Source organism: Oncorhynchus mykiss, chromosome 3, assembly GCF_057628025.1.
Source record: "Oncorhynchus mykiss isolate SJ-2025 chromosome 3, ASM5762802v1, whole genome shotgun sequence".
NCBI lineage: Eukaryota > Metazoa > Chordata > Actinopteri > Salmoniformes > Salmonidae > Oncorhynchus > Oncorhynchus mykiss.
This window is the reverse complement of record NC_143024.1, coordinates 44,538,277-44,682,455: the sequence shown is the minus strand read 5'-3', so window position 1 is coordinate 44,682,455 and position 144,179 is coordinate 44,538,277. Positions and strand designations below refer to the sequence as shown.

The window sequence follows — 144,179 nt, the reverse complement described above, 5'->3', positions numbered from 1 at the left end:
CTCCTGTCTCAGCCTCCAGTATTTATGCTGCAATAGTTTGTGTCGGTGGGCTAGGGTCCGTCTGTTATATCTGGAGTATTTCTCCTGTCTTATCCGGTGTGTGAATTTAAGTAGGCTCCCTCTAATTCTCTTTCTCTCTTCTCTCGGAGGACCTAAGCCCTAGGACCATGCCTCAGGAAGACCTGGTCTGATGACTCCTTGCGTTCACGTCCACTTGGTCATGCTGCTGCTCCAGTTTCAACTGTTCTGCCTGCGGCTATGGCACCAATTCACCTGTTCACCAGACGTGCTACCTTGTCCCGGACCTGCTGTTTTCAACTCTCGCTCTCTCTACCGCACCTGCTGTCTCTAACTCTGAATGATCGTCTATGAAAAGCCAACTCACATTTACTCCTGAGGTGCTGACCTGTTGCACTCTCTACAACCACTGTGATTATTATTATTTGACCCTGCTTGTCATCTATGTAAACGTTTGAACATCTTGGCCGTTATAATCTCCACCTGGCACAGCCAGAAGAGGACTGGCCAACCCTCAGAGCCAGGTTCCTCTCGGTTTCTCCCTAGGTTCCTGTCTTTCTAGGGAGTTTTTCCTAGCCACCCTGCTTCTACACCTGCATTGCTTGCTGTTGGGGGTTTTAGGCTGGGTTTCTGTACAGCATTTTGTGACATCGGCTGATGGAAAAAGGGCTTCATAAATACATTTGATTGAACAGAGCCATGACTAAATGGAACTTTTAAACTTTTAAACTCAAGCTAGCAATAAAAACAGATAAAAAAAACAGATAAAAGAACACATTACGGCACGATGGGGACTATGAAGACGCACACACAGACATTTTTATGCATTTTGTATTGAAGTTGGCATTGTTTTAAGTATTGTATTATGTATGTGATACGTGGTTGGGATAAGGCTGTGATATGTGGTTGTCTCGCCTGGCTATCTTAAGATGAGTTGCACTAACTGTGGGTCGCTCTAGATGAGAGCGTCTGCTGAATGGCTGAATTGTAATGTAAATGTAGTGCTACACATATTGATGTATTCTATTTGTTGTGTTGTTTCCTTTTTGGACCACATGAAGAGAAACTATTATGACCACTCTGGAAAGGGGAGACTCTCAAAAATACGTGCATCTGTTGCTCTATGCTCGTCACACCTACTCCTGCTACCTCCCTCTGGCGCTCGACGTCGCCAGTCTACTAACCACCGGTCCTGGCAACCCACGTTGCGCACATCTGCTCCCCATCGTTAAGCACACCTGGACTTCATCACCACCCAGTCTTCAGGCAGCATTGGTTCTGTTTTCATGTCCAGACTCTTGTTTTGTAACGCGCCATGTTCATTATTATTGACCTCACCATCTGCACCTGCTTCCTGACTCCCTGCGTCTTCGTAACAGAATACTGTCTCCGAAATGATGGAAGCAGCAGATGATTACACCATCTTCCAGACAGTCGAGGAACAGGGTCATCTACTCCACCAACACCACGACCAGCTGGCTCTACTGGGTACGACCATGAAGGAGGTCCTCCGCATTCTCCACCTCCTCGAGACCACCAGCGAGGTTCTCCATACCTCTGATGGACGGCCTCTTACCACGGGTCGTCACAGTGATCCAGCCAACCAAGCCATCATCTCAGGTCAGTGATGCCTGACTGTCGCTTCTAGAGAAGTATGATGGCACTCTATCAAAATGCGTCTGTGGCTTCCTACTCCAGTGCTCCCTATATTTTGCCTATCAGACGGGAGCCCCCACCACCAAGAGGTCCAAGGTTGCCATGGTGATTTCCCTACTGACCGGACGGGCGTTGGAGTGGGCTACGGCCGTCTGGGAGAGAGGAGAAGAGGAGCTGGATGCCTATGAGTGGTTCAGGGGGGTCTTCGACCATCCTCCAGAGGGCAGATAGGGAGGTGAGCAACTTTTCCAACTCCAGCAGGGTGCCCAGACCGTTGAGGAGTATGCCCTCACCTTTCGGACTATGGCAGCCTCCAGAGCGGTGCTCTTCACTTTATTCCGGAGTGGACTGCGCAAAGAGGGCCAGACGGAGTTGGCATGTAGGGATGACAACATATCCTTGGCCACTCATCGCAATGGCCATCCGTCTGAATAACTTTCTTCGGGAGTGTCGGTGTCCAACTCGCCACTCATCCCCCTCCTTTGGCTGTCCTCGCCAGCTTCAGTGGCGTTCGGCGCATCCTAACCTGTGGTCCATTAGAGCAGAGGGGCGGCCCTATGACCTTCTGTCTCCCAGGGAAGGCGTAAGTATTCCATTATCATCGTTATCCGCCAGACCCTTTCTGGTTCCCATTTCACTGGCTGACTGTCCCTCAAGTGTTGTCTCTACAGCTCTAGTGTACTCCGGTCACCAAAGTGAAGTATATCAACCAGGCCCTCGCCTCCTCCCTGAACTTAACCTCATACTCATTCCAAATCTCCCCCAGCACGCTCCAGCAGGTTAACTACTTCCCCTTCCTGTGCCTCAACGGCCTTGGTCACATCTGTCCATAGACTTTGTAACGGATCTCCTCTACCGTTCTCCTCTACCACTCTCCAGGTTGCTGAGGCACAATTCCAGCAGGTTTTCTGGAGGACATTGTTTAACGACCGTGGTCTCCAATTCACATCGCAGGTCTGGAAAGCCTTTGAGAAGCTGGGGGCCACGGTCAGCCTCACATTCGGCCTAACGGGCATGTGGAGAGGACCAACCAGGAGATGGGGAGGTTCCTAAGGAGTCACTGACAGGACCGGCAGGGGGAGTGAGTCCGGTTCCTTCCCTGGCTGGAATACACCCAGAATTCACTTCGTTACTCCTCCACCAGGCTGACTCCCTTCCAGTGCATCCTGGGATATCAGCCAGCCCTGGCTCCATGAACTCTGAGCCAGACCGAAGCCCCTGCAGTTGATGAGTGCTTCCAGCGTGCAGAGGTGGTGTGGAACACTGCCCACGCGAGGCTCCAGCATTGCAGTCCGCCTTCAGAAGAATCGGGCGTGCTGCCACCTTCTTCCTCTACATTTTCAGCTGGGATTTTCCCCTTTTCATATTACGTTTGATTCTTACACTGTTGTCACAGGGACCAGGTCAGCTGCTGAGTGCAGTGAAACAGCTAAAGTCCCCGTCTACTTGATGGTACTGAGATGGCAGCTAGCCTAACGAGGCGCAAACAGTTCTTTAAAGTGTTTGTACCAAATGAAACAGAATGTAAACAAACCCCAGTCGTCCTACTATTCCAGTGTCCCCAAACAAAACACGAGGAGAGATCAAGCTGAGGTTGCATACCCTCCAGATGTGGGATATGACGTGTGAAGAGCAGAGGAACACAAATAGGCCTACTTGCAAGTTAAAGGGTTAGAATTCCTAGATTACAGAATGATTGTCAGGTTAATCAAAAGGATTCAAATTACACAGAACATCTGACTGAGTCTACAGGATAGCTGACATTTCTCAGTAACATTCTCTCTATTAATGTATGGATGCATTTCTTGTGCTGTATCTCATAGTGCAGGGGCATTGAAATCTGTCCCTCGAGACCTGCAACACTTCTGGCTTTCATTCTTCCCCTCAAATGTTATAGGTCACATGTTTAACAGATGTTATTGTGGGTGTGGTGACTGACTTAGACATACGCATTATCTGTGCCTTCGGAAAGTATTCAGACCCCTTCGCTTTTATCCCATTTTGTTACGTTACAGCCTTATTCAAAATGTATTCAATTGTTATTTATCTCATCAATCTACACACAATACCCCATAATGACAAGGCAAAAATATTTTTTTTTAGAAATTGCTAATTTATAAAAAAGGGAAATATTACATAAGTATTAAGACTCAGTACTTTGAAGCACCCTTGGCAGCGATTACAGCCTTGAGACTTCTTGGGTATGATCCTACAAGCTCAGCACACCTGTATTTGGGTAGTTTCTTCCATGTTTCTCTGCAGATCCTCCCAGGATCTGTCAGGTTGAGTGTTGCTGCACAGCTATTTTCTGTTTGCTCCAGAGATGTTAGATCGGGTTCAAGTCCGAGCTCTGGCTAGGTCACTCAAGGACATTCAGAGACTTGTCCCGAAGCCACTCTTGTGTTGTCCTGGCTGTGTGCTTAGAGTCGTTGTCCTGTTGGAAGGTGAACCTTTGCTCCGTTCATCTTTGCCTCGATCCTGATTAGTCTCCCAGTCCCTGCTACTCAGAAACAACCCCACAGCATGATGCTGCCGCCACCATGCTTCACCGTAGGGATGGTGCCAGGTTTCCTCCAGATGTGACGCTTGGCATTCAGGCCTAAGAATTCAATCTTGGTTTCATCAGACCAGAGAATCTTCTCATGGTCTGAGAGTCCTTTAGGTACCTTTTGGCAAACTCCAAGAGGGCTGTCATGTGCCTTTTACTGAGGAGTGGCTTCCATCTGGCCACTCTACCATAGAGGCCTGATTGGTGGAGTGTTGCAGAGATTGTTGTCCTTCTGGAATGTTCTCACATCTCCACAGAGAAGCTGTCGGAGTGACCATCGGGTTCTTGGTCACCTCCCTGACCAAGGCCCCCAATTGTTCAATTTGGTCTGGCGGTCAGCTCTAGGAAAAGTCTTGGTGGCTCCAAAATTCTTCCATTTTTACGAATGATGGAGGCCACTGTGTTCTTGGGGACCTTTAATGCTGCAGAATGTTTTTGCTACCCTTCCCCAGATCTGTGCCTCGACACAATCCTGTCTCGGAACTCTACGGACAATTCCTTCAACCTCATGGCTCGGTTTTTGCTCTGACATGCAACTTCAGCTGTGGGACCTTATAGACAAGCTGTGTGTGCCTTTCCAAATCATGTACAACAAATTGAATTTACCACAGGTGGACTCCAAGTTGTAGAAACAGGATGCACCTGGGCTCAATTTCGAGTCACAAAGCAAAGGGTTTGAATATGTAGATAATACATTTCTAAAAACCTGTGATAACTTTGTCATTATGGGGTATTGTGTTGATTTTAGAGTAAGGCTGTAACATAACAATGTGGAAAAGGCAAGGGGTCTAAATATTTTTCGAAGGCACTGTATTACAGATAGACACAGGTGGTCTATAGAAAGTGTCAAATATAGGCAATATATTTCAATTCAGTATAGATTACAGGTGCCGGCAATGAGTGCTGATTGTCGATCACATTGTCTTCTCAGATGTGTTTGTATTCTGATTGACCCTAGAAGTGTTCATTAACCAGGGTTTGTCTTACCAGGCAGGCATTGTCCACGTAAGTACGACTGACCCCGAGTGGTCCTTCACCAGGGGTGGTTTTGACATGGCCTCTCCTTTCCAATTGGATCCTGAGTGTGGTCAGTGAAAGTGTCACACTGACTCCTGTCTGGATCCTCTGTGTAATACACTCTGTCTGATTAAGGAATGATTACAGGATGTACCTAGCATCATGTCACCTTGTCCCAGCCTCGAACAGCCACAGGTGGGGAAAAAAAAGAAAAAAAGAAAAAAAAAGGTAAAACTGAAAATTGTTTGAGAAACAGGACGTTCAGTCTGTCACAAACTCACGGTCATTTTGTGGTGCTTAATGCAGCCTCGTGTTCAGGGTTGACAAATCTCCCAAACCTTGAGAGGGTTACTGTAACATCCCCTCAGCTGTTGTTGTGCATGGCAAACCATGAACAAATATATATATTTAAATGCAGAAGGTAAAACCGTTCCATTAACATGACTCAATTTCTGATTCGTCTGACAGAGGCATCCTGGGTACCCGTGGAGAGGAGTGATAGAAAGAGTCGTTTTTTTCAGCTTTGTCCAAATGTATGCCCTAACATATGCAAGATGAATCCTGACTATCAATTATCATCATTTGCCAATACCAAGTAGATGTCGTCTGACTGTCTTTGGTTCTGCCATGTGATGCATTATTATGGATGTCTCAGCCTCAGTGTGTAGGGGACTCTCCCCATTTACATCAACAGACATGTTCTGCAGGCCAAAATGTGACTGTGGCTAACTCAAAGCACACGTAGTTTGTGCTCAGCATGTGATAGTTGCCTTTGAAGAGCAGCTGTGGACAAAGTGTTAGTGAGGAGAGTGGGGCCCTGGCTATGAGGTCTGTTTTTGAAAGACCATACCTACTGTACAGTACATAAAACATCTAATTGCCGTGTTGAATATTTGTTTTGACAACATAAAGTACCCGTTGTGTTGAAATACCCACCTCACTTTCACATACAAATCATATACCCACCCCACTCTCTCAGACCTAATCTGTCTTTGCATAGAAACTACAGCAAGAGCGCAGTCAGTCTCTGTACAAAGCAGTATATATACAGTAAGTAGGCTACAGTACAGTAAGTAGGCTCCGTGGGGTCCTGCACATCAAACAGCCCCTGTTTTGGCGTGACATACTCACTGTGTGGTGGAGAAAGGATAGCAGGACGCAGGCAGAGAGGTTCTGGCTGTACCACAGGGAGAGGTTGACAGTAAACTAAGGTATGGGAGGGTAATACATGCTTTTACTGACAGTGAAATCTTTTGTGGTTCCCCATCTGAAGCGGGCCGAGAGACGCTCCACCATAATTACACAGCCAGTGAAAACTGAAGAGGATGTTCCCTACAAGAGGGGAGGTGGAAGGTCAGAGCAGAGTGAAAACCATACTGGGAGAATGTGAATTTGTGGGCATGTGTGTGTCCCAGTGTGCACACCACGTCCTTTCAATGTGGATACTTGGTTGAGATGTGGATCAATGACATTTCAACCGTTTTATTCACCCACTCAAAAAGACAAAGTTCAAATGGGAATACAATGTCAGGTATTTTGTGTACAACAACTTAATGTGTAATCACTGTGCTTCATCTAATAGCACAACCAAATGACCTGGATTGCGAACGAGATTACATCAACAGTACATAATGCACGTGGTCAATGGTGTTCGAGATTCTGCACAGATTGTTATAGACATTGTTGGCAATAAGGACCTTTATCTACTTCCCCCAGAGTCAGACTAACTCAGGGATACCATTTTTAACTGCATTCTACCAGATACCCACAGACTTCCAGTCACTGCGCTAACGCTAATTAGCATTGGCTCGCGGAACTACCTCTAACTTCCTTCATACTGGACACCGAAACATAAAAATAGTATCCATGAGTTCATCTGAAAATCCTTAAGTATCCCTTTAAGTTTGAATAAATACTATTACATTAGCTAATAAGTGTATTACAAAGGCAACATTGAATTATGTTTGGTTGACAACGCAATCAAATAATAACATTCAACTTTTTTTAAACATTTCAACTATGCAAGTCAGTTAAGAACAAATTCTTACTTACAATGACAGCCTACCAGGGAACAGTAGGTAAACTGCTTTGTTCAGGGACAGAACGACAGATTTTTACTTTGTCGGCTCTGGGATTCAATCCAGCAACCTTTCGGATATTGGCCCAAAGCTCTAACCACTAGGGTACCTGCTGCCCCGTGAACGGAGTGCCCCATGGTGGCAGTGGGGTTATGGTATGGGCAGGCATATGCTTTGGTAGTTTGATCTGAGCCACTGGCTTAATCCTATTCTTTAACTTTAACTTTTGGTTTAGTTGGAGACGTGAATCCAACATGTAAACTGAACTAAAATATAAACGCAACATGCAAAGTGTTGCTCCCGTGTTTCATGAGCTGAAATAAAAGATACCAGAAATGTTCCATTCACACAAGCAAAAAGCTTTACTTCTCTCTAATTTTGTGCAAAAATATCAAGAAGCTGATTAAACAGCATGATCATTACACAGGTGCACCTTGTGCTGGGGACACTAAAATGGCACTTTAAAATGTGCAGTTTTGTCACACAAAACAGGGAGCATGCAATTGGCATACTGACTGGTCAAATGCTCACCTTCAATGGCCACTGGCACGCTGGAGAAGTGTGTTCTTCACAGATGAATCCCAATTTCAACTGTACCGGGCAGATGGCAGTTTGCTGATTGTGAACGGAGTGCCCCATGGTGGCGGTGGGGTTATGGTATGGGCAGGCATAAGCTACGGACAACAAACACAATTTGCATTTTATCGATGGCAATTTGAATGCACAGAGATACCGTGACTAGATCCTGAGGCCCATTGTCGTGCCATTCATCCACTGCCATCACCTCATGTTTCAGCGTGATAATGCACAGCAACATGTTGCAAGGATCTGTACACAATTCCTGGAAGCTGAACATTTCCCAGTTCTTCCATGGCCTGCATACCCACCAGACACGTCACCCATTCAGCGTGTTTGGGATGCTCTGAATCGATGTGTACGATAGCATGTTCCAGTTCCCGCCTATATCCAGCAACTTCACACAGCCATTGAAGAGGAGAGGGACAACATTCCACAGGTCACAATCAACAGCCTGATCAACTCTTTACAAAGGAGATGCGCTGCATGAGGCAAATGGTGGTCACACCAGACACAGACTGGTTTTCTGATCCACGCGCCTACCTTTTTATTAAATTTTTTAAAGGTATTTGTTAGATCCATAGATTAGGGCATAATGAATTTATTTAGAGTGACTGATTTCCTAACGTGAACTGTAACTCAGTAAAACGGTTGAAATTGTTGCATGTTGCGTTTATACTTTGGGATCAAAGCCACACACTTAATTTCAGTCAGCTGTCCCATATGTGTGTCTTCGTGCTTCACACTGTTTTACTTTGCTTTGTCAATTGCTGCCTTCTCTTCTTAATATGAATAAAAATAATGTTGTTTATCAGAAAGATCCCATCAAAGCTGTGTTTCTGTTTGGGCGATCTTCACCCAGACGTTTATATTAGCCACATTCCATGATGAGCTCCTCCATGCTAGCACTTTGGTGACAATAAAATAATATGCAATGACAATTAAATAATATAATATATAATCTGATATAATTACTGTACATACTCTATTATCCTGAAACAGTATTTCAAAGAGGGAGTTTGAGTAAATGACTGCAGCAATGTGTTTTAAAGCTTCAATTGCATGGCAAAAGAAAACACGAGTCTCACTGTTTCACCACAGGACAGGAGGACACCTCGCTTTAAATGGTCCAGAAGCGTAAAACTCCATATTCTGTCCTTCATTACACACAGAAATACATCAATAATGTCTTCAAACAACAACCTAAACAGCACATATTTTCACAGGAAAAGCACAAAGTCATACATAAAATGTACACCCGTTGTACGTACTGATGGCCAGCACTCTCAGATAGTTGAACTTAAAGTTGAACTTAAATGTATTTATCACCCAGCAGTCATATTTCAATATGGGAGATGCTGTTCTGATTTTAAGTGGTTATACTGTACGTGAATCCTTGAGGGAACCAGAGAAGCATGGTCTTTCCCCTTGATCAAATCTATACCACATTGTTGTGCCACTTGAAAATGTCTTGTTTCACGGTTGGTTATGAGGATTGCGCGGTGAATCAGGACATGGGAAACAACATCCCTTTTTTAACCACAGAGCACTGATCCACTACCAGCTGGGGAAGGCGTGTGTGAATGTGGTGCAGGATGGGCATTATCATGGTCCTCCATATATTCCCATAGCTGACTGACTCATTGACTTTTGTGTCTTATATCACAGACAGCACAGGGAGCTAATTACGGTTGGAAGTTATTGGCTGATCCCAAAGGGCACCCTATTCCCGATATAGTGCACTATTTTTGACCGGAGCCCTAGGGGCCCTTGTCAAAAGTAGTACACTATATAGGGACTAGGGTGCTATTTGGGATGTGCCCGTGTTCTGGAGTTCAGAGTTTCAACTCAAGAAGTCTTCACAAAGCAATAAGCAGTTCTGGTTCCCTAGGTTGAGTAACAGCAGGCAGGTAGAAAGGGGAGGAGAGGAAGAGTAGTGAGGAGGGGGAGAAGAGATGCGGAAGCTAATGTTGAGTTTTTATTAGATGAGCAGAGGAAATGGTAATCAATGGAGGAGTGCTTGACATGCAGACAGCCAGGAAAAGTAATTGTGCTTATCCACAGCACAGATTCTCCCTCTCGCTCGCATGCAACCATCCGCAACACGCACACACATACGCGCACACACACAGCTCAGGCTGTAGAGGACTCCTGTGGCTCACTCATCACAGACCACATCACACAGGCAGGCCCTGCAGCCACAGCCTAACATACACTCACCACCTTCACAGAGTGTACAGAGAACCTCAGCAACTCCCTACACAGGGCAAACACACACCCACCCACACACACACACACACACACACACACACACACACACACACACACACACACACACACACACACACACACACACACACACACACACACACACACACACACACACTCATCCACACACGCATGCACACACACACACAAACTCCACTTGCTGTTTTTTTTTGTTTACAGTGGATTTTTATTTAAAGCCATGTTAACGCTCATGTAGACATACACTACATGGATGTTATGATTGTGGAAGATAGGTGCACTTTACACAGAATAAAATTGCTACTGAAACAGACTGTTTACACTCGTGTATCTCCCACTCTATTGAACCCCTCCTTTATTTTACGCTTACTTGCCCTCCTGGTGAGTCAATAGAGAAATGGGAACCCTCATGTGCATTTGATAAGCCAGATATTATGGCAAGAACAGCTCAAATAAGCAAAGAAAAATGACAGTCCATCATTACTTTCAGACATGAAGGTCAGTCATAATTTCAAGAACTTTGAAAATGTATTAAAATGCCATCAAGCGCTATGATGAAACTGGCTCTCATGAGGGCCGCCACAGGAAAGGAAGACCCAGAGTTACCACTTCTGCAGAGGATACCATCAAGCGCTATGATGAAACTGGCTCTCATGAGGACCGCCACAGGAAAGGAAGACCCAGAGTTACCTCTGCTGCAGAGGATACGTTCATTATAGTTACCAGCCTCAGAAATTGCAGCCCAGGGGAGACTGCGTGAATCAGGCTTTCATGGTCAAATTTCTGCAAAGAAACCACTACTAAAGGACACCAATAAGAAGAAGAGACTTGCTTGGGCCAAGAAACACGAGCAATGGACATTAAACTGGTGAAAATCTGTCCTTTGGTCTGATGAGCCCAAATTATTTGAGATTTTTGGTTCCAACCGCCGTGTCTTTGTGAGATACAGAGCAGGTGAACGGATGAACTCTGCAAACGTGGTTCAAACCATGAAGCATGGAGGAGGAGGTGTGATGGTGTGGGGATGTTTTGCTTGTGACACGGTCTGTGATTTATTAAGAATTGAAGGCACACTTAAACAACACGGCTACCACAGCATTTTGCAGCTATAGGCCATCCCATCTGGTTTGCGCTTAGTGTGGACTATCATTTGTTTTTCAACAGGACAATGACCCAACACACCTCAAGGCTGTGTAAGGGATTTTTGACCAAGAAGGAGAGTGATGGAGTGCTGCATCAGATGACCTGGCCTCCGCAATCTCCGGACCTCAACCCAATTGAGATGGTTTGGGATGAGTTGGTCCGCAGAGTGAAGGAAAAGCAGACAAGTGCTCAGCATACTCCTTCAAGACTGTTGGAAAAGTATTCCAAGTGAAGCTGGTTGAGAGAATGCTAAGAGAGTGCAAAGCTGTCATCAAGGCAAAGGGTGGCTACTTTGAAGAATCTAAAATCTAAAACATATTTTGATTTGTTTAACACCTTTTTGGTTACTAGATGATTCCATGTGTGTTATTTCATCGTTTTGATGTTTCCTATTATTCTACAATATTGAAAAAATTACAAAAACTCTTGAATGAGTAGGTGTGTCCAAACTTTTGACTGGTACTGTACGTGACCTTCTCCTCGCTTGGTGAAATGTGTGTGCGTGTGCTTGCATGTGTGAATCTGATTACTTCCACATACAGTGCCTTCAGAAAGTATTCGTATCCCTTGACTTATTCCACATTTTATTGTGTTACAGCCTGAATTTAAAATGTATACAATACTCCACAATATCAACATTTAAAGCTGAAATGTCTTGAGTCAATATGTATTAGTCATATATTCTCGGGCCGACTCTCTTCTCTGTATACATCAATGATGTCGCTCTTGCTGCTGGTGATTCTCTAATCCACCTCTACGCAGACGACACCATTCTGTATACTTCTGGCCCTTCTTTGGACACTGTGTTAACTAACCTCCAGACGAGCTTCAATGCCATACAACTCTCCTTCCGTGGCCTCCAACTGCTCTTAAATGCAAATAAAACTAAATACATGCTATTCAACCGATCATTGCCCGCACCTGCCCGCCCATCCAGCATCACTACTCTGGACGGCTCTGTCTTAAAATACGTGGATAACTACAAATACCTAGGTGTCTGGCTAGACTGTAAACTCTCATTCCAGACTCACATTAAGTATCTCCAATCAAAAATTAAATCTAGAATTGGCTTACTATTTCGCAACAAAGCTTCCTTCACTCATGCTGCCAAACATACCCTCGTAAAACTGACCATCCTACCGATCCTTGACTTCGGCGATGTCATCTATAAAATAGCCTCCAACACTCTACTCGGCAAACTGGATGCAGTCTATCACAGTGCCATCCGTTTTGTCACAAAAGCCCCACATACTACCCACCACTGCAACCTGTACGCTCTCGTTGGCTGGCCCTCGCTTCATACTCCTCGCCAACCCCACTGGCTAAAGGTTATCTACAAGTCTCTGCTAGGTAAAGCCCCGCCCTATCTCAGCTTGCTGGTCATCATAGCAGCACCCACTCTTAGCACGCACTCCAGCAGGTATATCTCACTGGTCACCCCCAAAGCCAATTCCTCTTTTGGTCGCCTTTCCTTCCAGTTCTCTGCTGCCACTGACTGCAATGAACTGCAAAAATCACTGAAGCTGGAGATTCCCATCTCCCTCACTAGCTTTAAGAACCAGCTGTCAGAGCAGCTCACAGATCACTGCACCTGTTCATAGCCCATCTGTATACAGCCCATCTATCTACCTCATTCCTATACTGTATTTATTTATTTGGCTCCTTTTGCACCACAGTATCTCTACTTGCACATCCATCTTTTGCACATCTACCATTCCAGTGTGTAATTGCTATATTGTAATTACTTTGCCACCATGGCCTATTTATTGCCTTTACTCCCTTATTTGACCTTATTTGCACTCACTGTATATATATTTTTTTCTACTGTATTATTGACTGTATGTTTTGTTAATTCCATGTGTAACTCTGTGTTGTTGTATGTGTCAAACTGTTTGCTTTATATTGGCCAGGTCGCAGTTGCAAATGAGAACTTGTTCTCAACTAGCTTACCTGGTTAAATAAAGGTGAAATAAAAAATAAAAATAAAATAGTCATATAATTAGTTGCATGGACTCACTTTGTGTGCAATAATAAGTGTTTAACGTGATTTTTGAATGACGACCTCATCTCTGTACCCCACACATACAATTATCTGTAAGGTCCCTCAGTCGAGCAGTGAATTTCAAACACAGATTCAACCACAAAGAACAGGGAGGTTTTCCAATGCCTCACAAAGACGGACCCATTGGTAGATGGGTAAAAACTTTAAAAGCAGACATTGAATATCCCTTTGACCACGGTGAAGTTATTAATTACACTTTGGATGATGAATCAATACACCAAGTCACTACAAAGATACAGGCGTCCTTCCTAACTCAGTTCGCTGAGAGGAAAGAAACCACTCAGGGATTTAACCATGAGGCCAGTGTTGACTTCAAAACTGTTACCGAGTTTAATGGCTGTGATAGGAGAAAACTGAGGATGGATCAACAACATTGTAGTTACTAACCTAATTGACAGAGCGAAAAGAAGAAAGCCTGTACATAATAAAATAGCAGTGATCACTTGCACAATGTGATTTTAATGTAATCTCTACTGCAATCCAGGTCATTTGACTGTGCTATTAGCACAGCGATAACAAATTAAGTTATTTAATAAATACAAAATATCTGACATTGTATTCCCATATGCTTTTAAACGGGTGAAATGACAACTAAACTAAAAATCGGACATTGTTCTTCTATTGGAATTTGGTTGTGCTTTTAGATAGTTGAAAGCATAGTGATAACACACTTGAAATTCAACAACGTTCTGTCCTTTTGAGTGGGTGAATAAAGGTTGACAACTCATTGATCAACGTCTCAACCTCAATATTCCCAGAATTTCCACGTTGAAATGAAGTGGTGTGCCCAGTGGGATGAAGTGTTTTTTGCAGCCTGGTGACGTCGATTATCACCTCAGAGATCAGCGAGAGTGGTGAGACAGGCTGATGTCTTTTAAATCTGCTATGTTGTGACCCTGCTATGCTTGGAACCTGACACACTACGACTTCTCCACGACTCTGCTTCCTAACTATTATAAGCTTATTTTGCCCTGTTTATCAAATGTGTTGGAAAAACGTGTCTTAGGTCTCTCTTTATGTGGTGTTGTGTTGTCTCTCTTGTTGTGATGTGTGTTTTGTCCTATATTTATATTGTATTGTACTGTATTTATTTATTTATCCCACAGGAGGCCTTTTGGTAGGACGTCATTGTAAATAAGAATTTGTTCTTAACTGACTTGCCTAGTTAAGTAAAGGTTAAATAAATATACAGACCCGAGGACACACACCTGTAAGTCAAACAGCTGTGTTCCACTACCTCTGCACGCTCCAGGGCAATGCACTCCCTTGGGTCACATGCTTTCTACACCATGTGTGTCAGATCTGGTATGCACTTTCTCCTTTTAGCCCACAGAGGGTTGCTGTTATTGACTGTGCACACATTACTAGCAACAGATCAGAGCCATTCTGAAATGGGACTGTCAATATCCATCAGCACATCTCTTGATGAGAGAGAGAGAGAGAGAGAGAGAGAGAGAGAGAGAGAGAGAGAGAGAGAGAGAGAGAGAGAGAGAGAGAGAGAGAGAGAGAGAGAGAGAGAGAGAGAGAGAGAGAGAGAGACTGGCCCAGATCAAGGTCGTGGATGGAAGACGTCACCCAGCATTAGCGAGTATGTTAAAACATACTGAATTCAATAAGATTACACAGAGGGAGAGTTATTGCTAGCATAAGATCAACATCAAAGACTTGAAGAGCACAGTAAAAAATACAGCATCACGGAGGATGAAAAAGGACAGGGGGTGGGTGGTATGGATGCCTCGAGGATACTGCAACAGAGAGGAGTAAATAGTCAGTTGTATGTACCTCGCCGTATGAAATCTAAGACCATGTGAAAGTATATGGAACTAGAGCGGGAGACGATAAACCATTACACTGAAATCTTTCATGTTTCTTTAGTCATGGATGTCCCCATGTTAGCTATACCCTTGTTGTTGGAATCAGTGTTTGTTAATGTGTATGTTTTTAATAAATAACACAGTTATTTTGAGGCATAAAACCTAAAGATAAAAAGGACATTTGGACATTGACCCAATTGATGCCGAATCTATTACTGTAAGCATCTCTGTCTTTAATGTGAATTCTGAACACCAGCCCTTGCCTGAATGCATTTCCAGAAATGTGTTTTTGGATGACTCACACATTCTGAAGAGAAGAATGAAGAGAGATGCACAGAGACAATTACCAAACACCAGCCAAAAAACGGAGTTACCGTGATAGTATTGAAATCAAAGCAGAATAATGTACAATTTATTTACAAGTAGAGGACAATGTCCCTGTTCTGAATCATTTAGTCCTGCCAGTCAGATATATGACGGTAGCTGTCAGTGAAAAACTCCATCACTGTCACTAGACATCATCCAGGGTCAAAGGTTGCTCTTGAGCAGGCTCGCATGTGACCTCAGAGGCCGATGATGCTGGTAAGCAGCACCGTATGACGTCTGTCTATCTGTATGAGTCACAGTATGAGTCACAGTGCCTCACCATGTAAAGTACAGGGTAGTGTTCAGTAGGAATGAAACAAGGAGGTACTATCTATGCTTATCCAATAACATTGCTAATTTTCATTTTCCGTTGCAAAAATATTTCCACTTCGTGCCCTAATGAACACGACGCAGCACTATCTGCCTTCCTGCCAGAGCATAAGATGGAAAACCTCCTCTTGGCTGTGAGACGGCCAATAGAATCTGACATCCATCATCTCCAAATGTTTATGTATGAGTCACAGCTCAGTGGCTTTGTCTGGATTCTAATATGCCTGTCATAGTGCAGAGACTATTGTGCGTATGATGCCCTATTATGGAAAGCAAGCAGTACTGTGCTGTGTTACGATTGTGATTGGGAAGACACTGATTTCCTGACTAACCAGCCAGACCCTTTGATGTGTAAAAGTAAGACAGCATATGACCGTTGCACAGGATTTTGCATTTACTGCATTGCCTCAGATAATTATCATACAGTCTATACCAGCGGTCTGTAACATGTGGCTCTGGAGCCACAAGCGGTTCTTTAACTGCCTCTTTATGGCTACATGGCAATCTATAATTGGTCATTAAAAGTCATCAATAGACCATAATAGTAGTAGAATGAACACAGATCAAATTAGCTCTACTAACACTTAAACCAAATAAAAAGTTCTTAAAAGCAGTTGAAGTGTGCTTATACCCCTTACTATTCAACACCATTTTGTTTTGCTTTATTTTGAATTGCAGGTGCGTCATTGGATCTCAGTTTATTGCCAGGTTCAACATGCTGTGATCAACGCATTGCGGCTCACAGAGCACTAGTTTTTGGTGAAAATGTAAATATATATATATATATATATATATATATATATATATACATATCTTTCTACCATGTGGGTCTCTTTATTTGATTTTTTATTTCACCTTTAACCAGGTAGGCTAGTTGAGAACAAGTTCTCATTTACAACTACGACCTGGCCAAGATAAAGCAAAGCAGTGTGACACAGACAACAACACAGAGTTACACATGGAGTAAACAAGCCAATAACACAATAAACAAGTCAATGACACAGTAGAAAAATATCTCTAAGTCTATATACAGTGTGTGCAAAAGGCATGAGGAAGTAGGCACTGGAGTGATACATGAGCAGATGATCATGTGCAAGTAGAGATGCTGGTGTGCAAAAGAGCAGAAAAGTAAATAAATAAAAACAGTATGGGGATGAGGTAGGTAAATTGGGTGGGCTATTTACAGATGGACTATGTACAGCTGCAGTGATCGGTTGGCTGCTCAGATAGTTGATGTTTAAAGTTGGTGAGGGAAATAAAAGTCTCCAACTTCAGTGATTTTTGCTATTCGTTCCAGTCACTGGCAGCAGAGAACTGGAAGAAAAGGCGGCCAAATGAGGTGTTGGCTTTGGGGATGATCAGTTAGATATACCTGCTGGAACGTGTGCTACGGGTGGGTGTTGTTATCGTGACCAGTGAACTGAAATAAGGCAGAGCTTAACCTAGCATAGACTTATAGATGACCTGGAGCCAGTGGGTCTGGCGACGAATATGTAACGAGGTCTGCACCATGAAATAGTTATGATGTCATGAATGAAACATCTCTCTGACCTTTAAAAAGAAAAGCACCACATGTGACCTATGTGATACCTATAAAACACCTGGCATGCCACCCAAGACTAAACAGTCATCTCTCGCCTCTGGGGATCAGTATACATTTCCGTGGATAAATATGTCATACCAGAAAATGGGCCAGAACATTGCAATGTCACATTTTGGTGAGCACACAGGGAAAAACATCAATCCTAATGATGGGTTACATCAATAGGCAAACAGATATGCTGTTTTCACTCTGATTAGAGACACATTAATGGGTGACCCCTGTGGGCTTCTTAAATCACAGATAGGATATGAGAGCAATTGTCAGCCTAACTCCAACAGCATGGGGCTGAGTGAACAGCAAAGGTGGTATAATGGTCTTGTCTCGTCTATTCTATAATGCCTAGGAATTGTTAATTAACTGCTGCCCTCACGACAAACTCCTAAAGCCGTAAGGACAGGATCTGTTCTAGGGTCAGTGGTGATGATACAGGTGTGGGCAGATTTGAGGGTTGTTGGTTGATGGTTGATCAAATCAACATGCGCCGAATACAACAGGTTCACCTCACAGTGAAATACTTACTTACTTAATTAACCAACAATGCAGTTTTAAGAAAATACAAAAAAAAACAAAAAAAAGTAAGAGTTAAGAATAACAAATAATTCCAGAGCAGCAGTAAATAACAATAGCGAGGCTGTATACAGGGGGTACCGGTACAGAGTCAATGTGCGGGGGCACCTGCGTCGAGGTAGTTGAGGTAATATGTACATGTAGGTAAATGGGTGGGAATGAGCAGAAACATTACCTCAGTGAGACAACACCATAAAATCTTTGAGTCATCCCATGAACTTCTTCCGAGCAGAAAGAGCCAAAGACAAGAGACAGATGTATCTCCTTTGTGCCTCTCCAGTGGTTTGAAATACAGGACTCTGGAGGAGTGTAGAATGTCTGTCTTCATCCTAACCAGCGCTGTTCAGCCTTCACACATCCACCCATTCACCAAGGCTTCTCGTTTGACCAAATTCAAGCCGTTTAAAAGAGCAATTGTCTGATTCACAATGACACAATTATTATTTTTGAGCAGACTGTCTGAATATTGTCGATGGCGAAGTGGAAATGAAATGGAAGTACAAGTACGAAAGTGTAAGTTGCTCTGGGTAAGAGCATCTGCTAAAATGATTTTAAAAAATCAAACCCAAAGGAGATCTGTAATTACATCCGTTTTGTGCCCTTTAAGAGCCTGGCGACCCTGCTACCTGTTTACAGGTGAGTCTGCTGTCTCCTCCTGGGGGGAAGTGCAGAGTGAGATCCTACGAGGACACACAGGTGGTCCAGGACTAGGAACTGGTACCTCTCCCAGCATAATTTGCAACAGAGGTGGGACTGCACTGGGTACTTTGAATTCACTACTATGAAATCACTGAGAATTCGGCACAAAAAAACGACTTATCAGATGTCAGAGTAATTCGTTTCAGTTTGGGAATTTCGGGAAAGACACTGCCTAACAACCTGCAGGAAACATGGGCAGAGCAGAGGCAGGGGATGACACTCCTCTAAGAGTGGTCTGCTCTGTCAGAGAGCTAATCCGATTTAATCCAGTGTATTGATTTAGGCATCATGGACCGTGCGTGACGACTATCTTTTTCCGCAAAAGCATTTCTGTGGCTTATCAATGACAGCTTTTTACCATAGTGAGGTTCTCAGGGTAACCAAGACGTAACGAATCACACGATGGATGGGCTTAATTGCGGATAGCTTCTGTTTGTTTCCCAGTTTTTCCGGAACTGTAGAGTTGGTGTTTAAAGATGGGGCCCTCATGCTGTTTTAGGGTCTTTAACCCCCCCCCTTGGCAGGTTGATTACAGGTTGATACACAGTAGCACCTCAGTCCTCATACATGCAATACTCCTGAGCTGAAGTGATGTCTGGGTACATACAGAGATGTCCCGACTACCAATATCCTTAAACAAGTTACCCATGCAGAGAATCCTGCTGAACATCTTCTTTCGTGCTCTAATGTCTTGGATTTTTTTTTAAATGCTCAGTCCTCATCAGACAACAGGACATGAAATAAAACATTACTATTAAAAACGAATTCAAATGTACTGGTCCTTAAGAACATAATACATTTACCATACAAGCTAACTGCATGTTAACAGTAGCCTGCACAGTACAGTATGTGTCTGTGATTGGAATAATTGGAGTTCTTTCCTCTGTGAGTTACTGTTAACATCATAATGCCAAACCCCAGATGATCTCATCCTAGGACTCCCTTCAGCTGATTATCTGATTGGATGTTCTACTGGTGGATATCCAGGGGGGAAAAAATGTCTCAGTCTTTCACTCTACAGTTCTCGCTCGCTCGCATGCACACATGCACACACACACACATACACACACACACACACACAGTTTTTACTATGAGAAGCTACTGTAGAAACATTTAATCTGTTTCCGCTAACACTGATAAGGTGGAAATCCAAGGCCATAGCAGGTTCTATGATATTCCACCGAGATCCCTAGTGTGCAGCTATCAATCACTCTGGATGTGTCTATAAAATATGTGTGTGTGTGTGTGTGTGTGTGTGTGTGTGTGTGTGTGTGTGTGTGTGTGTGTGTGTGTGTGTGTACAGTTGAAGTCGGAAGTTTACGTTTTTCATAATTCCTGACATTTAATCCTAGTAGAAATTCCCTGTATTAGATCAGTTAGGATCACCACTTTATTTTAAGAATGTGAAATGTCAGAATAATAGTAGAGAAAATGATTTATTTCAGCTTTTATTTATTTCATCACATTCCCAGTGGGTCAGAAGTTTACATACACGCAGTATTTGGTAGCATTGCATTTAAATTGTTTAACGTGGGTCAAATGTTTCGGGTAGCCTTCCATAAGCTTCCCACAATAAGTTGGGTGAATTTTGGCCCATTCCTCCTGACAGAGCTGGTGTAACTGTCTCCTTAATTGCACACGCTTTTTCAGTTCCGCCCACACATTTTCTATAGGATTGAGGTCAGGGCTTTGTGATGGCCACTCCAATACCTTGACTTTGTTGTCCTTAAGCTATTTTGCCACAACTTTGGAAGTGTGCTTGGGGTCATTGTCCATTTGGAAGGCTCATTTGCGACCAAGTTTAACTTCCTGACTGATGTCTTGAGATGTTGCTTCAATATATCCACATAATGCCATCTATTTTGTGAAGTGCAACAGTCCCTCCTGCAGCAAACCACCCCCACAACATGATGTTGCCACCCCCGTGCTTCACGGTTGGGATGGTGTTCTTTGGCTTGCAAGCTTCCCCCTTTTTCCTCCAAACGTAACGATGGCTTCTTAAGCCATGACATAATTTTCTGCAATTGTCCAAGCTGTTTAAAGACACTGTCAATTTAGTGTATGTAAACTTCTGACCCACTGGAATTGTGATACAGTGAATTATAAGTGAAATAATCTCTGTTAACAAATGTTGGAAAAATTACTTGTGTCATGCACAAAGTAGATGTCCTAACCGACTTGCCAAAACTATAGTTTGTTAACAAGAAATTTGTGGAGTGGTTGAAAAACAAGTTTTGACTCCAACCTAAGTGTATGTAAACTTCCGACTTCAACTGTATATGTGTGTGCGTACGTTATCATGTACATATTTGCATGTATGATAGAGTTGAGTGCAGAGAGGACCTTCGACAAACTAAAAACAATTTTTTGGAATCAACACAGCTGTTGGAAGATGACCTGAATAACCCTTTCCTCTCTTTCTCGGTTTCTCTGTATCTCTCTCTCTTCTTCTTTAATATATGCAATGTAAATATCCTGAAGGGAAGGAAGATTGAAGAGATACTAACGAGAGAGAGAGAGAGAGAGAGAGAGAGAGAGAGAGAGAGAGAGAGAGAGAGAGACAGAAATAGAATGGTCTAAATGGAAAAATGACCTAAGCATTTTGAAAGTCTCCATGCAATAATATCATCAGAAGACCTTACTATAAACCCTCAAAATCGGCAAGAAAAACTCAGCTCCCTAGAACACACAATTAAAAACAACCAGAACCCAAATGACTACCAAATTACACATGCTGAACTTTCTAAGAAAATACAAATAAATTAACCTGGAAAGGCATGTGGCTCTGACAGCATCAGGAATGAGCTGCGGGATATTATTACAACTATTCAACCTGGTTTTGGAGAGTGATTGCTTCCCTGATTTTTGGAACCAGGAGCAGGGGAAAAGCATTGCCAATGGGTTGAACATGCCCAACTACCTGGGACGAAGAAATTGTGTCTCTGGTGGATTTGGCATGGCAGTGAATGCACTAAAAGAAAAAGCCATTGCGGGTAAAGTATACAACATCATAAAATCTATTTACACGATAGACTGAACAATAAAATGACATATTTTATTATATATATTCACTCACAACGGCGAGGGGTGAGACAAGGGTGCAGTTTAAGTCCAACCCTGTTCAACGTGAGAGCGATGACACCAAATTTAACACACCTGCTCCCCATTCACACCTGAGACCTTGTAACACTAATGAGTCACATGACACCAGGGAGGGAAAATGGCTAATTGGGCCCAATTTGGACATTTTCACTTAGGGGTGTACTCACTTTTGTTGCCAGCAGTTTAGACATTAATGGCTGTGTGTTGAGTTATTTTGAGGGGACAGCAAATGTACACTGTTATACAAGCTGTACACTCACTACTTAACATTGTAGCAAAGACTCATTTCTTCAGTGTTGTCACATGAAAATATATACTCAAATATTTACAAAAATGTGAGGGCTGTACTCACTTTTGTGATATACTGTACATGTTTGAGAGAGGAGATGACAGAAGCGTGGAAAGTCTTCCTGCTCCCTCAATACCTGGAACGTACCAACAGCAGTTTCCCCTTATTCAGGATTTCACCATTCCTCACCTTTCTTACAACCTCCTAACAGCCACTCTGACTTCTGAGCTGGCATTGCTGGTTAGGGAGGAAGGGGGTAATGTCCAGTGTTATTAGGAACTAAGTGGTTAGCTAACACCACTTACAGCTGTATTCTCCAGAATGCCACATTGCTTCCTAGAAGAACAGCATTCTCATCAGGGAAAATGGGAAAGAAGCCATCCCCCTAAATATTTACCCTGCTGGGAGATGGGCTGGTCCGGGCCAGGGTCCGGGGGTCAGGGGTTGAGGGGCTGCGTGGAGAGGGTGCGAGGGGCGTGACCATCCAGTGTCTATGCCTAGTGTAAATAGCAGGGTGAGATCAGAGCCCTAATTACCAGTATGTTTATCCCTAAACATCTGGGCTGCCCCGCTGTGCGCTGAGCGATGGCTTACATGACATTTTTATTATGGAAAATGTCACCACCAAACCAGGGGGGAAACAAATGCTACCAAGCTGTACGGCAAGGGCCCCCCTTCACATAATAATGTCAGTGGGGGAACGTGATCAGACCAAACAATGTTTTAAAAAGGGACATTGAAGAACGTGTCTCAGCCAAGGTATCATTTAACTGCGTCTCTGCTTCTTATAGGAAATTAAAATGAAGTGTAGGCGAGTCACATCCGTACTGCAGCTGCTTTATAATCTTGATGTGAAACCACCTCAGTCTGAGAGTGGAGACATCTATCGGCATCAGGGCTTTTGCTTTCTAAGGAGTCTGCCAAGTGAGCAAAGGGAAATGTCTCCCGGGCTCACCCACACTTCCTGCACAAGCCTGCCTTGACGGAGATAACGCCAAAACCAAATCATTATCAGGATGAAGGCACGGCTTTCTCACATCAACACCACTATAGAGGGATTCTTATTGCCTGTTCCTCTTCCAGAGCTGCTATTATCACACTGTAAGCCACTGCAATCACGTTACAAACGAGGGAGAGAGAGAGTTTCACTTGGTAAATGAAGAGTTGATTACAGACGATATTCATAAAATCATTTCAAATAGATTTCATTTTGAGAGGAGTTTACTCCTCTGATTCAGGGGTCTAGATATGAAAGTGTGTGGTACGTCTGGCAGCTGATAGATAATTAACAATACACATAAAACAGCAATCAGTTTCTTTCTCCAAGGAGAGGTTGATAGCCTACATTAGACCTCAGATCTAGTCTGCTGAGCAGGTCTGAACGTATCGACTCAGTAGGCTAAATTTAAAAAATAAACTCTTCTACAGGCATCATTTCCTCCATTGCACTTAAATAAAAGAGTCACCCAAAAGCCACATGGTTCTAAGTATGTATTTCTGCTGTTCTAATTAGAGGCTCTCTCTCTCCGCCGGGCAACGGGCCCAGCATCAGGAAGAGCTAAATACACACAAATGAAAACAAATCTCAGCAAATTAAAATTATAAACATTTTGACCAAATAAATCACGGGCGAAACCCCAAATAAAACAAGATGAATATGTGTGTCTGTAAGACAATGTGTAAGTTGCATTTTTTTTCTACTGAATTAGTTTCAGGAAGCAGTAAAAGTAGTTAGACTTAGGGCGATGGAGGTGTCCTGTGCTATGTCCTCAACCTATCTATAGGTTCTGAAAACTACACTACTTTTTATACAAATCATTGGAGCCACCAACGATGTTGTTTTCAATTGTGTTCTATTTCTTTCTCTTGTTTCACTGACTTTCTTATCTAATGATCTGAACGAACTGGGCTGATATGCCTTTCCTCTATTGTGATAGTCGGGATGCAAATAAGTGAGCTTATAATGTTTTTACTGAACTTTTCTAAAAAGGTTTATTAGCAAACGGATCTAATAAACTGAACGAAATGGTCTGAAAAGGTACAAAGTGAGCCGATAATGAGGCGCTGTATATGAATATCTGGGTATTCTGTTTTTTTTTGCATGTGGCTAGTACAGTTTTTCAATGATGACAGTGATGAGGATGATGATTGCATTGTTGTTGATGTTATTATTATTATTATTATTATTATGTTATTACTATCATTATACCTAGTTATATGATCGCGTTTATGATTAATATTAATATTACTATTAATATTATTATTACTAATTGGTGATGGTGACAGCAGTAATGGTGATATTTTTTATTATTATCATTATTATTATTATTGTCAAAGCTGTTAATGGCGAAGAACACAAGTTAATATGGTAGAATAATGGGAAGATGAGTACTGTTGTTAGATTATTGTTGGTATTTTTTTATTGACAATATTATTAGTATGATTATTGTAACTATTACTATTGATCTAATTAGTGATTCGCATCATGGGTATTACGTTCCAGGTTTTGCTGTTATCTGGGTATCTGTTTTTAGGTAATATTATCCGCAGTACTATCTCATTTATTATTGTCTACTTCTCTCTTTCTATGTAATTATGCTTTTAAATAAATAAGACCTACACTTAACAGCACATTACTCAACACTAGTGAGACTCATGTCGCCTATGGTAGACCTACAGCTTATCTAAAAATAATGTTTTCAATGAAGTGACTCTCCGCCAATAATTAGATTTAGAGGATTGGAGGATTCTAAATGAATATTTAAGGGGCATTTTTCGTTAGGGCAAATCTGATCTGTGCGAATATCTAAGGGGCTTTTATGTAATTCTAAATTAATTAACTAATAATAATAATCGCTTTGTTTAAAAAATAATGTCATTTTGGAGATTATTTAGTTTTCAAATAACCGAAAGTGAGCGATTGTAATCTTAATAAAGGCCAAAATAATATTGATAAAGACCAACATTTTTATTTCTGTTTTTAGAGGGAGAGCAACCAAAGCCCATGTGCCTATTTTTTGGACAAGGACATTACAGCCAGCAAAACACTCCCCTTACCCGGACGATTCTGTGGAAATTGTGCGCCGCCCCCCAATCATGGCTGGATGTGATACAGCCTGGATTCAAACCAGGGACTGTAGTGATGGCTCTTGCACTGAAATGCAGTGTCTTAGACCACTGCGCCACTTGGGAGCCATGACCAATATAACCAATATATATATTTTTCTAATTCTCAGACTGGAAACATTGTTTGCAGAGTTCACAATCTCATTTTCAAGTCCTTGTTTAAAAAGTAACAATATTTTGGAGATTATTTCATTTTCAAATAACCGAAAGTGAGCGAGAAAAAGGCCATTCTTGAACATGTGGTGAGACATTCTAACTAATTTGTAAATAAAGCCAGTTTGTTATTTAGAATGATTTATTTCTGTTTTTATAGGGAGAGAAATCAAAAGCCCACCGTCGCCTCATGGATCGCAGCCGGGCTCAGGTATTGAACATGCATCTGTAGCAACGCAGTTTGCACTGCGATGCAGTGTCTTAGACCGCTGCGCCACTCCGGAGGCCCCAACCACACATTTTTTAAGGCTGATCAATTGCCTTGCAAAAAGTATCTATTGTCCTGCTAATAGCCCATAATGGCGCTGTACAACGTGACCGGTCGGGAGTAGGCTACAGTACCACAGTTAGAGCTAAATAATCTTAACTTTTCAACAACTTAACTGTAGTCTAACCAATACCCAAACGGAGAATCAGTGAAAATAAAAAATCTCATTGATTTATCAATACCAATCCCCATGCTTGTCTCAGAGCAGCGCTGTCTTGACCTCTGAATGATGTATTTTCCCCCTTTCCACATGCCCCTTCCATTAATTTTGAAAGAGTATTTTCCAGTAAGCATAGTCAGTGCTCTAACTCTCCCTTGCGCTGGTCTGGAGCAGTGACGCAGTGACGCAGGGCAACGTACTAAACAACAAATTACCTCTAAATCCTTTTAGTTGAGCAACACTGTAAGTATAAAGATCCAGTCCATTTAAAAAAACTGGAGGCCCCTCACACTTCAATGTCATGATCAAAAAATCCTGGCAAAATGAAAAAGGTTATTATTCATCCTGATCAGACAAGCTTTTTTAAATGGACGATACATTCGAGCCTGCAGGAAGGGTACCAAATGAGGGAGGAGGATGTCTTCCCTGTAACGCACAGCGTTGAGATTGCCTGCAATGACAACAAGCTCAGTCCGATGATGCTGTGACACACCGCCCCAGACCATGACAGACCCTCCACCTCCAAATCGATTCCGCTCCAGAGTACAGGCCTCGGTGTAACGCTCATTCCTTTGACGATAAATGCGAATCCGACCATCACCCCTGGTGAGACAAAACTGCGACTCGTCAGTGAAGAGCACTTTTTGCCAGTCCTGTCTGGTCCATTGACGGTGGGTTTGTGCCCATAGGAGACGTGGTTGCCGGTGATGTCTGCTGAGGACCTGCCTTAACAACAGACCTACAAGCCCTCAGTCCAGCCTCTCTCAGCCTATTGCGAACAGTCTGAGCACTGATGGAGGGAATGTGCGTTTCTGGTGTAACTCGGGCAGTTGTTGTTGCCATCCTGTTCCTGTCCCGCAGGTGAGATGTTCGGATGTACAGATCCTGTGCAGGTGTTGTTACACGTGGTCTGCCACTGTGAGGAAGATAAGCTGTCCGTCCTGTCTGTTGCGCTGTCTTAGGCGTCTCACATTACGGACATTGCAATTTATTGCACTGGCCACATCTGCAGTCCTCATGCCTCCTTGCAGCATGCCTAAGGCACGTTCACGCAGATGGGCAGGGACCCTGGGCATCTTTCTTTAAGGTGTTTTTCAGAGTCAGTAGAAGTTTTCATAACTGTGACCATAATTGCCTACCATCTGTAAGCTGTTAGTGTCTTAACGACCGATCCAGAGGTGCATGTTCATTATTTGTTTGTGGTTCATTGAAGAAGCATGGGAAACAGTGTTTAAACCCTTTACAATGAAGATCTGTGAAGTTATTTGGATTTTTACGAATTATCTTTGAAAGGGACGTTTATATATTTTCTTAGAAATATATGCATAAATATATATTTTTTTTGTACACATTTTACTTTATTCTTTTTCCCTAACCCTACCACCCATTCCCTAATTGGAGTAAACTAATGGACAACAACACTTGGGCTTCTACTCCAATTGAAACATACTATATACATTTTAAGGACACAGTATACTTTACAATAGTTATCTTTTGTTTGTTTTTAATGCCATCCTTCAGCTACTCTCAACCCTTCCCATCTACAGTGCATTCGGGAAAGTATTCAGACCCCTTGACTTTTTCCACACGTTGTTCCGTTACAGCCTTGATTAAAGACTTTTCCCCCCTCATTAATCTACACACAATACCCCATAATGACAAAGTGAAAACAGATTTTTAATAGTTTTTTGCAAATGTATAAAACATACAAGAACAGAAATACCAAATGTACATAATGTGCATGTGTGACATAACTCCACCAGTCCTATTTAGGATATCATTTACAAAGATTATATTGTTTTTTGTTTGTTTTATTTTTATATATATATTTTTCATTTCGTATATTTGAGTTTAATCATAACATTTGTTGTAATATTTTTTCTGTATTTTCTGGTGGATTAAACTGAAATTGCAACAAACTTTCTATGGCTTGTTTTAAAAATAGCAATATTTTAGAGAGGTTGTAAAAAAAAATATTTAAAAAAGTACTATAATGATTGAGTGTCCATACAGCTGTTTCATTGTACTGAGTAAACCTCCAATTGCGCTCCACTATTCCACCTGCTAAAACCTCCCCCCCATCCCAAGTTAGATTGTTGTTCCAGTGACTGGCAGACCATCCCTTTACATCCTAGGGCCTCTTTAAAAAGAGCACACAAAGCCACTCAAAGAACAGAAACAGATTAACTGCCAAAAGCATTTCCAACGTCCTCTTTTCGACTGTATTGTACCAGTTATTAAAAAATATATATACACTACCGTTCAAAAGCTTGGGGTCACTTAGAAATGTCCTTGTTTTTGAAAGAAAAGCAAATTTTTTGTCCATTAAAATAACATCAAATTGATCATAAATACAGTGCAGACATTGTTAATGTTGTAAATTATTATTGTAGCTGGAAACGGCTGATTTTTAATGGAATATCTACTGTGCATAGGCGTACAGAGGCCCATTATCAGCAACCATCACTCCTGTGTTCCAATGCACGTTGTGTTAGCTAATCCAAGTTTAGCATTTTAAAAGGCTAATTGATCATTAGAAAACCATTTTGCAATTATGTTAGCACAGCTGAAAACTGTTGTTCTGATAAAAGAAGCAACAAAACTGGCCTTAAGATTAGTTGAGTATCTGGAGCATCAGCATTTGTGGGTTCGATTACAGGCTCAAAATGGCTAGAAACAAAGACCTTTCTTCTGAAACTCATCAGTCTATTCTTGTTCTGAGAAATGAAGGCTATTCCATGCGAGAAATTGCCAAGAAACTGAAGATCTTGTGCAACACTGTATACTACTCCCTTCACAGAACAGTGCAAACTGGCTCTAACCAGAATAGAAAGAGGAGTGGGAGGCCCCGGTGCAAAACTGAGCAAGAGAGTGTCTAGTTTGAGAAACAGATGCCTCACAAGTCCTCAACTGGCAGCTTCATTAAATAGTACCCGCAAAACACCAGTCTCAACGTCAACAGTGAAGAGGCGACTCTGGGATGCTAGCCTTCGAAGCAGAGTTCCTCTGTCCAGTGTTTGTGTTCTTTTGCCCATCTTAATATTTTATTTTTATTGGCCAGTCTGAGATATCACTTTTTCTTTGCAACTCTGCCTAGACGGCCAGCATCCCGGAGTCGCCTCTTCACTGTTGACGTTGAGACTGATGTTTTGCGGGAAACCATGTGTTTGAAGTATTTGATGACATCCCAATTATTCTGCTCCAGCCATTACCACGAGCCAGTCCTCCCCAATTATGGTGCCACCAACCTCCTGTGGCATATACAGTTGAAGCGTTTTGAGAAGGCATGAGAAAGAATGGGAAGATTTCATTAACCAATGTCAAGTCCTAGCTGATGGAGCTCAGATACACCAGACACGCTGGTCCCCCATTGTGACCATTTTACCAAGCATCTCTGTGCAGTCAGAACTTTTGATTATTTTGTGCCACCAGGGTCATAATAATTTGTTCCCTTTCTGTTAGTCCGAGTGTGATCTCCTCCCCATGGGTTACTGCAGCTAGTGTTGCCAGCAATGCCACTACCTGAGTTGGGGCTCCCCACTGAAATTCCCACCGGCTAGCTACAAAGTCATCAAGGTTCTCTTTAGCATCTTAGAGAAATTCCTTGTATATTATGCTCACCCATCCAGGGGCTTTGGCTTTGTAGGACCAACCCTGCCAGACAGGCTCAGACTCTTGAGGGGGCAGTGTTGCTTTAGTGGGTTCCTGACTGCGTTATCTTTCTGTCTTGGCTGCGTGAAGATGGTGGAATTAAGTCAAGGTCAGAATATGGCTTTTATGTAGACACACCTCTGCCACACCTTCATTTCTTAGTTCTCCACCACAAATGAATAGTGGGAGAATAGCATGCTATTCTCAAGCTTAAGTTCAGGGTGAGAATACGTATATAGAGAAAAGTGCATGAAAAGGGAATTGCGTTCCTTTTACGTATGCTTAACTTGGGTTGGAATGGGCGCCAAAGTGAAAACATGTTTTTAGGCATTTTTGCACATTTATTGAAAATCAGGTACACAAATATCACATTTACATAAGTGTGTGAAGTGTGAATACACCCCTGAGTCAATACATGTTAGAATCCCCTTTGACAGCAATTACAGTAAGTATTTCTGGGTAAGTCTCTAAGAGCTTTGCACATCTGGATTGTACAAATGTATTATTTATTATTCTTTGAAATACCCTTCCAACATGTCAAGATTGTTGTTGATCATTGTTAGACAGACATTTTTTTCAAGTCTTGGCATAGCTTTTTATACAATTTAGGCCATCCAGGAACATTCAATGTCATATTGGTAAGCAACTCCAGTGTATATTTGGCCTTATGTTTTAGGTTATTGTCCTGACGAAATGTGAATTTGTCTCCCAGTGTCTGTTGGAAAGCAGGCTGAACCTGGTTTTACTTTAGGATTTTGCTTATGCTTAGCTCTATTCTGTTTATTTTTATCCCCAAAAACTCCCTAGTCCATGCCAATGACAAGCATACCCATAACATGATCTAGCCACCACCATACTTAAAAATATGAAAACTGGTACTATGTTGTGTTGGATTTGCCCAAACATAACACTTTGTATTCAGGATATGAAGTTACTTTCTTTGACACATTTTCTGAAAATGTACTTTAATGCCTTGTTGCAAACAGGATGCATTTTTTGAATATTTTTTATTCTGTAAATGCTTCCTTGTTCTCACTCTGTCATTTCGGTTAGTATTGTGGAGTAACTACAATGTTGTTGATCCATCCTCAGTTTTCTACTATCACAGCCATTAAAACTCTGTAACTGTTTTATGGTGGAACAAGTCAAGGGGTGTGAATACTTCTTAAAGGCACTGTATGTATCGCCTTTTCTAGAACAAGAAAAGTGCTGTGCCTTTAAGAAGTATTCACACCCCTTGACTTGTTCCACATGTTGCTGTGTTGCAGCCTGAATTTTAAATGGTTTAAATTGAGATGTTGTGTCACTGGCCTACACACAATACCCCTTAATGTCAAAGTGGAATTATGTTTTAGGAAATTTTGACTAATTCAGAAAAAAATGTAAAGCTGAAACGTCTCGAGTCAGTAAGTGTTCAACCCCTTTGTTATGACTACCCTAAAAAAGTTCAGGAGTAAAAATGAACAAGTCACATAAGTTGCATGGACAAATTTTGTGCGCAATAATAGTTTTTAACATGATTTTTGAATGACTACCTCATCTCTGTACCCCACAAATACAACTATCTGTAAGGTCCCTTCGTCAAGCAGTGGATTTCAAACACAGAATCAACCACAAAGACCAGGGACGTTTCCCAATGCCTCGCAAAGAAGGGCACCTATTGGAAAATGGGTCAAAATAAAAAAGCAGAGATTAAATATCCCCTTTACCATAGTGAAGTAATTAATTACACTCAATACACCCAGTCACTACAAAGATACAGGCGTCCTCAGTTGCCGGAGGGGAAGGAAACCGCTCAAGGATTTCATTCTGAGGCCAATGATGACTTTAAAACAGTTACATAGTTTAATGGGTGTGAGAAGAGAAAACAGAGGATTTTTTTTATTTAACTAGGCAAGTCGGTTAAGAACAAATTCTTATTTACAACAACAGCCTACTGGGAACAAGGTTAACTGCCTTGTTCAGGGGCAGCAAGACATATTTTTACCTTGTCAGCTCAGGGATTTGATACAGCAACTTTTTGGTTACTGGCCCAACGCTCTAACCACTAGGCTACCTGCCGCCCCAAATGGATCAACAACGTTTTAGTTACTCCACAATACTAACCTAATTGACAAAGGGAAAAGAAGGAAGCCTGTACAGAATAAAAAATATTCCAAAACATGCATCCTGTTTGCAACAAGGTACTAAAGTAATACTGCAAAATATTTCACAAAGCAATTCACTTTTTGTCCTGAATACAAAGTGTTATGTTTGGGGCAAATCCAATACAACACATTACTGGGTACCACTCTCCATATTTGCAAGTTTAGTGGTGGCTGCATCATGTAATGGGTATGCTTGAAATCGTTAAGGACTGGAGAGTTATTCAGGATAAAAATCCTAGATATAAACATGGTTCAGTCTGCTTTCCACCAGACACTTAGAAATGAATTCACCTTTCAGCAGGACAATAACCTAAAACACAAGGCCAAATATACACTGAGTTGCTTACGAAGAAAGACAGTGAATGTTCCTTAGTGGCAGAGCTACAGTTTTGAGTAAATCTACTTGAAAATATATGGCAAGACCTCAAAAACAAATTCAGCAATGATCAACAACCAATTTGACACAGCTTGAAGAATTTTGAATAGAATAATGGGCAAATATTGCACAATCCAGGTGTGGAAAGCTCTTAGAGACTCACCCAGAAAGATTCACAGCTGTAATCGCTTCCAAAGTGGAGTTTAAAAAAAATATATATATATTATTATTTTATTTTTTTACAAAGTATTCACTCAGGGGTGTGAATACATACTGTATGTGAATTAGATATTTCTGCCTTTCATTTTCAATAAATTTTCAAAAATGTCTAAAAACATGTTTTCACTTTGTCATTATGGGGTACTGTTGGTAAAAATCTATTTAATCCATCTTGAATTCAGGCTGACACACAACAAAATGTGGAATAAATCAAGTGAAGGCACGTGTATGTCACACGTGCAGTTAACAAAAACATATGGACATTTTTGTTCTATCCAAAATTACAACCAACTGATTGCAGCATTACCACAAAAATGGAAGAGCCATGTGGAAGGGGGAGAAGGTAGGAATCTTGTTTGTCTGCTCTTTATTAATGACCAAAATTGGCAAAACATACCAGTTCCAGGACCAAAATGTTGTCAGCGCCGTACAGGTTGCAAAATAGGCTGGGAAGAGTTTTTCAATATTCTGTAACACAAAACAATGCTTCATTCAATACGTTTTTTCTACAAAATTCTTGCCACCAATAGAATAATATGTATATAGGGCATACAACCATCTCAGATCTGCAGATTTTGCTGTGAAAATACAGAATCATCACAGTAGATCACTTATTCTGGTGTTTCCTCTATGTAGCTTGTGTCTGGTCACAAGTTCAGGGGACGCCGAAAAATCATAACATTTACCTGAAACTAACCCTACAAATAGCACCGTTGGGAGGTTTGGAAAAGCCATAGCCAATCAATCAACAATTTAATAACACTCTTAGTAAAAATATTGAATTTACAATCTGTAGATAGTATGCGATTAAAAAGGTTCAGAATTGATGTGAAACATCACAGGAGTCTCTGGCCAACTCGTTGACATGTGTGACACTATTCGAAGACAATGTCCCTGACGTAATGATACACATACTGTACTGGTGTGCTACATTCCTGTCTCATACTGTCAAGGAGTTTTCTAGTAAGAGCGTAATCCCATGCATTGGGTCTTCATTTCCATTTGTATGTGAAAGATCTTTGCAATGCGTTGTCATTACTATGAGAATATTTGTCAAAGAAAACATGTTGATAGTATTGTGACCATTCAGTGCGTTATAATGTTATATTCTCATACAGATGGATCTGTATTTTGAGGGTTGTCCAGCTGGCATTGATTTCTTAAACTGATTTCCACACAGTCTACTGACAGACCTCTCCCTGACCTTGATTTGATGACTTTGTCAAATTTTGGATGATCCCTACTTAGGGCAACAAACAAGTACATGTCTTCGCATCCAAACAACAGCTGTATTTGTCCCCCTGAAAATAAGTCATATTTACTCACTATCTCTGCCTTCTCCGAGTCTCTAAAGTTAAGCCTCTAACGTTTTTCTAAAATAAGTTCCCTGTGTGGATATTGGCAGGGGGTGATAATGTAATTCTTCCCTCCAGCACAAATCTCCAGTCTCTTCTTGGGTCAGTCAGTTCCCATCATTCCCAGCTGTATTTGGTAACTCGGTGTCTGCCAGTATCTGATTGGAGTGTCTGTGTCTCAGTCCCCAGGAAAGTGGAATGTTTTTACTGTTCACACATTTCTCTCCTTCCCTGACCTCAGATAACTCACTGTTCTCCTCGCAGAAATCACGTTCCTTTGGATCCTTTTGCACCATGATCAGTAAGTTAAGTCTGACAGATCTGTGGATCGGGAGAGGATCAAGTGGTCTGTGTTTATAACCATGTTTGAAAAGGGAAAGTACATAAGCCAGTGGCAGGAGAATACAAGCCTCATGCCACAAGCCTAAACTGGCAATGTTCTGCAGTGGTGGAAATATGTGACAAAAGCGTAGAAGCAGATTGAGAACAGAGAACTACTTTATTGAATGCAGTAGAATGCATATGTAGGGTGATTTGGTATGGGGTTAAACGGGATAAAAAATACAGTGCCTTCGGAAAGTTCACAGACCACTTGACTTTTTCCACATTTTGTTACATAGTATTCTAAAATAGATTTTTTTTAAACCCTCAACAATCTAATCCTCAGCAATCTACACACAATACCCCATAATGACAAAGTGGAAACAGGTTTTTAGAATATTTTGAAATGTATTAAAAATACAAAACAGAAATTGCTTATTAACATAAGTATTCAGACCCATTGCTATGAGAGTCGAAATTGAGCTCAGGTGCATCCTGTTTCCATTGATCATCCTTGAGATGTTTCTACAACTTGATTGGAGTTCCACCTGTGGTAAATTCAATTGATTGGACATGATTTGGAAAGGCACACACCTGTCTATATAAGGTCTCACAGCTGAAGGTGCATGTCAGAGCAAAAATCAAGCCATGAGGTTGAAGGAATTGTCCGTCGTGCGCCGAGACAGGATTGTGTCGAGGCACAGATCTGGGGAAGGGTACCAAAAATGTTATGCAACATTTAAGGTCCTCAAGAACACAGTGGCCTCCATCATTCTTAAATGGAAGAAGTTTGGAACCACCAAGACTCTTCCTAGAGCTGGCCACCTGTTCAAACTGAGCAATCGGGGGAGAAGGTGCTTGCTCAGGGAGGTGACCAAGAAACCGATGGTCACTCTGACAGAGCTCTAGAGTTCCTCTGTGGAGATGGGAAAACCTTCCAGAAGGACAACCATCTCTGCAGCACTATACCAAACAGGCCTTTATGGTATAGTGGCCTGACGGAAGCCACTCCTCAGTAAAAGGCAAATGACAGCCCGCTTGGCGTTCAGACTGGGGTGAAGGTTCACCTTTCACCTTCCAACAGGACAATGACCCTAAGCACACAGCCAAGACAATGCAAGAGTGGCTTTGGCACATTTCAGAGGCATTTTATTGTCACCAGCACAAGGTGCACCTGTGTAGTGATCATGCTGTTTAATCAGCTTCTTGATCAGGTGGATGGATTATCTTGGCAAAGGAGAAAAGCTCACTAACAAGGATGTAAACAAATTTGTGGACAAAATATGAGAGAAATAAGCTGATTGTGTATATCTTTTATTTCAGGTCATGAAACATGGGACCAACACTTCACATGTTGCATTTAAATTTTTGTTCAGTGTACATCTGTTCATATCAATCATATTCAGATGACTTTGGGTTTAAATTAAAACAATCCCAGTGAGCATGGCTGCAGATGGACATCAAAGCTTGGAAGGAGATGAGATAGCCTTTCTCCTCCATTTCATTGTCAACATCTCACAACATCTGACTGCTTCACTTGACTTCTAACCTCCACTTGGCCACCCTTAACACCTCTGACGCAGACTGCCAGAGTGCATCAACACTGACCATATGCTGGACACTGATGCTCTCGCTACACAATACACACACTTTGCAAGGCTTGTTCTGAACATACAGTTGAAGTCGGAAGTTTACATACACCTTAGCCTAATACATTTAAACTCAGTTTAATCCAAGTAAGAATTCCCTGTCTTAGGTCAGTTAGATCACCACTTTATGATTTTTTTCGGTTTTTATTTCTGTCATCACATTCCCAGTGGGTCAGAAGTTTACATACACTCAATTAGTATTTGGTAGCATTGCCTTTTAAAACTTGGGTCAAATGTTTCTGGTAGCCTTCCACAAGCTTCCCACAATAAGATGGGTGGATTTTGGTCCATTCCTCCTGACAGAGCTGGTGTAACTGAGTCAGGTTTGTAGGCATCCTTGCTCCACATGCTTTTTCAGTTCTGCCCACAAATGTTATATAGGATTGAGGTCAGGGCTTTGTGATGGCCACTCCAATACCTTGACTTTGTTGTCCTTATGCCATTTTGCCACAACTTTGGAAGTATGCTTGGGGTCATTGTCCATTTGGAAGACCCATTTGCGACCAAGCTTTAACTTCCTGACTGATGTCTTGAGATGTTGCTTCAATATTTCCACGTAATTTTTCTTCTTCATCTATTTTGTGAAGTGCACCAGCCCCTCCTGCAGCAAAGCACCCCCACAACATGATGCTGCCACCCCTGTGCTTCACGGTTGGGATGGTGTCCTTCGGCTTGCAAGCCTCCTCCTTTTTCCTCCAAACATAACAATGGTCATTATGGCCAAACAGTTCTATTTCTGTTTAATCAGACCAGAGGACATTTCTCCAAAAAGTACCATCTTGCAAACCATAGTCTGGCATTTTTATGGTGGTTTTGGAGCAGTGGCTTCTTCCTTGCTGAGCGGCCTTTCAAGTTATGTCGACATAGGACTCAATTTACTGTGGATATAGATACTTTTGCACCTGTTTCCTCCAGCATCTTCACAAGGTCCTTTGCTGTTGTTCTGGGATTGATTTGCACTTCTTGCACCAAAGTACGTTTATCTCTAGGAGACAGAACCCGTCTCCTTGCTGTGTACTAATGGTGTTTATACTTGCATACTATTGTTTGTACAGATGAACGTGGTACCTTCAGGCGTTTTGAAATGGCTCCCAAGGATGAACCAGACTTGTGGAGGACTACAATTTTTTTTCTGAGGTCTTTGCTGATTTCTTTTGATTTTCCCATGATGTCAAGCAAAGAGGCACTGAGAGTGAAGGTAGGCCTTGAAATACATCCACAGGTACACCTCCAATTGACTCAAATGATGTCAATTAGCCTATCAGAAGCTTCTAAAGCATGACATCATTTTCTGCTATTTTCCAAGCTGTTTAAAGGCACAGTCAACTTAGTGTATGTAAACTGACCCACTGGAATTGTGATACAATGAATTATAAGTGAAATAATCTGTCTGTAAACAATTGTTGGAAAAATTACTTGTGTCAATCAACCGACTTGCCAAAACTATAGTTTGTTAATTAACAATAAATTTGAGGCGTTGAAAAACGAGTTTTAATGACTCCAACCTAAGTGTATGTAAACTTCTGACTTCAACTGTACACTCCAGACAGATGGAGAGGGATCAACATTGACTGTACACTAAACATTCCGCTCCCATCATGAGCCTAAAACACAAGCTACAGATCTTCGTCAACTCCTGCCTCAGACAAATCTTGCGCATATGGTGGCCTGAGTGGATCTCTAATATAGACCTGTGGAAGAAGCCTAACTCGAGCACCATAAAAGAGCGGAAGTGGAGGTGGGTTGGTCACACGGAATCCACAAGGAAAGCGAAGAAGAGGACGTCCAACAATGACCTGGCGCAGGTGTAGAATTGAAGAAGATCCGCTTGTCATGGCCTGAGGTAAAGAAAGCAGCCCAAGACCGGCAACGTTCGAAAACTTTAGTACTTATGTTCCTCCAGTAATGAGCTGGATCAACTAAGTAAGTAAACACAGCTAGTCTGAACACAAACTGCACACACAATACACACACCAGCTATGACCACACTCCACACAGGGATGTCCGAAAATGTACACTGTAATGCCTCAGTCCTAGGTCTGTGGTGTATTTCATATCATAGGCCACAGAGAGTAATGCTGCTCAGTCTGACTTTATTATGACCAGTTTCCCAAAACTTCTTGAAAATTTTGTTTACTGACTAAAAGCATGAGTTTGTGTTTACACGGTCAACCCAGTGCTGGTGCTTCTGGCTAAACCTTTTCAAACACTATGTTTCCTTCTCAGTCCCGCACAGATGGTAGGCATTTCTATTGTATCAGCTTTCATACACAATGCTCGCTCCAGGCAAAGCTAAACATTTAAAAACTTGTCCTTGGTGTAATAAGATGTGACACACACATACACACACTTTCCTCACTGCTTCAGAGTGACTGTTGGGAAACCTCACATTTCTTGTTTGCCATGGGCCTTCAGTGGGCAAGTGTAGAGCACGACATGCAAGTGGCCCTCAATTAGAGTTGGAAATTATTTCATTGCCACACAAATTAGTGCCACTTACGTCATGAGACTGAGCTGCCCTCTGTCTCAAACAGGATGTCATGGTTAGAAAAACAAAATCACAGTCAAACGGTCAGCCAAGCCAAATGACCTTCCGCGGACAGTGTTTTTGAGTCCCCCAGCAACCATTCATTATCCCCGTCAGCCGGGCATTACAAGACGACATGCAAACGGACTATAGCTCAAGAAAGGAAGAACACAGCAGTGGTGGAAAAAGTACCCAATTGTCATACTTGAGAAAAAGTAAAGATACCTTATTAGAAGATGACTTGAGTAAAAATCTAAAAGTATCTGGTTTTAAATATACTTAAGTATCAGAAGTAAATGTAATTGCTAAAATACACTTGTGTCAAAAGTATCAATTATTTCAAATTCCTTATATTAAGCAAACCAGACGGCACAATTTAACAAGTGTTTCTATTTACTGATAGCCAGTGGCTATCAGACATAATTTATAAACAAAGCATGTGTGTTTCCACCAGATCAAAGTCAGTAGGGATGTTCTTTTGATAAGTGTGTGAATTTGTAACGATCGTCGTATGAAGGAGTGGACCAAAACGCAGCGTGATGTTCATGATAAATGTAATACTCAAAACCCTCGAACAAAATAACGCAGAGGGGAAAACCGAAACAGTCCTATCAGGTGCAGACACTAAACAGAAAACAACTACCCACCAAACCCAAACGAAAAAGGACAACTTATATATGATCCCCAATCAGAGACAACGATAGACAGCTGCCTCTGATTGGGAACCACACCAACATAGAAATAAAGAGACTAGAATGCCCACCCTAGTCACACCCTGGCCTCACCAAACTAGAGAATAAAAACCTCTCTATGGCCAGGGCGTGACAGAATTGGACAATGTTCCTGTCCTACTAAGCATTTAAAATGTAACGAGTACTTTTGGGCGTCAAGGAAAATGTATGAAGTAAAAAGTACATAATTTTCTTTAGGAATGTAGTGAAGTAAAATAAAAAGTTGTCAAAAACATAACTAGTGAAGTAAAGTACAGAACACCCCCAAAAACGACTTCAGTATTACTTTAAAATATTTATTTCTCAGGTACTTTACACCACTGGAACACAGTAAAGAAAGAAAGACATAGACAGAACGAGACAGACAGACATGTGTAATGCATGTATTATTAGCGTGTGTGTATTCAGTTGGGGTTTGATGATAGCAGTATGCTGCTGCTAGGAGACCTGTGTGCCCACTGAACCTCTTCTGTTGCTCTTTAAGCTCTGACATCAGTACCCTAATGGGCTGAGAGCACAAAGTGTATGTGTGTGTGTGTGTGTGTGTGTGTGTCCGATTTCAGATAAATGTTTGATGAAGTAATGGAAGTTTGAATAATCCGGATGAGGACACACAGCAAGTCCCCTGTGACTCCAGTCAACAAAAGGAAAATGAGAGTGTGTGTGTTTTCTCCTGTCAATGCTCATTTCACTGAGTTGAAATGTATTTACAATACCTTCAACCCCAAGAGGTTTCAGTCTTGGATCAACATCCTTAGCCTATTGGTCTTTCTTTAGAGGATGTACATTGGAAACTGATGTGTGGATTTAACGCTGGAGTTTAAATGATTGACCTCATGAAAATATCTTAGTGGTCCAACAGGATCTGCAACAGCATTAGGAAGATTGAAGGAATCATGGGTTGAATGGGAATGAGGAAGCTGAAGAAAACAGCAAAACGTCTTGGTAGAGGATGCGGTGTGCAGAGCTTTGACCAATCAGAACAGGAAAGGACTGGCATCTGTGAGTTTCCTTACTCGTTCAGCTGTAGTCTGTCTGAATGCACCAACATGTATGGGGAAAGAGGATATCTAGTCACTATTGAATGCATTCACCTGAAATGTGTCTTCCGCATTTAACCCAACCACTCTGAATCAGAGAGGTGCGTTAATCGACGTTATCGGCACCCGGGGAGCAGTTGATGTTGGGGGATAAGTGCCTTGCTCAATGGCAGAACGGCAGATTTCTCCACCTAGCTGGCTCAGGGATTCGAACAATCAACCTTTCAGTTAAACCACTAGGCTACCTGCCCCAAGTCACAGAGGCACCTTACTAAGGCCGAGAAATGGGGAATCAATCAACATCAAAACGATGCCAACGGTACATGACATGTGATCATCACATTGTATCTTGAGAATACTTTCAATATTGGGCTAGCGTATCTAGCTCCGCAACATGTATTATTAACTAGTCACAATTGTGACAAATTGTCTTCTAGTTAAGTATATATAATAAATAGGAGGGAATATAGCAAGTGTAAAGACGTGGACATGTTTCTGGAGGTTGAAAGTTGTAATGCAAGACAGACCTCATGACTCACGAGGCCATTGACAGCATGTGATTTCAGTGCTTTTTTTTATTAGAATCTGTTGCACCACATATGTAAATAAATGCACTATTTTCTTGACTTTCTTAGTCAATTCAACTTTTCTATGCATTTGAAACACTCACCAAAACTTCAAAGTGTTTATTATGTGAATAATGACACCGTAATAATACAATATTACAGTGGTCCATTGACTTTGAATACAGGTGGTGAAGGCAGGGAGGATTTATGTGACAGTTAAAATTTCACCTAATTTTGTCATAAGCAATTTTTTTTTTTTAATGACAGAGGTCATTTGACACTGTACATGAAAAGCTTGATGTTTCCCCCCTCAGTAAACACAAGTTTGAGTTGAAAAGGGACCATAGTGGATCCTTTCCCCCTTGCAGTGGAGGGATACACTGAACGGTGACCAGCCCTCCCACCGGGTGGTTTCGTGTTTCATGTAAATATAGTGCCTAATGACACAGTGTCAGTGCATAGATGCTATTATACCCTCCCAACCAGAGGTCATCTCTGCTGCCTGCCACGCCCTAGGGTGTGGCCACCTCACCACTGCGGTTACAGGCCTGGCTTTTGCCCTAACCAAAATGACAGACATTATTTTATCTTAAAAATTTCTCAGGGGTTTCGCAGTCGGGGAGTGCTGAGAATTCTCGGTGAAGCGAGCATGAGGTTGGTAGAGACTGGGTGATTAGTGGCATTGTCTCAATGGCTCAACTTTCGTTACTTTCTCAGTTTATTTGATCGCCTTTGAAAGCCAAAGCCGCAGCTTCCTGTTGATGTGAGAACCGCAATGACTTTATGATAGGTGGTGTTGAATGGTTGCGGAAGAGGTCAAGGCATCCATCCATCTTACTTTGAAGTGATTGTGAGAGACATCACCAACAGAGAATAAATATATTGCTCTCGGCAAAGCCCCGAATCAGTCCTAGGCACTGTAATACCTCAACTAATGTCCTTCAACTAATGTTCGACCTGCTTTTGTTAAAAAAACAATAAAAAAAAAACACTAAGACATCACAGCAAGCAAAGAAAAGCAACACATTGAAAACATTTGCTCTCAACAACACGTCACTCCAATGTGTGGCCTACATTCCAAAAAACACAGAAAAAGCCAAAAGTGCACATTGACAAGTGGTCACAGTCCTCTCAGAACAACGTCCAACACTGTGTGTTTCTGATTAGGCCCACGAGACACGTCCCCAATGTCCAGATCTCCTAAGCCACGCTGTCCAGGGCATCATACGAACAAGGCAGAGCCAGCTCTGTCCGCTTCATTTGATCTCATATGGCGCTGGCCATGAGGAAAGAATTACTGTACGCCAAGTGCTTGTTAGTGCTGCTTTGATGTACGATTCACCTTTCTCCTCCAAAGCGCGCCGATGGTTTGAGTTTTACATTTAGAGAGCAAACTAATCCCCAGGATGAGGCCACGTACAGTATATTTGGCCGTGGCCACAGCAGGCCACTCCCTCATGTACTTAGTCACTGTGAGTAAAGGTTTCATCGTTGCAAAGTGTATGAGATGATTACTCCTAACAAACACACACATTTTTTCACCCCGAAAACGTAAATCTTACATCATCTCAGGATGCTTCACACATTCCATCCCTAATCTTTCCAAAGGCTCCTACTTTACGTGTAGGGGGAAGCTGGCCCTGTTATTGGGGTCATTTGTTTCATATTGTACGTTAAAGGGATAGTTCGGAATTTTGGCAACGAAGCCATTTATCTACTTCATGGATACCATTTTTACATACTGTATCTTTGTCCAGTAGGAAGGAAGTTAAAGGTAGTTTCGCCAGCCAATACTAACTGGCTTTAGCACAAGGACTGGAATTCTACAGGAATAGCTAACAAGCTAGCTGTTCCCATAGAATTACAGCAATTGCGCAATTGCTAGAAGGAAAGCTCCTTCAAACTACACACAGAAACATTAATTCTGAACTGTTCCAGGGCCGGCCAGAACGAATCAGTTGGACGGGCATATGATTTCCATAGGGCTCACAGGACCACCTACATTTTTTAAATGGGTTTTATAGTAAAGACCTGTAATTTAACTGTAAAAATGTTTTACCTTTTAAAGTGGCATGAACACAAGTCATGAAGTTCTCATCTCACTGTCAAACAAATCACTTCAAAAAGTAGGTTACCTTCGCACGATTGTCCAAAAATAATTCCAGCATCCGAACAGTGCACTGTGCACCTGCCAACTTTAATTCAATTCGCTGAAATTAATTTCACCGGAGAAAGCATCCGGGGGCGAGCAAAACAGCGCCACGGTGCCTTTATGCTGTCTGGCAAAAAAAAAAGTATGACATGCCATACTCTTTTTGTCCAGACAGCATCAGCTCCATGGGCTACACATACTGAGCCAGTAGGGCGCTGTTTCGTTCACTCCGATACTTTATCTGAGATTGATGCGTCTATGTCAGTGCGCATCTTGGTCAAATCAATATTCAAATATTTTATTTGGATGGGCAAGGAGGTATGGTAAAGTGGGCCTCCCAAGGCCTGCCCATAACTCTGGCCCTGAGCCTAGTGAACATCTAACAGACAGTGACACACTGACCTCTAATACACTTTCACTGCTCTCAACTAAGATGTAATCTGTAAACATAGTATCAACTGCACTCTAAATTGCAATTTTTTTACTGAATACTTGAAACAATTTAAACCTAAGTGTAAAAAAAAGTCGTAGAAATACACAAAACATTGGGTATGCGCATATTATAAATCACGTATTTTCATGTCAAGTTCAAGATTTATGAATCAGTCTTGGCATGGACTTTATTGTACGCACAATTTAAGATACAATCTGTGCATTTTATTATACTGAACAAAAATATAAATGCAACAAGCAACAATTTCAAAGATTTTACTGGGTTCATATAAGGAAATCAGTCATTTGAAATAAATTCATTAGGGGCTAATCTATGGCTATTCCCATGACTGGAAATACAGGTCTGTTGGTCACAGATACCTAAAAAAAAAAGTAGGGGTGTAGATCAGAAAAACAGTCAGTATCTTGTGTGACCACCATTTGTTTCATGCTGCGCGACATCTCCTTTGCATGGAGTTGATCAGGTTGTTGATTGTGGAATGTTGTCCCCTTCTTCTTCAATGGCTGGAACACGCTGTTGTACACGTCAATCCAGAGCATCCCAAACATGCTCAATGGGTGACATGTCTGGTGAGTATGCAGGCCATGGAAGAACTGGGACATTTTCAGCTTCCAGGAATTGTGTACAGATCTTTGCAATATGGGGCCGTGCATGATCATGCTGAAACAGTAGGTGATGGCGTCAGATGAATGGCATTGACATTGATAAAATGCAATTGTGTTAGTTTCGGTAGCTTATGCCCGAGAGTGGCCTTATATTGTCCCCAGCACAAGGTACACGTGTATGAACATTCTGTTTAATCAGCTTCTTTGTCAGGTGGATAGATTATCTTGGCAAAGGAGAACTGCACACAAACAGGAATGCAAACAAACTTCTGTACATAATTTGAGGGAAATAAGCTTTTTGTGCACATGAAACATTTCTGGGATATTTTAATTCAGATCATGATACATGTCATTAACACTTTACATGATGCGTTTATATTTTTGTTCAGTGTAGTTTCATTAATGAGGCCTCAGCTCTTTCAGATCGTATTACTCTGTGGGTGAGACAAATGAGCACTGGAGGCCCAAAGTGAAATAAGATGCAAGGTGAGGTGCTGTTGCAACATGCACCCTGATAAGGGAAAATAGATAGAAAGGCTGAAAACTCGGACTGCATGGGAGTTAACTGTACACTAGTCTCTCTATGTGTGTGTGTGTTGAAGTGTCAGACTCTGAACACCTGTGTGCAGTTACAGATTATCAGGGTACTTAGTAGGAACACCTACAAGTCAGGGGATTCGGTAGTATTTCATCTAAACTCAGCAAAAAAAGAAACATCCTCTCACTGTCAACTGCATTTATTTTCAGCAAACTTAACATGTGTAAATATTTGTAAGAACATAAGATTCAACAACTGAGACATAAACTGAACACATTCCACAGACATGTGACTAACATAAATGGAATAATGTGTCCCTGAACAAATGTGGGGTCAAAATCAAAAGTAAGTCAGTATCTGGTGTGGCCACCAGCTGCATTAAGTACTGCAGTGCATCTCCTCCTCATGGACTGCACCAGATTTGCCAGTTCTTGCTGTGAGAAGTTACCCCACTCTTCCACCAAGGCACCTGCAAGTTCCCGGACATTTCTGGGGGGGAATGGCCCTAGCCCTCGCCCTCCGATCCAACATGTCCCAGACGTGCTCAATGGGATTGAGATCCGGGTTCGTCGCTGGTAAAGGCAGAACACTGACATTCCTGTCTTGCAGGTAATCAGGCACAGAATGAGCAGTTTGGCTGGTGGCATTGTCATGCCGGAGGGTCATGCAGGAGGGGTACCACATGAGGGAGGAGGATGTCTTCCCTGTAACGCACAGCGTTGAGATTGCCTGCAATGACAACAAGCTCAGTCCGATGATGCTGTGACACACCGACCCAGACCATGACGGACCCTCCGCCTCCAAATCGATCCCGCTCCAGAGTACAGGCCTCGGTGTAACGCTCAATCCTTCAACGATTAACGCGAATCTGGCCATCACCCCTGGTGAGACAAAACCGCGACTCGTCAGTGAAGAGCACTTTTTGCCAGTCCTGTCTGGTCCATCGACGGTGGGTTTGTGCCCATAGGTGACGTTGTTGCCGGTAATGTCTGGTGAGGACCTGCCTTACAACAGGCCTACAATCCCTCAGTCCAGCCACTCTCAGCCTATTGCCGACAGTCTGAGCACTGATGGAGGGATTGTGCGTTCCCGGTGTAACTCGGCAGTTGTTGCTGCCATCTTGTACCTATCTCGCAGGTGTGATGTTCGAATGTACCGATCCCGTTACCCCAGGTGTTGTTATACGTGGTCTGCCACTGCGAGGACGATCAGCTGTCCGTCCTGTCTCCCTGTTGCCCTGGCCACATCTGCAGTCCTCATGCCTCCTTGCAGCATGCCTAAGGCACGTTCACGCAGATGAGCAGGGACCCTGGGCATCTTTATTTTGGTGTTTTTCAGAGTCAGAAGAAAGGCCTCTTTAGTTTTGTAAGTTTTCATAACTGTGACCTTAATTGCCTACCATCTGTAAGCTGTTAGTGTCTTAATGACCATTCCACAGGTGCATGTTCATTAATTGCTTATGGTTCATTGAACAAGCATGGGAAACAGTGTTTAAACTCTTTACAATGAAGATCTGTGAAGTTATTTGGATTTTACGAATTATCTTTGAAAGACAGGGTCCTGAAAAAGGGATTTATTTTTTTTTGCCGAGTTCAGATCCCCTATTAACGATGACATGTCTCTATCTGTGAGACTGTTCCACCATCAAAATCCCATAGGCCTCCTTGAAGCCCCATTAAAGCTCATCTCTCGTCTCAGGGTCTGAGCTGTGGTATGTTGATTAAAGTGGATCAGGCTGTCTACGCTCCCTATGAGTCTTTTTAAGGTCTCTTTTCATGTGTGCATCTGGCTGGAGGGCTGGGACATCAGAGAGAGAGATTGATAGGGTGCCTGAAGGCATTGGACAGAACATGTGGTGACACACACTTTGCCCCGGGACGTGATTCAGTCATCCTTTTCTGTGTTCAATCGGCCGCACTCATGTTGACTATCATTTATCAGGGTCGTGTTCATTAGGCACCAAGTGTAAGAACGTGGATTGAAACAGGGAGGGACTGTTTGGACTTTGCCCTAATGAGCACAACACAGATGAGGTATTCCACAACAGATTCAGTAGAGCTGAGAGCTTACTCAAATATTCTCAAAGGTCACCTCCATAGCTTCATCATAAAGGTGAATGACCAGTATAAAGACTTCACCATCTCAGCTATGAAAACCATCAAGACATTAAAAAGTGGCAATGAGCAGGTGAAACACTCCCCGCCACTGTTTTGCCAAAAAGCTGATGGATGGGGTGGGGAAATGTAACCACTCAAATTCATAGAGCTATGGATGCAAGGACCATTATATAAAAATGATAGTAACCATGTTGAGTCTATACAGTGTTTGTTTACCTTGACTGTGTTTACAAACATTGGAGTAAAATAAGCTTATATTGTGGGTTTTGATGGGTTATGACAGTTGAACTCATGAGACATTTATAAGATATATTCTTCAAGAATCAATGGGTACATATCATTAATTTATAAGTTTTAAAAAATGGATGTAGTTACTTCAGATTGCCCCTTTAAAGAACTGTCAAATATAATGAGGCCGAAGGTCAATTACTTTATTTTCATTAAAAAAACCACAGGTCCATTATTTTTTAGTACAGTCAACTTGATGTCAAACAAAACTAAGATTGGAAAGGCAAAGAGTCATTCAAAGAGTAAAATTAAACGGGGAAGACTGAGGCAGACACACATTCAACTATTCTGACAGTCAGTTCCTATAGAATAACACTTACTGGTACTCACACTAGTGTTTGTGAAACTGTCTGTGTGGATCTGTTTTACCATGGAAGCTAGAAAACGTACAGTAGTAAGAGAGTCGACCAAGAGGACACCTATTCCCCATTTACAGAAAACGTTCACTAAACCAGAAGTAACAGTCTGTGCTTGCACAGGGAGAGCCAAGAGCTCCGTCTGGATGCTGCTTCCTGATTGGATGGCCGACAACGTGTATTTTTCTGCATGATGTCCATTGGTGAGAACAATGGAGAGAGAGAGCTCGGAGTCTTGGTCCTCCGAGAGGTGGCTCTGGGAAGAATAATGAGAAGAGAAAGGTTCAGTACGTCAGTCCGGATATCTTACTTGACATAGCAGAGGGAGAGAGAGTGAGAGAAAGGCGGGGGCTGACCACTGTCGAATTCAATTTTACCATCCCTTTATTGACTTCTTTCCAGGCTCGTTTTTACAACATGGTGCTCAAAACGACACAGGCAATTAAAAAAAGGATTAAACACAGCCGATCGAGGCGAATGACAACAGCGCTCTCCATTTCAAAGTGAATTACTCATCAATTCTGCCACAAGTATAGATAATCGTTTGCAATACACAAACGATAAAATAACAGCATGGAGCTACACAAGTTCAATCGGAGACATGAACCATAATCATTAAATCTAGATGGGTTGTCAGTCAGCCAGAGTGAGATGTTTGAGGACAATTGCAAGGAGCACAGAGATCCGGATTGCGTTCAGTGGGGTGTAATATTAGATTTTTCAGATAGAAATATATCATGCAGAACAGGCGTGTTCCTCAGTCTTGTCAAAAATGGAACCATGTCAGCTCTACAAAATACATTTCTATTGGTAACGTTCTAGAACATTGCGACTCCTGAACGCATAACTGATAAAGCTTCTGATATGATCTTCATTGTTCTTTATCAATCCATGTTAAAAAGTGGTTGGAGGTGAACATATGGGGGGGGGGTTCAAAAAGCTGCACAGTTAAAAACTACAAACCCCAGAGAACTTCCAACGTGGTACTCACCTGGGGATTAGTAGTTGGAGATCAGAAGCTGATCAACTTCTTGACAGCATCAAAGCATTTCCACTTGTCTGGGATGTAGAAGGGTTCGAAGATGTGGGGGAAGGGAGTGTCGTAGCCGCAGACTCTAGCGATGGGCGCCTCTAGGTTGAGGAAGCACTCCTCCTGTGGACACACAACAGGGACGTGGTCAGTTTTACTCTCTCTCAGCAGTCACATTACATCCCTCTTGACATGGACGACAGGCTCTGCAGGTGTGTGGGCAATCGCAACAATTTGTGTCCAATAGGGCATACGTTGGAAAAATGTAACAAGAGGAAATTCAAAAGTATTTCTAGTCAGACAAGTCGAAATAGTACGTCCCCGTTTTACTAGGTCTCTATCCTTCTTGTGCCTAAACATGACCCAGTAAATGCAACTCTTCACCTGACTTTGCGGTACACACAAGGCCAGAGTTTTTCATGACCACATTATCTATGTTCTAGACCTCAGCTGAATCTGGTAATGAATTGTGTGACTGTTGAACAGGTTGAGGAGACCAAATATCTTGACGTTACCTTAGATTGGAAACTGTCATGGTCAAAACACAAAAGATGGGGAGAGGTCTGTCCGTAATAAAGAGATGCTCAGTTTTTTTGACACCACACTCCAAAAAGCAAGTTCTGCAGGCTCTGGTTTGGTCTAATCATGATTATTGTCCAGTCGTGTGGTCTAGTGCTGCAAGGGAAGATTTAATCCCAGTAAAAATTCCCTGTCTTAGGTCAGTTAGGATCACCACTTTATTTTAAGAATGTGAAATGTCAGAATAATAGTAGAGAGAATGATTTATTTCAGCTTTTATTTCTTTCAACACATTCCCAACGGGTCAGAAGTTTACATACACTCAATTAGTATTTGGTAGCATTGCCTTTAAATTCAAACGTCAAACGTTTTGGGTAGCCTTCCACAAGCTTCCCAAAATAAATTGGGTGAATTTTGGCCCATTTCTCCTGACAGAGCTGGTGTAACTGAGTCAGGTTTGTAGGCCTCCTTACTTGCACACGTTTTTTCAGTTCTGCACACACATTTTATATAGGATTGATTGAGGTCAGGGTTTTGGAGCAGTGGCTTCTTTTTTGCTGAGCGGCCTTTCAGGTTATGTCGATATAGGACTCAATTTTAATGTGGATATAGATACTTTTGAACCGGTTTCGTCTGGGATCTTAACAAGATCCTTTGCTGTTGTTCTGGGATTGATTTGTACTTTTCGCACAAAGGCACTTTCCTCTCTAGGAGACAGAACGTGTCTTCTTCCTGAGCGGTATGACGACTGCGTGGTCCCATGGTGTTTATACTTGTGTACTATTGTTTGTACAGATGAACATGGTACCTTCAGGCGTTTGGAAATTGCTCCTAAGGATGTACCATAATTGTGGAGGTCTACAATAGTTTTTTTGAGGTCTTGGCTGATTTCTTTTACTTTCCCCATGATGTCAAGCAAAGAGGCACTGAGTTTGAAGGTAGGCCTAGAAATACATCCACAGGTGCACCTCCAATTGACTGAAACGATGTCAATTAGTCTATCCGAAGCTTCTAAAGTCATGACATTTTCTGAAATTGTCAAAGCTGTTTAAAGGCACAGTCAACTTAGTGTATGTAAACTTCTGACCCACTGGAATTGTGATACAGTGAATTATAAGTGAAATAATCTGTCTGTAAACAAAAATGACTTGTGTCATGCACAAAGTAGATGTCCTAAACGACTTGCCAAAACTATAGTTTGTTAACAAGAAATGTGTGGAGTGGTTGAAAAACGAGTTTTAATGACTCCAACCTAAGTGTATGTAAATTTCTGACTTCAACTGTAGCTAAGCTGCAGCCGGCCCAGAACAGAGCCCAGCAAAGCTGGTTTCCAAAAACAGATAAAGCAACACCTCACGGCACAACGCCTCTCCCCTGTTTGACCTAGACAGTTTGTGTTACATAGGTTACGTGTGCCTTTCCAAAAAAATGTATGTAGTTGTGTCCTTGTCTATTAATGCTCTGCATTATCTAGTGTTTTATGTTTAGTGTCGACCCCAGGAAGAGTAGCTGCTGCTTTTGCAACAGCTAATGGGGATCCTGATAAAATACCTAACACCAGGAAAAACTCCAGGCCCCTGCTCTTGTGCTTGTCAGAGAGACAGTGGAGGGGAATCAGTTTCACTGTCATGGCTGTAGCCACAGTAAGACTGGAAATGATTCACTGGAACATTACTACCAGCTTCACTACCACCACCCTTAAAAGTTGGAGACAAATGGCTTATTTCAAATCACAGCTCAGAGCTGGCCAACGCGCAAAGCTTTGTGTTTTGGCAGCGCTGGAAAACAAGCCATCGCTTATGTCTCTATTGGCTTTTGACCTCCTCCCACAGCATCTGAAAGCAATGGAGGGGCCAATAGCTTCCACAGGAGAGGAGAGCCATCGCTGAGCCAAATTAACCATAGGGTCTTAGTAACTTGCATTCACACACACAGAGACAGACACACCACACATTCACACACCCTCTTAAAATGTGTATGTGATGTGTGCTCACAGCCCACCTAATCAAACCTACACAAGACAAAAATCAGCCACAAACTTGAAAACTGAGACAAAGACGAGTAGGGAGTCGTTGAGCTTTTAGAACAGATCCTGCAGACCCCTAGCTAAACTAAGGCTAGCCCTACTCTGTGGACATCATGTTGTGTTTGCATGTTTCTGCAGTAATATGTTGTTCCATCTCCTCCAAAACATCTGGCAGGGTTCAGAAGAAAGTCAGGCTCCATGAGAAAGCCTTTGTGTGTCTCCTTATTTCATGGGCTGTAAAAACAACAGAGAGCCTGTAGATGCGTGTCGGCTCCACGTCCCCAGTATCATGCCAGGCCCGCCGGGTCTAATTTACAGATATAGCTTTAGCATTGCCAGCAGCGGCATGTCTCAGGTTGCTTTGATATGTTAAAAAGGAATTGGCAGGCGGACAAAAGGGTCCTCTGGGTCATTAGAGTTTACTGTACCACGCGACGGGAATACATACGCAGTATACATTATTACCACAGTGGTAAAACAAAGGTCATACATCAGTGTTACAAGCAGTTTTACAGGTTTACAACGTACAGGGAAAACAATGGGCTCATGTGTATGGCTCATGGCCCACTGTAGTGTATCAAAGGGGGGTTGGGGGTGTCATTACACAGCCCGCTCTGCCTCGCTAATTAGTGGTGATTAGCTTTAAAAAGGATGCCAGCAGTTAGTGCCAGCCAGCATCCCCTCCCCATCCAACCCCACCCCGCCTGCCACTCCATGGCCAAGTGGGCCAAACGGTTTCCGTGGAGAACTCCTTCTGTCCTCTCCAACAGTCTAGGGCAGAGCTGGGAGACTGGACATGATGCATTGTATGTAGAAGACCATAAGTTCACATATTCTATAGTCAAATATCTCTATTCCCCATATTGCACCTAGTTGAGGCAAGAACATGAATCAATTTAGCCTCTAAGGTCAAAATCTTATAAGTACAAAATTACAGTTTTCACAGTCCTAAAGAACTTGAATAGCTCTTCAACACTTGGAAGGTGGTTGATTTCCTTGATGCAGAGCTCTCAGAAAGGACGCTCACAATGTCTGGCAGTGGCTAAGGAAAATAAAAAACATTGAGCTGCGACTAATTATATTCTTTGACCAGGTTTCCTTGTTGCTCATTGGGGGCTAGGAGTGTAACAGGCAGACACTTGTGTGGCAGCTGGAGGGGGCCTGCAGTGGACTTCAGTGACAGGATTGACAGCACACTTAATCATGGAGATAAAACTTTTAAAAAAATAAGATGAGTCTGGTCAGGCCTGCATTTTTGTAGAGTTACATCAGAAGTGTGATAAATCCTGTCAGACTTTTTGAAAGAATGGAAACATTTAGCATAGGCCATGTAGCCTAGTCCATCTCTCCCAATTTACTGTCATGATAGAGGACCCTCTGTGTGCACACAGCATTAAGGGAGAACGTCTCATGAGACAGTCTATGATCCACAGGCATACAGAAAGACAGTACTAAAGGATTTTTTCCCCCTGTAAGATTCCTAACTGTAATCTCCTCGAAATACACTTACTTACTGGAAGCAGGAAGAAAGCAGTCGGGTTGCTTGTCACCACAGCTAAATGGTGATGTGCCACAGAACTCCGATTTCAATCAAATCGCCGTTTATCTTTAGAGAAAACACATCATTATACGCAATCGGACTTAAAATGTCTGCATATAAATATGAGAAAATGGCAGAATAAACTATGGACTGCATCTCCCGAGGAGGCAATATAGAAACATTTTAAAATACCAACCGGCGAAGGTTTAGATCTGCAGTTGGGCATTTTTGTCTCGTCACACAGAAAAAGTTTGTCAACGACAGCCACAGACTGGGGAATTCAGTCACTATTGGAAAATTCCAATATTACCAAAATGGGACGGCCAACAATGACAAATCACACACTGCCCTCTGGGCACACACTAGCTGAATCTGTATTGTGACTTGGAATCAACGTGGAAAATACATTGGATTTGAAATAAGTAATCAACCAGTTCTGTTTTGATCTCATTTGAACCAGCATTGTAAACATTGAAATTAGGGTAAAAACTTTCAGTTAAATACATTGACTTAACAACCTGTTAGTCAAGTTACAGTAATCTAATGTCAACATAATCATCAGAACTATGTATACTGAAATTGCATTGAAAGTTCCATGTAGAAACATAAAAAATATTTTTCATCCTATATTAAATTGGGTGGTTGAAATTATGTTGAATTTCATATGTACTCTAGACATTTTTAGGACTGACCTTCGTTAGTAGACTGGTCAATTTTTTGATTGATAGGCTGTCGGTCAACCAATATTTTTTTTGTCGTCGAGCATCACAAATATCGTGCCTTCGGGAAGTATTCAGACCCCTTGACTTTTTCTACATTTTCTAAATGGATAAAAAAATCCTCAGCAATCTAAACACAATACCCCATAGACAAAAGTGAAAATAGGCTTTTAGAAATGCTTGCACATTTATTAAATCTAAAAAACAAATATATTTTGTTAAAGGGTCAGAATGCTTATGTAGATGAGACTCGACATTGAGCTCAGGTGCATCCGGTTTCCATTGATCATCCTTGAGATGTTTCTACAACTTGATTGGAGTCCACCTGTGGTAAATTCAATTGATTGGACATGACTGGGAAAGGCACACACCTGTCTATATAAGGTCCCACAATTGACAGCGCATGTCAGAGCAAAAACCAAACCACGAGTTCGAAGGAATTGTCCGTAGAGCTCAGAGACAGGATTGTGTTGTGGCACAGATTTGGGGAAGGCTACCAGAGCTGTCCGGACAAACTGAGCAATCGGGGGAGAAGGGGCTTGGTCAGGGAGGTGACCAAGAACCCGATGGTCACTCTGACAGAGCTCTAGAGTTCCTCAGTGGAGATGGGAGAACCTTCCAGAAAGACAACCATCTCTGCAGCACTCTACCAGCCAGGCCTTTATGGTAGTGCCCAGACAGAAGCCACACCTCAGTAAAAAAAAGGTACATGAGAGCCAGCTTTAAGTTTGCCAAAAAGCACCTAAAGATTCTGACCATGAGAAACAAGATTTTCTGGTCTGATGAAACCAAGGTTGAACTGTATACCAAGCGTCACGTCTGGAGGAAACCTGGCACCACCCCTACGGTGAAGCATGGTGGTGGCAGCATCATGCTGTGGGGATGTTTTTCAGTGGCAGGGAATGGGAGACTAGCAAGGATTGAGGCAAAGATGAACAGAGCAAAGTACAGAGTACCTTGATGAAAACCTGCTCCAGAGCGCTCAGAACAACGACCCTATGCACACAGCCAAGACAGCGCAGGAGTGGCTTTGGGACATGAGTTTTTTTTTCCACCTTTATTTAACCAGGTAGGCCAGTTGAGAACAAGTTCTCATTTACAACTGCGAACTGGCCAAGATAAAGCAAAGCAGTGAGACAAAAACAACCCAGAGTTACACATGGGATAAACAAACAGTCAATAACAATGTCCTTGAGTGGCCCAGACTTGAACCCGATCAAACATTTCTGGAGAGACCTGAAAATAGCTGTGCAGTGACGCTCCCCATCCAACTTGACAGAGCTTGAGAGGATCTGCAGAGAAGAATGGCAGAAACTCCCCAAATACAGGTGTGCCAGGCTTGTAGCATTATACCCAAGAAGGCTGGCTGTAATCGCTGCCAAAGGTGCTTCAACAAAGCACTGAGTAAAGGGTGTAATACTTATGAAAGTGTCATATTTCTGTTTTATTTTTTATAAATTTGCACAAAAATTGATGTGTAGATTGTGTAGATTGATGAAAAAAATAAATATATACATATTTAATACGGCTGTTACATAACAAAATGTGGAAAAAGTCAAGGGGTTTGACTATTTTCCAAATGCATTGTATATGTGTGTGTAATTAACATACATACATACATACATACATACATACATAGCTCAACAAAATAAAGGGAACACTAAAATAACACATCCTAGATCTGAATGAATGAAATATTCTTATTAAATACTTTTTTCTTAACATACAGTGCCTTGCGAAAGTATTCGGCCCCCTTGAACTTTGCAACCTTTTGCCACTTTTCAGGTTTACACAAAAAAAACTATTTTTTTGTGAAGAATCAACAACAAGTGGGACACAATCATGAAGTGGAACGACATTTATTGGATATTTCAAACTTTTTTAACAAATCAAAAACTGAAAAATTGGGCGTGCAAAATTATTCAGCCCCCTTAAGTTAATACTTTGTAGCGCCACCTTTTGCTGCGATTACAGCTGTAAGTCGCTTGGGGTATGTCTCTATCAGTTTTGCACATCGAGAGACTGAAATGTTTTCCCATTCCTCCTTGCAAAACAGCTCGAGCTCAGTGAGGTTGGATGGAGAGCATTTGTGAACAGCAGTTTTCAGTTCTTTCCACAGATTCTCGATTGGATTCAGGTCTGGACTTTGACTTGGCCATTCTAACACCTGGATATGTTTATTTTTGAACCATTCCATTGTAGATTTTGCTTTATGTTTTGGATCATTGTCTTGTTGGAAGACAAATCTCCGTCCCAGTCTCAGGTCTTTTGCAGACTCCATCAGGTTTTCTTCCAGAATGGTCCTGTATTTGGCTCCATTCATCTTCCCATCAATTTTAACCATCTTCCCTGTCCCTGCTGAAGAAAAGCAGGCCCAAACCATGATGCTGCCCCCACCATGTTTGACAGTAAGGATGGTGTGTTCAGGGTGATGAGCTGTGTTGCTTTTACGCCAAACATAACGTTTTGAATTGTTGCCAAAAAGTTCAATTTTGGTTTCATCTGACCAGAGCACCTTCTTCCACATGTTTGGTGTGTCTCCCAGGTGGCTTGTGGCAAACTTTAAACGACACTTTTTATGGATATCTTTAAGAAATGGCTTTCTTGTTGCCACTCTTCCATAAAGGCCAGATTTGTGCAATATACGACTGATTGTTGTCCTATGGACAGAGTCTCCCACCTCAGCTGTAGATCTCTGCAGTTCATCCAGAGTGATCATGGGCCTCTTGGCTGCATCTCTGATCAGTCTTCTCCTTGTATGAGCTGAAAGTTCTGAGAGTAGATTTGCAGTGGTCTGATACTCCTTCCATTTCAATATTATCGCTTGCACAGTGCTCCTTGGGATGTTTAAAGCTTGGGAAATATTTTTGTATCCAAATCCGGCTTTAAACTTCTTCACAATAGTATCTCGGACCTGCCTGGTGTGTTCCTTGTTCTTCATGATGCTCTCTGCGCTTTTAACGGACCTCTGAGACGATCACAGTGCAGGTGCATTCATACGGAGACTTGATTACACACAGGTGGATTGTATTTATCATCATCAGTCATTTAGGTCAACATTGGATCATTCAGAGATCCTCACTGAACTTCTGGAGAGAGTTTGCTGCACTGAAAGTAAAGGGGCTGAATAATTTTGCACGCCCAATTTTTCAGTTTTTGATTTGTTAAAAAAGTTTGAAATATCCAATAAATGTCGTTCCACTTCACGATTGTGTCCCACTTGTTGTTGATTCTTCACAAAAAAATACAGTTTTATATCTTTATGTTTGAAGCCTGAAATGTGGCAAAAGGTCGCAAAGTTCAAGGGGGCCGAATACTTTCGCAAGGCACTGTAGTTGAATGTGCTGACAACAAAATCACACAAAAATTATCAATGGAAATCAAATTCATCTGGATTTGGAGTCACACTCAAAATTAAAGTGGAAAACCACACTACAGGCTGATCCAACTTTGATGTAATGTCCTTAAAACAAGTCCAAATGAGGCTCAGTAGTGTGTGTGGCCTCCACGTGCCTGTATGACCTCTCTACAACGCCTGGGCATGCTCCTGATGAGGTGGCGGATGGTGTCCTGAGGGATCTCCTCCCAGACCTGGACTAAAGCATCCGCCAACTCCTGGACAGTCTGTGGTGCATAAATGGAGCGAGACATGATGTCCCAGATGTGCTCAATTGGATTCAGGTCTGGGGAACGGACAGGCCAGTCCATAGCATCAATGCCTTCCTCTTGCAGGAACTGCTGACACACTCCAGCCACATGAGGTCTAGCATTGTCTTGCATTAGGAGGAACCCAGGGCCAACCGCACCAGCATATGTTCTCACAAGGGGTCTGAGGATCTCATCTCGGTACCTAATGGCAGTCAGGCTACCTCTGGCGAGCACATGGAGGGCTGTGCGGCCCCCCAAAGAAATGCCACCCCACACCATGACTGACCCACCGCCAAACCGGTCATGCTGGAGGATGTTGTAGACAGCAGAAAGTTCTCCACGGTGTCTCCAGACTCTGTCACGTCTGTCACGTGCTCAGTGTGAACCTGCTTTCATCTGTGAAGAGCACAGGGCGCCAGTGGCGAATTTGCCAATCTTGGTGTTCTCTGGCAAATGCCAAACGTCCTGCACGGTGTTGGGCTGTAAGCACAACCCCCACCTGTGGACGTCGGGCCCTCATACCACCCTCATGGAGTCTGTTTCTGACCGTTTGAGCAGACACATGCACATCTGTTCTCATTGTAGGAGTGGACACTGTTTGCAGCGAGCACAACCTAGGCTACACTTGTGATTAATAGGTTTTGATTAATTTCATTCCATTTATGACTTATCAATTTATTAATCGTCTTTTGTTTGGTGCGCTCCTGTCAATCTTGAGAAAGGAAACGCACCTGACTACGTATAGAAGTAGGCCAAGGCTACCTTGCCTGGAAGCAAATGTAGGCCTATAAATATGCCCAGATCTGGGGATCTGACACCATTTCTGATTGTCTTAACTCACCATCACCGTGAGGCTTCTCAAAGTAATTTTTTCTTCGCCTCTAACAGCAAGTAAACAAAGTCTGTTTTTACATCCATTGAGAATGACAATAGTTCCTCAATGAAGCCTATTTGAAAAATCTTTCCAGGTCTCTCCCTTTTGATAACCACTCAGCATGAAAGGGGAAGAAAATGTCATGCTCTGATCGATGGAAAAGTCATAAAATAGGCCTACCTGATTACTTCTTATCGCTTGCGCAAATAGCCTACAGCTGTGTGTCAGGAGCTCACTGGCGTGGGAAACTGAGCGCCCAGAACATTTTATATCATGTTGTAAGTTTGCTAGCAAAAGCTTCGGGCTGGACCAAATTAATAGTTGATACAACGTTTCAAGTTCCTTGCAGACAGACCATGTGTAGCCATTATGATTTATAGGATATTTCTTTTTATCAGGATATTGGCAGTGGTGGAAAAAGTATCCACTTTTCATATGAGTAAAAGTAAAGATATTTTAAAATATAATGACTCAAGTAAAAGTAAGTCACCCAGTAAAATACTACTTGCATAAAAGTCTAAAAGTATATTTGGATTCAAATGTACTTAAGTATCAAAAGTAAAAATAATTTAAAATATCTTATATTAAGCAAACAAGTCAATTTTTAAGGCTAGCCAGGGTCACAGTACAACACTCAGACATAATTCACAGACAAAGCATGTGTGTTTAGTGAAGTGAGTCCACCAGATCAGAGGCAGTAGGGATGACCAGGGATGTTCTCTTAATAAGTGCGTGAATTAGACAATTTTCCTGTCCTGCTAAGCATTAAAAATGTAATGAGTACTTTTGGGTGTCAGGGTAAATGTAAGGAGTAAAAGTACATTTTCTTTAGGAATGTAGTGGAGTAAAAGCAAAAGTTGTCAAAAATATAAATAGTAAAGTAAAAATACTTTGAAGTACTTTACACCACTGGATATTGGCTACCTGCAGGCTGCTATTTTTTACATATTCGCAATGGCAATAGAAAGTTAAAAAACTAAAAGTATATTTTTCATTTAGAATTTTGATTAAAGACATGACATTGATTTTGAGATATGAAGACTATTATAAATTAATTGAAACTGTTCCACGAAAATGTGCATCTAAAAATGATAACCGGTGCGCAGATCAGTAGAAACGGTGTGATAAATATGAAAAAGGTTGCAGACCGCTGGTGTAGCCTGTTCACCAGCAGCTTCAGGAGCTTAACGGAAGGCCAGCAGCAGCGGGAGGAAGAGGTCAGGAACAGGTTTTCTTCTAGTTAGGCTATATTGAGCTCTGGCTCCCTCGTTAATCATTTTTGCGCCTTCATTTTTAATTACAAGGCTTAAAGCATCAAACAAGCTCAGTAGCGTACATATAGTTAATTTTATTAATACATAAGGTGTGTCTATACATGGAAAAATTCACATTTTAAAATGTTGACAGAGCGATTGGTTGAACAGACAACTTTTTTTTTTTTTTTCGGGGACAGTTGATAGTAAAATGGTATGTTAGAATCAACATCGTTTCAGTGTCATGCCTCATGAACCTAAATACAGAGGTATATTGAAATAAAATGTGAAAGCAAATTCCAACGATTCCTGACTGAACAGTAACTCCTACTGGTATACGAGGGGAAATGCACTTTAGTGAGAACAAGTCTACCGTTCAGATACCTACCTCTATGTACCCTGCTTAGATTTGGAAACAAGCCGTGTTCAATTCAGCAGAGCTACCCTGTCAACACGTTTAGACATTGATCAGCTTCCACACTCATTTGAGTAGACTACCAAAATAACATTGAATAGTTGAAAGTAACTCGGCTAACTTTTCTTACACAAGTTGTATGTGAAAGTAAATTCGGGGGAGTAAGGTTAGGTTTATGTAGGCTACATTGACATCTGATTTGCCCAACAAAGGACACCATCATTTCAACGTTAGCTAGGTAAACGCTCATTCATCCATCTTTGGAAGTTTAGAAATCGCTAACCATTAGCCCTATAAATAGGATGGAAAATTCATGATACTAATAATAACAATACACTTTTACCTTTGGATATTGTCTTATGTACTGTACGTTATTCATAATATTTATTTAAAACGCCACCCCGTTCACGATAATGGTTTGCTCCTATAAGACAGTGAGTCACGTGGCCGTGGCTTGCTATATAAAGCAGGCAGACCGGCATCGAGGCATTCAGTTACTACTGTTTGATTGAACATTAGAATGAGCCAAACGAGTGACCTAAGCGCCTTTGAGCGTGGTATGATCGTTGGTGCCAGGCGCGCCGGTTCCAGTATCTCAGAAACGGCCGGCCTCCTGGGCTTTTCACGTTGATGAGAGGTCGAAGGAGCATGACAAGAATTGTACAAGCTAACAGGCGGACCACAAACAGGAAAATAACAGCGGAGTACAACAGGTGTGTGCAGGAAGGCATCTCGGAACTCACAACTTGTCAGTCCTCATCACAGATGACCACACCGGTTTCCACTCCTATTAGCTAAAAACCTGGAGGAGACGCTCCAGTGGGCACACGATCACAAACACTGGACTATTGAGGAGTGGAAAAAAGTTCCCTGGTCTGACGAATTCCAGTTCCTGTTGTGTCATGCAGTCAGGATTTGGCATAAGCACCATGAGTCCATAGCCCCATCCTGCCTGGTGTCAACCGTACAGGCTGTTGGCAGTGGTGTACTGGTGTGTGGAATGTTTTCCTGGCACACGTAAGGTCCCTTGATACCAATTGAACAACGCGGTCATGCCCCAAATAATTCAGGCTGTTCTGGAGGACAGGGGGTGCCCGACCGCTACTAGATGGGTATACCTAATAAACTGGCCAATGAGTGTGTACTATCCAAGCAGAAGACACTCCTTCAAAATGTGATATTTGGTTGTGTTCCCAATTCAATATACAGTTGGTCTAGAAATGAATAATTGATATGTTGGATTCATGTCTCCATCTCAACCAAAAATCTAAATTAAAGAATAGCACTAAATCAAATCAAACTTTAAATGCACTTTAAAAAAAAGTTTGATTTGATTTAGTCTTATTCTTCAACTTCGATTTTTGGTTGAGATGGAGGAATGAATCCAACATAGTAATAACTTGTAGACTACCTTTGAAATCAAATCAACCATCTTGCAAATACAAGACAATATCCAAATGTAAAAGGCCAGTCAGATTCTTCCACACCGATCTCAACCTCTCTCTGTGCACTGGGATATTGTCATGCCGAAACAGGAAAGGGCCACCCCAAATGTTGCCACAAATTTGGAAGCACAAAATCGTCTAGAATGTCATTGAATGCTGTAGCGTTAAGATTTCCCTTCACTGGAACTAAGGGGTCTAGCCCAAACCATGAAAAACAGCCCCAGATCATTATTCCACCTCCACCAAACTTTACAGTTGGCACTATACATTGGGGCAGGTAGCATTTGCCTGGCATCCGCCAAACCCAGATTTGTCCGTTGGATTGCTCGATGGTGAAGAGTGATTCATCACTCCAGAGAACGCGTTTCCACTGCTCGAGAGTCCAATGGCGGCAAGCTTTACACCACTCCAGCCGACAATAGGCATTGCGCATGATGATCTTAGGCTTGTGTGCGGCTGCTGGGCCATGGAAACCTATTTCATGAAGCTCCCGACGAACAGTTATTGTGCTGACGTTGCTTCCAGAGGCAGTTTCGAACTTGGTCGTGAGTGTTGCAACCAAGGATTGAATACTGTATTTTTTTAAATAAATTTCCAAACATTTCTTATATCCTGTTTTTGCTTTGTCATTATGGGGTATTGTGTGTAGATTGATGTTGTTGGGGGGGGGGGGGGGGCAATTAAATCCATTTTACGATAAGGCTGTAATGTAACAAAATGTTGAAAAAGTCACAGGGTCTGAATACTTTCAGAATGCACTGTGTGGAGCAGTACATAAGAAAGCAACAGTGAGATCTCACTGCTGGGGTACTTTCCTCTGCCTAGTCTCTCAGCAACATTTAAACTGTATCTTTGTCAGTCTTACATAGGCCATTTCAACGCCGCTCTGACGTTGACAGCAGTCCATAGATTTTATTTTTCAACAGCGTTCTTATTTTACTGGGTTTACAAGTAATACATGGTGTGGTCTATTTTTTTTTTTTTTTAAGACATCTTGGAAAATCCATTTTGATCTTAAAAGTATTTGTTTATTTGCTTCCATGGTTCCCCGATGAACAAAGGTTTCAGAGGGTTCAAAGACAGCCGCAGTTAGTGGGTTCATCAACACTGGAGGCTTTTAGAGACTGATTAGAGGAGTTAATTATAGACTTCCTGTGTACTGGTACTTAAATATATTACTTACTAAGCACCTTCCTGGAAGGAAAAATGAATCACACATTCTCTGATCATCCTGTTGAAGGTCAAATTTAGGGGAATTCCTTGCAATTTAGATTAAAATCTACCTCTGCAGTTAAAGGATGGACCAGTATGGATGAATTAATACCCAAACTGGCCAAAGAGGGTTTCATGCTAGAATGTGGCCATTCAACCCATCAACTGGCAAAGAGGAGAACATGGAGCTTGGAGCGATACCTCATGTCCATACCCTACCATAGCCTGTATACTATCCAATTTTACTTTCCTCAGTGTGTGTGAAGCTTAACAGGGTTCTTCCATAAACACATCCCTCTGAAGGCGATTGGTGTATCCTGTGAGGGAGAGAGACAGAGGGTATCCAGCCATGGTTTTACAGTGGAAGAAGGTGCAGGAAAACAGGGCCTGAGGAAACAAACCAGCTATCTTTTTTTTCTTTTTTTAACCAGGAAGGGCTGATTGAGATTTGAAATCTCTTTTTCAAGAGTGTCCTGGACTCATTAAATGACCTGACAGGCAAACAAGGGTTCTGCTTCTGATTCGGAAGGCAATTATGTCATAGAACCGCAGGCTTTCAACTTTGACCAACCCCAACTGGGCCGGAATGGAAGACGGCCATCTTTGATGTGAGGCCCGGACCAGTAGTACCACAACTCAGCGATGTGCGTTGGGTTGGAGTTTGATGCGGGACTCCGCGCCATTCCCATTACACAAATAGAGTTCAAGTAACAAACAACATCAACTGTTCAGAGGAGATAGCGTGAATCGGGCCTTCATGGTCGAATTGCTGGAAATCTGTCCTTTGGTCTGACGAGTCCAAATTTGAGATTTATGGTTCCAACCATCATGTCTTTGTGAGACGCAGAGTAGGTGAACGGATAATCTCAGCATGTGTGGTTCCCACCGTTAAGCAAGGAGGAAGAGGTGTGATGGTGTGGGGTAATTTGCTGGTGACGCCGTCAGTGATTTATTTAGAATTCAAGGCACACAACAGCATAGCTACCACAGCATTCTGCAGTGATACGCTTAGTGGGACTATCAGTTGTTTTTCAACAGGACAATGACCCAACACACCTCCAGGCTGTGTAAGGGCTATTTAACCAAGAAGGAGAGTGATGGAGTGCTGCATCAGATGACCTGGCCTCCACAATCACCGACCTCAACCCAAGTGAGATGGTTTGGGATGAGTTGGACCGCAGAGTGAAGGAAAAGCAGCCAACAAGTGCTCAGCATATGTGGGAACTCCTTCAAGACTGTTGGAAAAGCATTCCTCGTGAAGCTGGTTGAGAGAATGCCAAGAGTGTGCAAAGCTGTCATCAAGGCAAAGGGTGGCTACATTGAAGAATCTAAAATATATTTTGATTTGTTTAACACTTTTTTTTTGTTACTACATGATTCCATACTTTTGACTGGTACTGTATGTAGCCCAGCGAGGTCCATGTGTTAATTATCACAAAGCTGTACGCACAGTAGTATGGGAGAGGCTGCTCAAGTTTACCATGGCCCTCTTTGTATCCCTGAGGTCCATTGTAAGTCAGCAGAGAAGCACTGATCTGAGTCGAGGTCAGCCAATGACAACACCTTTAACGAGGTGCAGCTAATCCACCGAATGGAAACTTTCAAACCCTTAACACCGCTGTTCCAAATTTGAAAGAAAGTCTAACTAATCCATAATTGGACCGTGCTTTCACTGCCCTGAGGCAGTTGGCTTTGAACCGATTATCGTTCAGCTTCACCCTGCTGTCCAGACATAATACATTGACAAAAGCCTTATGTATAGCCACTCCTGGAGTCACTAACACGTGGAAAGGAGTGGAAAGAGTTGGCACATGCCTCAGAGCCAGATAACAAAACAGCTGAACATGTGCTAAGACAAAACAGCTGAACATCGGGATAAGCCTACTGACGGCCTGATTTCAATTATTTATTCTTCAACAAACCAAATTAAACAACAAGCTCCAGGGTGGGTAAATCAAGGCATACTCCCAGCCCTGTCACTTCAAAGAAAATATATTTGCACATTGTTCAAAGTATATTTCACATAAAGAATAGAAGAAAAGTTGAGTCCTGGACTCTGACAGCTGAGCATGCATTTCGTCAATTGTAATAGTAACCCATACCAAACCATTAGTATCACAGGCCTTCATTTCCGCCATGTGCCCCTGAATGGGATATTCCAGGCCGAGTCTTGCCTTTGACCCTGGTGGTAAGGTGTGGTGCAGGTCTCGCTCCCTCTGCTTCTGACTGGCTGTGAGGTGTGGTGCAGGTCTCGCTCTCTGCTTCTGACTGGTGGTGAGGTGTGGTGCAGGTCTCGCTCTCTGCTTCTGACTGGAGGTGAGGCGTGGTGCAGGTCTCGCTCTCTGCTTCTGACTGGTGGTGAGGCGTGGTGCAGGTCTCGCTCTCTGCTTCTGACTGGTGGTGAGGCGTGGTGCAGGTCTCCCTCTCTGCTTCTGACTGGTTGTGAGGTGTGGTGCAGGTCTCGCTCTCTGCTTCTGACTGGTTGTGAGGTGTGGTGCAGGTCTCCCATCTCTGCTGTTGACCCTGGTTGTGAGGTATGGTGCAGATCTCCCTCTCTGCTTCTGACTGGTTGTGAGGTGTGGTGCAGGTCTCCCATCTCTGCTGTTGACCCTGGTTGTGAGGTATGGTGCAGATCTCCCTCTCTGCTTCTGACTGGTGGTGAGGTGTGGTGTAGGTCTCCCTCTCTGCTTCTGACTGGTGGTGAGGTGTGGTGCAGGTCTCCCTCTCTGCTGTTGACCCTGGTTGTGAGGTGTGGTGCAGGTCTCCCTCTCTGCTGTTGACCCTGGTTGTGAGGTGTGGCGCAGGTCTCCCTCTCTGCTTTTGACTGGTTGTGAGGTGTGGTGCAGGTCTCCCTCTGCTGTTAACCCTGGTGGTGAGGTGTGGTGCAGGTCTCCCTCTCTGCTGTTGACCCTGGTTATGAGGTGTGGTGCAGGTCTCCCTCTCTGCTGTTGACCCTGGTTATGAGGTGTGGTGCAGGTCTCCCTCTCTGCTGTTGACCCTGGTTGTGAGGTGTGGTGCAGGTCTCCCTCTCTGCTGTTGACCCTGGTGGTGAGGTGTGGTGCAGGTCTCCCTCTCTGCTGTTGACCCTGGTTGTGAGGTGTGGTGCAGGTCTCCCTCTCTGCTGTTGACCCTGGTGGTGAGGTGTGGTGCAGGTCTCCCTCGCTGCTTCTGACTGGTGGTGAGGTGTGGTGCAGGTCTCCCTCTCTGCTCTCGACTCTTGTTAAGTAATGGATTGATACATTGTTGTTGAAGTTCCCAGAGGCTTGACCCAGGTCCGATAGCTCAGCACCTTCCTACTAAAAGCTCTATTTTTAGCGCTTTTTCCGTTTCATGGCATTATCAGCGTGGAACCCACGCCACATCCCCGTTGTTAGCGGGTGAGTCACCACAGTCCGGCGAGTCACAGTACTGACCACCACCCTTGGCCATCTGTACAGGCTGCAAGTGGGCCCTCCGGAGCCAGCGAGGTCACGTTGCCAAGGGAACTTGGCCCACGAGAGTGTGTGTGTGTGTGTGTGTGTGCCCTGCTCTAGAGGGTGGACAACGTGGCATGTGGCCGCAACACCTGGATACACTTAGACATGAGGTGCAAGTGCGTGTGATCATGTATTCTGTCAGTAGTGGTTGAGGATTCATTTGGCGCGAGATGAAAGCAGTCTCAACAATTCCTCATCATACACAAAGCTCATAAAGCTAATTGCTATGCACAATAAATTCTATAAACCGTTCTATTCACCATATGCTTTCTCACATTCAACAGTGGAGCATGGCGGTCCATTTAAAACCTTGGTTCATGACTAAAAATACTGCTGGTTACCTCGGGACACAAAACATGTGAAAACATGGCTATGACTCATAGACCAATAATCCTACCAATAAGCAGGTCTGGGGATAACAACAACAACATGAGTGACAGCCAGGGCGATGAGAAGGTCCAATTCGAGGGCCCTCAGCGCCACACCAACGCTGATGCAGACACACAGGGCATCATCCACTTGAGGTAATGCCTAAACTGAATAGCATGCCATTAACCAGATTCCTTTGATTGTGGTCTAGGGGGGGAGGGGGTGGGGGAATCTAAATAATAATTTTGAAAAAAACACCCTGCCGACAAGGGTCATAATCATAACTAAGGAATAGCTCAAAGGAGGTGAAACTATGGCTCAAACCCTCTCACGTTCTCCCTGAAATGAACACAGAATCAAAAACTTTGATCACGCCCTCACCAGGCCAGAGCAGAGTCTTCATTAGACAGAGGGCGGGAGGGAGGGAAAGGGGATACACCCCCAGTACATTCCATGAGCAGAAAATGTATCTACAGACAAGGTTGAGTATTAGTTTCAACTGGCTTGATCCAATATATATTACTCATTTCAACTGACAAAGTTTAGCAAGTTTCAGTATGACATATCTGACATACACTACAGGTCAAACATTTTAGAACACCTACTCATTCAAGGGATGTTCTTTATTAATTTTTAGATTAATAGATTGTAGAATAATAGTAGAGACATCAAAACGATGAAATAACACACATGGGATCATGTAGTAAACCAAAAAAGTGTTAACAATTTTTACATTTGAGATTCTTCAAATAGGCCCCATTTGCCTTGACAGCCTTGCACACTCTTGGCATTCTCTCAACCAGCTTCACCTGGAATGCTTTTCCAACAGTTTTGAAGGAGTTCCCTCATATGCTGAGCACTTGTTGGCTGCTTTTCCTTCACTCTGCGGTCCGACTTATCCCAAACCATCTCAATTTGGTTGAGGTCAGGGAATTGTGGAGGCCAGGTCATCTGATGCAGCACTCCATCACTCTCCGTCTTGGTCAAATAGCTCTTACATAGCCTGGAGGTGTTTTGGGTCATTGTTCTGTTGAAAAACAAATGATAGTCCCACTAAGAGCAAACCAGATGGGATGGCGTATCGCTGCAGAATGCTGTGGAAGCTATGCAGGTTAAGTGAGCTTGAATTCTAAATAAATCAGACCGTGTCACCAGCAAAGCACTCCCACATCATAACACCTCCTCCTCCATGCTTTACGGTGGGAAATACACATAAAGAGATCACCCGTTCACCCACAATGCGTCTCACAAAGACACGACGGTTGGAACAAAAAATCTCCAATTTAGACTCCAGACCAAAGGACAAATTTCCACCTGTCTAAAGTCCATTGCTCGTGTTTCTTGGCCAAAGCAAGTCACTTCTTCTTATTGTTGTTCTTTAGTAGTGGTTTCTTTGCAGCAATTCAACCATGAAGGCCTGGTTCACGCAGTCTTCTCTGAACAGTTGATGTTGAAATGTGTCTGTTACTATTACTCTGTGAAGCATTTATTTGGGTTGCAATTTCTGAGGCTGGTAAATCTAATGAATTTATCCTCTGAAGCAGAGGTAACTCTGGGGTTTCCATTCCTATAGCAGTCCTCATGAAAGCCAGTATCAGAGCGCTTGATGGCTTTTGTGACTGCACTTGAAGAAACTATAAAAGTTATTGAAATGTTGACTGACCTTCATGTCGTTTCTCTTTGCTTATTTGAGCTGTTCTTGCCATAATATGGACTTGGTATTTTACCAAATCTTCTGTATACCACCCCTACCCTGTGACAACACAACTGAGGGTGGCTATTTGAAGAATCGCAAATATAAAATATATTTTGATTTGTTTAACATTTTTTTGGTTACTACATGATTCCATATGTGTTATTTCATAGTTTTTATGGCTTCACTATTACTTTACAATGTAGAAAATAGTTCAAATAAAATAAAAACCCTTGAATGAATAGGTGTTTTAAAACTTTAGACCGGTATAGTGTGTCTGTCAGTGCCTCTTAAGCTCAGATTTATTGCCTGACCCTGAGGACACCCACTGACAGACATTTGAACTTCATTTCACATTTCAAAACAGAGAAAGCCCAACCCAAACCCCCATCCACACAGATATAGATACCCTACTGTCCATGTGCAATCCGTCCCACATCTCATCTCTGAAGGCCCCCTGGGATTCCAATAGAACCCTCTGCATGCATGACTGCACACAAACACACTTACTTGCACTGTGGAGCTGATCTCGGCAGCAAAGCCTCCGGTGATTGGAGCCTCGTGACTGATAAGCAGCCGTCCGGTCTTGGCCACCGACTGAAAAACACAACACACACACAGTCTGATCAATACAGTGTGACACATCACCCATTGACAAAAATCCATGGTTACTGTAGACATAATGTCTCTCCCTAGCCTGCCTGTGGTGTCGAAGGCAAGCATGTGGCAGGCATTGAGACCAGCATTGTATTATGGTACCATGACAAATGTACAACGGGGTTGAGGGTGAACATGATTTGAGTACGCAAATACAATTTGTAGCAACCTTTTTCCCCCCCGAGGGACCCCTATCTCACATTTCATACATTGTAGTACAGTTAGTTCAGTCAGCACATGAGTAACAATTCATCACACTATGAATAGCCCCCGGAGATAATAAATACGCAAACTCACACAAATCCCATTCTAACAGCATTTGTGTAGCATGTGTGTGTGCGCACAAACGAGTGCAGTATTTTCCATAAGCGCTGGCCTTTGGCTAAATAGCTTCAGATAGTTAGCCAGCTACTTTTTCCACTTAACTAACTAGGCTTCTTTCATTTAAACGTTTCAATTCACTAGCCAGAAAAGTCTGTATAGCCTTCTCCCAATAGAATGAACTAAACTCTGCAAAAAAAGAAATATCCTCTCACTGTGAACTGCGTTTATTTTCAGCGAACTTAACATATGTGTAAATATTTGAATGAACATAACAAGACTCAACAACTGAGACATAAGCTGAACAAGTTCCACAGACATGTGACAGTATCTTGTGTGGCCACCAGCTGCATTAAGTACTGCAGTGCATCTCCTCCTCATGGACTGCACCAGATTTGCCAGTTCTTGCTGTGAGATGTTACCCCACTCTTCCACCAAGGCACCTGCAAGTTCCTGGACATTTCTGGGGGGAATGGCCCTAGCCCTCACCCTCCGATCCAACATGTCCCTAACGAGCTCAATGGGATTGCGATCCGGGCTCGTCGCTGGCCATGGAAGAACACTGACATTCCTGTCTTGCAGGAAATCACACACAGAACGAGCAGTATGGCTGGTGGCATTGTCATGCTGGAAGGTCATGTCAGGATGAGCCTGCAGGAAGGGTACCACATGAGGGAGGAGGATGTCTTCCCTGTAACACACAGCATTGAGATTGCCTGCAATGACAACAAGCTCAGTCCAATGACGCTGTGACACACCGCCCCAGACCATGACAGAACCTCCACGTCCAAATAGATCCCACTCCAGAGTACAGGCCTCGGTGTTACGCTCATTCCTTCGACAATAAAAGAGAATCCGACCATCACCCCTGGTGAGATAAAACCGCGACTTGTCAGTGAAGAGCACTTTTTGCCAGCCCTGTCTGGGCCAATGACGGTGGGTTTGTGCCCATAGGCGACGTTGTTGCCGGTAATGTCTGGTGAGGACCTGCCTTACAATAGGCCTACAAGCACTCAGTCCAGCCTCTCTTAGCCTATTGCGAACAGTCTGAGCACTGATGGAGGGATTGTGCGTTCCCGGTGTAAATTGGGCAGTTGTTGTAGCCATCCTTTACCTGTCCCGCAGATGTGACATTCGGCTGTACCGATCCTGTGCAGGTGTTGTTACATGTGGTCTGCCACTGTGAGTGCGATCAGCTGTCCGTCCTGTCTCCCTGTAGCGCTGTCTTAGGCATCTCACAGTATGGACATTGCAATTTATTGCCCTGGCCACATCTGCAGTCCTCATGCCTCCTTGCAGCATGCCTAAGCATGCCACATACACACAGATGAGCAGGGACCCTGGGCATCTTTCTTTTGGTGTTTTTCAGAGTCAGAAGAAAAGGTCTCTTTAGTGTCCTAAGTTTTCATAACTGTGACCTTAATTGCCTACCGTCTGTAAAGAGGAGACTAGATTTAGTATTTGCCAGAGTAAATTAATTTGTAAGACTAGTTTTTCTGACTAGATTACTAATCTACCACCTTCCCTCAAAGTCCCACCCACAGTGATTGACAGGTCTGGAACCCTACCAACTCTGACTCAAACATCCTGCCCCCTCCCCCGACAATCCCACCCACAGTGATTGATTAACTATTTGTCAAAGGGACAGTTCACCTAAATTACAAAAAGACACATTGTTTCCTTATTTTATTTTTGTTTCACCTTTATTTAACCAGGTAGGCTAGTTGAGAACAAGTTTTCATTTACAACTGCAACATGGCCAAGATAAAGCAAAGCAGTGCGACAAAAACAACAGAGTTACACATGGAATAAACAAACGTACAGTCAATAACACAATAGGAAAATCTTGTGTACAGTGTGTGCAAATGAAGTAAAGAGGTAAGGCAATAGGCCAATAGTGGCAAAGTAATTACAATTTACACTGGAGTGATACATGTGCAGATGAGGATGTGCAAGTAGAAATACTGGTGTGCAAAAGAGCAGAAAAACAAAAACAAATATGGGGATGAGGTAGGTAGTTGGTTGGATGGGCTATTTAAAGATGGGCTGTGTGCAGCTGCAGCAATTGGTAAGCTGCTCTGACAGCTGATGCTTAAAGTTAGTGAGGGAGATATAAGTCTCCAACTTCAGTGATTTTTGCAATTTGTTCCAGTCATTGGCAGCAGAGAACTGGAAGGAAAGGCGGCCAAAGCAGGTGTTGGTTTTGGGGATGACCAGTGAAATATACCTGCTGGAGCGTATTTAAACTTTTATTTTTTAAATTTTTTTTACCTTTATTTAACTAGGCAAGTCAGTTAAGAACAAATTCTTATTTTCAATGACGGCCTAGTAACAGTGGGTTAACTGCCTGTTCAGGGGAAGAACGACAGATTTGTACCTTCCGGTTACTAGTCCAACACTCTAACCACTAGGCTACCCTGCCGTATGCTACAGGTGGGTGTTGCTACTGTGACTAGTGAGCTGAGATAAGGCGGAGCTTTACCTAGCAAAGACTTATAGATGACCTGGAGCCAGTGGGTTTGGCGACGTATATGTAGTGAGGACCAGCCAACGAGAGCATACAGGTCACTGTGGTGGGTAGTATATGCCGAGTGTCCACAGCAGTAGAGCCAATACTATACATATTTGAAGAACAAACATCATTGTGCCAATGCATATATTGCAGGACAACTGTAAATGTGACTAATCTTAAGAGAATACGGGATTAATGTTAAAAAAGGTTATTTTATTTAGGAAATAGTCATAAGCCCAGGCGATATCCAAAACAACCATTTCAATTTTGAAGTCACGTCTTTCTACTCAATACGACAACTCATTTTACGAATCTGGGAGGTAAAGTTGTTAAAGTATCCAATAATGTAGCTGTGTATTTCAGATGGAATCAAGGCATTAGAATGTACCAGAGGCCACCAAAAGAGAACTCGTACTGCAAAAGAAATTCACTCGGGGGAAATTCACCCCCCCCCCCCCCAGCCCAGAACTCCCTTGCTACGCCATGTACTTAGGGAAAACACTGACAGTGTGTGGTGGAGTTAGTGGTGAAGGGCTGAAGGTGCTCTGTAAGGGAAGTGTGCGTATCACATACCACTGCGCTGCCATAACACTGTTCACAAGGAGGAATGAGACAGGGGTCTTAGACAGGGGGCTACTTATGTGATTGTGGGGTGACATCACTGTGTAGACTAGTGTGAAACTCTATGCTAAACATACAGGCTAGCTAAGTGGCGCTTTCCTACTCCTAACTTTAAGACTTTCCTGTGCTTTCTTTCAGGGGCTCTCGTCAATTGTTTCCATAAATTCATCAACCAAATAATTGTTCCTCATCAGAAACGGGGTCAGATCATATATTACAATTTCATTATCTAATTGACTAGATAAGATACAACCATTCAAAAACACATGGTTCAAAGTATTGTGCAAATCATACAAAGCTCAACAAAGGACAATATCAGGGGTTGGAACATTTTCAGGGAACAGAACCAAAAAACTGAAAAAATATATATATATATATATATATATATATATATATATATATATATATATATATATATATATATATATATATATATATATATATATATTTTCAAGGAACAGAAACAGATCCTGGAATGAAAGTGATCCATACCATTCCGGAACAGAACCTTTATTGTAAAAGCTTGGGAACCAGGTAATACTGTTATTTTACGTGCCACAACAAGGTTTCCAGTCCCACAAAAAAAGCAGCAAAGTGCCTACGCAAAGCCCTCACTCTGTCACTCAGAACCTTATTCAAGTGTCTGCCTGCAAGCTGAAATTCTTGCAAGTATGTGTGCGCGCGTTCAGGCTACCTGACCCCCCGAAGCATAGGCTACTGTACTGATGTACAAGCATGATTCAGAAGATATAAGCCGCTCCTCCTAGACAGAATTCTGTGGACCTAATTCAAGTAATGCATGTCATAACAAGATGCCCAGTGCTTCAAGCCTCCTCAACTCTCTCCCGCCACCCGCAACATTTCTGTTGCATCTTGCTCCATAGTATACACTTGTCTGTCCAGCATGCATGTAAACAACCAGCTTGCCTGGTCTATCCGCACTGATTTGTAAAGTCATTTAATTAGCTAAATGTAAAAAAATAAATAATAATAATTCACAAGTTAAAAAAAGGAATGCTATAAACCGTTATTTTTTTTGTGGTTCGAACTGCTTCCGAACTTTATTTTGCTGGTTGGAACAGTGGAACGGAACGAACAGTATGTTTGCACGGCCAGGCTTTGTGTGATATGGATGTTGGAGAGCAGTAGGATGTGTTCTTTTGAAATGTTATTGGGGTTTTTATTTAGGCTGGTAGACAACGAGCTGGGTGACATGCTGAGAGAGCAGGATGATCATGGAGATCCCAGCTCTCAGGCTGTTCATCTGGCTTTACTGTGAACCCTACTTTAACAGCAGCAGCAGGACAAAGAATAGGTTGCGGAGGAGGAAGATGCAACAGACCACAACTAACACTGTCGTATAGTCTGATCTCATCCAAACCTCGTCCGTCTCTCAACTCCATCTCTGCTCCGTCGTCTCCAAGTCTCCTAATCACATCGCTCTATCATCAATAGATTATTTCCCTACTCTTGATTAGGAGACAAATAACAGTATAACAATTATACTTGACGTAAGTACAGTTAGCTACTCCATCAATCCGGTCTGTAAAAACCTGCTAGTGTTGTGTGGTAGTAATGGACTGATTCAGCTGAAGTGATTCTATTGGATCGTGCAGCCCTGAGCTGTGAGTGGAGAGAAATTCCTCCTCCAGTTTGGAATGAGAATATTGTTTCCACAGAGATGATGCACTATACAGACAAAGCCGTGATTCTCCCATTGCCCTTTACAAGACGGTCTACTGCAGGCATGTGACACACTGCAACTAGAACAGACAGGAAAGCAAATTATCACCTGGCTCCTCCACCTTCAAAACCACTTGGCAAGTGAAGTCCCAATGTATCACAACATGCCCTATCTGCAATACTGCAGCTTATATACAGGGTTATTTTTTTTACTTGGTGTGGGGACTCCTGACCTTACTCAAAACATACCCGAGAAATACGCAACACATGGATATAGAAAAAAGACAAAAACATAGCTTAATTTGTTTACACCAAAATGACCACAGATACAGTCTCAGAACCAAAAGTGTTCTGGGCATCTCTGATGTTAAAGAGGTTGGTTGAGTGTTTGTTGACGTTGCTGAGGTCCCTGGTTTGGTTGCAACACACTGACTCGGTCAGAGACCACATACTAATATGGGGATCTCACCATGACAGTCTCCAGAGTCAACTTATTGGAAGAATGCCTGCTTTGACAGCCATGGCATTTCTAGGTATGGACCTCCGGTTGGGAGTAGGACTGTCCGATCACTCAGGAATATATTTTTATACCATCCCTTTAAAATAATAAATTGCCATTAGATTTGTATCCCTGTCTACTGAGCATGAGTAACTGGCTTTAGATCTGGAAATTGGGAGAACAAGAGGGTAACGGTGAAAGAGGTCAAGCAGAGAGCAAAATCAGGCAAGGGGTGAAAGAGGGCACCAATATCATGCTGTGAAATGTTACGGAATATGACTCACAGGTAGAGTGAATAAGTCAGGCTACCGCCCAATTCCCTGCAGCTAAATTGACCCCATTCCTCCTGCTTGTTGTCACACACACACACGAGAGAGATTGTGTTTAAATAAGCATTGCACTTCACTATCTCAGCTAGTGCCAGGAGTGGAGCTGCACACCATACTCCAACACAAGCACAATCTTCAAATGCTTCTAACACAAAAAGGCAGCAGCGCTGTTATTTCAATTTCGTGAGATAGCCCCCGGGGGGCCTGGGAATCGAATGACCCATTTAGTAATCACACTCCAAATGCCTTCTGGATTTCCGAACTACTAGGTGGGACGGTGGTCTGGGAAAGTCTCTCCCTAGGCCGACGAGTATTCTGATGTGTGATTGTGATTCCAGTGCATGCTGTGACATAAAGACAAGACAAAATGTAGCTATTGACGTCTGGAACACACCGTAGGGGTATTACTGAATGTAAAGCAGGGGTGCCCAAAATGTTGGACTATGTGGACTAAATAGGAATATGAGAACCAGGTGAGGCTTGGGCCAAAGAGTACGTGAGATCACACGCTTATTAATAGTCACAAAACACAAAACATGTCATAAAATAAACACTATCAGATTCAAACAGGATTATTCCAGCTCGCAGATCGCTTGCCTCAAATGCTAGATCATACCCAGCAATTTTCTGTTATGAAGAAACGTACATTTTATTGTGAGCTAGACCGTTTAAAGCTATAATCACTGCTTATCCTTTTGGATAAAGATTTTGTGGGACGGAGAAGAAACGGCTTCATGTCCATCTAATCTCGACTTTTCTCTCAACCTCCAATACGTCCGTCTGTCTTCTTTCAGTCCGTCTATTTTCCTTCTGTTTTCTATCTGCCTTACATCAGTCAGTCCGTCTTCCTTCAACCCGTTTTCAGTCTTCCGCCTCAGTCTTCCGCCTCCCGCGTGTCTGTCTGTCCATCGGTCCCTCGCCTGTCGGTGCGTGTCTGTTTGTCCATCTTCCTTCCGTCTCTTTTCTTCGTGTTTTATCAGTTTATCAGTTTCCCGTCTGCCCGTCTCACTCTCTCAGTGTCTGGCACACAGCGCTTTTAAAAAAGGGCAAATACCATGGTGGTTGCTGTCAGCCCTCAGCTTATATTGCTAACCTCACTGGCACTGTCCTACTCACTCATCTCAAAATCACTGCCTCACCCAGGGGACAGGGATGGGCCAGACACTTTTCTTGGACACACAATCTGACAGTAATGTACTCATTTACTCAAAACATAGTAATTGAGGTCAGACCTTTAACCCTGACTCTTCCTCTTCAGAGGAGCCAGTGACCCTTTCTCAGAAGCACACTATCGATTTATTTCACTCATCAAAACCAATCATGGTGGTGAACATGGTCCCAATGTCGTAATGTCAATTTGCCTTATATAGACAGTGGTGGAGCAACAGCAGAGGGCCCAAATATGAGCAGTAGGATTTATGTGCATGAGAATTATGCGCTTGGAGCAATGAGAGCGCACAGACATACCATGAATCTCACTGTACACTCCAGCCAGACAAAGACAGGCATGCATACTGACAGGAGGCATTTATTGCTACGATTTTACTCCTTGGACAGTGGCCTGATGAATCAGTGTGTGTATGTATGTATATATATATGTGTGTGTGAGACAGAAGGAAAGGGAGATGAGGAGAGGAAGAGTGTGTGATCTGTGTAATCAAGACTCAAGTAGAGCTTTCAAAAAACCTCAAACGATGAGTACGGAGCTAGGAGGCTACGCGATAAATCTCTCCTCCGCCTCCGATATGAAAGAGTAAAGCATGAAAAGAGGAAGACCAGAAGGTAGAGGGGGAAATGTGGGGAAATTAAAATAAGAGGAAAGGAAGAGTGAAAGAGGAGTGGGAAAAGGAAGGGAAATCTGAGAGAAGAGATGAAAGGCAGAGGAGTGTAGAAGGTCGGCAGAGTTGGGTGGAAGGTAAGAACCCAGAGTCAGTCGGGTGGATGGGTGGAAAGCAGAAAGGAGGAGAGCACAGAGAGAGAGTGAGAGTGGTGTATGGTGGGAGAGGTTAATGTCCTCTCTGGAAATTATGGAAGAGCTTAAAATAAAGGGTTGAAAGGGAAGAGAGAAAAGGAAGGGAAGGTAGAAAGAGGGCAACAAGATAGAGCGTGAGAAAATATAAATGGATTTGAATGGATGTCCACTCTTGGTCTGTCGAGTCGCAGTCCCGGCGGTAGGGTGGCGACAGTGGTGACTGCACTTTACGGCTCATTGTGCTGCAGGGCTTTCATTAACCCGGGCCTGCTCGCCGGAGAGGGAATGTCATGTTTACAGGCGTTCCCATACACACCCAACATAACGAGCAGAGCTCAGCTTCACTCTACTCTGCCTTGGAGTCCCAGGCCATGCAGCCTACGCTCCGGTCCCAACCACACTACCACCAACCAACATGCAGCCAGCTAACCCAGTAGCACAGCCTTCAGGCTTGACCCACTCAGTCCAACTCTGCCTCCGGGCCACTGGATCCACTCATACAGACACGGTTCAAGGCTAAAATCCCTCAGTCGAACAGAAACTTGCCAGGAAATCAATTGAAGTTGAACCTCGACTGATTGACAGTTCTATTATAGCCCAAGACCTGCCAACATTACAATTTTGATGGCAGTTCAATAGATTTTCCTGGCTGCTTTGAAAATCTTGAGAAGCCAATATTGATGTCTCCGGGAAAGCAGAATCAAAGAGAGACACAAAGTACAAACACAAACTGATCATGGACTCTCACTCTGTAGGACTGTGTGCAGTCAGAGAAGCGAACAAACACTGCGGTTGAGTGGTACAGAAGAAATCAATGTGTTTCATATTGGCAAGTCCAACACAACAAGTTTTAAATGAGGAGAAACATTTTATAAAATGCACATGTGAGATCTAGCCTATACTTCACATGGCTAATTTGGTCCAACTCTTTCCAAGAAAAAAACTAAACAAATAGCAGGGTTCACAAAAACAAAATCCAGCACACACGCTGCACACACAAAAACATCCCGGGAGAGTCGCCAGAGCACCTGCAAGAAGAAGCTCCCAGCGTTTCCACAGGGCACTACGTCAAAAACCCCGGGACAGGAAGTGAAGACAGTGAACCCTGCCGCCAGCGAGGAGTCGTGGCCCCGTTGGGCTTTGAGTCGCCCTACCCCAAATCAAATCAAATTTTATTTGTCACATACACATGGTTAGCAGATGTTAATGCGAGTGTAGGGAAATGCTTGTGCTTCTAGTTCCGACAATGCAGTAATAACCAACAAGTAATCTAACTAACAATTCCAAAACTACTGTCTTATACACAGTGTAAGGGGATAAAGAATATTACATAAGGATATATGAATCAGTGATGGTACAGAGCAGCATAGGCAAGATACAGTAGATGGTATTGAGTACAGTATATACATATGAGATGAGTATGTAAACAAAGTGGCATAGTTAAAGTGGCTAGTGATACATGTATTACATAAGGATACAGTCGATGATATAGAGTACAGTATATACGTATGCATATGAGATGAATAATGCAGGGTAAGTAACATTATATAAGGTAGCATTGTTTAAAGTGGCTAATGATATATTTACATCATTTCCCATCAATTCCCATTATTAAAGTGGCTGGAGTTGAGTCAGTGTCAGTGTGTTGGCAGCAGCCACTCAATGTTAGTGGTGGCTGTTTAACAGTCTGATGGCCTTGAGATAGAAGCTGTTTTTCAGTCTCTCGGTCCCAGCTTTGATGCACCTGTACTGACCTTGCCTTCTGGATGATAGCGGGGTGAACAGGCAGTGGCTCGGGTGGTTGATGTCCTTGATGATCTTTATGGCCTTCCTGTAACATCGGGTGGTGTAGGTGTTCTGGAGGGCAGGTAGTTTGCCCCCGGTGATGCGTTGTGCAGACCTCACTACCCTCTGGAGAGCCTTACGGTTGAGGGCGGAGCAGTTGCCGTACCAGGCGGTGATACAGCCCGCCAGGATGCTCTCGATTGTGCATCTGTAGAAGTTTGTGAGTGCTTTTGGTGACAAGCCTCCTGAGCCTCCTGTAATCGCCGCCGCTGGGTCCTAATTCACACCGCCGCCTTGAGATCTCAATGACAAAATGGTAGTCGCGGCGCAGCTTGACTCGTTACACAGCCCTTTTAAGTGGCGCTGCACAATTAGCGAGAGGGGTGAGTGCCTGGTGAATGGGAGGCCAGTTAAAGCACAGAGTGTGGGAGGAAACACACACAGTCTCAGCACTGGGCCCTTAGCCAAGCCTGCCTACAAAGAGAGGAGTCAGGACGCCTTGGGAGACCTCAGAGAGAAATAACTCCCGACATGCCCAATAAACCCAATTCAAATCAATTACACTACCTTTCTGCCCTTAAACCATACTGCCATCAACAACTCGGAGCGCAGACCACAGGACGAACAGGCGTGAGCAGTGGTCTGTAAATGTACGAAAGGGGGAGGTAAACTTGTGTCATATGATCTTGTTCTTTTTATTTGACCTTTATTTAACTAGGCAAGTCAGTTAAGAACAAATTCTTATTTTCAATGACGGCCTACCGAGGAACAGTGGGTTAACAGCCTTGTTCAGGGCCACAATGACAGCTTTTTACCCTGTCAGCTCGGGGATTTGATCTTGCAACCTTTCGGTTACTAGTCCAAAGCTCTAACCACTAGGCTACCCTGCCATTCTTTGTAGCCAATGTGAGTAAGACCTTGAAACAGGCTAACATACTAACAGGCTAACATACTCAAGGCTGCAGGGACAGACAGGTTACCAGGATGCGTGCTCAGAGCATGTGCTGACCAGCTGGCAAGTGTCTTCAATAACATTTTCAAGATCTCTCGGACCCATACTGTAATACCTACGTACTTCAAGCAAACCACCATAGTCAGTGGTTACCTTGGCATTCTTAGGCACACAAACTATCACGCCATGGCACTCACATCTGTAGCCACCAAATGCTTTGAAAGGCTGGTCATAGCTCACATCAACACAGTCATCCCAGAAACCCCAGACCCACAGATATCGCAATCTCTACTCCCTGACGACCGCCCCCAGGTGGTGAGGGTAGGTAACACATCCGCCACACTGACCCTCAACACTTGGGCCCCTCGGGGGTGCTCAGTCACCTCCTGTACTCCCTGTTCACCCAAGACCGCGTGGGCACGCACAACAACACCATCATTAAGTTGGCCGATGACACGGCGGTGGTAGGTCTGATCACTGACGACGATGAGACAGCCTATAGGGAGGAAGTCAGATACCTGGCAGTGTGGTGCCAGGACAACAACCTCTCTCTCTCTCTCAATGTGGGCAAGACAAAGGAGATTATTGTTGTGGACTACAGGAAACGGAGGGCCGAACAGTGGAGCGGGTCGTTGCTTCAAATTCCTCGGTGTCCAGATCACTAAGTACCTACCATGGTCCAAACACACCAACAAAATCGTGCCTCTTCCCCTTCATGAGGCTTAAAAGCTATATAGCTGCACCATTGAGAGCATCACTGCTTGGTATGGCAACTGCTCAGCATCAAGGCCAACAAGGCCATAAACATTTTCAAAAGACTTCAGCCACAGTCTAAAGACTATCAACCCGTAGCACTCACTTCTGTATTCATGAAGTGCTTTGAAAGCCTGGTAATGGCTCACATCAACACCATTATCCCAGAAACCCTATACCCACTCCAATTTGCATACCGCCCCAACAGATCCACATATGTTGCAATATCTATTGCACTTCACACTGTCCTTTCCTACCAGGACAAAAGGAACACCTACGTGAGAATTCTATTCATTAACGACAGCTCAGCATTCAACAACAGTTACCTCAAAGCTCATCACTAAGCTAAGGACCCTGGGACTTAACAGCTCCCTCTGCAACTGGATCCTGGACTTCCTGACAGGCCACCCCCGGGTGGTAAGGGTAGGTAACAACACACCTGCCACGCTGATCCTCAACCCAGTGGGCCCTCAGGGGTGCGTGCCCAGTCCCCTCCTGTACTCCCTGTTCACCCATGACTGCATGGCCCAGCACAACTCCAACACCATAATTAAGTTTGTCGACCACACAACAGTGGTAGGGCTGATCACCAACAACGATGAGACAGCCTATAGGGAGGAGGTCAGAGACCTGGTAGTGTGGTGATCAAGACATAGTTGAAGATTGTGGACTACAGGAAAGGGAAGACCGAGCACGCCATCATTCTCATTGACAGGGCTGTAGTGGAGCAGGTTGAGAGCTTCAAGTTCCTTGGTGTCCACATCACCAATTTACTATCATGGTCCAAACACTCCAAGACAGTCGTGAAGAAGGCACGACAAAGCCTATTCCCCATCAGGAAACGAAAAAGACTCCTGAACAGCTAATCAAATGGCTACCTGGACTATTTGCATTGTTCTCCCCCACTTTACACTGCTGTTACTCTCTGTTTATTATCTATGCATAGTCACTTTACCTCTACATACATACTACCTCGACTAACCTGGTCCCCCTGCACATTGACTCTGTACATAGCCTTCGCTACTTCTAATTTTATAGTTGCTCTTTAAGTAAATACTTTAAGTTATTTTTCTTAAAACTGTATTGTTGGTTAAGTGCTTATAAGTAAGCACTTCACTCTAAGGTCTCTCTCTTTCTCTCTCAGCCCCTGCTGGTTGTGCCAACTTATGAAAACAAAAACGGGGATAACACAGCAGTTGAGTGTTATGGGGAATTGATGGCTCATTATCTACTAGGCCTATTCTCCATCACTGTGTGTGTGTGCGCATCTTTGCCAATGTGTGTGTATCTGTAAGGTACCAATGGGTGTGCATCACTCACTTGTATACAGTAGGGTTGTCTCACAGCACCAACACTGACTGTATGTCAACCCTGACCGTAAGCTTCCTCAGCGGCCAGTTAGACCACTTTAGATTCAATGTGTACCACATCCCTGAATCCCTCCAGGAAAAAGCACCTCCAAAAGGATAAAGAGCTCCTTGTTCCTCTCACCCTTCTTTAAATGCCTCTGTGTGGATTTAGCAAATGTGGGCCTGGCCTCCACTAGAAGGTGACACAGAGAGGAATTCTAGAAATCTCCAGTGTCGAGGAATGTGGAACGTGGGCTGCAGCCTGGAAAGTCAAGGGGAAAGCAGTGTGAGTGAGTGAGTGATAGGAGGAAAAGGCAATGAGAGAGAGCCTGAATGAAGAGATGGAGATCAAGAGACACCATATTAAAATCTCACAGCAAAGGCAGTAAAAATCGAAACAACAATGGGCTTAATAAATCCCTGTAGTCTGAAAAGCTCCTCACCAATCCACCACAGTGTTAGCCTCTGGTAGTGTCGGGTTACACGCCATACTTTTCACCAGGCAGCGAGCGATAGAGCGGGGGGGGGGGGTGGAGCTACCACCAAAAAACAACCATGAGTCATTTTCCACTGATATAACCGCCGAAACATCACCACAGTAAGGACACATGACAAGGTTATGACATACTGGCCAATAAGCACGCAACCCCACTGGGCCAGACCAGAGTACTGTGTTAATATTGTAATTACAGACATCGGCTACAACAATAAATATGTAGGAGCCAGCCCCAAAACCACTGGGCTCTTTCTTCGTGAGACATTTTCTCGAGGGATTGTTTCCAGTGCCTTTCGGCCTACAGCGGACTAAAGATATTATTGAATAAGTGCGACCCAGGAAGCAGACAGGCTCTATCCTTGAACAAAAATAAAAAATTAAAACACTTGAATGAGTAGGTGTGTCCAAACTTTTGACTGGTACTGTGTGTGTGTGTAACACTGCTTGCACCCAGCCAGTCGACTGTAATAACCGGCGGCTTGTGAGTATTCTGAACTCAGACTGAGGTGCTTGCTGAGGACATCTACAGTGCATTCAGAAAGTATATTTACCCTTTTACATATTCCATATTTTCTTGTGTTACAGCCTGAATTTAAAATACATGAAATATTTGTTTTTCATCCATCTACACACAATAGCCCATAATGACAAAGTGAAAACATGTTTTTAGAAATGTTTGAAAATACAGAAATATAATTTATAGGGATGCACGATATATATATATATTTGTTTAAAATTGGTGAACATATCAGAATCGTGCGATATTAGCTAAATATGCCAACATTGGTATCAGCTAGTTTGACGCCAATGTTAAAACTGATGTCAAAGCTACCGTGCGTACCTATAGAACGGAGGTACATGACGCCACGTAACGTCTTGCGCTACACGTGCAACACAGCATTCCTAACCTAGCCCACATAATGTCTGCTGTGTGGATCGAGCAGTCAACAAGTGAACAGTCATTTGAAAAACAACATTTCAGCGAGACAACTCAAAGGCAAAATCCGTTAAAGCCAAGATAATGGATTTCATTGCCCTTGACAATCAACCGTTCTCTGTCGTGGGTGATGTTGCAATAGTGTCACTGCTATTAGCTTCACGACACACATACTACTAGACAACCATTCTCAGGTCTAGCCATAAATTTCCAAGTAGATTTAAGTCAAAACTGTAACTCGGCCACTCAGGAACATTCACTGTATTTTTCTGTAAAAATCTACCGTGTAGATTTGGCCTTGTGTTTTAGGTTATTGTCCTGTTGAAAAGGGAAGTTCAGACTGAACCAGGTTTTCTAGGATTTTGCCTGTGCTTAGCTCCATTCTGTTTATTTTTTTCTCCTGAAAAACTCCCCAGGCCTCAACGATCACAGGCATACCGATAACATGATCCAGCCACCAATATGCTTAAACATATGGAGAGTGGTATTCAGTAATGTGCTGTATTGGATTTGTCCTAAACCCAGCACTGTGTGTTCAGGACAAAAAGTGAATTGCTTTGCCAATATTACTTAAGTGCCTTGTTGCAAACAGGATGCAAGTTTTGGAATATATTTATTTCTGTACACACTTCTTTTCACTTTGTCAATTAGGTTACTATTGTGGAGTAACTACAATGTTGTTGATCCATCCTCAATTTTCCCCTCTCACACCCATTAAACTATGTAATTGAAATCCCCGAGCAGCTTCCTTCCTCTCAACGAACTGAGTTAGGAAGGACGCCTGTATCTTTGTAGTGACTGGGTCTATTGATACACCATCCAAAGTGTAATTAATAACATCCCCATGCTCAAAGAGATATTCAATGTCTGCTTTTAAAGTTTGTACCCATCTACCAATAGGTGTCCGTCTTTGTGAGGTATTGTCACCTGTACATAGCCCACCTATAATTTAGCCCAAACAACTACCTCTTTCCCTACTGTATTTAATTAATTAATTTATTTAGCTCCTTTGCACCCCCATTATTTTTATTTCTACTTTGCACATTCTCCCATTGCAAATCTACCATTCCAGTGTTTTACTTGCTATATTGTATCTACTTTGCCACCATGGCCTTTTTGCCTTTACCTCCCTTATCTCACCTCATTTGCTCACAATGTATATAGACTTGTTTATACTGTATTATTGACTGTATGTCTGTTTTACTCCATGTGTAACTCTGTGTCGTTGTATGTGTCGAACTGCTTTGCTTTATCTTGGCCAGGTCGCAATTGTAAATGAGAACTTGTTCTCAACTTGCCTACCTGGTTAAATAAAGGTGAAATAAAATAAATAAATAAAATTGGAAAACCTCCCTGTTCTTTGTGGTTGAATCGGTGTTTGAAACTCACTGCTCGACTGAGGGACTTTACAGATAATTGTATGTGTGGGGTACGGAGATGAGGTAGTCATTCAAAAATCATGTTAAAACACTATTACTGTACACAGAGTCCATACAACTTGTGACTTGCGCATATTTTTACTACTGAACTTATTTAGGTTGCCATTTTAGCTTTTCATTCATTTGCAAAAAAATGTGTACTTTTACATTATGGGGTATTGTGTGTAGGCCCGTGACACCATAATAATTTAACCAATTTTAAATTTGGGCTGTAATGTGGAAAGTGTAAATGGGTGTGAATACGATATTATTAAATATATTGATATAAGCCTATTAACTTGATCAAAGTGTCGAAACTGCAGTAGTCAACTGTGTGCGTTCCGTGTAACAAAGCCCGTCGCAATTTAATCCATTTTAAATTCTAGCTGTAACAACAAAATGTGGAAAAAAGTCAACGGGTGTGAATTCTTTCTGAACTCACTGGGTTCAGTAAAAGGTTAAGTATAGAACAGGGGGTAAAGTCTCGACCCCTTTCCAGAACCAGGAAATACCGGCTGTACCAGATCCGACATAGAAACCACTCTGATTGCCCACACCTGCAGACGGGAGGATATTACCTGCCCCTTGAACGGGCACCGAATCCTTGGGGACAGTTGAGGTGATGACCCTGCAGAAGCGTGGGGGGACGCGCAACAAATTGTAGCCTGTACCCCCAATCAAAGTTTAGTCATGTACAAAGATTTGCAGATGTTATCGCAAAGGGGCAGCGAAATGCTTGTGTTTCTAGCTCCAACAGTGCATTAATACAATACACACATCATTCAACAAGTTAAAAAGAAAGAAATCAGAATGAGCAATGTCTGAAATATAAATATATTCTGGTTGTTGTGTTTATATTGCATATTTTAACATTGTATTTTATTAAGTGTTTTGCTAGTTCAGGATTTTACTATTTGATCATTATAAATGATGTTATGATTGTAAATTGGTTAACAATTCAGTCTGACTGAGGAACCAATAAAACCTTCTACTACTAGAACTTACAACAGATCTTCCAGAACATTCTCTATTGATCCCCCACCTACATCACTTATGGAGGAAGATTTTAACCCACTTAACCCCAAAAGTTTTCACCATCATTGCAAAGACCCTACTTATATAGTCATTTCTGAAGAATATTTATTTTGTGTGATGAATGATACATGTACATTTGTCCTTCATTTAAGGTTGAAACCTGCACACTTGTTTTAATATGGTGAAACTATTCCTTGTTAAAATATTTTTTCAAAAGAAACATTGAACATTAATAGTCAAATCATAGTGTGAAAGCAGGTGAGCTGGTTCTACTCTTTTTGGTGATTTTCTGGGGTTTGGTGGTAGAAAGCAGAGTGTAACCCATATAGATAGGTTGGCTAAGCACTTTTTAACAAGTCACTTGGGGAGTTATGGCTGATTTAAGATGAAATCGTCAACCCTTTTACAGTCAACCCTGTTACTTTAATTGGCACTTTTCTTAAATTTGAGCTCTTGAAATGGGAAAACATGATTTATGAAGTGGAACATGCTCTTTATAGCAGAATATTAAAATTTGGTTAAATATATATATTTTTTACAGCCTTGCACTACCCAAAATGTGCACTTTCGTGGAACAACCCATAAATAAAGCATTAATAAAATATTTTAAGAACTCATTGAACTTCATCTACTGGAAAGCAGTCTTCTGTTGGAGCAGGCTCGTCATAAATCTACTTTAATTGAAAAGTGATGTCCCTGACACAATACTGGGGCCATGTTCCATGTTTGTTATTGTTTGTTTGAAGTCATCTTTTTCGATGCATATGTAAACTAATGAGAGATGGGTTCCTGCCAGTGAGTGGAGAGATGCTTAGACAAGTCAGCCTCCTTTAGCGCTCAACAACTTAACTCAAGCCTGCTGTGTCCCAGTCTCCCACTATGCAGTCTCTGTCTCGGCCATAAACACATGCTCTCACCGTCACCCTCGCAGCCTTACGACAGTTCAATTAATTCATATATTAGTGTTCTGCGATGCCGTTTGCCAACTGACTCGTTTCGACACGTCCCTGTGGCCGCTCAAGGACCTGGTGTTTGGATGCAGTCCATGTTATGTTCATACCTGAACAGAATCACAAAAGAAACATGGTTCGGTCCCTGAGATCCCAATGGAACTGGGCAAGCAGTCAGACAGCAGTACAGCCTGCTTAAAATGAAATGGAACTCGCATTCTAAATCCAAAAAGGCTTTCAGGATCAGTTTTACAGTTCAACATATTTTGGGGGTATTTAAGGAGCTAACATCATTTCGCCAGTACTCATCCTGTACAAGCCAAGACCCTTCTATCAAACGTGTACCTTTTAAGTAATGATAAAAGGGAAGCAGCCCAGCCCAAAACCAACAGAACAAATGGTTCTACAGGTCCAGTGTCCACAAGGTTTCTCTTCGAACTTCTCTTCTAGAAAGAAGTATAGCGCTAACTAGGGCTGGGCGATATGGCCAAAATCTCATATCCCGATATAGGTCATTTCATATCCCGATAACAATACATAGCACATTTTCTGTAAATTCAATGAATAAATAGTTTACAGAAAATGACGACATGTAAAGGCCTATTTCTTAACACATTTTGAATTATACTCAACAAATAAAAGGTACTTAATCAAATATGAGTATTTCTCCTTTTACTGAGAACCTTTGCGCAAATGGTCAATTAAGCATGTGACGAGATATAAAATATGGATGTATAAAATCTAAAAAGGTAAATCGAAAACACTTCAACTATAGTTGCAAACATAAATAAATATTGCCTTGCCTGTTTTGCATGTTGTTATTTTGGCATTAATACATGTTACATATCAATTTGCATTTGGTACCTTCGGTCGAGTGAAACCCACGTTTCTGGACCGTGTAAATTGGGGCCCTGTCTTTGCAGATGTAAGTTGTAACGGCAGCGGTTTTCTCCTTCCGTCTTCATGATTCTTTGCCATATGGTGTGCCGCGGGCAAAAGCCTCTTGCAACGTCTGAGTCGGGGGTTTGTTTTGAGCACTTGACTGTACTTTTTTGGGTCTCATCCGTAGACTCTCTCCGTACTGTTTGACATGATTCTTGCGTAGGTGGTAAAAAAAATTTTTTTAAAAACGAGGTCAGTGGTGTTTGAGCCTGATGTTGGGACCGGCCTGCGGCATATTTAGCAGATGACGGTTTTCTGGTCCGTGTCAAGACTTTTCATACCCAAACCACGTCCATGCGACCGAAGTAGCCCCTCTTTTGTACTAGCTCCATGTCTCCGTGCTCTGTGTCACGTTCACTCTCTTCCACGTTTGTTTGTGTTGCAAATTTCCTTCCACATGCAAAGAGTTATCCAAACGAAGAAAAATAATGCCGTAAAGAGTGTGATTTGCGCCACAACAAAATAAACGATACATCATAATACGTTTTTTCTATTGTCACGCGATATATATCGTCATATTGCCCAGCCCTAGTGCTAACCTGAAGGAAATTCTGCCCATTGATGTTCTGATTAATTTGAGTTGAAAATAAATACAAAAGTATGTGGACACCCCTTCAAATTAGTGGATTTGGCTTTTTCAGCCATACCTATGCTGACAGGTGTATAAAATCGAGCAAACAAGCATGCAATCTCCATAGACAAACATTGGCAGTAGAATGGCCTTACTGAAGAGAACAGTGACTTCCAACGTGGCACTGACATCGGATGCCATATTAACAACTCAGTTTGTCAAATTTCTGACCGGTCAACTGTTAGTGCTGTTGTTATTGTGAAGTGAAAAAGTCTAGGAGCAACAACGGCTCAGCAGCGAAGTGGTAGGCCACACAAGCTTAGAACGGGACTGCAGAGTACTGAAGAGCGAGAAAATTGTCTGTCCTCGGTTGCAACACTCCCTACTGAGTTCCAAACTGACTCTGGAAGCAATGTCACCGCAATAACTGTTTAGCAGCAGCTGTTCAGCAGCTGAGGATGGCTTTCACTTTAGCAGTAATACATTCATGAACTTCTTTGAGGAAAAGGTAATGAATAATAGAAAGCAAATTACGGACTCCTCTTTAAATCGGCATATTCCTTCAAAGCTCAGTTGTCCTGAGTCTGCACAACTCTACCAGGACCCAGGATCAAGAGAGACACTCAAGCATTTTAGTACTATATCTCTTGACACAATGATGAAAATAATCATGGCCTCTAAACCTTCAAGCTGCATACTGGACCCTATTCCAACTAAACTATTGAAAGAGCTGCTTCCTGTGCTTGGCCCTCCTATCTATCCAACGGATGTGTACCAAACTCACTAAAAGTGGCAGTAATAAAGCCTCTCTTGGAAAAGCCAAACCTTGACCGAGAAAATATTTTAAAAACTATCGGCCTATATCGAATCTTCCATTCCTCTCAAAAATTTCAGAAAAGGCTGTTGAGCAGCAACTCACTGCCTTCCTGAAGACAATGTATTCAGTCTGGTTTTAGACCCCATTATAGCACAGAGACAGCAATTGTGAAGGGGGTAAATGACCTTTTAATGGCATCAGTCCTCGTGCTCCTCGTGCTCCTAGACCTTAGTGCTGCTTTTGATTCCATCGATCACCACATTCTTTTGGAGAGATTGGAAACCCAAATTGGTCTACACGGACAAGTTCTGGCCTGGTGTAGATCTTATCTGTCGGAAAGATATCAGTTTGTCTCTGTGAATGATTTGTCCTCTGACAAATCAACTGTAAATTCCGGTGTTCCTCAAGGTTCCGTTTTAGGAACACTATTGTTTTCACTATATATTTTACATCTTGGGGATGTCATTCGAAAACATAATGTTAACTTTCACTGCTATGCGGATGACACACAGCTGTACATTTCAATGAAACATGGTGAAGCCCCAAAATTGCCCTCGCTAGTAGTCTGTGTTTCAGACATAAGGAAGTGGATGGCTGCAAACTTTCTACTTTTAAACTCAGACAAAACAGAGATGCTTGTTCTAGGTCCCAAGAAACAAAGAGATCTTCTGTTGAATCTGACAATTAATCTTAATGGTTGTACAGTCTCAAATAAAACTGTGAAGGACCTTGGCATTACTCTGGACCCTGATCTCTCTTGACTAACATATCAAGACCATTTCAAGGACAGCTTTTTTCCCATCTACGTAACATTGCAAAAATCAGACACTTTCTGTCCAAAAATTATGCAGAAAAATGAATCCATGCTTTTGTTACTTCTAGGTTAGACTACTGCAATGCTCTACTTTCCGGCTACCCGGATAAAGCACTAAATAAACTTCAGTTAGTGCTAAATACGGCTGCTAGTATCCTGACTAGAACCCCAAAAAATTATCATATTACTCCAGTACTAGCCTCCCTACACAGGCTTCCGGTTAAGGCAAGGGCTGATTTCAAGGTTTTACTGATAACCTACAAAGCCTTACATGGGCTTGCTCCTACCTATCTCTCTGATTTGGTCCTGCCATACATACCTACACGTACGCTACGGTCACAAGATGCAGGCCTCCTAATTTTCCCCAGAATTTCAAAGCAAACAGCTGGAGGCAGGGCTTTCTCCTATAGAGCTCCATTTTTATGGAATGGTCTGCCCACCCATGTCTTAGACGCAGACTCGGTCTCAACCTTTAAGTGTTTACTGAAGACTCATCTCTTCAGTGGGTCATATGATTGAGTGTAGTCTGGCCCCGGAGTGTGGGCGCTGTACTGCAGCGCCAGCTGTGCCACCAGAGACTCTGGGTTCGCGCCCAGGCTCTGTCGCAACCGGCCGTGACCAGGAGGTCCGTGCGGCGACGCACAATTGGCCTAGCATCGTCCGCGTTAGGGAGGGCTTGGCCGGTAGGGATATCCTTGTCTCATCGCGCACCAGCGACTCCTGTGGCGGGCCGGGCGCAGTGCACGCTAACCAAGGTTGCCAGGTGCACGGTGTTTCCTCTGACACATTGGTGCGGCTGGCTTCCGGGTTGGATGCGCGCTGTGTTAAGAAGCAGTGCGGCTTGGTTGGGTTGTGTATCGGAGGACGCATGACTTTCAACCTTCGTCTCTCCAGAGCCCGTGGAAGCAATGCAAAATTGTAGCGATGAGACAAGATAGTAGTTACTAAACAATTGGATACCACGAAATTGGGGAGAAAAAGGGGTAAAATAAAAAATGAAAAAACAAGTGTTTGCATTTCGCATTGCTTCCATCCCAGTTCATGACAAACAAACAAAGTCTGAACACTCCGTTCCACTGCCGGTACAGTATATTTGCTAGATATCTTTGAGAAAAGGCCACGCTGCCGATATTGTATCCCTCCGTTCTCATTTCATCTATTTCTTTCTATTTCATCTATTTCTTTCTCATTTCTTTCTCACTGGCTCTTCATTTAGCAGAGAGATCGGTGGGTGCAACCTTAGATTACTCTTGCCTCTTATGGGTTCAGCCAATGGGTTGCGTCACCTCGAGGGACTTTGAGTCAGTCTAACTGAAGGTATGACCTTTTCACACCATCGTACCAAAAAGGGTAGGCCCATACTTGTGTCACCAGTGGACCCATAGGCAGACAGACCTCTCCACTGTGCATTATTGATAACGTATACAAGTCTATTTGAGGGATGTGCTAAAATGTCAATTCTAGGTCGATACTGATTTAAGTGATATTTTCTTGGTCAGGGTTTGGCCAAAAACCATACGAAGAGTCTTCCATTCACTGCTACAAATAAATCAATAGACAAATGGAATTTATAGATGCTAACCCACTATGGATAATATACAGTTTCTGTAGTGACAATCACACCTTTCATATCCACGCCTTTAAGTACCCATGCAACCCTGGGGCTTTTAAAAATAAAAAAATTTCCACTCCCTGTGAACTTTGAATAAACGAATGAAACTACCAGCCAGCACCTGCCCACCTGCCACCTGCCAACACATCTGTGTTACCATGGCAAGTGTTAGCCTTCAGTGTGAAGTGCCGACTGCCGGGAACACCAGCCCCACGGGTAACCAAGTTCAGCAAGCATGCTATGCCCACACCACTCACTCAGAGCAGATAGGGAGAACATGTCACTGGCCGTTTCATGTTTACACATCCCTTTCTACTTGTCAAATAGGACACACCAGCAGCTATCTGTGGCAGTTGTGCTTGAATGTAGCAGAAGGATAGAGGAGTTTCCTTCATGTTGAGGAAAGTCAGAGTGGTCTGTTAAGCCTTTGCTCTCCTTTACTTTTTGCTCTGTTACAGTGGGTGTTCTGGCTTTTCTTTGGCAAAGTTGTACATATTTCTGGAGAGGAGGAAGGAGGAGAAGTGAGCACACACACATTTCCTGGGGTCATTAAGGGACACCATATGATGTGGCATGTGTGCTAAGGCTGGGGAAATGGGAACGGTGTGTTTTATGGGAGCAGATAGGACTTGCAGATTCCCAAACCAGAATGGACTTGCTGCCTGCGAGGAGGACAAACGCCAAACGAAGAAATAGTGTGCGATGACAATAGCAATGTTGAGAGAGGGGAGAGTAAGCAAGTGAGGTCAAGAGAGGTAAAAGTATTCAAGTAAAAGGGGATATCGATGACCAAGAGAAAGTTAACAGACCATGACCAAGTGTGTGGAGAGATGGGAGACAGGGAGATATCTAAAATAGCATTTCCCAGCCGTGACCTAAGGGTGTGAGATCAATCCCAGGTGAAATAAGCTAATCTTGACAGTTCGTGAAACAACGTATTTCATCAGTGCCTTGGTGACTTTAAAAGGAGCCTGAGAAGAAGTCTTTGAAACATCTTTAAACCCACTAACTGAAGGCAATGAGGACACAATCAAATGAAACAGTACATGACCTCTGCCGTCCCGGATACTAAAGGACAGTGCGTGAACTCTCCAGATGCCAACCACACGGACCTGGATACAAAACACCTTTACAAGTCTCACTGCAAAATCAAACAAACACATCAATTCACCGTGAATTGTCTCAAATTCATTTTTATAGGGGACATGCGCGCATGGAGCTTGGAACCTCAAAGCATAAGCCCGAGTCACATCTTGATCACGTTAGCCAGTTTCTTTGCTTTGGAAAGACCCCGTCTGGAAGGGTATTGTGTGTCATGGGAGGTCGAAGCAGTCAAAATAGCTATTTTGGAGAGAGCTGAAGCTATGGGTGGAAAGTAATAAGAGATTCATTGTAGGGAGAGGGCCTGAGCTCCTCAAGGTTTTCCAGGTCCAAGGCCTTTCGGCTGACGGGTCTGGTTTGTGAGGCATGAGAAGTGCCATCTCCAATCACTGCTAACTGATCCACCACTCTATTACTGACTGCACACCCTCAACAAACGGTTTCACACTGGCTAGATCGTAGTCTGACCAGGACTGGAAAATGTCTCTGAATCACTGACTAGGCACTAATATGAATCTGGACTAGTTTTGAATATTGACGAGGAGCCGATAGAAATCTCTGATCAAAATTAGATTGTACAAGAGCCAGCTCAAGAGCACTTAAGATGTAGGCCACTGAAAACAACAACAGACTGAAGGTCTGTCAAAGAGGATGATATGGGTTTTTATATAAATTACCACACTGGCTTTTGACCCAGGAGCAAGAGAGAGGGAGACTTTCCACATTATATCATTTGAGCCTGGTGGTCTGGCAGGGCCAAACCAGCCATTTTGTTTATCCCTTAAATGAACGACTATTACATTTACTGGACTGCCGCAGACAGCGGCACAAAATACAGTTTTTCCCTCCATTTCTACAGCAATTTCTGTCTATTCCCTTTGTCAACAAGAGACTTGACTGTATATTTAGATCCCTGTGTCGCCGCCGGTTACCACCGGGGTGGATGGCTCCGGATGGAGGGAACAGGAAACCCAGAGCTATCGTGCTAATGATCTCATGTACTAAGAGACACACGTCTATAAAGACCCACCGGGATCAAACAGATAAGAACTGATTGAACTGACTCATATGGAAAATCTGGGCATGGATGTCCGCTGTTCAAAGACGCTGAGGAGAGATGCAGGAGCCAACTGTGACTCATAGATTTATATGAAGTCCTAATTGGACTCCCGTGTTCGGATGTGGGTCCATGGACCAACAAGCTGAGCGTGTGTGTACTCACTCACTCACAAGCCCATCAACCCATTTAATGCAAGACGATGTTAGCGCAGGTAGGTATTCCTAGAAACGCTGGAGATCAAGCGAACAACCACTGAATTAAAAAACAGACTGAATTCTTTCTGACATCTACTTGAGGCCAAGAACAGCACTGACAGTTGAAATCAATGGATCGGAGAATAATACTATTTACTATCCTCTGATGGCGTCAATTGTGCCAGCGATTTTTCTTTCCTTATGTCAGCATATAGACTGGCACATAATGAATCATAGGAATTCTCAATGGAGTCGGAGAAAGCCAACTCAGATGGAACAGGATAAAGTTTGGAGGTTACAATGCTCTGTGAGTTATTCCTCTGAGCAATCGTTTGATGAAATGTCACATCTCCCCGTTAGTAGCAAAAGATCTAAGGCTCTGAGGCCAGAGAGGGCTGTGTGACTTGGGTAATTCTGGCCACAGTCGTCCTCTGTAAATCCAAAATAGCTGGTGAGTCAGAGGGCTCGGCGGGAGGGTGAGTCAAGAGAAGGAAAGAAGAGGTTTGTGACAACTGTGCCTGCTGACCGGCCCTACATGTGTAGGACTAGTTTCAATAAAATGCAAAATGTAAATTCATGTGGAAATTCCTGAAATAGCTGCCTTGTGTGAATGACCCCGTGTCTGAAAAAGGCTCAGCATCAGCAGAAGTTCTAGCCACAGAGCCAGGGCAGGCGGGCAGGGAGCACCCAGGGCTAGCCCTCAGTCAGTCAGGGTGACCAGGGGCACCAGGGTTTGACCTCACTCTCCACCTAACCTTTGAATTAGGCCTACTTTAGGATTGGAAGTGGAGGATTCTGGGTAGTCAGAGGGGTGACAGAAGGAGTTGCGTAAGCACACATAAGGGGTCTGTTTCACATGAGAGATTAAGCAGGGACGTGGACTAGATTGCACATTTAGGTAGGATGAATGATAATTTTGTTTCATGGACATATTCCTGGACAGCAGTTCATTTGATTTAAAATGGTTCCACTCACACTCAATATTTCTGGGCTGGTGTCTGATTTCCCAGTTACATCAATGCTAATGAAATAAAAAATTTAGTTCTCCGTTACTCCTGGATTTACTCAATATGGGTTAGTGAAACCAACCATAAAAGTGAAACATTTCCCCTATCGTCAGGCAGCTATGCCCCCTAAATTGCTGTGCAATGTGAGTACAATCAATCTAGCTCTTCAAATGCAGATATGGAAAGGTAGACTAGTTTCAAAGGCGACCTTTATGTGCTATACATTGTAGCACCTAAGGGGACCTACACTGGTAAAAACCTGTAATTCAACCACTCAGCAGCCAGCACTTCCCAACTAAGACGACAGGAGTATTTCACACAAGAAATCCATTATGGCACTCAGTGGATGAATACCTATGTCTAGTCTTCACTCTAACACACCCCCCATTGCAGAGGCAGACCATTGGCCACAGGTGGGAAAATAAAGTACACACTCAGACAGGGCAGACCATTTGCAATGATGATACTGAACCATGGGGAATTTGGTTTTCTGTGCGTTGTGACCAAAACAGGCACTGCTAAGACAGACACATTTTTTTTTTTAAACACAGTACTTCAGCATAGCCATTTCTGGGTAACTGAACCCATTTCCCAGTCTACGAACCCACCTTTCGTGCATAAAAGGAGCCAATATTCTATTTCATGTCAGGGTTGTTTTCATTAGCTGGCCCCACTGTCTGAAAACATAAAAGGGATTCTCTGCTTTCACTTTGAGAGGAATCAGTAGTCTTACGTAAGCGTTTTTTTTTTTTTCAACAGACACCCGCATTTGTTCCTAATTTAAATCTGGACCATGAAGTTTTTTTATGATTCAGATTTATTAAAAGATAAAACAAAATATTTTAACGTTGCATTCATGGCATATCGGGTACAAAGAACATGGCGATTATTTAGCCTGTGGTTAATTCATCCTCTCTAGTTAATTGCGTGATTAAAAAGGTTCTCTACTCATCCACAACCACCAAATAATGCCACATGGGGCATATAGGGCAACACACAGAGACTGCTGCACAACAACACATTCCCTGGCAGTGTTGTCGGCTTTTGAATTTCACGGCTATAGGGCTGAGTGAGGACATAATATCTTACCAAGAGAAAACAGAATAATACGTAATAAGAGAATGAGGAGATAGGGGGCTATGAACTGACAAGGAAATGGGAAATTAAAAAGGTATGAGGATGGACAATCCACAACACGTTTAGCTGAAGGAGAGGAGAGAGGAGAAAACAGTGGAGAGGAAGACAAGTGTTGTTGGCAAGGTGAAGACGGAGGCCTTGCCCCCGAGAACCATAAGCGGTGTATAAACACACTATTCAATTTCATAGAACTGGTTTAATGGGGGCGGCCGTTGCTGAAAATCACCCCGTTTATTTGAGAAAATAGTCTATGAACAAACGGCCCATTACAGACTGTTGCTGACTTCATTTGAAGCGTCCCGTTGCCAAGACAATAACAATATATGCCATCGATTCCAATTGGGCTCGCTATTAAATTTCTGGTCTGAGACCACAATTTTGATCTTGTGCCTTAACTGTCAGTTATAAGATTTACTTGGCAGCGGCAGGCCTCGCAGAGCTTACCAACTGTGTCATGTGCTGCACCAGAGGGACTTTAAAACTGCATGATAAAACAGGCAATATAAAAATCCATCCGGCACTTTTGCCAGAGTGCAGTGTCCCCAGCAGTTTGCCACGTTCACAACAAAACAGAATGTGGCGGCACGTTTGAAGTGGACCATTTAAAATGTGTGGCATTGGCACATCTCGGGAGGTGACAAAATACAGTGCCTTCAGAAAGTATTCGTACCTCTTGACTAATTCCACGTTTTGTTGTGTCTGGTAGAAAGCAGATTGAGTCAGGTTTTCCTCTAAGATTTTGCCAGTGTTTAGCTCTTTTCCGTTTATTTTTTTGCCTGAAAAACTCCCCAGTCCTTAACAATTACAAGCATACCCATAACATGATGCAGCCACCACTATACTTGAAAATATGGAGAGTGGTACTCCGTAATGTATTATATTGAATTTTTCCCAAACATAACACTTTGTATTCAGGACAAAAGTCAAAAATGTGGCAAAACAATTCAGTTAAAGTGCCTTGTTGCAAACAGGATGCATGTTCTGGAATATTTTTATTCTGTACAGGCGTTATTTCCACTTTGTTAATTAGGTTAGTATTGTGGAGTAACTACAATGTTGTTGATCCATCCTTAGAGTTGAATGGGTGTGATAGGAGAAAACTAACTGTTTTAAAGTGACCCCAACCCACCACACTACTCACTGGACCCTTATGATCACTCGGCTAAGCATGCCTCTCCTTAATGTCAATATGCCTTGCCCATTGCTGTTATGGTTAGTGTTTATTGGCTTATTTCACTGTAGAGCCTCTAGCCCTGCTCATTATACCTTATCCAACCTTTCAGTTCCACCACCCACACATGCGATGACATCACCTGGTTTCAATGCTGTTTCTAGAGACAATATCTCTCTCATCATCACTCAATGCCTAGGTTTACCTCCACTGTATTCACATCCTACCATACCTTTGTCTGTACATTATAACTTGAAGCTATTTTATCGCCCCCAGAAACCTGCTCCTTTTACTCTCTGTTCCGGACGTCCTACACGACCAATTCTCATAGCTTTTAGCCGTACCCTTATCCTACTCCTCCTCTGTTTCACTGGTGATGTAGAGGTGAATCCAGGCCCTGCAGTACCAAGCTCCACTCCTATTCCCCAGGCGCTCTCTTTTGATGACTTCTGTAACCGTAAAAGCCTTGGTTTCATGCATGTTAACATTAGAAGCCTCCTCCCTAAGTTTGTTTTATTCACTGCTTTAGCACACTGCCAACCCGGAAGTCCTAGCCGTGTCTGAATCCTGGCTTAGGAAGACCACCAAAAACTCTGAAATCTTCAGCCCTAACTAAAACATTTTCAGACAAGATAGGACAACCAAAGGGGGCAGTTTTGCAATCTACTGCAGAGATAGCCTGCCGAGTTCTGTCCTACTATCCAGGTCTGCACCCAAACAATTTGAACTTCTACTTTTAAAAATCATCCTCTCTAAAAACAAGTCTCTCACCGTTGCCGCCTGCTATAGACCACCCTCTGCCCCCAGCTGTGCTCTGGACACCATATGTAAACTGATTGCCCCCCATCTATCTTCAGAGCTCGTGTTGCTAGGCAACCTAAACTGAGACATGCTTAACCTCTCTGCGCACGGAACCCGCTAGCGAGCTGAAATTCCACAACATACCGCGATCGCTACATAAATAGTAATATTAAACATTCATGAAAATACAAGTGTCTCACATGTATCGAATGCCTAGAATCTTGCTAATCCAACTGCGTTGTCAGATTTAAAAAAGGATTTACTGCGAAAGAATACGATGCGATTATCTGAGCATAGAGCCCCATAAAAAAAACTATTTTAACCAGCACAGGCGTAACAATCACAAACTGCATTAAAATAAATTGTTCACCTTTGACGATCTTCATCTGTTTGCAATTCCAATGCTCATTGTTACACAATGAATTATCTTTTGTTTGATAAAATCAGTTTTTATAGCTTAACACGAAACATTTTGTGAACCGCTTGTGTCGTGAATTCCGTCTCATTCCATTTGACGACACATTCCAGGTAAATAACCCACACAGAACGTGACTTTTCCAGTCATGTTTGGTTTCACTGCAATCAACTGGTTTGTTTGTAACACAATCAAACGTGATGGGCCATTTCGCAGGACGTATTGACTGAAAGAAACCGATTTGAAGACAACAAGTCATGACATCATTGTGCACCAATGATTTGCCCGCTGTTTCGTTGATTGACTGTCTTTTAACCCAATGACCACTGATCGTCTTGAAATCTAGCTGGGTAGATAGCCAATGAGCTGAGGTAAACGGCAATACGCCATGTTTATGTGTTGCAAGACCAACCCATGTAGTAAGCTCCAGCGTAAAGTGAGTCATTCGCTATTGAAGTTTCATACCGGAAGGAGAAACACATATTACGCACTGCATTGTTTGGTAAACGTGCAGATTCAGCTGTTTATATATCAATCATTATGGCGACTAAGTCAGGGAATGCTAAATTTAAGTCTAGATATACAGATGTACACACAATTTTAGAATAAATTGATTGGGAAGGTGAGACAGATTGTTTTAGGACGATTCATTTAGCGATTGTGGAGGAATATTTTTTGAACGGGAGAGGACATAGTTTTGGACTGATAAGTTCTTATCATGCTAATGCCCTTGTTTGAAATTAATAATATAAAATACTGTGATTTTTGTATTTATTTTAGAAGCAATATATAAACATGTAATGTCATGAAATGTGAGATGCGTGTGTCTGCCGCCCCACCCCAACCCACATGAAGTAGCCTATTTGAGGCTGTGGAGGAGAGGGCAGGACCACATCAATGGCCAAAGTGAAATGGAGACAGTAGATACAGCTGGTCTGTTGTAATGTAATAAAGACAGTAGATCTAGCTGGTATGTCATAATATAAAAGAGACAGTAGATCTAGCAGGTCATAATAATATATTCAACCTTGTTCCCTGTACTCTCTATATACATCTGTTTATTATACCTGTTGATACAGGGCTCATATGTGAAACTATTCTAACTGAACATTTTCTTTCACAGTGACACTGACTCCGAATGGGAGTCTTATCCGGTGTCCTGTGTGAATTTAAGTATGCTCTCTCTAATCCTCTCTTTCTCTCGGAGGAGGACCTGAGCCCTATGACCATGCGTCAGGACTACCTGGCATGATGACTCCTTGCTGTCCCCAGTCCACCTGGCCTTGCCGCTGTTCCAGTTTCAACTGTTCTGCCTGCGGCTATGGAACCCTAAACTGTTCATTTTTACTCTTGTGGTGCTGTCCTGTTGCACCCTCTACAACCATTGATCCCCACCCGGCACAGTCAGAAGAGGACTGGCCACCCCTCATAGCCTGGTTGCTCTCTAGGTTTCTTCCTAGGTTTTTGCCTTTCTATGGAGTTTTTCCTAGCCACTGTGCTTCTACACCTAATGCAGGTTTGCGGTTTGGGGTTTTAGGCTGGGTTTCTGTACAGCACTTTGAGATATCAGCTGATGTACAAAGGGCTATATAAATACATTTGATTTGTTCTCAACTTGCCTACCTGGTTAAATAAAGGTGAAATAAATCAAATAGTCACCATTGGCCTCAGTGAAATCCCTGAGTGGTTTCCTTCCTTTCCAGCATCTGAGTTAGGAAGGACGCCTGTATCTCTGTAGTGACTGGGTGTATTGATACGCCATCCAAAGTGTAAAGGGATATTCAATGTCTGCTTTATTTTTTCCATCTACCAACAGGTGCCCTTCTTTGCATGGCATTGGAAAACCTACCTGGTCTTTGTGGTTGAATCTGTGTGGTTGAATTTGAAATCCACTGCTCGACTGAGGGACCTTACAGATAATTGTATGTGTGGGGTACAGAGATGAGGTAGTCATAAAAAAAGTGTTTAATGTCCATGCAACTTATCAAGGGAGTTGTTTAGCAAATCTTTACTCCTGAAGTTATTTTGGCTTGCCATAACAGGGGCTGAATACTTATTGACTGAAGACATTCAGCTTTTCATGGTTTTATGAATTAAAATAAAATACACAGGCCTCGCTCACCTCCTCTCCTACAGTTACTTTAATTGTGCGACAATGTAGAAATACAGCCCTAAGTTGGAATTCAATCAATCACAAATGGCAGAAACTGCACTGTAGAGAAAAATAACATGGTTTCTGTGCCACATTGAAGGGCAATTTAAGTGCTAAATTAGACAGTCTACTGCAGGGATCATCAACTACACTGAACAAAAATAAAACGCAACATGCAACATTTTCAAAGGTTTTACTGAGTTACAGTTCAAATATGGAAATCAGTCATTGGAAATAAATAAATTAGGCCCTAATCTAAGGATTTCACATGACTGGGCAGGGGTGCAGCCAAGAGTGTGCAGCCAAGAGTGTGCCTGGGAGGGCATAGGCCCAGCCACTGGGGGAGCCAGGCCCAGCCACTGGGGGAGCCAGGCCCAGCCACTGGGGGAGCCAGGCCCAGCCACTGGGGGAGTCAAGCCCAGCCACTGGGGGAGTCAGGCCCAGCCACTGGGGGAGTCAGGCCCAGCCACTGGGGGAGTCAGGCCCAGCCACTGGGGGAGCCAGGCACAGCCAATCAGCAAGAGTTGTTCTCCACAAAAGGGCTTTATTAGACAGAAACACTCGTCAGCAATTCATTTTTTCAAGTTTAAGTTTAAGTCTGACCGTAAATCAGAGATCACTATGATGACACACCAAATGCGTTTGATGGATCGCAGGAATAGGATTTTGAAGCCTACAGTCCAAGCCATGTCTTCCAACAGTGCAATAGCTGTCGGCATCCAAAGATTATCCAATCTAAATAAACGCTAAGGGTAAGGACGATAGCAGTGATGTAGCCTACGAGCTACATATTATTTATATCTACATAGCCCATTGATGTAAATCACACGGCTGCCCTCTCATTTAGCCATTTGCGCCTTACGGATTGTGGTCGTTGTGGATGGCTATTCACAATTGGATGCAGTGCCTTGCGAAAGTATTCGGCCCCCTTGAACTTTGCGACCTTTTGCCACATTTCAGGCTTCAAACATAAAGATATAAAACTGTATTTTTTTGTGAAGAATCAACAACAAGTGGGACACAATCATGAAGTGGAACGACATTTATTGGATATTTCAAACTTTTTTAACAAATCCAAAACTGAAAAATTGGGCGTGCAAAATTATTCAGCCCCTTTACTTTCAGTGCAGCAAACTCTCTCCAGAAGTTCAGTGAGGATCTCTGAATGATCCAATGTTGACCTAAATGACTAATGATGATAAATACAATCCACCTGTGTGTAATCAAGTCTCCGTATAAATGCACCTGCACTGTGATAGTCTCAGAGGTCCGTTAAAAGCGCAGAGAGCATCATGAAGAACAAGAAACACACCAGGCAGGTCCGAGATACTGTTGTGAAGAAGTTTAAAGCCGGATTTGGATACAAAAAGATTTCCCAAGCTTTAAACATCCCAAGGAGCACTGTGCAAGCGATAATATTGAAATGGAAGGAGTATCAGACCACTGCAAATCTACCAAGACCTGGCCGTCCCTCTAAACTTTCAGCTCATACAAGGAGAAGACTGATCAGAGATGCAGCCAAGAGGCCCATGATCACTCTGGATGAAATGCAGAGATCTACAGCTGAGGTGGGAGACTCTGTCCATAGGACAACAATCAGTCGTATATTGCACAAATCTGGCCTTTTATGGAAGAGTGGCAAGAAGAAGAAGAAGAAAGCCAACACTGTGTTCCAATGGCACGTTGTGTTAGCTAATCCAAGTTTATCACTTTAAAAGGCAAATTGATCATTAGAAAACCATTTTGCAATTTTGTTAGCACAGCTGAAAACTCTTCTGATTAAAGAAGCAATAACACTGGCCTTCTTTAGACTAGTTGAGTATCTGGAGCATCAGCATTTGCGTGTTCGATTACAGGCTCAAAATGGCCAGAAACAAAAAACTTCGGAAACTCGTCAGTCTATTCTTGTTCTGAGAAATGAAGGCTATTCCATGCGGGAAATTGCCAAGAAACTGAAGATCTTGTACAACGCTGTGTATTACTCCCTTTGCAAAACAGCGCAAACTGGCTCTAACCAGAATAGAAAGAGGAGTGAGAGGCCCCGGTGCACAACTGAGCAAGAGAACAAGTATATTAGAGTATCTAGTTTGAGAAACAGATGCCTCACAAGTCCTCAACTGGCAGCTTCATTAAATAGTACCCGCAAAACACTAGTCTCAACGTCAACAGTGAAGAGGCGACACCGGGATGCTGGCCTTCAATTGCGAATTCATTTTTGTCTTCTTATGCCTTAAGGGGAAAACAATCTAAAAGTAATCAGATTACGTTACTGAGTTTGGGTAATCCAAAAGTTAAACTACTGCTAACAATTTCTGCTAACGACAAGTAACTAACATATTACATTTAGAAAGTAACCTACCCAATCCTGAGTGTGTGTTTACACAAATTATATAGCCTACCATGCGTCTTACCTTGCAAACGGTCTCAGTGTCCCAAGGCAAGATGGTCTGTAGATCTATGAGTTCGCAGGACACACCCAGTTTCTCCTGAGCCATGTTGGCCACTTCCCTCAGCACATGGATCTGTAAGGCAGGAGTCAGCGATCAAGACCGTGCATTCCATTCTAATCCACAATGGATATTAGAAGATTTTATAATACCATCAAGAACCCTTTTAGAATCAGCAGAAAACCACTACACAGCACCCCTTATTAACTTTCAAGTCAGTTTGGACTAATGAAGGAAGTTGCTTGGATAGACTACATGTTTATTGGCAGATTAGAAAGCTGTATGTTTCCAGATAATGACTGCTGTGCCTGTGAATCATCGGCAATCTCACAGCAGGACATACTGGCTCCATCGTTATTATCCCCAAGTCGTGCATCAGGGCTTTGAGTGTGTCTATGAATGTGTGTGAGGGTTAATGAACTAAATCTATTCATGTGTGTGTCTTGGGTGATAGTCATGAGTCATAACCAGACAGCCAATTGATAAAAAAGAAACACAGCGATCTATAAACTTCTAACCCATTTAGACAAGATTCGACAACAGGCACATTAAAAAGATAAATATTCTGGTTTTAGTCAACCATGCTAGAAATGAGTACTAATACACTGAATATTGCTGAAGCAACGACAGAGCCTAGTACTTCTGTCAAGACATGAACAGGTTTAAAGTGTGCAATAAAATGAAACTTTACAATATAACAGTAGGACTAGCAAAATGAACCCCTCTGTTTTGTCCATTAGGAAGCCTTCAATGCAGGTTCCAGGCGCGGTTCCGACCGCTCCACTCGCTGGGAGTTGTTTTCTTTTCACTCGTCCATGGAGGGCTGATGGATTACCGGAGTAATGGGGTGGCATTTTAAAAAGCCCCGATTTGGACTACTTGGGTGTCTTTTTCATCTTTGCAAAGTGACAGCTTTGATGGAGATGATTTCCCAGTCATTCCCGGCCCTCAGGATTAGACCCCCCTCTGCTTTTCAGCTGTACCTACATTAGTCTATTTTTCTGGGTGGGTTAAGCCCGTTAAGTGGGCGAGCAGAATCTTTGTAAGGGGCAACGACACCAAGAGCGCTATAGAGACCATAATCCTCTCCTGAGGAAAATAAAATCAGGGGGACAGGAGTTGAAGACAACGGAAGGCCTTGTGTAGACGTGGACTGTTAACACCGTGGAGCAGCGTCGGGCCAACGGAGACGTCAGTGTCGACACGATAAACCACAAACCCCTGGTGAGAAAGCCCCTGTTGAGAGGCGTGGGCTTGTGATGGAGCTAGGAGTTAATCCATGGCTCGTCCCTGTCGGCTTAAAAATGTCAAAGACCGAAGACGTAATGCGGATGTCCCTACTCTGCCCACCTCCAAACCATAAACAATGACTTCTGGCCAAGGTCATGACTCATGCACAGTCATAGATGGATATATAGCTCCATCTCCTCTATGGCTCGAGTATGTAGAATCAACCCATGGCTCCTTCTTCCACGTCTCACCTGTGTTCCCCACGCGACCAGAGTGACGTCACTTCCTTCCTGTATAACCTCGGCCTGCGAAAGTGGGATGGTGTAGGCCTCTGTAGGGACCTGCTCCACTGCAAAACAAACAAAGAAAAAAAAAAACAATCTTTCTCTCAATTGTTTCAAAACCGGTACTCTCATCTCCTCCCCTTCATTTGCACAGATTGTAAATTACTTGACAGGTGAAAACCCTATGGTGGAAGTTAATCTTGCAAATTCTTGCAGATCAGTCCAGTGAAGGAGAATATCTTAAATGTACGGCCAACATGACCTGATACACATATGCAACTACAGTACAACACACGACAGGAATATGATTGGGGGGGTCAATCCCAAACACACATCAATCACTCTGTTATGGCCAACTGTGGTTGCTCTGTCAAACGATGGTCCATAACCGCCCGTAGAGCTCAATGATGGAGAGGGTGACCAGGGAAATGACCGGCACACTCACAAATGAAAGCCTACAATCTGTGCTTCCAGTTAGGAACAAAGTCTCTGGCCCATTTGAGATGCTTTTTCCAGACCTCGTCAATCACGCGGAGCCTTGTGTGCGCCTCGCTATGGTCCTCTGTACCCCCAATCCATAAAATGTATGCACACATGACTAAGTCGCATTGGATAACAGCGTCTGCTGAATGGCAAATATTATTACTATTACTTGCATTATTAATTATTATAATAAATAATACAATCAATTATTGCACTAACAATCAATGATCAATGTGGACAACAAAACATTTGTGGGATGGGATATAGTTCAAAATGTGTTCCACACACAAGGGACATTATATTAATGCATCGGACTTTCTCTTGGATCCTTTCCAAAAGAGACTAACCCTTTGGCACCCTATTTGTAGAAATCTTGGAGTTCATAAACACTTGGTGGCAAAACACCGGAGGCACCAACATGGCCTATTTATGTAGTTATGTGGTAACTACATTACACAGGTCTTTGGTGCTCATCATACACACGCTTCAGAAAGTGTGTGTGTGGGTTTTAAGTGGGGAGACGGGTGCTCTTTAAAAAATCTCTTGCATGGTAACACATGAACTGCAACGGTCTTTGGGCGTACTATTGATACTCAAGGGCGACATTACGGTTTTCCAACTCCACAATATACTTCCCAGAACAGTCGGAATGACTTCCACCCATTCTCCCTCTAGAGGTTAAGAAACAGGCTGCCGACTTCAAGTTTCGGGCAGGAGTTTCAAACGAGTGAAAAGAGCTCCCTCTTGCAAGCCTTCCCCAACCCAATCCTGAAGTCAGTGTGTGTGCTGGTACATGGTTCAAATGAATCATGGATTGAATGGGGTGTGAATGATAGATTCACCTATAGGCCACATGGGACATTTATTTACAATTAAATGGCTTCCAGATTTAAGTGATGTCAGGGATGGGAGGGCGTTTATTTTTGGTTAATCAGTATCTCTCAGAGCAAGTCATCTAATCATCAGGGTGATTCAGAAAGATGTGGAATTGGAAAAAGAAAAAAATGCACTCTTTCAAAATAAAAATAAACTCCAGAAACGGAATTTCAAACGATCTCTCTCTCTCGGAACATCTTGAGATGCTTATAATACGTAATCATACAATAAGCTGAAATACGTAGGTTTTTCCAGAATCTACTAAATTAAGCTTACACAGAAAGCAACAACAAGCATCAAGTAAAACCCCTGCCACCATCGAACAAACGAGTGAGCTGCTGGTGACTGGATTCAGGGATCTTTATATAGTGGAATTTCATCAACCTCCTCTGCTGTACACAGCTTCCCCGTTTCAGGCCGTGACACAGCAGTCATTTTACAGTAGTTGTGACCAATCTTACTCAAGAAGACCAATGTCAGGCGGTGATTGTCTTTTTCAGAATAAAGTACCCAATTCACTTAAAGGAAGTCCACTCAACAACCAGCTGTGAGATCATGAGATCACGTGACAACGGTGATGTATAAGTCTTAATATTTTTTTATGATCTTAATATTGGCAGTCACTAACTAACCTACATTTACAGTTGAAGTCAGAAGTTTACATACACCTTAGTAAAATACATTTTAACTCCGTTTTTCACAATTCCTGACATTTAATCCTACTAAAAATTCCTTGTCTTGGGATCACCACTTTAATTTTAAGAATGTGAAATATCACATTTTCTATAGGATTGAGGTCAGGGCTTTGTGATGACCACTCCAATACCTTGACTGTGTTGTCCTTAAGCCATTTTGCCACAATTTTGGAAGTATGCTTGGGCTCATTGTCCATTTGGAAGACCCATTTGCGACCAAGCTTTAACTTCTTCTTCTTCTTTAACTTCTTCTTCTGATGTCTTGAGATGTTGCTTTAATTTATCCACATCATTTTCCTGCCTCATGATGCCATCTATTTTGTGAAGTGCAGCAGTCCCTCCTGCAGCAAAGCACCCCCACAACATGATGCTGCCACCCCTATGCTTCACGGTTGGGACGGTGTCTTCGGCTTGCAAGCGTCCTCCTTTTTCCTCCAAACATAACGATGGTCATTATGGCCAAACAGTTCTATTCTTGTTTCATCGGACCAGTGGACATTTCACCAAAAAAGTACGATCTTTGTCCCTATGTGCAGTTGCAAACAGTCTGGCTTTTTTTATGGTGGTTTAGGAGCAGTGGCTTCTTCCTTGCTGAGCAGCCATTCAGGTTACATCAATATAGGACTCGTTCTACTGTGGATATAGATACTTTTGTACCCAGCATCATCACAAGGTCCTTTGCTGTTGTTCTGGAATGTGCGTTCATCTCTAGGACACAGAACGCGTCTCCTTCCTGAGCGGTATGACGGCTGTGTGGTCTCATGATGTTTATACTTGCGTACTATTGTTTGTACAGATGAACGTGGTACCTTCAGGCTTTTGGCAATTGCTCTCAAGAATGAACCAGACTTGTGGAGGTCTACAATTGTTTTTCTGAGGTCTTGGCAGATTTTTGGGGGATTTTCCCATGATGTCAAGCAACGAGCCACTGAGTTTTAAGGTAGGCCTTGAAATACATCCACAGGTACACCTCCAATTGACTCAAATTATGTCAATTAGCCTATCAGAAGCTTCTAAACCCATGACATAATTTTCTGGAATTTTCCAAGCTGTTTAAAGGCACAGTCAACTTAGTGTATGTAAACTTCTGACCCACTGGAATTGTGATATAGTGAATTATAAGTGAAATAATCTGTCTGTAAACAATTGTTGGAAAAATGACTTGCACAATGTATATGTCCTAACCGACTTGCCAAAACTAAAGTTTGTTAACAAGAAATGTGTGGAGTGGTTGAAAAAGATGGTTTTAATGACTCAAACCCAAGTGTATGTAAACTTCTGACTTCAACTGTAACTACGGTCCTGATGAAGCCAGTCCTTGTGGTTCCATCCCCTTTGGCTGGTAAGAAAATAAAATGACTGCTTCAACGAAAAACATTACATGACCTCATCATCCAAACAAGCATCGCTCAGAGGGATTAGGACCCGGCACGAGGTAGTGCTTTCTGCACTTTTCGGAAATTAAAAAGTCATTCCCTAACTGCTACCAGTTCTGAGAACCCTGTGGGAAACAGACGAGCGATTGTTGGGGGGGTGGATGTAGTCATTTCGCTATGGGAAACATAGCTAGAAGATATTTTGAGAAGAGGAAAGGAGAGAAATATCCATTAGGTGGTATACCATGGAACTATTTCAGTCAGACAAGAGTGAGTCTTTCTCCTCACAGAAACACACAGAATCTCTCCCTCTCTGACAAAGTTTGATTGTCTCACTGAGCCATAGACACTGTACACTTGTACTTTCAAGTAACTGGGTTTAGGTCCATCTGAAAATGAAACAACAAACCCTACAGAAAAAAAAGATTTAAGGTTTTGTTGAGGGATATAACTGGCGTTACTTCATTCACATTTTGAGAGACAGACAGTAAGTGTCATGACTCATGATTTACTCTGCAGTAGGAAAAAAAGGCTGCTCTTGACTTCCTGAGAAGCATCAAACACAATTTGACATCCAAAATAAAGATAAGGAGTGGAAAAATAAATGTGGCAACTGATTTTCTGTGCCAACAACATTGCAAAACTGAAACATCATATCCTTGCAGGCCCTAAAGAGGTGGAATTCAACTTGATTGTTAAACCACACTACTGTGACTAACAGTTCACCTCACCATTTTACTGTCTGACTAGAGCTGGGTTTTCCAATAGGCCAAAGTAGACCCCCCCCCCAAAAAAAATAAAATATTTGTCTTTGGACAAAGACTAAAAGCATAGTGTTCTGTATATATCAATGATGTCGCTCTTGCTGCTGGTGATTCTCCGACCCACCTCTATGCAGACGACACCATTCTGTATACTTCAGGCCCTTCTTTGGCCACTGTGTTAACAAACCTCCAGACGAGCTTCAATTCCATGCAACACTCTTTCCGTGGCCTCCAACTGCTCTTTAAATGCAAGGAAAACTAAATGCATGCTCTTCAACCGATCGCTACCCGCACCCCCCGTCCATCTAGCATCGCTTCTCTGGATGGCTCTGACTTAGAATACGTGGACAACTACAAATACTGTAAACTCTCCTTCCAGACTCACATTAAGCATCTCCAATCTAAAATGAAATCTAGAATTTGATTCCTATTTCGCAACAAAGCCTCCTTCACTTATGCTGCTAAACATACCCTCGTAAAACTGACTATCCTACCGATCCTGACTTCGGCAATGTCATTTACAAGATAGCCTCCAACACTCTACTCAGCAAACTGGATGCAGTCTGTCACCAAAGCCCCATATACTACCCACCACCGCGACCTGTATGCTCTCGTTGGCTGACCCCCTCTACATATTCATCTCCAAACCCACTGGCTCCAGGTCATCTATAAGTCTTTGCAAGGTAAAGCCCCACCTTATCTCAGCTCACTGGTCACCATAGCAACACTCAGCCGTAGCAGACGCTCCAGCAGGTACATTTCACTGGTCATCCCCAAAGCCAACACCTCCTTTGGCCTTCCAGTTCTCTGCTGCCAATGACTGGAACGAACTGCAAGAGTCACTGAAGCTGGAGACTTCTATCTCCCTCACTAACTTTAAGCATCAGCTGTCAGAGCAGCTTACCGATCATTCCACCTGTACACAGCCCATCTGTAACTAGCCCACCTCATCCCCATATAATCTTACTACATTTCCAAACACTTTATATAGATTTTTTTTATTTTCTATTCCACTCCTGGTTGGATGGGGAGTGGAGTGTGCAATTTGAAAGGGTTGTGAGGTGCTGATAAGAGGCACAGTTAGGGAATTTGTAACACTTTTAATTTTTAATTTCACCTTTATTTAACCAGGTAGGCCTCATTTAGTTCTCATTTACAACTGCGACCTGGCCAAGATAAAGCACACAAACAAACAACACAGAGTTGTTGTTGGGATAAATGGGATAAACCAACGTATAGTCAATAACTGTCTGAAAGTCTATGGGTACCATAAACTGACCTCTCAAACTCTCTGACCCGTGTGACCCGGCCCTGATTGGTTGCCAACCAAGTAGCTAGGTCAGTTTCTAGGAGGCCGGACACCCTTCTGACTCTCCAGGTCTCACACTACACAGTCTCCTTCAAGCAAGCTCCTGCACCTCAGCCCTGCCCAACACAACTGGACTCCTCCATATATCTCCGTGGACATGTGGGATGGTGTGCGTGCACCAAGTGAGTTGCGTGACGTGTATACTGTTATTCATAGTTAGTCATATAACTACTGCCTATTGTGTGTTGCCTCTCTGTTTACTTTGTTATGCCATGTAGGATTGGGCTATGTCAACCTTTGTCCTATCGTGACTATGTACATGATATACGATGGCGTCGCTCCCTATTGCCCACCTCAGATTATTATTTTTTAAATAAATGTGTAACAAAAACCTCAGCTAAAACCACCATTGGGCTACAGTGTGAAATCACATGCTACAACTGGACGAATCATGACGAAAGATAATCAAATCAAATCAATTTATATAGTATAGCCCTTCTTACATCAGCTGATTTCTCAAAGTGCTGTGCAGAAACCCAGCCTAAAACCCCAAACAGCAAGCAATGCAGGTGTAGAAGCACGGTGGCTAGGAAAAACTCCCTAGAAAGGCCAAAACCTAGGAAGAAACCTAGAGAGGAACCAGGCTATGAGGGGTGGCCAGTCCTCTTCTGGCTGTGCCGGGTGGAGATTATAACAGAACATGGCCAAGATGTTCAAATGTTCATAAATGACCAGCGTGGTCAAATAATAATAATCACAGTAGTTGTCGAGGGTGCAGCAAGTCAGCACCTCAGGAGTCAATGTCTGTTGGCTTTACATAGCAGATCATTAAGAGTATCTCTAACACTCCTGCTGTCTCTAGACAGTTGAAAACAGCAGGTCTGGGACAGGTAGCACGTCCGGTGAACAGGTCAGGGTAATAAAGTAAAGGGAAATCTTTTCTAAAATTAATTTCTGGTGGAGCTTCATCATGGAACCGGTTTGTTCTGTTTGTTTCTGTCTGTGTGTCGTGCATACCATGATGGAGCAAAGTGTTAGTCACACAGGCTGTCTTGCCATATTCATTCTGTGAGCTGCTTTACACGACTACCAGTTGAGAGCTGCATGCTCTTACTACCAGACAGATTACTCCACTAGGCTGTGTGGTGTGCATGTCATAAATAATCAACATTATGAAGTAACAGCTTCGGGATATGTGTCCGTTTCTTCATCAATTGTGTCGATTGAAAATAGCATTTTTTACAATATTTCTTTCACTGGCCCACTGACGTAGATGATTGACTTGTCTCCAAAACTCCAAAAATGATTGTCTCCAAAACTTCCTAGGCCAGCGGGCAGCCCTGTACGTAGAGCCCTGTATGGTAAAGGGAGATTTGATTAAACAGAGTTTTAACACAATCCCAGAAGAGACGGAGGGAAAGACGGACATAAGGCTTGTTTGGACAGAGTGGTTTCAATACCGGAGATGAAAAATAATGTTCTGGGCATAATCACTTTCTAATGCCTTAATCAAAACATTCTCTCAAAAAGTCAGCTTGAGTATCTCACAACTTGATTTATTTTACTCTTATCACCCAAAGCTATCAATGTGTGGAAATTAGAGGCTTGGTTGAGAGGGTTAATAAGAGGCCATTCAGTTGTGAAGGTCATCTATCCCTGCTCTAAAGGTCGAAAAAACGATGTAGGCTAGAGGCAGGCGCCCGAGGCCAGCCAACCAGAGGACAGGGCACAGGCTGTCAGCAGGTTATGGCCCATTTGGACCAGCTGGTTCACACTTGCGATTGAATCTGGTGAACTCACTCACACTCAGTCCAGAGCCAATCGGACAGGGCATAGTTTGTTTGCCGTTCTGTTCTCACACAAAAAATAACAAGCCATATGTCACCAAGGAGACGAAAAGGCTGACAAAAGGCCATTGAGAATGCTTGAGGAAACGGAGCATAGACGTGTTGTTGTAAACGCACCTCGCCTACAAACACACATCACCTTGGTTAGATTGGCTCCTTCACTCACCCGCTGCTCTGTAGAGGATCTTGGGCTCAAAGAATATGCAGGGGTTCTGATCTGCGATGCAGGACAGCAGCAGTCCCTTACACTGGACCGGACCTCTGGGTATTACAACCTGGAGTGAAACACATAATACATTACCCTTTCACACTATCGTGCCAACCTGAACTGTACTGCTCAGACATTTTCTTATAACGTTGTCCTTTTTCTGCACGTTTCCAGCAACTATTAAGGGAGTGTACCCAGGGCAACAGTACAGCATGCCTCGACTTAGTAGTGCAAATAGGGGATTTCTGTACCCACACAGACCATACTATTCAACTGGTACGCAAACAAACGACCCAGATGATGTGCAATTGGGTGGAAAGCAGAAGCCGGCTTCCTCTACATCCGAGCTAGACATTTGAGCCTTCTCGGACCCCTTGCAGTGTTTATTACCTTGACCTTTGAAAAAGACAACGAAGGATGTTTACTGTACTGACAATGGCTGTAAAGCGCTAACTGCTGCTGTGGTGCTTGGCTGCGTAGGAGAACTTTAGACTTTTATTCCTTTCATGTTGGTGGGGGGGGGTGAATCATATTTGACATTTTTAGCACGCACTCGTTTCCCTCCGAGCGTACGTGCATTAAATGCCAGCTTAAATCACACACGCTCACAGATCAGCCGGTTGAACCCCAGGTGACCGCCCAGGGTGTAAAGCAATATGCAGCAGCCGCCGGGGTTTGGAAATTAAGGGACGGGGTGCATGAATAGGTCAATAGCAATTTGAGGTAGATCTTTTTCTACCCTCATCAAATCAACAATCCAAACAGACCAGTGGGTGTTTAAGCAAAGGTACATACACGGAGATAGACTACGCCGAAATATGTGCAACAAAGTGCAGTGCAGTGAAGCGAAGAGAGAGGTTGGCTAACTGATACAGGGGAAAAGATGCGTGTGCCTTAGATCATAAAGACAGGCTCGTTTAGGAAGGGGCAAGCAGAGCAGAAGTAAATAGGTTATAAGTACAGGTGAGGTGGAGAAGTGAGTGAGTGGGGGGGGGGGAATAGGGATGAGTGTCTAACCTTGATGCCTGGGCAGTGGGCGAAGAAGGCCTCTGGACTCTGGGAATGGTAGAGCGAGCCGTGGCCCACGCAGCCCCACGGCGCCCGGATGGTGAGGTTCCCGCAGTCAAATAGGTTGCCGGAGCGATAGCGGTACTTGGCTGCTTCGTTTACAATCTGAAGACAGACAGACAGACCGAGATACATGAATAATAATAGTCAGAGCGAGACATTCATAACAATACCTCAGTCTCTAGACATTCTTAACAATACCTCAGTCTCCCAAAACATTAAGACGACACGATTGTGTAGGCTCGGCCCTAATTTATGGCTCTCCGTCACCTTCGGCTGCATGGCAAATGGCTCAGCAAAACACAAAAAGACCATGCCCAAGGACCAGTACACCCTTCCCACCTAAGAGGGACCAAACCTCTCCAACAGAAACCAGAGAATTGACTACAGAAATGTGTGTAAGGTACCAAACATGGCTGCAATAGTGTTATTCTATATTCAACTGATATGACATCTACATGGATATCTGATCTCTATGGTTACTTGTAGTTGCTCAGTGACCTCTGTCGATACTGTATTAAATTGTCCTACCCAGCCCACCCCCTCAGGTCATCACACATAGATGAGACCCACTTCCTAGAGGATGTTGGCTGGTTTGATGCGATATCTTAGTTTTACTACCATTGGTTGAGTCTGCGGGTTGGTCAACAATTGAGTTTTGAATAGATCTGGTAATAAATGGTATGAAGGTCTGTTTTTCTTGCTCTTCTCCTGTTTCCTGCCCATGTAAATAGTATGGTTGTATGGACATTTTTATTTTGTGAGCTACCAAGGCCAAGGCCCGGAGTAGGTCTGATTAGTTCACGCTTTGTCTCGTAAGTTAGTTAACCTTAAGATGTATATATGACTAGAATTATGCTTTGTTAATGTCAGTACTGCCTTGTAAGTGAATCTATTCATGTTACAAAGCTATTAAATAACACTTGCTTTCATATTTCGCTTATCATGAGTTCAGGACCATTCCATAATACTTGATTTCACAATAAATGTTAAACGGAGACAGAAACACTTGAATTTAGGCCAATAGCATTGTCTTAATACGGGTCACATGTGAAGTAAACATTGAGAACACCTGCTCTTTCCGTGACAGACTGACGAAGTGAATACAGGTGAAAGCTATGATCGACCCCTTATTGATGTCACTTGTTAAAGTCCACTTCAAAATCAGTGTAGATGAAGGGGGCAAGTTAAAAACATATTTTTAAAGCCTTGAGACATTAATTGTTTGTGTGCGCCATTCAGAGGGTGAGTGGGCAAGACAAAGTATTTAAGTGCCTCTGAACGCAGTATGGTAGTAATTGCCAGGTGCATCGGTTTGTGTCAAGAACTGCAACGCTGATGGGTTTTTCATGCTCAACAGCTTCCAGTGTGTATCAAGAATAGTCCACCACCAAAAAGGACATCCAGCCAACTTGGCAACTGTGGCAAGCATTGGAGTCAACATGGGCCAGCATCCCTGTGGAACGCTTTTGTCACCTTGTAGATTCCATGCCTCGACAAATTGAGTCTGTTCTGAGGGCAACTCAATATAAGGTGTTCTTAATGTTTTGTACACTGAGTATATTCACAATGCATTGAGAAAGTATTCAGACCCATTGACTGTCTCCACATTTTATTACCCTACAGCCTTATTCTAAAATATATTAAAATATTCCCCCCCCCCTCATCGATCTCAAATCAAATTGTATTGTCACGTGCGCCGAACATGCAGGTGTAGACCTCGCTGTGAAATGCAAGCCCTTAACCAACAACTCAGTTGAAAAAAAAGAGTCAAGAAAATATTCTCTAAATAAACTAAAGTAAAGAATAAAAAGTTTCAACAAAATAAAGAGGCTATATACAGGGGATACTGGTACTGAGTCAATGTATGGGGGTAAAGGTTAGTTGAGGTCATTTGTACATTTAGGTAGGGGTAAAGTAACTATTTATAGATAATAAACAGTAAGTAGCAGCAGTGTAAAAACAAAGGGGGGGGGGGGTCAATGTAAGTAGTCTGGGTGGCAATGTGACACACAACACATTTTGCAAATGTATTAAAACATTAATATCACATTTATGTAAGTATTCAGTATTCCCTTTACTCAGTACTTTGCTTAAGCACCTTTGGCAGCGATTACAGCCAGCCTTCTTGGGTATAACGCTACAAGCTTGACACACCTGTATTTGGGGAGTTTCTCACACTCATCTCTGCAGATCCTCTCAAGCTCTGTCAGGTTGGATGGGGAGCGTCACTGCACAGCTATTTTCAGGTCTCTCCAGAGATGTTCGATCGGGTTCAAGTCCGAGCTCTGACTGGACCACTCAAAGACATTCACAGACTCAACACGAAGCCACTCCTGCATTGTCTTGGCTATGTACTTAGGGTTGTTGTCCTGTTGGAAGGTGAACCGTCGCCGCAGCCTAAGCTCCTGAGCAGGTTTTCATCAAGGTTCGCTCTGTATTTTGCTTCGTTCTTCTTTCGGTCGATCCAGACTAGTGTCCTAGTCCCTGCCGCTGAAAACCATCCCTACAGCATGATGCTGACACCACCATGCTTCACCGTAGGGATGCTGCCAGGTTTCCTCCAGAGGTGATGCTTGGCATTCAGGCCAAAGAGTTACATTTTGGTTTCATCAAACCAGAGAATCTTATTTCTCATAGTCTGAGTCCTTTAGGTGCATTTTGGCGAACTGCAAGCGGGCTGTCATGTTCCTTTTACTAAGGAGTGGCTTCCGTCTGGACACTCTACCATAAAGGCCTGATTGTTGGAGTACTACAGAGATGGGAGAACCTTCCAGAAGACAACCATCTCCACAGAGGAACTCTGGAGCGTTGTCAGAGTGACCATTGGGTTCTTGGTCACCTCCCTGACCAAGGCCCTTCAACGAAGGGCCTTGCTCCGTTTGGCTGGGCAGCCAGCTCTAAGAATGATTTAAGAATGATGGAGGCCACTGTGTTCTTGGGGACCTTCAATGATGCAGACATTTTTTGGTACCCTTTCCCAGAAAGCTCGGAACTCTACGGACAATTCCTTCGACATCATGGCTTGGTTTTTGCTCTGACATGCGCTGTCAACTGTGGGACCTTATATAGACAGGTGTGTGTGCGCCTTTCCAAATCATGTCCAATCAATTGAATTTACCACAAGTGGACTCCAATCAAGTTGTTAAAAGAGCTCAAGGATGACCAATGGAAACAGGGTGCATTTGTGCACAATTTTGAGTCTCATAGCAAAGGGCATGAATACTAATGTAAATAATGTATTTATGGAGTTTTTATACGTTTGCAAAAGTGTCTAAAGGCGTGTTTTTGCTTTGTCATTATGGGGTATTGTGTGTAGATTGATGAGGAAAAATATATATTTTATCCATTTTATAATAAGGCTGCAACATAAAATGTGGAAAAAGTGAAGGGGTCTGGTTTTAATTTTATTTTGCCTTTATTTAACTAGGCAAGTCAGTTAAGAACAAATTCTTATTTTCAATGACGGCCTTGAACTGCCTGTTCAGGGGCAGAACGGGGATTTGAACTTGCAACCTTCCGGTTACTAGTCCAACGCTCTAACCACTAGGCTACCCTGCCGCCCCAGGTCAACCGATTAATCGGCATGGCCGGGCTTTCATAACAATCGTAAATCGGCCTTTATGGAAGCCGATTATGGCCGATTACGTTGCAATCCTCAAGGAGACTGCGTGGCAGGCTGACCACCTGTTACGTGAGTGCAGCATCAAAAGGACCTTGTGGATGCAAGGAGCCAAGGTAAGTTGCTAGCTAGCATTAAACTTATTTTATAAAAAACAATCAATCTTCACATAATCACTAGTGAACTACACATGGTTGATGATATTACTAGGTTAACGAGCTTGTCCTGCGTTGCATATAATCAAAGAGGTGCCTGTTAATTTATCATCGAATCACAGCCTACTTGAACTTTTCCAAAAGGTGATGATTTAACAAAAGTACATTTGCGAAAAAAGAACAATCGTTGCACAAATGTACCTAACCATAAACATCAATGCCTTTCTTAAAATCAATACACAGAAGTATATTTAAACCTGAATATTTAGTCAAAAGAAATTTGATAGCAGGCAATATTTACTAGGGAAATTGTGTCACTTCTCTTGCGTTCAGTGCAAGCAGAGTCAGGGTATATGCAGCAGTTTGGGCGGCTGGCTTGTTGCGAACTGTGTGAAGACCATTTTTTCCTAACAAAGACCAATTCATTTGCCAAAATGTTACAAAATGATTACATAACATTGAAGATTGTGCAACGTAACAGCAATATTTATACTTACGGTTGCCTCCCATTCGATAAAATACGTAACAGTTCCGTATTTCACTGAAAGAATAAACTTTTTCTTTTCGAAATGATAGTTTCCGGATTTGACCATATTAATGACCAAAAAGCTCGTATTTCTGTGTGTTAATTATATTATAATTAAGTCCATGATTTGATAGAGCAGTAGCAGGCCCGTAAGCATTCATTCAAACAGCACTTTACTGCGTTTGCCAGGAGCTCTTAGCAATGCTTGCTGCACAGCGCTGTTTATGACTTCAAGCCTATCAATTCCCAAGATTAGGCTGGCAATACTAAAGTGCCTACAAGAACATCCAATAGTCAAAGGTATATGAAATACAAATGGTATAGAGAGAAATAGTCGACGCGTCATAATTCCTATAATAACTACAACCTAAAACTTCTTAACTGGGAATATTGAAGACTCATGTTAAAAGGAACCACCAGCTTCATATGTTCTCATGTTCTGAGCAAGGAACTTAGACATTAGCTTTTTTACATGGCACATATTGCACTTTTACTTTATTCTCCAACACTGTGTTATTGCATTATTTAAACCAAATGGAACAAGTTTCATTATTTATTTGAGACTAAATTGATTTTATTTATGCATCAAGTTCAAATAAAAGTGTTTTTGGTCCTCCAATTATCGATATTGAAAAATATATATATATATATATTTTTTTTAAAATCGGTCAACCTCTAGTAAATACTTATATCAAATATTACCACACAACAGTTGACCTTACCCACCACGAAAAACTATTAAAGACCACAGGTTCCGAGGGGTTTTTTGGTCTGTAGTTAATATATTACTTGCCAATACATTCCGACGATCATATAAAGTACCTCGGAACCGGATTTCAGAACCTTTTTCCACTTACGTATTCACGGTTGACAGAACCTGACCCTTCCACTGATGGTGTCCAAGGCTTTATTCCATCCAATATTCAGGTTGACAATTCTTTCTTGATTTTATGCATCTCTGGGGGCCATTTTGGAAAGAGAGAGAGGAGAGTAGTGTGTGTGTGGGTGGGTGTGTGTTTGTGTGTGTGTGCTCTATTTATAGCAGAAATGCGTCAGCAAAGAGTGTTAAAAGCTAATGTGTGGTTGGCATCAGGCCAAATTGCACCTCAATTATAAATGTTTTGCTTTTTTTGACAGCGTTTGATTACAACTTGATTGTGTGGAAGCCTAATCACATATGAGCAGAGAACTCGCTAGAGAAAATATGATATTTACACTAATAACACAAGATTGACATGGATGCAAAATGAGGCAGGTGAATGAGAGAAGCAGAAATGGGAAATGGATTCCAGTAGTCCCTGATCAAATATGTTCCCTTCACACGAGAGGCTGGGCTATGATGACAACAAATAAAACCATCTGTGTAATCAAACAGGCAAACAAGTGACTGAGAAATGACACTTTATGCACAGAGAGCAGACAGACTGGCTCACCTGGTCGAAGGCAGGGTAAATGTAGTCGGCAAACTGGATCTCAGCGATGGCCGTGGCGCCGGCAACCGCCGCACCGATTCCAAATCCTACAATGCCTTGCTCACACAGAGGAGTGTTGAACACACGGTCTTTACCTGGAGAGAGAAAGAGGAGGGGAGAGGGTTACTCAGCTATCTTCTACCAAGGGGGCTGATGACGACAAATAAGAGCACACACATATCAACCAACAGAGAGAGTTTGTGCTGTGTATTTCTGACTAATTTCTTCAAAAACATCCACTCATTCATTTTCAATTAGGGATGAAATCCAAGCAAAACACAGTGTAATAGGGCCAGGGCACATGGTGGATGACAAGGTGTGTCAGTCACCCCCCACCTAACCAACACTTGCTTCATAAGTGTGTTTAATCATTGCAGTGTCTCCTTAAAATAGCATCTGGACTTAAAAGAAGTGAAGTGACACACAGAGACAGAGGATTCCTCCTCAACTGGAGCAAAGTCGGCTGTGACGCACTAAAAAGCCCTAGTCTGAAAAATAAACACAAAAACTATTTTTCCATCCTCCACTCTATAATCTTGACAGCGAGCCGCAGGACTGGGGCTCTACATTTGGGGAGGAATGTTATTTTGGTCCTCTTGCTTTGTTTAATTGCTAAGAAGCAAGTATTTTCTGTCTTTGATCCCTCTGAACCTCGTTTCTGTCCCGTCCAGGGAGACCTGACCTCAAGCGGCCCTCCTCTCACCACAGACCGGACACCATCAGAGCACCACAAGCCCTCAGAAATGAATAATTAAGACAAACCATCACAGTCCAATCAGAAGCTTGTGTACTTGAAAAAAAAGCCAGAGTAAACAAATACATTGGGTGGTCAACGAGTGACACAGTGAGCTCCAAACGTATTGGGACAGTGACAATTGTTTTGTTGTTTTGGCTCTGTACTCCAGAACGCTGGCTTTGAAATGATACAATGACTATGTTGAAGGGCAGACTGTCAGCTTTAATTTGAGTGTCTTTTCATCCGTATCGGGTGAACCGTTTAGAAATTACAGCACTTTTACAGCCTCCCTATTTTAGGGGCCCACAAATTCACTTGTGTATTAAAGTAGTTCAAAGTTTAGTATTTGATCCTATACTCCGAGCACGCAATGACCGACATCAAAGCTTGTGACTCTGCAAAGTGGTTGGATTGCATTTTTCTGTTGGTTTTTGGTTGCGTTACAGATGCTGTACGATGTCATTCTGGAGTCACTTCTACGTGAATGTGGATGCTACCATGATTACGGATGGGCCTGAGTGAATCGTGAATAAGGATGAATGAGAATGTTACAGACGCACAAATATATCATACCCACCACACATGCTAACCGATCACGATTACAATAAGAGGTAAGCATTTTTTTTTTTTGAGGGGTATGATATTTTTGCATCTAACATTCTCACTCATTTTAACGTGGAAGTGTTCATAAACATTATATTCTTACTTACAATTTTAAAAGGAATATGGGACCAAATACAACATCTTTTGACTACTTTAAAACACATAGGTGAATTTGCCCCAATACTTTTGGTTCCACAAATATTGTGTCAATGTCCCAATACTTTTGGAGCTCACATTAGATGAATATGCACTGACCTCGCACGCGTTTGAGGCATCTATTGGCTACTCATTCATGACGGACTAATTTTCATTTAGGAGAAATAGAAAGACCGAGGTCGAAGTGGCTATTCGTTTCCAGGTGGACGGCGCAGGAGACACTTCCTGTGCGCACGCTACTCAGTGGCGGACTAATGCATCACTGGGGTGAATGAGTCAGTCAGCCACACAAATAGAGATTAGCCTACTTCCCATAAAGCTGCATGTGGTATAATGGAAGAGAGAGAGGGATTAAAAAAAAAAATCCCTCTCCGCCATCTATCTACCTAGATGAGATTAAAAATAATGATCCCTAGCAGAAGGTCAACACATCTGACGTCAAATACAACAAAAGAAAGCACAAAGAGGGAGATGTGCATTGGCTTTTCGAAAATCTAATCATATACTTACACCTAGCCAGGGGTGAATCACGACAGGTGTCCACATTATGGAGATGAGGGTAAAGAATTCTACATTATCAGGAGGCAGCACACAAAATACATAATGGCCATTTCAAAACCTGCACATTTGTAACAGCAGTACACCCGCACTAGTTAATCCACTGTAAAAAATCATTTCATATTAGGATAATAAAAGGGGGAATTCAAGTGTGCAAGAATGATTACTACTATATGAAAAAATGACGCGATTATTATTAAAATCAAGTTTATCGAAAATGTGTCTCCTTGCAATCAACATTTGTAAGCAGGCATAGCTATAGCAGGACTATCACGCACAATTTTGGAGTTTTGACAAATAGGTGTATGCATGAAAATGGTTCTCTGCTGCCATCTGGTGGTAACACAATGTCATTAATATTAAAATCAGCACAAACATACTGATACGTTTGTCCAAAATGGTAAGGGGAAAGTATTCAGCCTCTTACCATATTTGTCTCGGAGACCCACGGTGCAACGAAATACTCCACCAAAGGCGACATCTTCCCCAAAGATGACTGAAGGACAGATACAGGTACATCTCATATTGATTGACACAGTAACACATAGGCCTTACATTTCTAAATGGCTTGTCTTATTCACGGATATCCTCCAAAACATTGATGAACACATGAACACATTAAATGACAATCCAGACCAGTTTTATTACCTGCTGTGGGATCGCTGGCGAGAGTGTTGTCCAAGGCACTGGTCACAGACTGAAATAAGTTCATCTTTGTAGTGGGGCCTACAAGAAGTTGGGAGAATTTTATGGAGCGATTAAAAAGTGTCAGAAATGATTTGAAATCCACATTTTTTTAAAATTTGTATATAGATATTGAATTTGTAATGAACAGATGGAATGGTTTAATTCATAAATTATTTTCATTTGAAACTGAATTGAATAAATATTGGATTGAGATTTCAAATTAGGTTCATATTTAAATTCTATTTCAGCTTCAAAATTATACATAATGGAATTCTTTGCATGTGTATCAAGTTTACAAACTATAATTTCCAGTTTTAGCAAAGAGAGATCCACACACACAGTCGGAAGTTTACATCCACTTGGGTTGGAGTCATTACAACTTGTTTTTCAACCACTCCACAAATGTCTTGTCAACAAACTATAGTTTTGGCAAGTCGGTTAGGACATCTACTTTGTGCATGACACAAGTAATTTGTCCAACAATTGCTTACAGACTATGTAAAAATTCCCTGACTTAGGTCAGTTAGCATCACAAATTTGTGGAGTGGTTGAAAAATCTGTTTTAATGACTCCAACCTAAGTGTATGTAAACTTCCGACAGATCTCAGCTCTCAGCTGAATCTGGTAATGAATGGTGTGGCTGTTGAAAAAGTTGAGGAGACTAAATTAATTCGTGTTACCTTAGATTGTAAACTGTCGTGGTCAAAACATAGATTCAAAGATTGGACAGACCTCTCCCCATCTTTACAATAATAAAGAGATGCTCCGCTTTTTTGACAGCAGACTCCACAATGCAATTCCGGCACGCTCTAGTTTTATCTTATCTTGATTATTGTCCAGTCATATGATCAAGTGCTGCAAAGAAAGACCTGGTTAAACTGCAGCTGGCGCAGAACAGAGCCGCATGTCTTGCGCCGCATTGTAATCCGAGGGCTAATATTAACACTATGCATGCCAGTCTCGCTTGGCTACGAGTTGAGGAAAGACTGACCTTGTCACTTCTTGTTATTATAAGAAACATTGTGTTGGAAATTCCCCCAAAAAATTGCATAGTCAAATCACACACACACACACCTCACACTTTACCCACCAGACATGCCACCAATGGTATTTTCGCGGTCCCCAGGTCCAGAACAAATTCACGGAAACGTACAGTATTATACAGAGCCAAGAATGCATGAAACTACCTTCCATCGTATACAGTGCCTTGAGAAAGTATTCGGCCCCCTTGAACTTTGCGACCTTTTGCCACATTTCAGGCTTCAAACAAAGATATAAAACTGTATTTTTTTGTGAAGAATCAACAACAAGTGGGACACAATCATGAAGTGGAACGACATTTACTGGATATTTCAAACTTTTTAAACAAATCAAAAACTGAAAAATTGGGAGTGCAAAATTATTCAGCCCCTTTACTTTCAGTGCAGCAAACTCTCTCCAGAAGTTCAGTGAGGATCTCTGAATGATCCAATGTTGACCTAAATGACTAATGATGATAAATACAATCCACCTTTGTGTAATCAAGTCTCCGTATAAATGCACCTGCACTGTGATAGTCTCAGAGGTCCGTTAAAAGCGCAGAGAGCAAAGAACAAGGAACACACCAGGCAGGTCCGAGATACTGTTGTGAAGAAGTTTAAAGCCGGATTTGGATACAAAAAGATTTCCCAAGCTTTAAACATCCCAAGGAGCACTGTGCAAGCGATAATATTGAAATGGAAGGCGTATCAGACCACTGCAAATCTACCAAGACCTGGCCGTCCCTCTAAACTTTCAGCTCATACAAGGAGAAGACTGATCAGAGATGCAGCCAAGAGGCCCATGATCACTCCGGATGAACTGCAGAGATCTACAGCTGAGGTGGGAGACTCTGTCCATAGGACAACAATCAGTCGTATATTGCACAAATCTGCCCTTTTATGGAAGAGTGGCAAGAAGAAAGCCATTTCTTAAAGATATCCATAAAAAGTGTTGTTTAAAGTTTGCCACAAGCCACCTGGGAGACACACCAAACATGTGGAAGAAGGTGCTCTGGTCAGATGAAACCAAAATTTAACTTTTTGGCAACAATGCAAAACGTTATGTTTGGCGTAAAAGCAACACAGCTGAACACACCATCCCCACTGTCAAACATGGTGGTGGCAGCATCATGGTTTGGGCCTGCTTTTCTTCAGCAGGGACAGGGAAGATGGTTAAAATTGATGGGAAGATGGATGGAGCCAAATACAGGACCATTCTGGAAGAAAACCTGATGGAGTCTGCAAAAGACCTGAGACTGGGACGGAGATTTGTCTTCCAACAAGACAATGATCCAAAACATAAAGCAAAATCTACAATGGAATGGTTCAAAAATAAACATATCCAGGTGTTAGAATGGCCAAGTCAAAGTCCAGACCTGAATCCAATCGAGAATCTGTGGAAAGAACTGAAAACTGCTGTTCACAAATGCTCTCCATCCAACCTCACTGAGCTCGAGCTGTTTTGCAAGGAGGAATGGGAAAAAATTTCAGTCTCTCGATGTGCAAAACTGATAGACATACCCCAAGCGACTTACAGCTGTAATCGCAGCAAAAGGTGGCGCTACAAAGTATTAACTTAAGGGGGCTGAATCATTTTGCACGCCCAATTTTTCAGTTTTTGATTTGTTAAAAAAAGTTTGAAATATCCAATAAATGTTGTTCCACTTCATGATTGTGTCCCACTTGTTGTTGATTCTTCACAAAAAAATACAGTTTTATATCTTTATGTTTGAAGCCTGAAATGTGGCAAAAGGTCGCAAAGTTCAAGGGGGCCCGAATACTTTCGCACGGCACTGTATATAGCACCAGTGAACAGCAAACCTGTTTTTTTTTAAATACAGCAAGACCTCACAGCACAACACAGCACCAGTTCCAATCCAATGTCATTAATCAAATGCTATGCATTTACATTTGTTGGATGACATGAAAATATAGCTTTTTGGCCACGCACACCAGTGGTGAGTTAGGCGTCAAAATAGAAAATAGCCTTATACCTATTGTAAAGTATGGTGGTGGATCTGATTTTAAAATGGGGCTATTTTACTTCCACTAGTCCTGCGGCCCTGGTTAAGGTCAACAGCATCATGAACTTCACCTAGTACCCTGATATTTTTGCCAAAAAACCTGGTTGCCTCTGCAAGGAGGCTGAAACTAGGTCGGAGGTGGACCTTCCAGCAAGTCAATAATCCCAAGTGACCCAAAATCCAAAGAAATTGTTAATTGACCACAAAAATCTACATTTTGCAATGGCCATGTCAGAATATCAAGGATCTGGAAATATTATGTATAGAGTTCTCAAGTCTCATAAAACATTTTAGAAAAAGGCTCAGTGCCGTTATCCTCACAAGGTGGGTTCAAACTCAAGCCTACTGCACAACAACACTTTCTATGGCAAACAGAAGCAAAAGGTTCTGTGTACCCCAATGAGACTGCAACAGAGGTGGATTAGTGATCTATGCACGTGATGAGCAACATTATTACCTTCAACCTGAAGACATTAGTTTGACTGATGGGGTTTTAACCCAAGTCTCCTGTGCACCACACAATGTAACTTTTCAGGACTCTAACCAGTTACTCATCACGCAAGCATCGCAAGTCACAGAACCAATGCCTAGGCCTTAGCTCCGCAGGCTAACAAAGTCTTAACCCAGTCAGTCATGTTTTTTGAAAAAACATTTAACCTTTATTTAACTAGGCACGTTAGTTAAGAACAAATTCTTATTTACAATGACGGCCTACCGAGGAACAGTGGGTTAACTGCCTTGTTCAGGGGCAGAATGACAGATTTTTACCTTGTCAGCTCAGGGAATCGACAAGTACCCTTGACAAAGACATGAAACTAAAGAAGTCAGCATGCTTCATTTTGGCTGGCGGCTAGCCAAACCGAATGAGTGTGCTCGAATACTCCCTTAGCCTTACGAGTGGCGCAGCGGACTAAGGCACTGCATTGCAATGCTGAGCAGTCACTACAGCCTCGGGTTCGATCCCAGGCTGTGTTACAGCCAGCCGGGCCCGGGAGAGCCATGAGGCGGCACCCAATTGGACCAGTGTCATCCGGGGTAGTGGAGGGTTTGACCGGATGGGTTTTCCTTGTCTCATCATACTCTAGTGACTCCTTGTGGTGGGCTGAGCGTCTGCAAGCTGACTTTGGTCATCATTTGGACAGTGTTTCCTCTGACACATTGGTGTGGCTGGCTTCTGAACCCAGCAAGCAGTGTGGGTTAAGGGTTAAGCAGGCAGGGTCATATTTCGGAGGACGCATGGCTCTCGACCTTCGCGTCTCCTGAGTCCGTAGGGGAGTTGCAGCAATGTGACAAGACTAACTACCAATTGGATACCACAAAATCGCGGCGAAAAAGGGGCAAAAATAATAAATGCTGCTTGAATACTTTTTTTTTTTTTTTTTAAACAACGCAATAGTGCAGATTGTCCATTTTGAGACACCGTAGCCAGTATGCACTTTCTCAAATAGTCAGAATTCTAACGCAGGATATCTGTCATTCATTTTGATGTTTTTGCAAAGGAGATCTTAGTCACGCAATTTTACATCCAACTAAGATGTTTGGTGCAGTATTTCTCAATGAAAAAATGTGCATGAAAACGAGTCGTCCCAAAGACTTTATTGAAGAATCCCTACTGTTGACCAATCACCTGATTAAGGGGCGTAGACTTCGGCTTGCCTCTAGAAAAAAAAAAAGTGTCCTCAAACAGCTGAAAAATGAACAAAAACAAGAAAATTGTCATAATATAATATAGTAAAATGCACAAACTGTTTCGGCTGGGAAGCATGCGGACACCATAACATGTCAAACTAACACGTCTTCAGGGCTCAGGCAAGGTTCTCATTGCATAAGCATGGGTCACCAAACCGCATTCTTTTGATGAGTAACCTTGCTGGATCTTGATGACTTAGTATTAGTGTAGCAGATGGGGGTTTGTGAAACTCACTACTCAGCCTGAAGCGTTGCCCTTTTAAAGAAGGCCTGTTGTAGCCCTTTTCTGCAGTCAAATTACCTCGTGGCCTCATGGGTGGAATCTGGGGGGGAATCTGATGTTTCTATGTCAAACAATTGCGTTATAATTCTTATAATACAAACTCAATTTACTACATTTCAACTCTATATCCGAAATGGTACAGGTGTCTTTTTTTAAGAACAAAACCATGTGTGTGAGGTGTATACTTTTGTTTCAAAGTAGATTTGTTTAAGACTACCAAGAAACACTCTGTGTGACCCTGATTGGAGTAAAAGGTTAATAGCCTGATGGGATGGAAAGCTTAAAATGTTTTGTATATTTTATTGTATGGGCAGTCACGTGTGTTTGAGGTCCTGAGTTCAACTTTCGATATAAGCGGAATTAGGGGGGGGGAAGCGGTACTCGATAAGCAAGCGGTATATCATAATTTACATTAACTTCCTCATCTCATCCCTATGGGCTTTAGCTAAGTGGGTTAACAGTCTTGTGACATCCAGGATATATTCTGTTCAATCTTTTACCCAGACTTCAGCAGAAATCTAGAGAAGCATATTTCGTTTTTTAAAACATTTTTTTTAAAGAACCACCAGTCAGGAAGATAGACAGCTGATACTACACCGAGCAAAAATCAGTTTTTAGTTAGTTGAAAAATAAAAAAATAAATGTTCCAAATGCACAAAAAGCTAAGTTATCTTAAATTTTGCACAGAAATTTGTTTGTTTTACGTCCCTGTTACAGACCATTTCTCCTTTGCCAAGATAATCTATCCACCTGCCAGGAGTGGCATATAAACATCATGATCATTACACAGTTGCAACTTGTGCTGGGAATAATAAAAATCTACTAAAAATGTGCAGTTTTGTCACAGCATATTGCCACAGATGCCTCAAGTTGAGGGAGCGTGCAATTGGCATGCTGACTGCAGGAATGTCTACCAGAGCTGTTGCCAGAAAATTGAATGTTAATTTCTCTACCATATGCTGCCTGCAACGTAGTTTTATAGAATTTGGCAGTACGTCCAACCGGCATCACAAACACAGACCACATGTAACCACGCCAGCCCAGGACCTTCACACCCGGCTTCTTCACCTGCGGGATCATCTGAGGGGATGTGGGGGGTGCCGAGGAGTATTTATGTCTAATGATGCCCTTTGTGGGGGGAAAACTAATTCTGATTGGCTGGGCCTGGCTCCCCAGTAGGTGGGTCTGGCTGACAGGTGAGTGGACCTATGCCCTCCAAGGCCCACCCATGGCAGCAACCCTGCCCAGTCATGTGAAATCCATAGTTTTGGGCCTCATGCATTTATTTCAATTGACTGATTTCCTTATATGAACTAAAACTCAGTAAAATCTTTGAAATTGCATTTATATTTTTGTTCAGTATATACAGTATACACCAGCGTGGCAGTTGTACTAAACTCCTAAAGGCATAAATAATCAATGTGCATCATTAATAAAAATTACAATTGAATGCTTAGATAAAAATGTATAATATGGAGAGCACTGCAATTGCGGGCGGTGCAGTTGCCGTACCAGGCGGTGATACAGCCCAACAGGATGCTTTAAATTGCACATCTGTAAAAGTTTGTGAGGGTCGTAGGGGACAAGCCGAATTTCCTTCAGCTTCCTGAGGTTGAAGAGGCGCTGCTTAATCACACTGTCTGTGTGTGGAGGACCATTTCAGATTGTCAGTGATGTGTACGCCATGGAACTTAAAGCTTTTCTCCACTGCGGTGTGTGGTGGACCTACAGCACAACACCTGAGGCATTGGTTGGATGTTTAATTCCATTGCTGTACACACAGATTTGCACAGGTGTAAATTGGACACACCCACGGTACCCTATCAGGCTGATCAGACAGGTCCGGGTAGCTGGTGATCTGCTGGAAACAGTGAAAGGATATATTTACATGACTACTACTCACTCCCTTGCTTCATTCCAGTGCAACCACTGACTAACTATAGCTAGGGCATATCTAGCAAAAAAAGTGTTGCGTTAGAAAGGGTGGGAGATGAGGAAATTATGGACGGGCAATGAGGCACGGCTGAGTCAAATAGGAATCCCGACTTAATGAAGTGGTGATTAAAGAGCTCAGCCATGTGCTTCTTGTCAGTAACAACCACATCATCAACATTAAGAGACATAGGCAGCTGTGAGGAGGAGGGTTTATTCTCCAGGTCTTTAACCGTTTTCCAGAACTTATTGGGGTTAGACCCACAGAGAGAGAACGGCTCCTTAAAGTAACTAACTTTTGCCTTCCAGATAGCCTGAGTGCACTTACTTCTCATTTGCCTGAACGAGAGCCAGTCAGCCTGAGTATGCGTGTGCCGAGGCTTTCGCCAAATGCAATTCTTGAGGTGGAGTAACTCTGCAACATCTCGGTCGAACCAGTGGCTGAACCTGTTTTTAATTCTAATTTTCTTTATGGGGGCGTGTTTGTTAACAATACCACTGAAAATATCAAAAAAGAAGGTCCAAGCGTCTTCGACAGAAGGGATCAAGCTGATTCTATACCATTTTACAGAAAACAACTATTATGTAGAATTATTGAAAAACCCTGTTCATGACAGTATCGATTTGTTTAATCATATTAAAGTACGTCTTTGTGTTTGAAGCATTGAATTTCTGCAATCACGTACATTATTTCAATGTGTGCCCATGAACTGTTCACACCGTAACATAGGGATACATGAAATGTCACAAGGTTACAGTACACTTGAGGTCTCCGTACAAAAGCGAATCACAGCAATATCCAGGAATTTCCCAGGATCAATGTCAATGTATAAATAAATTATTAAATGCTTAGTGCATGATCAACAACAAACAGTATCAGAAATGTAGGAAAGAAAGGTTGCGTTTTAATGTCACACGATTTTAGCCAAATCTGTGAAGACTCCAAGCACGAGAAAGGTGTTGATTAAACTCATGAATAACTAGCTGTAATGAATATATCTATGGTCCCCCTTTATATCTTAATGTATTCACATGAAGAAAAAAAATGAGAAAAAAATGATCATTTTGAAATACTTTCTTAGAAAGTTTGCAACAGTTCCAAACAGGTGTCCATGTCAAGAAACGCTCACTGGTACCCTAGAACAGCAGTCCCCAACCACCAGGACGCGGCCCATTCGCTACCGGGCCACACAAAGGATAAATCATTATTTATTTTTATTTTTTTTAATTGTCAAATAAAATAATTGTATACAATTATAGGCCATTTGTGCAGTAATTACATTGGTGCAGTCTGTTGGTCCTTTTCTCACCACTCTAATATCTCGGTCACGCCCACAACAGTTTACAGATTTTGAACTCGAGTAATGAGCGTTCATCACGGTCTGCGTGAGCTGTGTTGCCCGCCAACTTTGTACTAGCTAGCTACGTTAGCTGAAATGAATAAAAACCACCATCGCTGGAGAGCTTCTTCTGAAGAGAGATAAAAAGACCCAACGATGATGTCGATAACGCAGAGACAGCAGAGACCGAGAGCGCAAAAAAGAAATTTGGCCTCGTTCAATATTAAATATGATGAGTCCAACCTAAAATATGGCTTTGTTGCGACAGGTGACTTGAAGTCCCCTGTGCGTAGTATGTGGAGATCCACATCCGACGAGCGTCAGAGCCAGTGTAGTATGATTCGATCTTAGTCCTGTATTGACGCTTTGCCTGTTCGTCAGAGGGCATAGCAGGATTTCTTATAAGCTTCCGGGTTAGAGTCGTGCTCCTTGAAAGCGGCAGCTCTAGCCTTTAGCTAAGTGCGGATGTTGCCTGTAATCCATTGCTTCTCGTTGGGGTATGTACGTACGGTCACTGTGGGGACGACGTCATCGATGCACTTATTGATGAAGTCAATGACTGATGTGGTGTACTCCTCAATGCCATCGGAGGAATCCAGGAACATATTCCAGTCTGTGCTAGCAAAACAGTCCTGTAGTTTAGCATCTGCTTCATCTGAACACTTTTTTATTGATCTAGTCACTGGTGCTTCCTGCTTTAATTTTTGCTTCTAAGCAGAAATCAGGAGGATAGAACTATTGTCAGATATGCCAAATGGAGGGCGAGGGAGAGCTTTGTATGCGTCTCTGTGTGTGGAGTGAAGGTGGTCCAGAATTTTTTTCCCTCTGGTTGCACATTTAACATGCTGATAGAAATTTGGCAAAATGGAGTTAAGATACCCTGCATTAAAGTCCCCGGCTACTAGGAGCGCCGCCTCTGCGTGAGCGTTTTCTTGTTTGCTTATTGCGAAATACAGCTCATTCAATGCTGTCCTTGTGCCAGTCTCTGACTGTGGTGGTGTGTAAACAGCTATGAAAAATACAGATGAAAACTCTCTAGGTAGGTAGTGTGGTCTACAGCTTATCATGAGAAACTCTACCTCAGGCAAGCAATAGCTCGAGACTTCCTTAGATATCGTGCACCAGCTGTTATTTACAAAAATACATAGTTCGTCGCGCCCAGACGCCGCTCTTCTATCCTGCCGGTGCAGCGTATAACCAGCCAGCTGTATGTTGATAGTGTCGCCGTTCAGCCACATCTCCGTGAAGCATAAGATATTACAGTTTTGAATGTCCCGTTGGTAGTTTAATCTTCTGCATAGGTCATATACAGTTGTAATAGGAAGCTTACATACATTTAAACTCCGTTTTTCACAATTCCGACATTTAATCCTAAAACAAAATCCCTGTTTTAGGTCAGTTAGGATCACCATTTTATTTTAAGAATGTGAAATGTCAGAATAATAGTAGAGAGAATGATTTATTTCAGCTTTTATTTCTTTCATCACATTCCCAGTGGGTCAGAAGTTTACATGCTACCAAATACTAATTGAGTGTATTGCCTTTAAATTGTTTAACTTGGGTCAAACGTTTTGGATAGTCTTCCACAAGCTTCCCACAATAAGTTGGGTGAATTTTGGCACATTCCTCCTGACAGAGCTGGTGATACTGAGTCAGGTTTGAATGCTTCCTTGCTCGCACACGCTTTTTAAGTTATGCCCACACATTTTCTATAGGATTGAGGTCAGGGGTTTGTGATGGCCACTCCAATACCTTGACTGTGTTGTCCTTAAGCCATTTTGCCACAACTTTGGAAGTATGCTTGGGGTCATTGTCCATTAGGAAGACGTATTTGCAACCAAGCTTTAACTTCCTGACCAATGTCTTGAGATGTTGCTTCAATATATCCACATAATTTTTCTTCCTCCTGATGTCATCTATTTTGTGAAGTGCACCAGTCCCTCCTGCAGCAAAGCACCCCCACAACATGATGCTGCCACCCCCGTGCTTCACGGTTGGGATGGTGTTCTTCAGCTTGCAAGTCTCCCCCTTTTTCCTCACAACATAATGGTCATTGTTTCATCAGACCAGAGGGCATTTCTCCAAAAAGTACGATCTTTGTCCCCATGTGCAGTTGCAAACTCTATTCTGGCTTTTTTTTTATGGTGGTTTTGAAGCAGTGGCTTCTTCCCTGCTGAGCGGCCTTTCAGGTTGTCGTTTTATTGTGGATATAGATACATCTTCACAAGGACAATGCTTTGCTCTGAGATTGACTTGCACTTTTTGTACCAAAATACGTTCAACTCTAGGAGACAGAACGTGTCTCCTTCCTGAATGGTATGACGGCAGCATGTTTCCATGGGGTTTATACTTGCGTACTATTGTTTGTACAGATGAACGAGGTACCTTCAGGCTTTTAGAAATTGCTCCCAATGATGAACCAGACTTGTGAAGGTCTACAATTTTTTTTCTGAGGCCTTGGCTGATTTCTTTTGATTTTCCCATAATGTCAAGCAAAGACACTGAGTTTGAAATACATCCACAGATACACTTCCAATTGACTCAAATTATGTCAATTTGCAAAATTGCAAAAAAGATTGGGGGCCACTGCCCTAGAAAGACTAATGCAACACAGCCAACGACAGAAGAAAAAAAGCAAAGCATGAAAATGAAAAAAATCCAAATAGAAAAAATGTTAAACAGAAAAAACAAAGCATGAATGCAGCTGGAATAACGTTAACTAGCTAGCTAATTTTATCATGCTAGTTAGAAAGCTAGCTAACTCATTTAGAAAAAAATGTAGACCACGAATTGAAGATATTGTCAAATGATCTTTACCTTTCAGCAAAGATAGTTGTCTGTATGACAAATTATTTGAGAATGCAAGGGCATTCACTTACCATACTCTGTGGGGACAGGGTCAGGGTGGTAGGTGAAGTGCGCAGCATTCCTTCTTTGTGTTTTTGTTTGGGATGAGCAATTCGGGGATAACCTCAGCAGAGTAATCCCAAACAAGCTCTGATCACCAATATTTACATTCGCGATGGAGGCTTTCGAGCCTGCACCTCTGAGTAGAAACCGTGCAGCAGCCGCCATTGCTGTTGTGAGTGGACTGAACAGGAAGAAGAGAATGATGACAGAGTCCCTTTTTAGTCAAAAGCGGCTATGATTGGTTGAAACAGTGGGTGGTGTCAGTGGGTTCAGCCTCTTGTCCAATCGCCCTACATCGACCCTGAATACTTGAGGGAGTTATTTTACGCTGGCCCGCGTTGAGGTGTCCGTCACGTCGTCTGGCGAAAGCGGGAAAGGAGTAGCCCTTCTCAAATCGAACAGTATAATCTGCGCCCCTCGGTCATGTTATCATCAAAGCAGCATGGCATCGTCCAGAAAAGTACAAAAGATATTTTCCATAAAATACATGTTTTATATGTGTTTTATTGGGGAGGCCGATAAAGCAATCACTTTTGCATGGGAAAACACAGAATCCTACTCATTACTTCACGTGCTAATTACATCACTTGTATTTTGAGACTACTTCGCTGTCGGACAGAGCGGGCACCCGACTCAAGTGCGGGAGGCAGCAATTAACTTTCAGCCGATGCAAAACACGCCTACACGGGCGCCTGGGCGAGATTAATCGAACTCCCTACTTGACTTTTGTCACGTTCGACATTGTAGCCCACTATTAAAGCGAGTCGAGACTGACAGATCTACAAATGACCTTGCATCCTAAATAACTACTCAATATTATTTGTAGATCAGTCAGTCAATCACAATTTACCCATGATACCATCACGGTTTTGACGCTCTCGAACAAAACCATTGACTCAGGTAAAGAAGTTGTGCCAAAGATTATGGATATACTGACAAAATAATCTCTCGCCCTAACACTTGGAATCGTTGTCCACAAAGTGGCACGGCGGGCTGTCTAGCCCCCGCCCATCCTTTCTTTGGATTGGTGGATACATGTCATTATTGTAAATCTGTTTTTGAATATTCGATGAGGGTTGTTGACGTCAACCACCTGTATCAACGGAGAGAGATGCTACACTACCTGCATCATTCAATGACTATGCATAACCATCTCGAGACAACGCCGTTATAGTGTTTTTCTCTCAAATCTGCTGTCACCTGTCCTACTTATATAAGAACTTAAGCATTACGAAACTTATATTTGATCAAATAAACCTCACGCGCAAATAAAACATACAAATGTTTTTTGACCAAATTCGACACTCTCTAATTGACCTTCATACAAAACCTTTGCTTGGTCGGTGAAATAGAGACAGCTTTTCCTCCGAGTTGGGCCTCTCCCTCTTTCTGGTTGTGCCAAACACGAAAAAACTAATGACTTTTTATTGTGGGATGATGAAACTGTGTTGTCACTAGTTACCACAGCCACAAAGTCATACATCGCGCCCATTCATGCAATTTATCTACTTAAAATTATATTTTAAACCAATGGCATCGGCAGAAATCCATTGTCGAAGGGCGGGCAAAAGGAGGTCCAAAATGTAGGCACTCAAACCATCAGAGTTTATTTTCATGTTTACCACGGTTAGACATACGTCGTGGAAATTCTTACACAGGGACACCCATAGTCAATCTTAAATGAATCATCCTTTATTTGTCAGCACGCTGGAGAGGTTCCAACCAACTCAATGCACCATAGTACACATGTCAATCAGGAGCTGTGCCTGGGCAGTCCCAGCAGTTGTCTCATATACAGCTATACACAGACAAGTTATATTTGCATGATTTAGCATAATTCATGAATCATTACCATTTTGTTTCATTCATGTGACCGACCAATACTGGTTCATAACATGTGACCAATACCTCAGGCTTCTTCTCTCTAAGCTGAGACCTTGAAACTGAGATATCTTTTGTTCGTTCTCAAAACAAGGTCTGGGCTTACTGCCAAATTGCAGCTACTGATAGTGAGGATTTGTTTAGTCAGCCACTTGCATGAACATAGAGATTGGTTCATAGAACAGCACATGAATATAGCACAGAAATTAGTTACCTAAAGACAAGATCAAATTGACAAGAGTCTGATGGGTGAGAATAGTATCAATTGTTTCTATTCTATATGAAGAGTCTGATTAACAACACAGCTTGGAATTGACACTGAGGCAGGGAAATGAAACCGAATGCCATAAAGTGACTTTTGAAAAATGTCCTACACAAGCACTGCATTCAGAAAGTTTTCACACCCTTTGACTTCTTTCACATTTTGTTGCATTACAGCCCAAATTTTAAATTGATTCAATTTAGATTTTGTGTCACTGGCCTACACAAAATCCCATCATGTTAAAGTTGAAATGTGTTTTTAGAATGTTTTACAAATTAATAAAAAATGTAAAGCTAATATGTCTTGAGTAAATAAGTATTCAACCCGTTTGTTATGGCAAGCCTAAATAAGTTCAGGAGTAAAAACGGCCACCAAAAATTCTGAGATTTCCATACCCAACTACAACATTTTCCGTTAAGATATAACTGCCAAAGGGGGAGGAGTTGCAATCTACCGCAGAGATAGCTTGCAAAGTCCTGTCATACTTTCCAGGTCTATGCCCAAACAGTTCGAGCTTCTAATTTTAAAAATGAATCTCTCCAGAAATAAGTCTGTCACTGTTGCTACCTGTTATAGACCCCCCTCAGCTCCCAGCTGTGCCCTGGACACCATATATGAATTTATTGCCCCCCATATATCTTCAGAGTTTGTTCTGTTATGTGACCTAAACTGGGATATGCTTAACACCCCAGCAGTCCTACAATCTCAGCTAGATGCCCTCAATCTCACACAAATTATCAAGGAAACCACCAGGTACAACCCTAAATCCGTAAACATGGGCACCCTCATAGATATTATCCTGACCAACTTGCCATCCAAATACACCTCTGCTGTATTCAATCAGGATCTCAGCGATCACTGCCTCATTGCCGGCATCTGCTATGGGTCTGCGGTCGAACGACCACCCCTCATCACTGTCAAACGCTCCCTAAAACACTTCTGCGAGCAGGCCTTTCTAATCGACCTGGCCCGGGTGATGACAGGATATTGACCTCATCCCGTCAGTCGAGGATGCCTGGTCAATCTTTAAAAGTAATTTCCTCACCATCTTAAATAAGCATGCCCCTTTCAAAAAATGTAGAATTAAGAACAGATATAGCCCTTGGTTCACTCCAGACCTGACTGCCCTTGACCAGCACAAAAACATCCTGTGGCAGACTGCAAAAGCATCGAATAGTTCCAGTGATATGCAACTGTTCAGGGAAGTCATGCACCAATACACACAATCAGTCAGGAAGGCAAAGGCTAGCTTTTTTAAACAGAAATTTGCATCCTGTAGCTCTAAATCCAAAACGTTTTGAGACACTGTAAAGTCCAAAGAGAACAAGAGCACCTCCTCCCGATAAATCCATGATAATCTAAAATTTCAATAACATTTCTCTACGGCTGGCTATGCTTTCCTCCTGGCTACCCCAACCCCGGCCAACAGCTTCCCCCCCCCCCTCCAAACAAGCGTTAATGCCATACAACACTCCTTCTGTGGCCTCCGACTGCTCTTAAACGCTAGTAAAACCAAATGCATGCTTTTCAACCGTTCGCTGCCCACACCCGCCCGCTCGACTAGCATCACTACTCTGGATGGTTCTGACCTAGAATACTTCGGACAACTATAAATACCTAGGTATCTGGCTAGACTGTAAACTCTCCTTCCAGACTCATTTCAAACATCTCCAATCCAAAATTAAATCTAGAATCGGCTTCCTATTTTGCAACAAAGCCTCCTTCACTCACGTCGCCAAACTTACCCTAGTAAATCTGACTATAATACCGATCCTTGACTTCAGCGATGTCATCTACAAAATAGCTTCCAATACTCAATTCAGCAAATTGGATGTAGTCTATTACAGTGCCATCCGTTTTGTTACCAAAGTACCTTACAACACCCACCACTGCGAACTGTATGCTCTAGTCGGCTGGCCCTCGGTACATATTCATCGCCAGACCCACTAGCTCCAGGTCATCTATAAGTCTATGCTAGGTAAAGCTCTGCCTTATCTCAGTTCACTGGTCACGATAACAACACCCACCCGTAGCATGCGCTCCAGCAGGAATATCTCACTGGTCATACCCAAAGCCAACACCTCTTTGGCCACCTTTCAGTTCTCTGCTGCCAGTGACTGGAACGAATTGCAAAAATTACTGAAGCTGGAGACTTATACATTTCCCTCACTAACTTTAAACATCAGCTATCTGAGCAGCTAACCAATCGCTGCAGCTGTACATAGTCCATCTGTAAATAGTCCACCCAATCTACCTACCTCATCCCCAAATTGTTTTTATTTACTTTGCTGCTCTTTTGCACACCAGTATCACTACTTACACACCATAATCTGCTCATCATCATCTGCTCATCTATCACTCCAGTGTTAATCTGCTAAATTGTAACTACTTTGCTACTATGGCCTATTTATTGCCTTACCTCCTCATGCCGTTTTCACACACTGTATATAGACTTTCTTTTTATTCTATTGTGTTATTGACTGTACGCTTGTTTATTCCATGTGTAACTCAGTGTTGTTGGTTCTGTCGCACTGCTTTGCTTTATCTTGGCCAGGTCGCAGTTGTAAATTAGAACTTGTTCGAGTGGAGCAGTGAATTTCAAACACAGAGTTAACCTCAAAGACCAGGGAGGTTTTCCAATGACTTCTACCAGAACGTAACTCCTCTCCCTGTTCGGGAGGTGCTCGGAGTTCAGCGTTGCAGGTTACTAGCCACTACCGATCCCTTTTTCCTTTTCTGGATGTTTTGTCTGTGTTCCTTTTCACACCTGGTTTCATTTGTTTTTATTTCTGTGTGTATATAGGGCACCTGTTGCCTGCCTTAATTTGTGCAGGATTAAGCTTGTGGGTATTTGCGTTCGATTATCTATGCTGTTTATTGTTTTCGCTATTACGTACGTGTATGTAGTGTCAGAACTGTGGTTGTTCCTCCGAGTTTCTGTTCCTTCGAGAGCATAGTTTTGGATTTTCATCTGTGCCAATTTTGTTTTGGTGGACTATGTGTGTATATATATATGTATACATATATCTATATGAAACATGCTTCTCAAAAATCCCTGCTCTCCTGCGCCTGACTCCTACACCTCTCACCGAGACGCACCTTATCACAGAATCCTGCACCAGCGAATTATGGAATCAGCAGGAGCAGACGCACTCCCAGGGTCCGTGGAGGAGCGAGTTCAACACCACATGGCCGTGTTACACCGGCTGGGGACCGCCATGGATCAGGTGATGGCGACGATGGAGAGATGGGAGAGAGGTGGTCTTCCCACACCTTTATCAGCCACACCCCAACCAGTACCACTACCCTCTCCTTCATTGCCTGAGCACAGTGGGATTCGACTCGCCCTCCCGAAGGAGTACGATGGGACGGCGGCCGGGTGCCAGGGCTTCTTACTCCAGATGGACCTATACCTGGCGACCGTTCGTCCGGCTCCTTCGGGGGGTGAGAGCGTGAACGCCCTCGTCTCCTGCCTCTCAGGTAAAGCCCTGGAGTGGGCCAACGCGGTATGGAACGATCCTGACTCGGCGAGGGACCACTACCCAGAGTCCCCCCCCTGCTTTCGGGCCGTGTTCGATCACCCACCTGAGGGTCGAGCGGCGGGTGAACGGCTGTTCCATCTGAGGCAGGAGAAGAGGAGTGCTCAGGACTTTGCTCTAGAGTTCCGGACCTTGGCCGCTGGCGCGGGATGAAACGACAGGGCCTTGATCGATCACTATAGGTGTAGTTTGCGTGAGGATGTCCGTAGGGAGCTGGCCTGTAGAGACACCACCCTGTCCTTGGACCAGTTGATCGACATGTCCATTCGGTTGGACAACTTGCTGGCGACCTGCGGATATCCAAATCGGGCTCTGTCAGTTCCATCCCCCAGCTCCACCACTCCAACACCCATGGAGCTAGGAGGTGCTGCAGCGAGGGCGACCGGAGGAGGGGGCCTTTCCTGTGTCAGCTGTGGTCGCAGAGGAAACACTGCTGACCGGTGCTGGGGGGGTCCTCCAGGGAGTCGAGACGCCAGGCCGAGCACTGCCCGGACACCTCAGGTGAGTCGGCACCAGGCTCACCCAGAGCCCCCTGTTGGTCACATGTATGTATGGATTGTTTTTCCTGAATTTTCCCCTCTTTCCCGGCATAAGGCGCTAGTAGATTCAGGCGCGGCGGGGAATTTTATTGACCGCGGTTTAGTGAACAGGTTAGGGATTCCCCTTGTTCAGCTTGACAAACTCTTCCCAGTGCATGCCTTAGATAGCCGACCATTAGGGTCAGGGCTAGTCAGGGAGGCCACGGCTCCACTGGGTATGGTCACGCAGGAGGGTCATGAGGAGAGAATTAGTCTCTTCCTCATTGATTCTCCTGCGTTTCCTGTGGTGTTGGGGATCCCCTGGTTGGCCCGTCACAACCCCAGGATTTTGTGGCAACAGAGGGCTCTACAGGGGTGGTCGGAGGAGTGCCCAGGCAGGTGTGTAGGAGTTTCCATCGGTGCTACAACGGTGGAGAGTCCAGACCAAGTCTCCACCGTGCACATTCCCTCAGAATATGCCGATTTGGCTATCGCCTTCTGTAAAAAGAAGGCGACCCAATTACCACCTCATCGACGAGGGGATTGTGCGATAAATCTCCTGGTAGGCGCTGCACTTCCCAGGAGTCACGTATATCCCCTGTCACAGGAGGAGACGGTGGCTATGGAGACATACATATCTGAATCTCTGGGGCAGGGGTTCATTCGGCCCTCCATCTCACCTGCCTCCTCAAGTTTCTTTTTTGTGAAGAAGAAGGAGGGAGGTCTGCGTCCGTGCATTGACTATAGAGGTCTAAATTCCATCACGGTGGGGTAGAGTTACCCGCTACCTCTCATTGCCACGGCGATTGAGTCATTTCACTGAGCACGTTTTTTCACAAAACTGGATCTCAGGAGTGCATATAACTTGGTGCGTATCCGGAAGGGAGATGAGTGGAAGACAGCGTTTAGTACCACATCCGGCCATTATGAGTACCTCGTCATGCCGTACGGGTTGATGAACGCTCCAGCAGTCTTCCAATCTTTTGTGAACGAGATTCTCAGGGACCTGCACGGTCAGGGTGTGGTGGTTTACATCGGTGATATTCTGGTCTATTCCGCTACGCATGTGTCTCTGGTGCGCAAGGTACTTGGGCGACTGTTGGAGCATGACCTGTATGTCAAGGCTGAGAAATGCTTGTTCTTCCAACAGGCCGTCTCCTTCCTTGGGTATCGCATTTCCACATCGGGGTTGGTGATGGAGGATGACCGCATTGCAGCCGTGCGTAATTGGCCGACTCCAACCACGGTAAAAGGAGGTGCAGCGGTTCTTAGGGTTTGCCAACTACTACTGGAGGTTTATCCGGGGTTTTGGGCAGGTGGCTGCTCCCATTACGTCACTGCTGAAGGGGGGGCGCGTCTGGGATGGTCGGCTGAGGCGGACAGGGCTTTTGGTCGCCTGAAGGCTCTTTTTACCTCGGCTCCCGTGCTGGCGCATCCGGACCCCTCTTTGGCATTCATAGTGGAGGTGGACGCATCCGAGGCTGGGGTTGGAGCCGTGCTCTCCCAGCGCTCGGGTACGCCACCGAAGCTCCGCCCCTGTGCTTTCTTTTCTCGGAAGCTGAGCGAAACTATGACGTGGGGGATCAGGAGCTCCTGGCTGTTGTCAGAGCCCTGAACACCCTTTTCTCATCTGGACTGACCACCGTAATCTAGAGTACATTCGGGCAGCGAGGAGACTGAACCCTCGTCAGGCAAGGTGGGCCATGTTTTTCACCCGATTTAGGTTTACCATCTCCTATAGACCAGGCTCCCAGAACACTAAGGCAGACGCACTGTCCCGACTATATGATACGGAGGAGCGGGCCATTGATCCTGTGCCCATCCTCCCGGCTTCTTGTCTAGTGGCACCTGTGAGGTGGGAGGTGGACGCAGACATTGAGCGAGCATCGCGTGTTGAGCCTACTCCACCACAGTGTCCAGCGGGACGGGTGTATGTTCCGCTGGAGGTTAGAGACAGGCTAATTTGGTGGGCTCAAACGTCCCCCTCTTCTGGTCATCCGGGGATCGGTAGGACGGTGCGATGTCTTAGTGGGAAATACTGGTGGTCCACTTTAGCCAAGGACGTAAGGGTTTATGTGTCCTCCTGCTCAGTGTGCAATCAGTGCAAGGCTCCTAGGCACCTGCCCAGAGGGAAGTTACAACCCCTTCCCGTTCCACAGCGACCTTGGTCACACCTGTCGGTTGACTTCTTGACCGATCTGCCACCATCACAGGGCAACACCACGATCCTGGTCGTTGTGGATCGGTTTTCTAAGTCCTACAGACGGCGGAGGCCCTGTTTACTCACGTCTTCCGGCACTACGGGGTGCCTGAGGATATTGTTTCTGATCGGGGTCCCCAGTTCACGTCCAGGGTGTGGAAGGCGTTCATGGAACGTTTGGGGGTCTCGGTCAGCCTAACCTCTGGGTTTCACCCCGAGAGTAATTGGCAGGTGGAAAGAGTGAACCAGGATGTGGGTAGGTTTCTGCGGTCGTATTGCCAGGACCGGCCAGGGGAGTGGGCGAAGTACATCCTCTGGGCAGAGATGGCCCAGAACTCACTCCGCCACTCCTCTACGAACCTGTCGCCCTTCCAATGTGTGTTGGGCTATCAGCCGGTCCTGGTACCATGGCATCAGAGCCAGACCGAGGCTCCTGTGGTGGACGATTGGGTGAGACGCTCAAGGGAAACCTGGGAGGCCGCCCACAGGTACCTTGAACAGGCCGAAGGGCGGCAGAAGGCCAGTGCCGACCGCCACCGCAGCGAGGCCCCGGTGTACACACCGGGGGACCGGGTCTGGCTCTCGACCCTCCACCTGCCCCTCCACCTGCCCTGCCGGAAGCTGGGTCCGCGGTTTGTGGGGCCATTCAAAGTCCTGAGGAGAATAAACGAGGTGTGTTATAGGTTACAGCTCCCCTTTATTACCGTATTAACCCCTCGTTTCATGTGTCTCTCCTCAGGCCGGTGGTGGCTGGTCCGCTTCAAGAAGATGAGGTGCGGGAGGTCCCTCCACCCCCCTGGACATCGGGGGGGGGGGGGGCGCCGGCATATGCAGTTCGGTCCAGACTGGACTCGAGGCGGGTGGGGGGTCTTCAGTACCTCGTGGACCGGGAGGGGTACGGTCCGGAGGAGAGATGCTGGGTGCCGGTGGAGGACGTACTGGATCCACCTATGCTAAGGGAGTTTCACCGCCTCCATCCGGATCGCCCTGCACCTCGTCCTCTGGGTCGTCCTCGAGGCCGGCGTCAGGAGAGGGGGGGGGGGGGGGGTACTGTCACAACTTCTACCGAAGGTAACTCCTCTCCCCGTTTGGCGGCGGTCGCCGGTTTACTAGCCGCTACCGATCCCTTTTTCCTTTTCTGGTTGTTTTGTCTGTGTTCCTTTTCACACCTGGTTTCAATTGCTTTTATTTCTGTGTGTATATAATAATTTTGCACGCCCAATTTTTCAGCTTTTGATTTGTTAAAAAAGTTTGAAATATCCAATAAATGTCGTTCCACTTCATGATTGTGTCCCACTTGTTGTTGATTCTTCACAAAAAAATACAGTTTTATATCTTTATGTTTGAAGCCTGAAATGTGGCAAAAGGTCGCAAAGTTCAAGGGGGCCGAATACTTTCGCAAGGCACTGTATATATATATATACATACATACATACGTATATATACATACATATATGTATATATATATATACATACATACATATACATATACATATATCTATATTCAACAAGCTTCTCAGAAATCCCTGCTCTCCTGCGCCTGACTCCTACACCTCTCACCGAGACGCACCTTATCACATATTGGTAGATGGGTCGAATTAAAAAAGCAGACATTGAATATCCCTTTCAGCATTGTGAAGTTATTAATTACACATTTTGGATGGTTTATCAATACACCCAGTCACTACAAAGATGGCGTCATCATTCCTAACTCAGTTGCTGGAGAGAAAGGAAAGCTCAAGGATTTCACCTTGACGCCAATTGTGACTTTAAAACAGTTACAGAGTTTAATGGCTGTGGTAGGAGGAAACAGAGGATGGATCAACAACATTGTTGTTACTCCACAATACTAATCTAAATTACAGTAAAAAGAAGGAAGCCTGTAGAGAATAATTATATTTAAAAACATGCATCCTGTTTGGCATAAAGTAAAACTGCCAAACAGTTGGCAAAGAAATTAACTTTATGTCCTGAATACAAAGTGTTAAGTTTGGGGCACAGTACCACTCTTCATATTTTCAATCATGGTTGTGGCTGCATCATGTTATGGGTATGCTTGTCACAGGCATAGACTAGGGAGTTTTTCAGGATAAAAAAATAAATGTAAAGGAGCTAAGCATAGGCCAAATCCTAGAGTAAAACCTAGTTCAGTCTGCTTTTCCAGATTGTTTCACCTTTCAGCAGGACAATAACCTAAAACAGAAGGCCAAATCTAGACTGGAGTTATTTACCAAGGACACAGTGAATGTTCCTGAGTGGCAGAGTTAGTTTTACTTAAATCTACTTGAAAATGTTTGTCAATACCTGAAAAGGGTTGGCTAGCAATAATCAACAACCAATTTAACAGAGCTTTAAGAATTTTGAAACTAATAATCGGCAGATGTTGCTCAATTCAGGTGTGGTAAGTTCTTAGAGACTTACCCAGAAAGACTCACAGCTGCAATCACTGCCAAAGATGCTTCTACAAAGTATTGACTCAGGGTTTGTGAATACTTATGTAAATTAGATGATCAAATCAACTTGTATTTGTCACATGCGCAGAATACAACAGGTACAATACAACCTTACCGTGAAATGCTTACTTACAAGCCCTTAACCAACAATGCAGTTCAAGAAATATAGTTCAGAAAATATTTCCTAAATAAACTAAAATAATAATTAAAAAAATATCAAAAAGTAACTCAAGAAATTGACATAACAATAAAGAGGCTATATACAGGAGTTACCGGAACCGAGTCAATGTGCAGGGGTACAGGTTAGTCGAGGTAATTTGTAAAGTGACTATGGATTCAGTCTTAGTCCTCTATTGATGCTTTGCCTGTTTGATGGTTCATCTGAGGGCATAGCGGGATTTCTTATACATTTCCAGATTGGTTTCCTGCTCCTTGAAAGAGGCAGCTCTGGCCTTTAGCTCGATGCGGATGTTGCCTGTAATCCATGGCTTCTGGTTGGGATATGTACAGTACCAGTAAAAAGTTTGGACACACCTACTCATTCCAGGGGTTATATTTATTTTTACTATTTTCCATATGTGTTATTTCATAGTTTTGATGTCTTCACTATTGTTCTACAATGTAGAAAATAGTAAAAATAAAGAAAAACCCTAAAATGAGTAGGTGTGTCCAAACTTTTGACTGGTGCTGTGTATGGAGACTGTTCAGTGCCAAAATAAGAATTGAAATACAGTACATGTAAAAATATATATATATATATATACTGTTTCCTGATTTCCTTTCTTTTTACACTTCAGAACAAACTTTCTTTAGATTTTTTTTTTTTTGGGGGGGGGGACTATTTCGTGTTCTGTGTAGTGAATCTGTTACTCAATATGTTTATATGGGCTTATAGCAGTAAGACCACAAAATGTTTTTCATAAAGTTGAGTAAAACTCCTCCCCCGGTTTAGACAGGACTCTTACGGGTTTAAAAATAATTCAACTGCATTTTTGATCTGGGCTAAATACATCACAATTAAAGCGGATATCAGAATTGGAAATGTTAACAACGTTCCAGCATTCTCAACAAACAGACTCGGTAGCGACTACTCTCTCCAAAGTCAAAACAGGGGGCAAGACAGAACTAAACGTATTGATAGGACGGAGAGCAGAATTTACCATCCATCGAGTTTGTCACACCCTGATTTGTTTCCCTCTCTTGTGCTTGTCTCCACCCCCCTCCAGGTGTTGCTCATTTTCCCTATCATCCCCTGTGCATTTATACCTGTGTTTTCTGTTTGTCTGTTGCCAGTTTGTCTCGTCAAGCCTACCAGCGTGTTTTACCCGTACTCCTGTTTCTCTCTAGCGCCTGTTTTTCTATTGTTTTCAGGTTTTGACCACTCTGTCTGCCCTGACCCTGAGTCTGCCTGCCGTTCTGTACCTTTCTGACTCTGTCCTGGATTACCGACCCCTGCTTACCTGTTGTCTGCCTGACCCCTGTTTTGTTAATAAACATCTGTGATTTGAACTGTCTGCATCTGGGTCTTATCCTGAGGTCTGATAGTACATACTGGCCTTGACTAACCCAGCAGACTCGGACTAGCTCCACAACCCCATCTCCTCCCAAGGAGCCACCATTGGAAGACACGAGGAGTTACATCAAGGTCTTATGGAAGGATTCCAGACCTTGGAGGAACGCCGTGACCGTGCCTTCCATACATTGCTGGAGCAATTCCGTGGATTGTCTGTTAAGTAGCCCGCCACTACAGCAAACCCCCCAGAGTGTCAGT

At 43.0% G+C, this 144,179-nt stretch overlaps 1 protein-coding gene across 1 annotated transcript; it reads right to left on the bottom strand.

Moving 5' to 3' along the window:
• Positions 1-46,740: 46,740 nt before the first annotated feature.
• Positions 46,741-132,489, bottom strand: LOC110518871 (2-oxoisovalerate dehydrogenase subunit beta, mitochondrial). Its single transcript, XM_021596255.3, has 11 exons — positions 131,525-132,489; positions 120,320-120,397; positions 120,099-120,167; positions 117,580-117,713; positions 111,793-111,948; positions 110,734-110,842; positions 103,185-103,282; positions 101,668-101,778; positions 67,704-67,790; positions 47,966-48,127; positions 46,741-47,230 (listed from the first exon to the last, which is right to left on the bottom strand). The coding sequence occupies exons 1-10, from the start codon at positions 131,718-131,720 to the stop codon at positions 47,987-47,989; spliced, it is 1,179 nt and encodes a 392-aa protein (XP_021451930.1). The 5' UTR covers positions 131,721-132,489; the 3' UTR covers positions 46,741-47,230; positions 47,966-47,986.
• Between the last annotated feature and the right edge of the window lie 11,690 nt (positions 132,490-144,179).

Bases quoted from the DNA above. Each gene is read 5' to 3' on its own strand.
- LOC110518871 (XM_021596255.3), bottom strand. From the start codon at position 131,720: ATGGCGGCTGCTGCACGGTTTCTACTCAGAGGTGCAGGCTCGAAAGCC. The intron at 110,843-111,792 runs GTTAGACACTCA...GTTTCACTCCAG, and splicing joins CCCACTGCCCAGGCATCAAG to GTTGTAATACCCAGAGGTCC. The intron at 48,128-67,703 runs GTAAGTGTGTTT...GTGTGTCCACAG, and splicing joins AGATCAGCTCCACAGTGCAA to GAGGAGTGCTTCCTCAACCT.